Source organism: Microcaecilia unicolor, chromosome 3 (genome assembly GCF_901765095.1).
Source record: "Microcaecilia unicolor chromosome 3, aMicUni1.1, whole genome shotgun sequence".
Classification (NCBI taxonomy): domain Eukaryota; kingdom Metazoa; phylum Chordata; class Amphibia; order Gymnophiona; family Siphonopidae; genus Microcaecilia; species Microcaecilia unicolor.
This window is the reverse complement of record NC_044033.1, coordinates 429691322-429835500: the sequence shown is the minus strand read 5'-3', so window position 1 is coordinate 429835500 and position 144179 is coordinate 429691322. Positions and strand designations below refer to the sequence as shown.

The window sequence follows — 144179 nt, the reverse complement described above, 5'->3', positions numbered from 1 at the left end:
TTGTGTTTAGCTTATTAGTGTAGAGCTCTGCTTGTAGCTTGGTGCTTAGTAGCACCTGTGTTAGCTTTGTGTTTAGTTCCCTGCTCTGTTAGTTTAGGGCTTAGGAAGTCCCTTTCTTGAGCAGGGCTTAGGAGCTCCTGTTTAGTATAGGGCTTAGGAAGTCCTTTTGTCAGTTTACCACTCCTGCTGGTTTAGGGCTTGGGAGCACGAGGATCAGTTTAGGGTTAGGAGCACTTCTGTTTCCAGTCCTGGTCCCTATGTCATCCGGTATCCAGTAAGTCCTGTCGGCTACTCGAACCCAGGAGCTCAACTCTTGGGGGGCTTAGTAGCTAAGTGCAGGTGAAGCTGTTGGACCAGTCCAGTGTGCTCCAGTCCCGTGTTCCAGTCCTGTGTCCTCCAGTCCGGGGGACCAGTCCAGGGTGCTCCAGTCCGGTGCGGACCAGTCCAGTGTGCTCCAGTCCAGTATGTTCCGGTCCGGTGTGTGTTCCAGTCTGGTGTGCTCCAGTCCAGTGTGTTCCGGTCCGGTGTGTGTTCCAGTCCTGTGTCCTCCAGTCCGGGGGATTCCAGTCCATGTGTTCCGGTTCGCTGGGCAGTGCCTGCAGTCCCTGCCGGTGTGCTTACCCAGTGTTGGTTGGTGGGTTTTGCCTGCTGCTGTCGCTCCTCGGCAGCAGCCCAAGGGCTCACGTTTGCTCCAGAGCCCGGCCCCGCGGGCTCTGAACCTGAGAACCTGACAGATTGCAAAGGCCATGAGCCCGGCAAGAATCCCCGCCCAGCTGACCCAGCTGGGGTCTAGCTCCGTCATTGTTCTTGATCCTTCTATGACTCTTCGTCAGTATCATGGGAAACTTTTGTCTCATCCTGTTTTGAAGAAGACCCCTGAAGCGGCAGCTGAGAGAAAACGTGTCCGGTGGCTTGGAATCGCTGAAAACCCAGTTTCAGATATGGACCCTTTTATCACGCTCGCTGACTATCGCCGCAGCCTTGTCTTGAATCCAGCGGGCTCTGAACCTGAGAACCTGACACAATGTGTTAGAGTGTGTGTTTGCGAGAGAGAGTGTGTGTGAGAGACAGAGTGTGTGAGAGAGAGAGAGTGTGTGTGTGTGAGAGACAGACTTTATGTGAGTGTGTGTGAGAGAGAGACACAGACAGACAGACAGACTCTGTGTGTGTGTGTGTGTGTCTGTATGAGAGAGAGAGTGAGAGTGTGTGACAGTGATTGCACTGTCTGTGTGTTTTGTATCCTTTTCTTTTTTTAGATATTATCCTGTTTTTTCTGTTATATATAAATTTATGTGCTGTGTCATCCGCTGGGTACCTCACGGTTCCGTGTCTGCCTAACGTCAGCTCAGCTTGACTCCAGGTTTCCCTTCCCTCTCACTGTTCCACCCTCTGACATCATAACGTCTTTTTGCGAGTGCAGGACAGTGAAGGGGAATGTAGCGTTGTAGGCTGCTGACCTTTGCCTCTCAGTCTCGCGCCATTACTTACTGCGTTCGCCCACTTCCCGCCACCCTGCTGCCTAAATTGTACCTCGGGGTTCCATCGCTGACTGCCTGTCTGTTTTTGTAACGTCCCCTAACGTCAGTTCAGCTTGCCTCCAGCGTTCCCTTCCCTCTCACTGTTCCGCCCTCTGACGTCATTACGTTTTGACGCGAGGGCGAGGCAGTGAGGGGGAATGGAACGCTGGAGGCTGGCTAACGTCATTTGATGTTACGAACCCAGGCAGCCAGATAGCGATGGAACGTTGGAGGTGCATATTATTATATAGGATTATATACTCCCCCATTCTAGAAGAATGTTCAATTGTTATGTAGTGCTCTGCCTAGCAACTACTGATGTCACAAAAAGATAAATAAGTACATAAGTATTGCCATACTGGGAAAGACCAAAGGTCCATCTAGCCCAGCATCCTGTTTCCAACAGTAGCCAATCCAGATCACAAATACCTGGCAAGATCCCAAAAAAGTACAAAACATTTTATACTGCTTATCCCAGAAATAGTGGATTTTCCCCAAGTCCATTTAATAACGGTCTATGGACTTTTCCTTTATGAAGCCGTCCAAACCTTTTTAAACTCTGCTAAGCTAACCGCCTTTACCACATTCTCTGGCAACGAATTCCAGAGTTTAATTACACGTTGAGTGAAGAAAAATTTTCTCTGATTCGTTTTAAATTTACTACATTGTAGCTTCATTGCATGCCCCCTAGTCCTAGTATTTTTGGAAAGCGTGAACAGACGCTTCACATCTACCTGTTCAACTCCACTCATTATTTTATAGACCTCTATCATATCTCCCCTCAGCTGCCTTTTCTCCAAGCTGAAGAGCCCTAGCCGCTTTAGCCTTTCCTCATAGGGAAGTTGTCCCATCCCCTTTATCATTTTCGTCGCCCTTCTCTGCACCTTTTCTAATTCCACTATATCTTTTTTGAGATACGACGACCAGAATTGAACACAATACTTGAGGTGCGGTCGCACCATGGAGCGATACAAAGGCATTATAACATCCTCATTTTTATTTTCCATTTCTTTCCTAATAATACTTAACATTCTATTTGCTTTCTTAGCCGCAGCAGCACACTGAGCAGAAGGTTTCAACGACGACACCTAGATCCCTTTCTTGGTCCATAACTCCTAACGTGGAACCTTGCATGACGTAGCTATAACTCGAGTTCCTCTTTCCCACATGCATCACTTTGCACTTGCTCACATTAAATGTCATCAGCCATTTAGACGCCCAGTCTCCCAGTCTTGTAAGGTCCTCTTGTAATTTTTCACAATCCTCCTGTGATTTAACGACTTTGAATAACTTTGTGTCATCAGCAAATTTAATTACCTCACTAGTTACTCCCATCTCTAGGCCATTTATAAATATGTTAAAAAGCAGCGGTCCCAGCACAGACCCCTGGGGAACCCCACTAACTACCCTTCTCCATTGAGAATACTGACCATTTAACCCTACTCTCTGTTTTCTATCTTTTAACCAGTTTTTAATCCACAATAGAACACTACCTCCTATCCCATGACTCTCCAGTTTCCTCTGGAGTCTTTCATGAGGTACTTTGTCAAACGCCTTCTGAAAATCCAGATACACAATATCAACCGGCTCACCTTTATCCATCTTTATACAATTATACTACTTTACAGTACAGGCTCTGGGAATCTATACAAGCATCCATACTGCAAGATTATAGCTGCCCTACAACAAGAATAAAACTTGCTACAACAGACAAGCACACTATTGGATCTGTTTTTATGGGTGGTATTTTGGCCATGGACTCCCCACGGTATCAGGGGTTGATGGACAACTACCCACTGGATACCTTGGAAGGCTGTGGTTTGTGGCCATCTGACTCCTTATCACTGTAGAGGTATCCAGACTCTTTATAGTAATCATCTTTGTTGCAAGGATACACTAATGTCTTAGATTTTCTATAGGAATGAGAGAGGACAGAAGGTAAAGACATGTATATTTATTTATGCTTACCAACACAGGGCAATGCAATCAGAGACATCTATCAGACTTCAGTACAGACCGACAAGACTTCTGGCAGCATCTGGGTCTTCTGCCAGCCAGGGGCGTAGCCAGACATCCAATTTTGGGTGGGCCTGGGCCCAAGATGGGTGGGCAGAAGTACTCTACAAGTGATTTGGTCCTCCCTCTCTCACCTGCATGCCATATGGTCTCACTGCATACCTTTTAAATAGCAGCTTTTCACTGACAGTGAGCAGCAACTAATACACACTACTCATGTTGGCCCCACAGCCTTCCCTCTGATGTAACTTCCTGTTTTCGCATAGGCGGGAATACATCAGAGGGAAGGCTGTGGGGCTAGTGCGAGCAGTATGTATCAGTCGCTGCTCACTGCAGGTGAAGATCTGGTATTTACAAGGTATGCAGGAGGGTCAGTTTTGGGGAGGTTTTGGCTGGTGGGGCTTGGGGAATCCCTGCCAGCCACATCATAGATGTACTGCTACTGGGTGGGCCTGAGCCCCCACTGCTGCCAGCTCCTCCCAGATCTTGCCCTCTTTTTATACCCTTTCACTCCATTGAAAGTAATAAGGCCCATAGACTGCAATGGTAATCTTGTTTACCCCAAACTTGCTTGACCGCAAGAATGCTGACAGGAAAGACTCCCTCCCCTCTTGGACAGCTACTTCCCCTTTTTACTTCCCTATTTTCTTGCACCTGGCATTATCTTCACAAAAACAAGTTTTTTCTAACTCAGATATAGAAATAAGGGAATCCATTTTGTAGCTACAGGCTCCATTTTGTCTTCAAATTCCTTGACCAAACTTTTCCAAATTACAGTATTTAGGCCCAGTTCTTTTGGCCTTTCTCAGGTTTTCACATTATGTCTTGCTTTTCCAGCAAGTCCTTACTCACTTAGCCATAGGTTTGTAGACTTGGCTAGTATTTTAACAGCCTGAGCCCTAAGATCTGGCCTCCCACCCTTCCGGTGGGGTCCAGTGGGGGCCCCTTGCTGTAATATAATTATACAATGCCCTTCCACAATTCCCAGTACCACCTTTGTCTAAGATTTAGTCCTCAAAAACCTGAATAAAAGACCAGGTTTGGAGTTTCTTTAAAAACAATAAATAATTATGTTCCTCTTTCAACTTCTGTGGAACAGTATTCCACAATGCTAGTCCCAAATACCAGAAAGATAGATGTCAAGTCAATTTTTAGAAAAAGGGGATGTTACAGAAGCCCTTTCTGTGACAATGTTTTTAACTGAATGTTTATATGAGCATTTTCTACCAGAATAAATCTACAAACCTGATGAAGCAAAAATGCCCCAAGAAATAGCCATCTGTTCCCCTAAGACATACATTTAACTTATACCTGATATTTTCAATCCTTGACCTTCACCATTGCAAATAGGGACCCTCCACCCGCCCACCTCCTGGCAAAAAAGGACAATGAATCAGTTCATATAAAACATAGTTGCTCCTTTTAGAAAGAAGAAAATACTTGTTAGATGCTACAGCAGTCATAGCATTTCCCTATGGGTGAGTTCTCCTCAATCCCTGGGGGTTATGTAGAAAGACTTCTCCCAATTCTATCACTTCTAAGAATTGTTTCCAGATTATTTAAACCCAGGTAATTATTTTAATCAAAATGTAGAGTCTCTCCATAGAATTAACTGTGACCATAAAGATTTTGGGAGTGTGCTAGTAGCCAGCAAATATTTTGCTAACTGTGCACCTCTGTCACATCCAGACTCATGAACCTCTAATCTATGGCCTAGTTGCAAGGTTGCTGGAATAACACAGCCTACAAGGCATAATTTTAAACATCCATGATATCATTTCAGACCAGAAAGTTTAGATAGCCACACAGGACTACCAGATGCGGAAAGAAGTGCCTCTTTCCCCACAATTGTGACATCAAAAAGGTAAAGATAGCTATTTCATTTTAAAAAGTCTATTTGTAGAAAAATGCCATCAATATAAAATCTTGTATCCATTTTGCTGAATCACACCACAACTTAATTCCCTTTTTGCAGTCTTTCATACAGTATACTGTCAGCCACTGTTCCTCAGCAAGAGTGCTAACCAGATCTAACTCCCATGTAGGCTTTAGCCACTGTAATTCTCAGATATTAGAGTCTGACAGGACAGGAGCTGATAAATTTTCAAAATAAGTCTTTTATTTTGGGGGGAGAATTAGCCAGGGCCTCAATGGAGTCAAGCCTCCCCTGTAACCAGATATATAGACTCCCTTATAAAGCTACAAATGCATAAAGATGGCACAGTTAGCCATTGGGTAAAGCATCTAAAATTCCTCATATGTGATAAATTCTGTCCTCTGAAAGAAAAGACAGGCCTACACTCCTACACCCCCCTCCGACACAGGATTTCCTCTAGGGGAGCAGTATGTGACAGCATATGCTGCGTTGAATTTACTTTGCTCTTCACCTCCAGAAGGGAAAGGGCAGTAGCAGTGGCAGAAGGAAGAGAAAGGACGGTAAGATTCACCATTCCAGTCCCTCTGCCACTGCCCTAGATGTCCACCTAGTCCACAGAGGCTGGTGGGCTGTGCTTGGCTTAAACTTTTGGTGGGACCATGGCTGTTGAGACCCACCCCATTTCAATGCCTATGTTAAAAATAATTATCAGCAGTTTAAATGGAGTGGAGCGGCCTAGTGGTTAGAGCACCAGTCTTGCAACCCAGAGATGGCCAGTTTAAATCCCACTGCTGCTCCTCATGATCTTGGACAAGTCACTTAACCCTCCATTGCCTCAAGTACAAACTTAGATTGTGAGCCCTCCTGGGACAGAGAAATATCCAGAGTACCTGAATGTAACTCACCTTGAGCTACTACTGAAAAAGGTGTGAGCAAAATCTAAATAAATTGAATTCTATATTTGATGGGGAGCCAATGATGGTCTCATAAAGGAGTGACCTCCTCAGATCTTTTAACTTGACAAATCATCCAGACAGTAGTAGTATGAATTAATTCCTGGTATTTAAGAGAATATACAGAAATCCCTGTCAGCAGTTCATTGCTGTAGCTCAGATGGGTAGTTAGTAAAACATTTACTAAGGATAGTAGATCCTGCTTCTCTAGATATGGCTGAAGAAAACGAATTGGCCTTAAATGAAAGAAGCAAACTTTGGTTGCTAAGGAGATATGGGATTACAACAATGTGAGGATCAAATATCATACTCAGAATACATGTGGAGGGGCTTTTTAGAAAGTACATCCAGCTCAGAATATGGACATCCATCTCACATGTATGTTAGAACAGAATACAGCCTGTTCTAAAATGTGTGAGATGGATGTCCATGTGCTGGAAACATCTAGTATGAACATCCATTTTATAAAATAAAATGTCCAAATTAAGAACAGGGCAAAACAAGAGACACGGACATCTTTGTGGCAGCAGAGCAACATCTATATCATAAAATGGTCATACACATTATTCATGTGAAGAAATAGCCTAATGGTTAAAACAACCAGCTGAAAGCCAGAGCATAGATTGAGGTTTCTATGTCAAATTCCACTGCAACTTTTTGTAATTTTTCTTTCTTTCTTTCTTTTTTTTTTTTTTGTATTGTGAGCTCCCCAGGGATAGAACATTCAATTGAGAAGTGCTCAATCAGAGCACTTTTCTGTAAAATGGATGTGCCAAGTACCAGGTCTAAATACAGACACCCATCTTTTTACACTTGAAGTTTCTTCATTCCCTTTCTGTAATTGGAGTTGGATATCCATATTTTGTCCCCTCCCCCCAAGTTCCAATCAAAACATGTCCAGACCATGCTCCCTTGCCATATGGATGTACTGGACTATTAGACATCCATATACTGCTTTGTAAAATTGGGATTTGGCCGTCCATGCAATACAGATGTCTAAATACCAGTTTTCAGACATTCAAAACAAGGCTAGAGCTTCTAGAATAACCACCAAAGTATATTTTAGGGGAATAGAAAGGTCATGAATCCAAGGGACTAGAGATAAAAAGACATTGATCTGTGTCACCCATATTGCTTCACATTTGGCAGGAGTTAGTTCCAACTTACAATCAATGAGACAATCCGCAATGGCATCTAGGCAAACACATAAATTTGACAAATCAGGTGAGACAATATCTAAATAATTAGCCCATTTCACATCATCAGCATAATAATAAGTGCAGATTCCAAAAGTCAGCATCAACGTGGCCAGTGCCGCTAAGAAAAAGTTAAACAGGGTAGGTGCCAATGTAAAGCACTGAGGAACTCCACAAGATGCCTGATGAGAATGGGGAATGGGATGGGATTTGATATATTGCATTTCTGCAGTTACAATCAAAGTAGTTTACAAATTATATACAGGTACTTATTTCACTCCTTTTACCAAGCTGTGGCAAAAGGGGGCCGGTGCTGGCATCAGCAGGTGTTTTTCACATGTGCCATGGCCCCCTTTTACCAAGGCGAGTAAAAGGGTAGGTCTTTCTTTTCAGCAGGAAATGGCCGTGGGGCAAGTAAAGAACTTGCCGTGCGGCCATTTCAGGGGGGAGCCCTTACCACCACCCATTGAGGTGGTGGTAAGGGCTCATGCTCTAACCTTGCGGTAACTGGGCAGAATGTGGCACTGCCCGATTACCGCCAGGTACATACCAATGCTACAAAAATAAATATTTTTTGTAGTGCTGGATATGATGGCGCACTGGGGGTGGGAAGTACTGCCAGGCTGCTGTGGTACCCCAACAGTACTTCCTGTTTAGCCTTAAGGGCCACTTTTGCAAAACAGTGGTAAGCCCAATGCAGGCTTACCGCTCTCTAAACAGGAAGTACTGCTGGGCTATCACTGCAGCCTGGTGGTACTTCCCACCCCCAGTGCGCCGTCATATTCGGCGGTACAAAAATATATTAATTTTTGTAGTGCTGGTGTGTACCTGGCAGTAATCAAGCAGTGCCGCTTGCTGCCAAGTTACTGCCGGGTTAGCGCGGGAGCCCTTACCGCCACCTCAATGGGTGATGGTAAGGGCTCCTACCTGAAATGGTTGTGCGGCAAGTGCTTTACCTGTCACACAGCCAGTTCCTGCCAAAAAGAAAGACCTACCCTTTTACCCGTTGCAGTAAAAGGGGGCCTCGGCACACATTAAAAACACTGTTTTGCCGCAGTTTGGTAAAAGGGGCCCTAAGTGACTTGCCATGAGTCTAAAATTGCTACAGTCGGAATTGAATCCAGTTTCTCTGATTCTCAAGCCAGTGCACAAACCATTAAGCTACTCCTCCACTCCACTGAATCATGCCATTGGACTGAAAAGATTATCAGACAAAAAAGAATGAAACCATCTAAGAGCTGTTTCTGTTATCCCTAAATCATATAGGTACAATAGCAGAAGTTGATGGTGACCACGTCAAATGCTGCACTTAAATCAAGCGCTATTAAGAATGCCAATCTGCCATCATCAATATTAATAACAATTTAATTATTAAGGAAAAGCAAAGAAAGCTCAATGCTATGATTCTTTCTAAATTTAGACTGTCTGAAATGAAAGACATTAAGGACTCAACTCTATAAATGGTGCCCAAATTTGGGCACAGATAAAATTTAGTACTATAGAGTTTGGCACTGAGATTCATGCCCAGTTTAGGGCATGAGGATGTAGACCACGTAAAACCTGGTGTAAATTCTCACACCTAAATTAGGTCAGGATTTCCCTTATTCTATGAAACTGTACACAAATTCCGGAATGCCCCTGATCCGCCAGTGCCCCTCCCATGGCCATACTCCCTTTTCGGCTCCACGTGTAAATCCTGGCACTTAAAGATATGTGCACAAATTTTAATTAATGCCAATTAGCAGTGATAATTGATTATTAGGATCTAATTACTGGTGATAATTAGCACATGTATCAAATATGTTGCATATGCAAATTGAGCGTGTGCTCATACTTGCACATGTTATTTTGAACACCATAGACAGAATTGTGGTGTAAACTTATCCAAAAAAGCAGTTATTTGTTTTGAAAATAAACTGCTTTTTCAGAATTTGAGAGAGCTGATAAGTTAAGTAGAGGACAGTTGTTAGCAGGATCTGAGTTCTCTGTCTGCACATTCTTTTGCGCCTTTTCTAAGTCATAGGAACCTTCCCTTCAGACAAACTTATATTAACCATGGAACAATATATTCAGCCAAATTGGCATTAAAAAGTTTCAGAAAAGAAGCTGGAATAGGGTCACGTGGAGCAGAGGAGACATGTAAGGATGACAAACTCTAATCAAGGCAAAATGATATAATGGGATTAAAAGCCTCTGGTATGTAAATGGAGAGAAAATCACCCCCTTTGATAAGCCAGTAGGTAAAACCTTGGCTGACATTGCCCCACTGTCTCCTTCATTAACCCCCTCCCCCCTCCACACACAAATGGATAGAAACAGGGGGAAAAGTACCACCAGTATTAACCTTAGATACCAATAGATAATCCAAAGACTGGGATTTGGGAATAGATTCATAAATGGGTTTAATTTTGTTTACAAAATGGGTTGCAAATGCTCAGATCTTAAATCACGATGGTAAATCACGACTCAAAAGTGCAACACCACTCCGTGAAAAACTCCACTGGCTCCCTATCAAGGAACGAATAAACTTCAAAGTCCACACTTTGATCCACAAGATACTCCATAGAGAATCTCCAAGTTACATGACCAATTTAAATGACCTTCCAGCCAGGAACAGGTCCATATCTTCTTGTACTTATCTCAATCTTCACCTTCCAAATTGCAAAGGTCTCAAATACTAAACCTACTACGCATCCAACTTCTCCGTTCTAGGCAGCCAACTCTGGAACGCCATACCAAGATACATCCATACAGCAAACGAACATCTACCCTTCCGAAAGCTGCTTCAAACAAGCCTATCCAAACGGCCCAACTTAAATTAAGAACATATCCACCAACTACATTAACCATATCTCAGTCCTTCCCCCCACATCTCTTCCTCTTATCCCTCTTTATACAATTGTGTTATCTCTGTGATACTTTTACCCACACATTATGTTGCCTCTGTGATGCCTTATACCAATATATTGTAAGCCGCACTGAACCTGCTATAGAGCGGGAAAGAGCGGGGTATAAGTGCTATAAATAAAATAAATAAATAAATAAGAATCAACGATACATTCTGGAGAATGATGGCTTGTGGATAAATCACAAAATAGTTTAAAAAGATGAATGGAATGAGAACCACTCTGCCTGACAATTTTGGCATAGTATTCCTTCTTTGTTAGGCACATTGATGCTTTACATTCAACAAGTCACATCTTACACATAGCAAAATTGGCAGATAAATGTGTTTTCTGCCAATGGCTTTCTGCTTGTCTAACATATCTTTTCAAAATGCATAGGCTTGCAGGATACCAAGGATTAATAAACAAGCTTAATTGTGTAATGGGGCTACTTCATCTAGAATCACCTTTCATTCCAACAAGTAACCTGAAAATAATTGCTCACAATCAACTTGAAAATGAGAGAGTAAAATTATTTTTATTGCTTTTAATTCATAGAGACCCTTTTACTAAGCGTGGCAAAATCCCGCATGTTAAATCCAGGTTAACCACGGCAGTATATTAGGGACTTTTTTTTTTTTTTTTGCAAGTACTGCACTAATTTTTCCATTTCCTTGTGGAACATGAAAAAAATAGTATGGGAGCACTTAGGAGGTGCTAAAGACTAGATTCTTTATATGGCACCTGAAAAATCTACATGGAAGAAATATATGCCTAAGCATATTCTCTAAAGTACGCCTACATTTTAAAGCTTAAATTTCCATGCAGTATATAGAATACGCCGAGCACGTCTACGCGACCAAATTTGGTCGCATCCATTTAGGCCATGTTTTACTTGGCATAAATCCTGATACCTAAATTAGGCACAGAGTGGGTGTATTCTATAATAATGTACATAGATTTTAGAAATGTCCATGCCCCACCTATGGCCATACCCCTTTTCAACTATGCAACTTAGAATTTACGTGCACCATGTTACAGAATACACTTAGCAATTCCAATTAGTGCTGATAATGTCTCTATTCTATCCTCATCCTTCTCAATCTGATTGCTGCTTTTGACACTGTTGATCACCGCCTACTCCGTGATATGCTGTTCTCACTTGGATTTAAGGGCTCTGTTCTTTCCTGGTTTTCTTCTTATCTTTCCCATCGTATTTTTAGTGTATACTCTGGTGGATCCTCCTCCACTTCTATCCCACTATCAGTTGGTGTTCCTCAGTGATCTGTTCTGGGACCTCTTCTTTTCTCCATCTATACTTCTTCCCTTGGCACCCTGATCTCATCCTCTAGTTTTCACTATCACCTTTACACTGATGACTCCCAGATCTTCCTCTCCACAGCAAGTCATTTTGAGGTCTTTTCCTCCCTATTTTTGAAGGACTATTCTAAGAACTTTATTGTGTTACTGCACTTCTATAGTGTATTGTATATACCATTGTTCACTTGTGATAATAAACCAGTGCCACAATTTTGGAGTGGGCTTAAGCTCAAAGTGAGGAGGCCAAGGTCCCTTCGTGTTATGTCCCTGGGGGGAATAGATGCTGGATGGGGGGTATAATAGACTGAACTGAAACTCTCTCTTACCTGCTGTCACTGGTGTAAATAAAATATTTTTTTGGAATGGCCGTGGGACTGAGGTGTGCCAGTGGGCGGAGCCATTAGGTATATTGGGTGGAGCCAAGGAAGAATGGGTGGGGTGGGGGCAAGTACTAAAAATCTCCCTCTCAAAAATCGAGACCCCTTGGCAGCTCTGAAAGAGGCCTGAAATACAGCAAGCGATAGGTGTGGGTGGGGGCTAGCAGGTGTGGTGAAGGGGTTTAGGAGGTAAGATAGAGAAGAGACCAGGCTGAAAATTTGGGGAACAAAGGTTTCACACTGGGGGCAGACAAAGACAACAAACAAACCACTTTCCAACTCTCCACTCTCCTTCCCACTGTGATCAAATCCATCTCTTCACTCTCCAACTCAGCAAAAGCACAAATGGGTCCAAAGACAGGTTGTGGCTTCACTTATTTGCATTTATAGCAGGTCTAAATTAGGATGTTTTCATTTCCACCCCATGACTTTTCCCTGCTCTCCATCAGTGCTTTTTTTGTGCCGGTACACAACGGTACGGCGTACCGGCACCTTTTTCTCCCCCCCCCCCCCCTATTTACTTTGACGGTTCTGTAGTGTCAGCGTCGGACTGAGCGAGCAGCAGCGTGAATGCCGGTGCAGGTAGCGAATCAGCGAGTGAGAGAGGCTGTCAGCATCGAAGCTTCCCTCTGCCAGTCCCGCCTATGCGGAAACAGGAAGTTGTAACAACATAGGCGGGACTCGCAGAGGGAAGCTCCGACGCTGACAGCCTCTCTCACTTGCTGATTCGCTACCTGCACCGGCGTTCGCGCTGCTGCCTGGCTGCTCGCTCAGTCCAACGCTGACAGCCTGTGGAGAATGAGGACGGGCTGGGAGGAGGATGGGCTGTGGGAAGAATTGCTGCGCTGGACATGGGAGACGGGAGAGCAGGGGAAGAGAGGAAAATCACTGGAAATCATGGGAGGGGATGGCAGGGAAGAAAGAATTGCTGGACATCGATGGGAGGGCAGGGGCAGGGGAGAGACAATTGCTGGACATCGATGGGAGGGGAGGAGAGGGCAGGGAAGGGAAGAGAGAATTGCTTGGCATCTGGGATGGCAGGGGAGGGCAGGGGGACAGGAGGATCGCTGGACATGGGTGGATGGAGGGGAGGGGGGTTGTTGGACATGGGTGGATGGCAGGGGAGGGCAGGGGGGACAGGAGGGTCACCGGACATGGGTGGATAGAGGGGAGGGGGGTTTCTGGACATAGGTGGATGGCAGGGGGGACAGGAGGGTCGCTAGACATGGGTGGATAGAGGGGAGGGGGTTTCTGGACATAGGTGGATGGCAGGGGAGGGCAGGGGGGACATGAGGGTCACTGGACATGGGTGGATGGAGGGGAGGGGGGTTGTTGGACATGGGTGGATGGCAGGGGAGGGCAGGGGGGGGAGGAGGGTTACCGGACATAGGTGGATAGAGGGGAGGGGGGTTTCTGGACATAGGTGGATGGCAGGGGGGACAGGAGGGTCGCTGGACATGGGTGGATAGAGGGGAGGGGGTTTCTGGACATAGGTGGATGGCAGGGGAGGGCAGGGGGGACACGAGGGTCACTGGACATGGGTGGATGGAGGGGAGGGGGTTTCTGGACATAGGTGGATGGCAGGGGGGACAGGAGGGTCGCTGGACATAGGTGGATAGAGGGGAGGGGTTTCTGGACATAGGTGGATGGCAGGGGAGGGCAGGGGGGACAGGAGGGTCACTGGACAAGGTGGATGGAGGGGAGGGGGTTTCTGGATATAGGTGGATGGCAGGGGGGACAGGAGGGTCACTGGACATGGGTGGATGGAGGGGAGGGCAGGGAGAGAGAGAGAATAAATGCTGGACATGGGTGGGTGGATGGAGGCAAGGGAAGAGTGAGGAAGGAGATGAGGTGAGGGAAAAGGAAGAGAGGAGAAAAACTACACATGGATGTAGAAAATAGGCAGAAGCTGGATCCACTGGACAGTCAAGTCTGCAGAGGACCCAGCTTTTACTTATGGATGTAGGGCAAGAAATGAAGAAGAAAGGCGGAAAGTAAAGAAATAAATGGAAAGGAAGCCCTGGAAACGGATTTAAGAGGACAGATAGCAACAGAATCAGATACTGGGCCAGCATGATCAGAAAAACAAAGTCACCAGACAACAAAGGTAGAAAAAAATCCTTTTATTTTCATTTTAGTGTCTGGAATATGTCCACTTTGAGAATTTACATCTGCTGTCTTATTTTGCACTGGGTATACTGGAGCTGTAACAGCTTACAGAAATTATTTATAATGAAAAAAAAATCACATTTTTTTCTCCTATACTAGTATAATATTTTCAATGATGTCAGTTTATATGCGCTATGGCTGGTATAAGGGGTGTGGCTAATGTGGGTGTGGCTATAATATGGGTGGTCATATGTGATGACTCCGCCCACAATGAGTACCGGCACCTTTTTTCTTTTACAAAAAAAGCACTGCTCTCCATTATTGCTAGAAAAAGTCCAACCCATAACACCACCCATGAAAGGCCCACAACAATGCCCCTTCTCGAAACATCTTGTCCTGAGTGTGTGTTTTATTATGGCAATTTGGGTGGATTCAGCAGAAAAACATCTATCTGTCCCTTTTGCGACATCCATCTGCTTTGAAAATGAGCGCCTTAGCTTGCCATCCCCCAGCTCAACTCTTCATGAGTCCTCAACTTCACACTGAAGTTTTACTTCAAAAGCTGTCTCATGGGGCAAGGAAAAGGCAGTCCTAAGTTGTACCAAGGCCAGGTGGATTAAATGTGGCATCCTGGTATCTTAGTAAGCCCCAATGGCATTTAACCGGAAATGACATCACTGAAAAGAAGACACTATCTCAAAAAATAGTACTGGTAAGCGTAAGATTTTGGCAAGGCTAGATGAAATCTTATTAATCCTCAACCACTCTAAAGCTATTGCTACATGGATAATGGGAAATTCCTCTGCTCCTGTTCTGGATCCTACTATATGTAATGTCTCTGTTGCCTTGGTTCCCCAAGTCAAACATCTAAAGATTATTATTGATTAGGAATTATCATTTGAATCACCTTTGCTGTAGTTAAAACTTGTTTCTAAGGCCTTCATCAGTTTTGTATGGTTCAATCAATTCTTGACGAATACTCCCAAATTACATTGTTGTTTGCTTTGGTGATTTCACTTCTGGACTTCTGCAACATGGTTTATTCTGGTCTCAACTAGGCATTACTCCATTGATTACAAACTTTTTAAATCACTGCTATCCAGCTTTTATGCCATGCAAGACACTTTGATCATGCTATTCCTCTTCATTATTCTTGGCTATAACATATGAAGAGATTATGTGTTTATATAAGTTCATACATTAGTACGTAAGTATTGCCATACAGGGACAGACCAAAGGTCCATCAAGCCCAACATTCTGATTCCAGCAGTGGCCAATCCAGGTCACAAATACCTGGCAAGATCCCAAAAAAGTACACAACATTTTATGCTGCTTAACCCAGAAATACTTCAAAATATATATAACATGATGCTGATCTATCGCCAATAAGCAGCTGCTTGACAACAATGATAGTCAGAAGTTCACCAGGATATCACAATTGAATCTTTGATTTGATCTCATAAAATCACCCGAGCTTCCATATAACTTCTTACAACCCAGACTTATCTGAAATGTCCACATCTACATCAGCCGCGGCTTGTACGGCATGGTGATTAGTACTAAGACAGTACCAGCCAAGAGATAGGATCAGCCGTGCCTGTCGGGGTGTAGATTTGGACATTTCAGATAAATCTGATTTATTTTTGGCTCTTTATTACTTGCCATCATTGGAGACACCATATTCGAAAAAAAGCTTCTGTGTACTGTTACTGCACCATAGTTATTTAAAGATTTAAACACGTAATAAGAAGCATATAGACAAATTTTTAAAAAATTAAATTTGGTAGGAGGGGGTTTAGTCAATGATTATACGAGGCACCATCGGGCAACACCCTAATACTGGGTTGTAAGAAGTTATATGGAAGCCCGTGTGATTTTATGAGACCTTTTCTCCCCCTCAGATCAAATCAAAGATTCAATTGTAAAATCCTGGTGAACCTCTGGCTATCATTGTTGTCAAGTATCCCAGAAATAAGCAGTGGATTTTCCCCAAGTCCATTTTAATAATGGTCTATGGACTTTCCTTTAGGAAGCCATCCAAATCTTTTTTTAAATCCTGCTAAGCTAACTGCCTTTACCAAATTCTCTGGAAAAGAATTCTAGAGTTTAATTACACGTTGAGTGAAGAAATATTTTCTCTGATTCATTTTAAATTTACTACTTTGTAGCTTCATTGAATGCCCCCTAGTCCTAGTATTTTTGAAAAGAGTAAACAGATGCTTCATGTCTACCCTGTCCATTCCACTCATTATTTTATAAACCTCTATCATATCTCCCCTCAGCCGTCTTTTCTCCAAGCTGAAGAGCCCCAGCCTCTTTAGCCTTTCCTCATAGGGAAGTCATCCCATCCCCTTTATAATTTTCATCGCCCTTCTCTGCACCTTTTCTAATTCCACTATATCTTTTTTGAGATGCGGCAACCAGAATTGAACACAATGTTCGAGGTGCGGTCGCACCATGGAGCGATACAACGGCATTATAACGTCCTCATTTTTGTTTTCCATCCCTTTCCTAATAATACTTAGCATTCTATTTGCTTTCTTAGCCGCAGCAGCACACTGAGCAGAAGGTTTCAACGTATCAATGACGACACCTAGATCCCTTTCTTGGTCCGTGACTACTAACGTGGAACCTTGCATGATGTAGCTATAATTCAGGTTCCTCTTTCCCACATGCATCACTTTGCACTTGCTCACATTAAACGTCATCTGCCATTTAGACGCCCAGTCTCCCAGTCTCATAAAGTCCTCTTGTAATTTTTCACAATCCTCCTGCAAGGCTTTTAACTAATTGGATTAAGGCAATTTGCTAGATTTAATTCAGGATCAATGTCTCTTTTATCCTTCGAATTATGAAAGAATTGTAGATAACGATGTTTCTCTATTGAATTATTATTTTACACTTACATTTTGGTTATTGGTATATTATTGTTGTGTAACTGCATTCCTTTCCTGTTGTATCAACTTGTCTAAATTGTCTTGATAGATTTATATGTTCCAATATTTTAAACATTTGTATACTTCTTTGATATTGATTTTAAAGGTGGTATATCAAATTATATAAAATAAGTAAAAGTAAATAAAATGTATACTGCATATCAGAGAAAATAAATATCTATGTGATTTACAGTGATAATAAAAACAAAGGAAACAAGACAAACATAGGAATAAAAAGAAAGAAACCTAGCTTACAAAGTTGACTAGTAGATAAAAATATGATGCAAAAGGAGAAGAGAGACAGACTAAATTACAAGTTGTGGAACCACAATAGCAAAACGACCTATGGGCTAATTTGTTGGAAACACTTGACTTGAAATGATAGGTTTTGAGAGCCATCTTGAACTTCTTGAGAGAGCTGTATCTAAGCAGTTTAATTTAGAACAGCCTGGTGGTTCCCAAACCTGGTCCTGGAGGCACCCCAGCCAGTAGGTTTTCAGGATATCCACAATGAATATTCATGAGAGATATTTGCATGCACTGCCACCACTGTATGTAAATCTATCTCATGAATATTCATTGTGGATATCCTGAAAACCTCAAACCTCACTGACTAGGGTGCCTCCATGATCAGGTTTGGGAACCACTGGGACAGCCTATTTTTGCCCAACTCAAACTGTGTAACTGTAAGGACAGTAGCTAAATTATGCTAGACTGTGCTACACAAAATCCATGAATACAGTACTTATACATTTTATAGTAACAGTTAATGGCTGACATTTCTGTGTTACCCTCATTGGTCAATGTGACTCTGTAATGGCGGAGTGGTCTAGTGGTTAGAGCACCAATCTTATAATCCAGAGGTGGCTGGTTCAAACCCCACTGCTGCTCCTTGTGATCTTGGGCAAGCCACTTAATCCTCCATTGCCTCAAGTACAAACTTTGATTGTGAGCCCTCCTGGGACACAGAAATATCCAGAGTACCTGAATATAACTCACCTTGAGCTACTACTGAAAAGGTGTGAGCAAAATCTAAATAAATAAATTATGAGTTCATCAAGAAACAGGATATTCTTGATTGCTACTGTGGATTCTGTAGATCACACAATCCACAAAATATTATTAGGTTTAGATTTTGTTTGCTATGGTTTTGATTCTAATAGTAGATTTGAAGCAGCATTGTTGGGTATCTCAACTGCCTTTAATATTGTCACAGTATGTTATTGTCTTGCGTATCTAAGATTGTTTTTTGGTCTTTTTTTTTTTTTTTTTTTAGGAAAGTCCAACAGTGATTTACTTCATATTTAAGTCAGTGACTGCAGCAAACACGTGTTGGAAACTTAGGGGCCCTTTTATTAAGCGGCAGTAAGCACAATGCGGGCCTACTGCTCTGCAATCTGGATCTACTGCAGGCCCAATATGGGGGCTGGTGGTCATTCCACCCCAAGCATGCGGCATTTGCAACACCAGTGGAAATATTTGAAAAATATGTCCGGGGGTGGTTACCTGATGGTACCATTGGGTTAGCATAGGAACCCTTACTGCCACCTCAGTGGGTGGCGGTAAGTGCGCCCCCATGCATGGCCACACAGTAGGTTCAATCCAGGGGTGTGCTGGTAAATTTTTAACAACAGGCTCTTTCTCCGGACATATCCAGCTCTGCAGTTGGAAGGGCCAGGGGTGGCCGGGGGGGGGGGGGGGGGGGGGGGGGGGGGGGGAGCAACACTTGTCTCTCTCTCCTCCCTCCCTTCCTGCAGGCAATAAATGGACTGCCACCACTCCCAACATCTTCCTCTGAGCAGCATGCTGGAACTTCTCACACATGCTTGAGAAATCCCAGCCTGCTGCTCAGAGCTGGAAACAAGGAGCAGGGAGCAGCAGCAGTCTATTTACTTGGCTGGCAGGGTTCAGCATCCCCACCAGCAAAGTAAAAAAGAATTCAGCAAGGGGCCCAAGCCCACATTTTGGGATACAGTTGTTAAAGTAGCCATGGAGGGCCCTACTTTAACAACCGGCTCCCAAAATTCTTAAAAACTTAACAACCGGCTCTTGCGAGCCTGTGAGAGCCTGTTCCAGCACTCCACTGGTTCAATCTTACTTCATGGCCATTTCTTTTTTCAGCCTTTTTACCCTGCCGCTACTGCAAGGCCCTTTTTACCACAGCTTAATAAAAAGGGCCCTTAGTATCATTTCAGTTTCATCGGATATTGGAACTCCTAAAGGTTTAACCTGGTCTGCAATGTTTTTTAAGTCCAATTTGAAAACTAGCAAATTTAGGAGTCATCTATTGCCTCTGTGCTGATGACATCCAGTTTTTTGTTCCAGTCACTACTTCCTTGGTTGATGCACTTGACTTGTTACGTAATTATATCCAATCTATTAGTCAATGAACAACAGCCAATAAATTTGCCTTAATCAGAATTTGCATCCATTATATAATTGATGGCTGGAATTTTTCTTTTTCTTTTCGTTTTTTTTTATTATGGGAAAAACCTAAGGGTGATGTTAGACCTTCCTTTTTCTCTGTCAGCAATACCTTCTTCAAACTTCACTTGATTCGGAGACTTAAACCTTTTCAGAGTATCTCTAATTGAAGAGCTGTGGTTCAGTCACTGGTGTTATCTGGCCTTCATTACTATAATGCTATGTATTTAGGGCTGCCTATCGCAAGCAATGCAGAATGCTGCAGCCCATATTCTTTCCAGAATCATATATTATCAATGTTATTTGCTCTGCAGTGGTTGCTCATTCAATGGCAAATCAAGTTTAAAGTTTTGCTGATGATCTATTGTGCATTAAGTGGTAATGCTCCATTGTACATTTCCACTTCGTTACATATTTATAAGCTAACAAGAGCCCTTCATTCTGCTATATTTAATCTTCTGGATGTCCCTTCAGTATGTGTTAATGTGAGACTCATGCTCATACTTTCTCGGTAGCTGGAGCCACTCTTTGTGCTAATTAACCATCTGATTTGCAATCTGAAGTATACTTGTTAACTTTCTAACAACAAAAAAAGGTAAAACCCTTTGTTTTTAAATTTCAACAAGCATTTATTTACACAGCTGGTTTGAACAGATAATAATTTTTTTTCTCCCCTTTCAGCTAAAGGATAATCCTGGCAAATGCAGCAATAGCCTCTGAGAATAATTGAAAGGAACGACGATTTATCAATGATTTTTGCCTTTGTCTATTCAACTTCAATATATGACTCTCTATGGCCCATATGGTAATCCTGAGCTTACTACATTATTATCTGCACCGAATATATAGTTTTGTAAATAAATAAACAACTTTATGAGATTTATTTATTTATTAAGCAGCTTCATGATGAAATTCACCCAAGGCAGTACATTATGCTGGCTATTGATTATCCATCTGTATGTCGAGGCCCCTGCTTTTAAATTTTGTATTTAGTATGTAATTATTTAGGTTGTATTGTACACCCACCTTGGACTATGGATGGGCCAAGGAACAGGTATGTTATCATAAAGAAATAAATAATGCCATCGGGCTACATTCACAGATGCCTGAAGTGGTCTCAAAAGCACTATCGGCTCAATTCAGTATATGGCACTAAAACACAAATGTAGGTGCTAAGTGCCAATTCTCTAATGGCAATATTGCGCATATTTGCCGTCATAGAAAACTGGCATAAATCTGCATTTTGGTGCCTAACTCTAGATACCAAAAACGTTTACACCATGTCAAAGGCTGATGTAAATGCATGTGCCCAAATACTGTCAGGTATAGAATTTATAGACTTTATAGAATAGAGGCATACGTCATTTACACATGTAGCTACAAATTAGTGTCAATTAGTGCTTGTTATAAGAACATAAGAATAGCCATACTGGGTCAGACCAATGGTCCATTTAGCCCAGTATTCTGCTTCCAACAGTGGCCAATCCAAGTCACAAGTACATGGCAGAAATCCAAATAGTAGTAATATTCCATGCTACCACTTCCAGGGCAAGCAATGGCTTCCCCCATGTCATCTCAATAACAGGCTATGGATGTTTCCTCCAGGAACTTGTCCAAACCTTTTCTAAACCCAGATAGTTAACTACTGTTACCACATCCTCCAGCAGTGAGTTCCAGAGCTTACTATTCTTTGAGTGAACAAATATTTCCTCCTATTTGTTTTTAAAGTATTTCCATGCAATTTCATTGAGTGTCCCCTAGTCTTTGTACATTTTGAAAAAGTGAAAAATTAATTCACTTCTACTGTTCTACACCACTCAGGATTTTATAGACCTCAATCATATCCCCAAGTATCTCTCTTCCAAGCTTATGCGCCCTAATCTCTTTAGCCTTTCCTCAAATTGGAGGAGTTCCATCCCCTTTATCATTTTGGTCACTCTTCTTTGAACCATTTCTAATTCTGCTATATCGTTTTTGAGATAGAGTGGCCAGAACTGAATGCAGTACTCAAGGTGAGGTTGCACCATGGAGCGATACAGAGGTATTATAATATTCTTGGTCTTAGTTTGCATCCCTTTCCTAATAATTCCTAGCATCCTGTTTGCTTTTTAGGCTGCCACCGCACACAGGGCAGAAGATTCCATCATATTGTCTACAACAACGCCTAGATCTTTTTCTTGAGTGCTGACTCCTAAGGTGGACCCTAGCATCAGGTAACTATGATTTCAATTATTCTTCCCGATGTGCATCACCTTGCATTTGTACACGTTAAATTACATTTGCCATTTGGATGTCAAGTCTTCCAGTTTCCTAAGGTCTTCCTGCAATTTTTCACAATCTGAATGTGTTTTGACAACTTTGAATAGTTTTGTGTCATCTGCAAATTTAATCACCTCACTTGTCATTCCATTTTACAAATCATTTATAAATATGGTAAATAGCACCGGTCCCAGTTACTTTCTTTTTTTTTTAATTTGCATTTATGGAATTTACATTTTCCCAAAGAAGCAAAAAAGAAAAGCAAGTAGAAACAAATCCAAAGCATTTAAACTCAAATGGAAACAACTACTATAAACCACTAGCCCATGTAATGAGAGGTGGCGAGTAATAAGAATAGCCATACTGGGTTAGACCAATGTCTATCTAGCCCAGTATCCTGCTTCCAACAGTAGGAAATCCAGGACACAAGTACCTGGCAGAAACCAAATTAGTTTCAAAATTTCATGCTACCAATCCCGGGGCAAGCAGTGGCTTCCCCCATATCCATCTCAATAACAGACTATGGACTTTTCCTCCAGGAACTTGTCCAAACATTTTTTTAAACCCAGATAAGCTAAACTTTGTTACCACATCCTCCAGCAACAAGTTCCACAGTTTAACTATTCTTTGAGTGAAAAAATATTTCTTCCTATTTGTTTTAAAAGTATTTCCATTTTCATCTCCATCCAGAATTGCTCATCTATGTCCCTGTCTCTATGCCCCCTCAATACCCAATATCTCTTCTGTCTCCCTGTTCTTCCTCTCTCTTTTGTCTTCCTCCCATACCCAATATTCCCTTTCTCCTACCCCCTATCCTAGGGCCAGTATCTCTCTCCTTTAATCTTCCTCACCTCCAGCCCACTTTATCACCCTCCCGTGTCTAGTGTCTCCCCCCATTTTCCTCTCTTTCTCCTCCAGTCTTTTCTCTCTCACCTTCTCTCTCCCTTCTATTCCCCTCTCTCCCTCCTGTGTGTAGTATCTTCCCCCATTTTCCTCACTTTCTCCTCCAGTTTCTTCTCTCTCACCCTCTCTCTCTCTCACTTCTATTCCCCCCACTGGTCTAGCATCTATCTCTATTCCTCTCCCTCTCCAACTCCTGGGCCCAGCACCTCTTCTTGTCTGTCTGTCCCTCCCTCCCCCCCCCCCCCCATATCCAGTAGACCAGCACCTCCATCTCTCTATCCCTGGGTATAGCACCTGTCTTTCCCCCTCCATCTGGCAGGTTCAGCATCTGTCCCCTTTCCTTTCCTCTCCCTGTTCCTTCTTCCAGCATCCCTCCTCTTTTTCCTTCCACCCTCTCCCAGTCCTGGCATATGTCCCCTTTTCTTCCCCCCTTCCCAGTTACAGCACCCCTCTATTGCTAGGATTTCCTGTTCATTTGTAATTTTTCTCCCCCTTTTCCTTTCAGCATTCTTCAATTTATTTTCTATCTCTGTTCACATTTCTTTCTTTCTATCCAATCTTCAATTTCCCTTTTTTGACTGTGTCTACCTACAGCTTGCCCCTTTCTCCTCCCCACTTCACCTCTCTCTCCTCCCCACTTCTATCATCTGCCCTCTTGAGTACAGTATCTTTCCCCTCTCTCCCTCCTGGGTCCAGTGTCCTCCCCCACCCCTCTTCACCCCTCCCCTCCAGTCTCTGTCTCTCTCACCCTCTCCCTCTCTTCTACTGTACCCACTGGTCCAGCATCTATCCCTATTCCTCTACCTCTCCCTCTAACTCCTGGGTCTAGCACCTCTTCCTGGCTATCCCTCCCTCCCCATCCCCATCCAGTAGACCAGAAACTCCATCTCTTTAACCCTGGGTCTGGCATCTGTCTTTCCCCCTCCATTTAGGTGGTCCAACATACATCCCCTTTCCTTCCCCCACCCCTTTCCCGGTTCCAGCATCTCTCCCATTACTCCTTCCACCCGCTCCCTGTTCCATCATCTCTCCTCTTTCCTTCACACCCTTTCCCAGTTCCAGTGTCCCTTCCCTTTCTCCTTCCACCCTCTCCCAGTTCCATCATCTTGCCTCTTTCTTCCCGCTCCCTTTCTTGGCTCCAGCATCTGCACCTCTCCATCCCTTCCCTCAGGCCTTTTGACTTCTTTCCTTTGCCGCTGGTAGTGGCACTGCATTAATTAAATCAGCCTGCCTTGGGACTTCAGTCCTTCTCTGTGACACATCCTACAGTCACGGAAGCAGAAGGTTGCATCAGTGAGGACTGCATGCATCATAGAGAAGGTCCAAGACAAGGCAGGCTGATTTAATTGATGTAGTGCCACCACCAGTGGCAAAGGGAAAAAGTGAGAAGGACTGCAGGGAGGGAGTGTGTCACGGCTTCAGGTCCTTTGCAAACTTTCATGGCCTCAGGGCCTTAGCAAGTTGTCACGACCAAGCGGGGCCTTTGCAAACTGTTGTGACCTCGTCCCCGGGGGCCTTAACAAACTGTCACGGATTCAGAGAAATGTGAGCTCTTGGGCCGCTGCTGACAAACAGCAGCAGCAGGTGAACCTTCCAACCAGGTCTGGACTAAACAGGCAGGACTGGAACAGACTAGAAGTCCAATAAGCACAAGGCGGGAACGGGATATACAGGAACTGAGCTTGAATAGGCAGGACTGGAACAGACTAGAAGTGCAATAAGTACACAGGCAGGAACGGGGTACACAGGAACTGAGTTTGGCTAGGCAGGAGCAGAGTACACAGGAGCAGAGCTTGACTAGGCAGGAACAGGGTACACAGGCACAGAGCTAAGTAAAGCTAGAAGAAAGACACTCAAATGGGCTGCAAGGCCGAACTGGAACCCATGACCACCAGAACCCTCTCATATGGGCCACAAGGCCGAACTGGAACCCAAGCACAAGGGTAGAAGGCAAAAAAGAAGGCACATACACACAGGCAGAGGCAGAACTCAAGGCAGGACAGACTAGACAGAACACTAGGCAAGGCAGACTAGGCAGAACATTAGGAAAGACAGTCTAGGCAGAACTCAAGGCAAGGCAGACTAGGCAGAACACTAGGCTGGGCCACATGGCCACTAGGGTATGGGAAGCCACACAAAGAAGCAACTTGAGGCTGGGCCACACGGCCACTCAGATTCAAACAACAGATCAAACAGTCAATAACCAAGACAGAAGTGCTAACCCTAGCACATAAGCAAACAAATAAAAACCAAGGCAGAAGTGCCACACAGGCACACTAGCTAGGAAACAAGGCAGAAGTGCTACACAAGCATACCAACAAACCCAGAGACCTTTGGCTATGCAAAGGCCCTGAACGAATGCCCTTAACTTCCTTATGAAGGCCTTCACTGATGATGTCATAACTACAGAAAAGAGGCTTGAAACTGAACACCAGAATGAGGCTTGAAACACAGAAGTAGTAGCAGAGGCAACAATGCAAGGAAAAAACAGACTGGAGCCACCTCTGAAGCTGACCACCAGGAGACAAAATACTACTACTACTTAAAATTTCTAGAGCGCTACTAGGGTTACGCAGCGCTGTACAAATTAATAACTAAGGACGGTCCCTGCTCAGAAGAGCTTACAATCTAAGATGAGTCTGAAAGTGGAGTCACGACCACAGTTGTGACAGAGGGAGAGGAAGAGACGCTATAACCAGGAAAGCATGGGGAAGTGGGGAAGGAAAGGGAAGAGATGATGGAACCAAGATGGAGGGAAAAGGGAGGTGCTGGACCCAGGGAGAGTGATGCAGGCAGTCAGGAGATGGGGAATGAGTGGGCAAGGAAAAAAAGGTGATGGTATGCTGTACTGGCATATACCAGCATAAAAAAAGCCCTGCCACTATATCTTTTTTTGAGATACGATGACCAGAATTGGACGCAATACTCAAGGTAAGGTCGCACCATAAAGAATACAGAGGCATTATAATATTCTTGGTCTTATTTTGCATCCCTCTCCTAATAATTCCTAGCATCCTGTTTGTTATTTTGGCCGCCGCCACACACTGGGCAGAGGATTTCATCGTATTATCTACAATGACACCTAGATCTTTTTCTTGGGTGCTGACTCCTACAGTGGACCCTAGCATCAGGTAATTATGATTCCAATTATTCTTCCCAGTGTGCATCACTGTGCATTTGTCCACATTAAATTTCATCTGCCATTTGGATGCCAAGTCTTCCAGTTTCCTAAGGTCTTCCTGTAATTTTTTATAATCCGCATGTGTTTTGACAACTTTGAATAGTTTTGTGCCATCTGCAAATTTAATCACCTCACTCGTCTTTCTGATTTCCAGATCATTTATAAATATGTTAAATAGCACCGATCCCAGCACAGATCCCTGAAGCACTCCAATATTCACCCTCCTCCATTGAGAGAAACGGTCTTCTGTTCAGAATAGAATAGTTACCCAACCTGGAGAAGTGATAAGGCAAAAGCGAATTGCCTAGCCACCCACCTAGGGTTACCCCGCAGCCACTGAGAGGGTCTACCCCCAGCACAGCTCAGGCCCACCTTCACCTGCCTCCTGCGTTCTACACTAGCACCCTCCTCCCACTGACCAGGTCACAACCACCTCTGGGTGAGTCTCACACTCTCAAATTATCCCCAGTGATTTCTAGGTTACTGGGGCACACTCCCAGTGGTCCCACAGTTCCCAGAAAGCACTCACAGACCCAAACCACCAGGACTCTTTATCAGTCCAGACAGGCAGAGCAAACAAACAAATATGTTTATTTTCAGAACTTGAACAAAACAAAAAGTGCAATCAGCAAACAGAATCAAGTAACTGAAATATGGCTCAATTAGAAAACTAACTAAACATTTACATATTGTCCGATCAGGACCTATATCTGTTCACAGAGCCTTGGCAAAGAGATCTGTCTCTCTTTTCTCTCGGGCTAAGACTGAAGTAACAGCCAGTACTACTGGGTAATTTTTCAAACTCCAGGCCAATCAGAGCCCAGTCAACAAGATTTAAAAGTATACTGCTGCTTGCTTCCTACTTGTGTTAAAGGAAAAGAACATTCAGTTCCCTGTAACAACTCACATTAAAGAAAGACCACCTGCTGGCCAAATAGGAGAAATACACTTTAGGACATAATTAAAACAGGAAAATATATGATACATTTTACAGGCTTAAAACACACTGTTTCTTCACACTTATCATCTCTTGGTGGCCAGACAAGAGGCAGTAAAACAAGAAGTAGCCAGTATGCTGAAGTTAGGGGTCATTGAAGAATCTGTAAGCGAATGGGCCAGTTCCATAGTACTGCTACCCAAGCCAAACGGGTTGATCCGATTTTGTATTGACTTTAGGCAACTCAGTGCTGTGTCTCATTTTGACAACTACCCCGTGCCCAGAATTGATGATCTGGTAGAGCAGTTGGGAGGGGCTCAGTATATATCTACCTTAGATTTAACGAAGGGGTAATGGCAAATTCCACTTGAGCCAGCTTCTAGAGAGAAAATGGCCTTTATTATACCCCAGGGACTATACCAATTTACTGTTCTCCCATTCGGGCTTCATGGGGCCCCATCAGCCTTTCAAGAAATCATGAATAAAGTGCTAAGACCACATCAGGACTACACCCACACCTATCTGGACAACGTGGGAGAGTCGAGACACATTGAAGCAGTCTGTAAGTCTTTGAGAGAAGCAGTGCTAACTGCTAACCATAAGAAGTGTTACATGGGCCAGAGAGAGGTTCAGTTTCTGTGGCACCAAGTAGGGAATGGGTGGGTGAAGCCAATGCCATCCAACCTTGAGGCTATTCAGGCTATATCCATTCCACAGACAAACAAACAGCTGAGGGCATTCCTAGGTACGATAGGATATTACTGGAAGTTCATTCCTAAGTTTTCAGAAAAAGCTGCTGCTCTCGTAGCCTTTTTGAAAAACTTCCAGCCGAACCAGGTGGTCTGGGATGAGGCTGCTGAGCAAGCATTTAAAATCCTAAAGGAAGCCCTTTGTATGGAACTGGTACTAAGGAATATTGACTTAATATAACATAGGGTTAAGATAAAGAAATATATTTTTTTATTTACCTGGGGGGTCTCTGGAACTCCAGCCGGAGGTTCCGTATCCTGGGCAACGGAGTCTCTGGCAGTTGAGAGAGTGAGTTTGGTACCCAGTGAGAGAGGAAGTGCTGTGCTGGTTGTGAGTGTTAGAGGGGTGATTTGAGTAGGAAAAAGGAGGAAAATATATTTTAAGGGAAGTTTTGGATAATTGAGGGTGTACAAGAATTCTAGGGGAAGTGACAGTTTTGAGGAAAAAGTGTTTTTCCTAAAATTTGTGAGTTTGGGAGTTGGGGAGTGAAAGGCAAGTATAAGAGAGTAATTAAAATTTAATGAATGTGAGAGGGAGGTTAAGTAGCGGGGTTGAGTAGGATTAATACATTTGGGGGGGGGGGGGGAATTATACACTAAACAGGGAAGAGAACTTTGAAAGACTGTGAGTGTACAGTGACTGCAGTGGGGCGGAATGTTGAAAGCTGTGCTGACAGTGGAATGTGGAGAGCTGCGCTGTACTGCTGACTGAGACCAATCACTCTGATAGAGTTTAGGGAAGAGGAAAACCTAGCATAGGTGCTGAGGAGTAAGGGATTTAATTTAATTTAATTTCGTTTAGATCGAGTCCACAGTTAAGCTGTTCCCTAGCTAGATCCCTTAAGAGAACAAGAGGAAGATTAGGGTTTTGCTTCCGTTTATTTTATTTAAGTGTAAGGTGTAGGAGGAAGATTGCAGAAAAGAGAGAGGACAACCGGACAACAGACGAGCTCCAACGCAAGCAAGCTTACATCCCGGAAAAAGAAAGAAAACTACTACAGCTAAGTAACTGCTGACACTGAAAAAGAAACATAGTAGTAAAAGAGACATACACAGACATACATGAGAGAAAATAAAAAGAATATACTTACTCAAAGTCCATGGTGAAGAAAGATTGGCTGGAAACCTGAGAAAAGAGAAAAGCAAAACCAAAGAATCAAATTCTTGTTAAACTATCTTTACATGGTTTATACACAATAACATCTACATTTCTAAAAGAAAGGTCAAAGGAAAGAAAACACTTATCTGACAGTGCACTGGATGCAAGTTGATGTTTGTTCTTCCTGTAGAAAGACAAAAAGTTATTTGAATTAGAAAGTATTAGATGTCTTGTTATGAAGTTTTACCCAAAGTTTGATTACCTGTGCAAAAGAGCTGAATTGATGTTATTCCAAATGCTTAAGCTACTATATTAAAATTGTTTTAAACAAAATTGGAAAACTGAGTTTGTTCTCCTTCTCCAGTAAAATCCTGGATTTTAGTTTTAATTCCTCTTCTGTTCTTCGAGAGCGGAAGACGAGGATAGTATTCTGAACTAGTCCCCTATTCCAAATAGGTGTACTCCCGAATGGTTGCCACGATTACAACATTATGTACATGTACATTATGGGAAGCTCTTGGATACAGAACAAAAATACTCTACCACTGAAAAGGGGTGCCTGGCTATGAAATGAGCTGTACAAACCCTCCAGTATTACCTCCTAGAGGCTGTAGAAACCTTCCCGTACTACCTCCTAGGTAGGCACTTCTTTCTGATAACAGATCATACTCTGTGAAATGGTTTGGCCTAATAAAGAACAACAGTGCGAGACTAGTGCATTACTACTTAGGCCATCAGGCATATGAGTTAGAGAGTATACAAATACTAACTACCAGTCCTGGGAAGAGTACAACTTAGGAAGAAGGGAACAGTAGAATAAACAGAAGCCTTTTAAAGAAAAAGAGAGATATATTACAAGGTGTGTATCCTCTCATAGGAAAAGGAGAAAACACCACAATACATATGTTAAACTACTACATCAACCTCCCCCCCCACCACAAAATATCTAGCTTTATGTCAGCGCTTATTCCACTACCATCCTCCTCCCCGCCCCCCCCCCAAAAAAAAAAACCAGGTGATGTATGACAGATGTTCCACAGCGCTGTCAACCAACAATGGTCCAACAAAAGTGCATCACCCATAGCAGGCCCAATACAGAGCGCCTAAACACAATACACACACCCATGTGCCAATAAGTGTTTGTGGAGGCCAGACTCCTCTGATACCCTAGTTCTGCCCCTGTCCCCTATGTGGGGTCAACAAACTGTGACGTGGAACTGATGCTCATTCACCAGTGCTTATAATGGAATCAAGTGTCTTGCATCTCCTCATATGTTACGAGTACTTTTGAGTGCACCATAGGACGCAGACGTACAAGTCCCACTTCTGGGCCATAGGAGTACAAACCGTTGGCTGCTGCAGAGGATGAAGAATCACATCCAACAGTGGAGACGTATGAGCCATTGAACAGTACAGCAGCATTGCCTCCCTCCATCTCCCCCATAATCTCAACATCCCCTACATGCAGATGCTACCTGCGCATCCTCACTGAGATAAGGAAAATCATACTGTCGCCAACCTCCAAATACCTGCACTCACAGACCTGTGTATATGCTGTACCCCATGGGACAACGTGTGCATGTGTATGTCTGTAACAGCCGCCAGATACAGATGTGATGGTGATACCCCATGTCCAGGGCTCTAAGCTGACACAGTGGTATCACTGTCACCCATATAATAGGTCCTGAAACAAACTCTGCTCAACCCTGCAGTCCACAGAACTATGTGGATGGCATCCTCCAGGCACATGGCTATGGCTCTACTCGTTTTGCCCCCTCTTTAGAACAGGAAGTTGTCTGACAAGTCCGGGATTTTCACCCAGACCTATCAAACCTAAGTGTGCCCCCCAAACACAAGACCTGGAAGTCTGGTGGACCTCCAGTCTTCTCACTCCCCCCAAACACTAAAGAATCCTAGTGGTTCAGTAGCCCTCCCACCCTTCGTCCGCCCCTCATGGCACCCCCCTCCCTGTGGCCTACGTTGTCCATAGTTGGAGGAGGGAGGGATTAGCACTCCCTCCCTCCTCTTTGGGCACCTCCTCAAAATGGCAGCGCTCTGTCCTGTCAGGAGCATACTGGGATGCGCTGGGTGGGGCTTAACCTCCATATAAGGGTTAACTCCCACCCAGTGCATCCCAGGATGCACCGGGCAGGGCAAAGTGCTGCCATTCTGAGGAGGCGCCCAAAGAGGAGGGAGGGAGGGCTAGTCCTTCTATCCTCCAACTATGGACAAGGGCAGCAGAAGGGAGCAGAGGGGTGTGCCAGGTGCTAAGAGGGACGGAGAAAGGAAAGTAGGGTTAGCAGTCCCACTGGACCACCAGGCCATATTTTTTTAATGTTGGGGGGTGGGGCAGTAGCAGTCCCACTGGACCACCAAGCCATTTTTCAATATTGGGGGGGGGGGGGGGAGTAGTGGTCCCATTGGACCACCAGGGTTCTTTAGTGTTTGGGGGTGTTGGGGGTGGGCATAGGTTTGACAGGTCCGGGAGAAAATCTCAGACCTGCCAACCTCTTCAGTGGGTCTCCCCCATTCCTCCCTAGCTGGCAAACCCTAATGCCAGCTCCAAGTTGGCGTCAGGTTTGCAGTTGGAGCAGCACCATTGTTTAGCAGGCTGTCTGCTGATCATTAGAGAGGGATACAGGAGACCCTTATTTGTATGCATTTGCATGCAAATTGCAATCAGAGATGGTGAGCGCATTGTTTCACTCACTCACCAGCTCTGATTCTGGGGTGCAGGTAAATGCGGGTACTAGTCTGACGTTAATGGCCTCTAGCGTCCGCTTTTGCTCCTGATCATCGGGGCCCGAGACCACTGTGACCAGTAGCCAGTTTAGCTACTATCAAGGAACAAGATAACTCTGAAGCCTAGGGGGCGCTATGATGGCAGGAAAAATTAGGGATTGATTGTGCTTCCGGAAGACAATATGCTAATGGGACAAGTAGAGACAGGTAGAGGTTTGGGAGAAACTTGAGGTTACGGTTAACCCCCCCCCCCCCCCCCCAAAAAAAAGAGTATTTTTTTCAAAGGGATGGGACTTCAAGACTGGTGTATGACTTCAACACAAGAAATTGTTTCACATTTGGGTGTGGGGTGAGGATCAGAATTCTATGATGTCCCAGAGATCACTAGGCAACATTTTCCCAGGTGGTGAAGTGGCATTTACTGTCTTGTAGTCCATTAAAATGACAACTTGCGAACACTGCCAGGCACTTTCACCTAAAATCAGTGAGTATGTGTGTGTGGCGGGGGGGGGGGGGGGGGGGTGAACACTGCCAGGCACTTTCACCTAAAATCAGTGAGTGTGTGTGTGTGTGTGTGGGGGGGGGGGCATTGTTAGGTATCCTTTATAAGGTATAACTAAATTTGACTAAGCAAACAAAGCGTAAGTCTGAACTGCGCCCTATGGTGTGTAAACAGGTAATAAAGTGCAGAAGGTTGAGTTGGTGGCAAATTTTGCACATTTATGGCCATTTAGATTTTGATACTGTGTGTTGATTGCCATGGGCAAACGTGTTATCATATCTTAGCTAATAAGCCTAACTGTATTACATTGGCCTCAAACTTATTACGCAATAATAAGAACCATCCGACCAAGTAACAAATAAATTACACACCTTTCCAAGGAGCCTAGATGCGAATACAATTCTGCCTCCAGGCAGGGGAACTCATCCTACATAATTATACAGGAAGAATCGGCTGTAAATATACCTACCTTGCCAAGAAATGATGGGAGAGAAATTCATTGAGAAAACTCATTTTACAGCTCAAGCCCAAAACTGCCAACATGCAATTCACTCACATGCCAAAATCTTTCAACAGAACAGGGCACTAGAATAAGCCTTTTAAACACGTACCATTAATAGGAAAAAAAAAGCACTAACCAAGGGGAGGCAGACAATTAATAAATAAATACAATCAAACCCTACTACTACTAGCAAAAAATAAATTGCCTACAGAAAGGAAACAGAATGGCCCAGGAGACTGTTACATCTGACAGCTCTTAGCGTTGAGTCAGCTGAACAGCAGCATCTCAACAAAGCACCACTTTCCAAATGCGGAGGGATATCTCGCCTCGTTTACCCTTATGCTGGCTCAAAGGGGAAGCTTGCAAAAAGGGAATGTAAGAATTACAACAAGAAAAAAAAAAAGAATGAGAGAAAGACAGGGAGCCTCGTGAGCTCATAAGCCCTTGGAATGTAGGATTCTTTTATTGACAGCTGGACCAACCAATAACACATGGGCACACCGGGAAATGGGTGGGTCTTGTCCTTAGGCAAGCTAGTGTGCAGAGCAGGGAAGGCTCAGTTATCCTTAGCAGAGGAGGTTGGTGTAAATGAGCTGCTGACAGTCAGTGGTGAGGGAGGTAGACTCGGAGATTCCTGGCCACGTAAGTACTATCAGTACATCTTGGGAGATGATGTCTTATTGAAAGGGATCGGCTTGGCCATCCCATTTTTTTGCTACCTCTGCAAAAAAAAAAAAATAATAATTTTCCTAAAATATTTATTTTACGGAATCTACAATTCCTCCTTTCTCCTCTTTGTAAGACAATCATCTCAAAACTTACCCCAGAAGCCATTAGAATTCTGCAGTATTTTTTCTGTTGTATTTTTGCATTGCCAATTACAGAGAAGGCCCTACAAGAAGAGCCCGTACCGTGGAAATCTGAAACCATTGATATTTCCTTGTCCTTGTTTGCACTTTTTTTAAAGCAAGCATTGCGGATTTTGTACGCCTCTTTTTGTGCAAAATGTTTATGGATTGACTTTTTCCCCTTGATTGCAAGTATTCATATTTGTGATTTAAGAGCTCAGATCGCTATAAGTGAAATGCTTTGTGGTTATTTTTTTGTTTAATTTGTGCACGGCATTTGGTATCACAGAAGGTCCAACGCCATCTACAGTTAAAACCTCTGCAACTTTTTTGTTCCATTACAGTATGCAGCTGTAAATCCGGACAAAAGTACGAGCATTTTTCGCTCTTTTTATTCGTATAGAGTTTGATTTCCTTGGCACTCTAAAAGCACAAAGGAAAAAAAAAACCCAGTTCAATCTATTCTTGGTTCGTCTGTCTTTTTTTTTTTTTTCCTCTTGTTCCATTCGTTTGTAGCAGCAGCTGCTGCTCATTGAAGTCACAGGACTGAACCCTCAGCATTTTAATTCTGGAATTTGTTTTACAAAAAGAAACTAACAATTTAGAGCAGCATCTTTTAATCTTGCCAAGCACCAGCACTCTACTTAGCAATCTGAACAACTCAAAGAATTCCTGTCTGTGATATTGTTACACGGGACTCTCCGCCTTGAAAGCCGAACGCATGCAAGTCATATTTTCCCCCCTTTTGTGCAGACAATAGAGACGCTATTGTTTAATTAGAATTCTAGGATTCTGCACAAAGACGTACCTCTCGCTGGACTTGCAGTGGTTGCTGACTATCACCGCTGGAGTTCTGTTGTTCTCCCATCCTCATGAACATACAAAGGTCAAACCCCATTACTATAACACGTTATGGGAGATCGCGGAACAAAACACAGGATTTTGAAGAGTTACTGTCTTTGAGGTCCACTGAGTCAAGCCAAAGCTTTAGTCCCAACCTCGGTTCCCCAAGTCCACCAGAGACTCCCAATTCATCGCATTGCGTTTCCTGCATTGGAAAATACTTATTGTTGGAGCTTCTGGAAGGAGACCACGTTTTCCGTGCCGTGCATTTGCACAGTGGTGAAGAGCTCGTGTGCAAGGTAAATCGCTTTCCCTTGTTTTTGTTAATAAAACCCACTCATTTTCCTATGCCATTGCATGAAAAATGCTTATAATACGTTTTCATTATGCATTAAGCCAGTATTTTATTGTGGCCTCCAAACAGATCACAGGGAACCGAGTTATAATATATATCTTTTATATATATTTATGTTACACAAAATCAATGTGGTATAAAACGTTGAGATGTTATGGTGTGGTTTGTTTTTGAGTTTCCCATTCTTTCTCAAAATAGAACAGGGAATCCCTTGCTAATTTTTAAGCTGCTGACGACTCCCTGTTGCAGCCATTGTTCTTGGAAACGTGCAGGTGTACAGATAGCTTTGCTCATTTAAAACCGGGAAGGCATTGAGGTCAGCATACTGTGCATTGATTCTCGGCCCTTTTTCTCTCTTACACACACACACACACGTTCCACACTCCTCCCAGGAAATAATTTGAAAACTGTCTTTGTGTCCTTTGTTGCAAGAACAGACTGCAGATTTATAGTATGCAGACTGACTTTCAGACTATTAAAAAACCGAGGGTATGGATCATTCCCATCCCTGCACTTTTTGTTGAAACCAGTGTGGAGGAGGTTCTGCACTGTACAAATGCTTAGACTATCTCTTGCCTTAAAATTGCTTGTTCCTCTGGTGGTTTAAATAGCAAAGTTCATCAGTGTCACCAGAGAACGATGGTTCTATGCATTTTATTTAAACCATTTGATCAGGGCTTCCTTTAATGCTGATTAGGTCACATCAATTTTGTTTGCAGCTGTTTTAAAGTTGGGTTGAAAGGAAAATGTATATGCTGCCATAGGTTATGAATGAGTCATGTAACATGCCCCCCCCCCCTCTCCCTTGTGTTTGTGTGGTTGCAACCACACCCTTGTTTAATATCCCTTGGTTTGATGTTGCCTTTTCCTAACCTATTCAGCCTTCCTCCCCTCTCCCACTGAACACAATGCTAGCTGCAGGTTTTAAGGGTGCAGGTCTCTTTATTTTTAGCTGTTGTCTGTATTTTTTTCTTTATTACTTCTGTTAAAACTAGTAATTGTTATCATCCTTCATTATTCCAATCCAGCCCCCTCCCCCTTTTAACTTGGAGAAAATCTGTTTTACTGACTGGCAACAACAAATAAATCTAAGTAGTTTTGGTTTTGTTTTCTACTGGAAAAGATGACATCCTAAAACTACCATATTCTTCCCTCCCTAGTCCACCTGCCTTTCTTTTTTGTTATTCTTGAAATTTAACAGGGTGAAGTGGTTTGGCAGCAGGACAATTGTATAAAACGTTCATTTTTCTTAACCAGTAGGGAATCATTTCCTGACTGAGGGCCCTAATCACAAAGCTTACTATGCTGGGAACATTTGCTTTAGACTGGTTGTTGACAGTCTTAAGCAAATGTTATTTAGGACACCTTTTACCAAACTGTGGTAAAAGGGGTCCAGCAGTAGCGTCAGCGTATGGTTTCGCTGTGCGCCAAGGTCCCCTTTTACCTCAGCAGGTAAAATAGTTTTTTTTTAAAGGGAAATGGGCTTGTGGTAAGTGAACCACTTGACATGCGTATCTCCCGAGGGAGACCCTTGCCACCACCCTTACCATTTAGGAGGCGTTAAGGGCTCCCGTACTACCCTGGCGGTAACCAGATAAGCCTCCGGTGCCAAAGAAATAAAGATGCATTTTCCAGCACCGGAGTTGGCTTGTGGCAGAGGCCAGGATTACTGCCAGGCTCCTACATTAGGCCTGACTGCTGCGCACCAATGCGTCGGTAGTCCTGCTGCTCTTTAGTAAAAAGGCCCCTTAGTGGTTAATGCACAAAGGGGATTTCCGTGGCTGGAAGATGTGCTGTTAGCGGCCACTGAGAACCTCATGCAAATGTATTACAATGAGCTCATTAGTATTCTAATGAGCACTCCAGCAATGCACAGCTCCAGAACGCAAAGTTTTAAGGAGCTAATTTTATTTATTTATCTGTTACATTTGTATCCCACATTTTCTCATCTATTTGCAGGCTCAATGTATGGCTGCTCTGGAGCTGTCGGAGTGGAGGGAAACACAAACAGGCAGCTGCAAAGGCGTGACCCCTCCCAAATCTCTTAAAGATTCTCTGGTGGTTCAGTGGACCCCGCACCCCCCAAGCAACAGTTCCCTGGTTAACCTCAGACCCACCTCCTAGTCTTACCAAGCTAAGTCACCCTGGTGGTCCAGTGGATCCACCCCTCCCCCGGCCCGCTTGCACCTACCCCTGCACTCCCCCCAGCAAAGATCTACCTGGTGGTCTAGTGACCCCCCCCCCCCCTCTTCTACCCTTGAAAGGTTGGAGGCAGGAGGACAGGGGCAACACCTCTTCCCTCCTGCCTCTGGGCCTGCATGGAACAAAATGGCGGCACCCAGCCCCTGCCCAGTGCATTTTGGGATGCACTAGGTGGGGCTAAGCACCATATAAGGAGTTCTTTCCCTTACATGGTGCTTAGCCCTGTCCAATTCATCACAGAATGCACCGGGCAGGGGTTGGGCATTGCCATTTTGCTCCCGGCAGGCTCAGAGGCCCTCCTGCCTCCAACCTTTTAAGGTATGGAAGAGGGAGGAGATGGGGTGACTAGACTACCAGGTAGATCTTTGCTGGGGGGGAGAAGGTGCGGGAGGGCCATATCTACTGGATCACTAGGGTGATTTTATTTGGTGGGGGGTGGGAGGGGTTGTGAGGTGTAAAAGACCACCAGGGCTTTTATGCTTGGGGAGGAGATGCAGGTGAGTCAGGGTCCACCAGACCACCAGGGCTTTTATGCTTGGGGATCTGGGAGGGGATGCAGGTGGTTCAGGGTCCACTGCACCACCAGGGAAGTTTTGTTCTGAGAGGTGTGCAGGGGTGCTCCTGGGGTGGGGCGAGGCAGTCCACTGGAACGCTAGGGATTTTCAGCAAGCTGCAAGCTGTGAAATGCATTTGACACCGTCAAATCCCAAACAGCTACAGATGCACAAAGGGGGATCCGTGCATCTCATTTGCATGCAATCCCCTTCGTGCATTTTTTCGCTGTTCATGCTTGGTAATTTTTTCCTGTGACACCCGTATTTAATGGGTGCTGCTGGGCATTAGCCCCAAAGTTGCAATCCAGCCACCTAAGTGGTGATGCAAGACTGAATGAAAGCATACCTAAAAAGAGCAAACAAAGGGGGAAGAAGCACAGATGGTAGTGGGCACCTCCTCTTTTGGCAAGGTGGTGGGGGAGGTGGCACCCTAGCTTGGGTTGCCTAGCAAGAGCTACATTTTCCCAGAGCTCAGTAATCATTGCAGCTGGAGCCCAAAGATACAAGTTACCACCTTAAGCCCTAGAATAAGGAATGTTGGTAGCTGTAGGGGACTGGTTTGGGGGAGTGGAGAGAACTGGTAGTGGAGAGAAATGTGTGTGTGTGTTACCACCCACTATATTTTGTTTTGCTTTTTACATCCATGGTAATTTGTGCTGAGTTGAGAACCTTTAATCATTCTGAAGAAATTTATGAATGGACTAGGATAAAAGGCCCGTTTCTGAAACCAATGAAATGGGTGCTAGCAAGGTATTGCCTTTCTGCAATTAATGTTGCAGGGCCGTTCCCTCCCTCCGAGTTGCAGGGCCGTTCCCTCCCTCCGTCCCTCCGAGTTGCAGGGCCGTCTCCCCCTTCCCTCCCTCCCAGTTCCAGGGTCTCCCCTCCCTCCAAGTGCCAGGGTCCCCCTTCCCTCCAAGTTCCAGGGTTCCCCCTCTTCCTCCCTCCGAGTTCCAGGGTCCTCCCCGCCTCCCTCTGAGTTCCAGGGTCCTCCTCCCCCCTCCCTCCCTCCCTAGTTGTGTGTTGGAGGACGTTTGTTAGGGAGGCTGCAAGTTGAGTTCTGGGTGTGTGTTTGCAGCACCATTATGATCCAGTACTTTTGTGGGTGTGTGTAACTTGGAGAGAGGTTGGTTGAGGTGCTGGGGACGTTGGGACAGTGGGTAGTTTTGTCTCGGAGGGCGTTTGTTAGGGAGGCTGCAACTGTGTTTCTGGGTGTCTGTTTGCGCCGTCACATACCGAGAGCAGGAGCATGGGCATCCAAATAGTATTCTCCTTCCAGCAATGTTCCTCGAAACCCCCTGCTGCAGAGAAAGTGAGCTCATTCTCCTCCATTGATCCCATGCAGTTGCTCGTGATTCGGCCTGTCCTTTTATGTTAAATTGTACAGCGCTGCGTAACCCTAGCAGCGCTATAGAAATGTTAAGTAGTAGTAGTAGTAGTAGTGATTGGTCCGTCATGCGTCTGACGTCTCCTTCCGTTGCCTGGCAACGGTTCGGCGATTCCTTCATTGTCAGCTGCTGATACTCCTTACTTTTTTCATGCCAATCGTTCTCATAGGTCCGTGATGCGTCTGACGTCACGTTTTGTGGCGTAGCAACGGGTGAGCGATGCGATTCGGTGAGTGTCAGTGTTCCGCCCTCGACGTCATCACATTGTGATGCGAGGGTGGGGCAGACACTCATGGGAAAACAGCGATCTACACAACTACAAACTTAGAACTTGGAGGCTTCAGGCTTCCGGCTTCATTAGAACGTTGGAGGTGCGTTTTATATAGAGAGATAAAGTAGTTCAGGGCACCAGTCAGCTTCTGAGGCGGGAAAATTAAATTCAGCTCTGGTCACACACCTCTCTCTTTTAATCAGCCACTTCTGATTATATTCCAGCCCCAAGCAGTGTCTGCACCCACTAAAACTACCTTTACAAGTTAATAACTTAGTGTCATTCTAACAGATTTTTCATGATCATCATACAGCATATAATTATACATTCACAATCCCAGACCAACCAATAAAACTTCCCTAACAAGGGGTGCAGAGTAGAAGTACAATGCTATGCCCATAGTCACACTGAAGGTCCATCTAGCCCAGTATCCTGCTTCCAACAATCCAGGTCCCAAGTAGCTGGCAGAACCCCAAAGAATAGCAAGGCTCTATGCTTCTGCCCCAGGGATAAGTCATGGCTTTTCCCATGTCCTCCTTAATAGCAGTTTATGGGCTTTTCCTCCAGGAACTTGTCCAAACCTTTTATAGGCCCAGATATGCTCACTGTCTTTACCAAGACCTCCAGCAATGAGTTCCAGAAGTTAAATATTCATTGAGTGAAAAAATATTATCTTCTATTTAGAGGCCAAGCAAATTTCAGTTTCAGCATCAAAACTGGACAGAAATCCTTTTTCTGCCCCGTTTTGGTTTCGGTAGGGTTACCATATGTCCAGATTTCCCCAAACATGTCCTCCTTTTCGGGGGTCTGGACATTTTTTTCCCAGCCAGCCCGTTTGTCCGGGTTTCTGGGCTTGCGGAAAGGTGGGCGGGATTACCTTCTCTCCTCTCCCCAGCCTACCGTAGCTGGTGGTCTAATGAACTCTTCGGGGCAGGAAAGAACCCCACTCTTTCCTGCCCGCTGCCGCTGACCTCCCCACTACCTCCGCTTCTTGACAGTGGTGCTGAGACTTCAAGCAGAAGCCTCTCAAGCGTCTGGCGAGGCCACTGAAGTCTCTGCTACTCATGAATGTTTGCTTTTTTGGAAATCTACATCTTTTCTAAATATGTGTTTAGACTACGGGAGAAAATGCATTTCTGTTACTTTTACCAGTATTTTCACTGCTTATAGAATCTGGCTTTCTTGGGGGGATCAAGATGAATTTGCGGTTGGGTCGGGGTGGCATTTTTTTATGTCCTTTTTTTTTTTTTTTTTTGTCTCCACAAAGATGATAACTGTAGGTTTTGGTCAAAAAGTTATTTTAATTTTTAGCCATGTTTATGGTTTCAGTGGAAGTCAAACATTTTATGTTTTGTTCCCCCCCCCCCCCCCCAGGCCTATCTTACAATCCATGGTAGTCTAGGGATGTAGTTGGAGCAGGAGCGATCCCCAGTTACTCCTGCCTAGGGTTACCATATGTCCGGGTTTTCCCGGACATGTCCTGTTTTTGAGGGCAACGTTGGGAGTCTGGGCAGGTTTCCCAGTTTGGTCACATGACCTGCACCGCAACAGTATGGTCAGGGCTGGCGCAACTTCCTTCCTGCTGCCCTGCGTTTAAAACTTTTATTTTACTTCAAGTCGTGGAGGCGGCGGCAGTGAAAGCAGCAGGCTCGCCTCCAGCCTTCCCTTCCCTCTCAGTGTCCCGCCCTCCTCTGATGTAATTTCTTGTTTCCACGAGGGAAGGGAAGGCTGGAGGCGAGTCTGCTGCATTCACTGCCGACGCCGTCATGACTTGAGGTAAAATAAAAAGATTTAAACGCAGGGCGGCAGGAAGGAAAAGGGGGATGTTGTGGGAGAAGAGGGCAAGCAGGTGGGGCTGGGGCTGAAAAGGGGGGCAAGTGGGGGCTGGGGCAAGTCGCTGGATGTGGATGGGAGGGGAGGGCAGAGGAGAGAGGAGAAATCACTGGACATGGAGAGGAGGGCAGAGGAGAATCGCTGGGCATGGGTGGGAGAGGAAAGAGGAGATATCGCTGGACATGGAGGGGAGGGCAGGGGAGAGAGAAGAAATGCTGGACATGGACAAAGGGAAGGGAGGAAAGAGGAAGTAGATGCACATGGATGGAGGGGAGAAGGGAGAGAAGAGAGGAGAAATGCTGGACATGGATGGAGGGGAGGGAAGACAGAGGAGGAGATGGACATGGATGGAGGGGAGAGAGGAAAAATTCTGGACATGATGGAGGGGAGGGAAGACAGAGGAAAGTAAACAAATAAATGGAAAGGAAGCCCTGGAAATGGAGTTAAGAGAACAGATAGCAGCAGAATCAGAGAGTGGGACCAACATGATCAGAAAAACAGTCATCAGACAAAAAAGGTAGAAAAAAATTATTTTGTTTTCATTTTAGTGTTTGGAATATGTCCAATTTGAGAATTTACATCCGATGTCTTATTTTGCAGTGTATAGCAGTGTGCTTCTGTTTTTCTGGTATTGTGCTGCATGCAGAGCCTAGCTTCTTAGGATTTTATGTTAATTTTTGAAGAATTTGAAGAGGGGCCATCACTTGTTTTGCATGTGTGACTGCAAGGCCAAGTGTCTGAGTAAGGATCTGTTTGTTAGGTTCTGAGTAGGGTTACCATATGTCCAGTTTTACCCGGACATGTCCTCTTGAGGACACAGCCGGGCAACCAGGCGAGTTTTGCCAGTTTGTCTGGATTTGTGGACAAATGGGCAGGCGGGCGGGCCTAGGGGTGTCCAATCCTCATTTCCCCTTACCTTACTGTACTGCCCTGGTGGTCTAGTGACTTCTTTGGGACAAAAAAGAGCCCCCCTGTTTCGTGCCCGGAGTGGCTGCAGACTGTCTCTTTCTGCCTCCGGTCTGGCACCAATTCAGAATGACCACTGAGAGTTCAAGCGGCAGCCTTGCGAGACTTACGCAGAAGTCTTGCAAGGTCACTCTCAGCAGCCATTTTGAATCAGTGCCGGTACGGGAGGCAGCAAGACAGTCTGCAGCCACTTTGGGCAGGAAAGAGGGGGCTCTTTCCTGCCTGGAAGAGGTCACTAGACCACCAGGGCAGTACAGTAACGGGAGGGGGATAGGATACCCTTAGGTGGTGTGATAGAGGGGCGGAGTGGGGTGTGAAGGGGCAGGGCAGGGGTGTGGCGGGGCAGGTCATGTGTCCTCTTTTTTTTTGGGGGGGGGGAGCAAATATGGTAACCCTACTCCTGACCTTTCTGCTCTGCTCTCAAAATGGCTGCTGTGACTGGAGCATTGCTCCTGCCCTGACTACACAACTAGAACACCAGGGATTGTGAGGTAGTCCTGGGGGGGGGGGGGGGGGGGGGGGGGGGGGGTGCTATATTGCAATTGCAAGTAAAGCATTTATGGCTTTGAACAATAGTTTGTATGGTAAATAGAGTGCTCCAAATAAGTGCTTTTAATACAGAATTTTAGCAGGAATTTGTCTGTAAATTTAGGATGATAAGCTCCTTAGGAATTAGCCACTCTATGGAGTCATGACTTCAGCAGACCCACCGAGTATGGTGCAAAGTCAACCACTGTAAAAGCACTGTGGCTTCCAATTTCAGTTTTCATTAGCTGTAGTCCATGTGTATGGAGGTTATTTTGTTGGAGGTAAAATACGGTCTTTCATTATTTAAATTATTATATTCTGGTCTGGATACTGTGGGTTTAGCACAGGGATGCAGATTGCAAGCTTTGACAAACCCTAAGTGCCATCACTGGTTCACATTCATACAAACAAACTTAAGGGTTTTTTTGTGTGGAGTTTGCTTTTTTAATTTTATTTTTATTGAATTTCAAATTACATTCCAAGGAATATTTCACTTGAACAGAAAATAAGAAAAAAATACTACAGGAAAATCAAACTTTTAAGTTAAAGAAAAAGAGAAATAAATTCTCCTAAATGAACACAGTCTAGGACATAGTGGGAGAAGAGTCAATAGAAATTTAAATAGAAAACCAGAGAGAGCAAGGGAAGGAAAAGATAAAAGAAAAATTCAGCCCCTCCCCCTTAACCTGTCCTTTTTATCCAAAGAAATTAGTACAACAGACAGAGGTTCACATAAATTAACTATCTAGAGTCCTTTGCACCTCAATGGCAATGTCTCAAAACATGTGACTGTGAAGTAAAGTGTACCCAAGGGTGCCCAGGAAGCTGAGAACAGCCCAAAGACCACAGAAGCATGCTCTGCCTTTATAGGACAGGCACATGGTGTCTATGAGGTCCCTGTGGCCTCCCAGGCATCCATTCAGTACCTGCAGAGGAAAATGTATAGCCTCAGGCACAAAATGTATAGTGCTATATATCTTGCACAAGCCACATAGCTGTAGACATCTTGTGGTGGTGGTGTTAAATGTTTAGTCCCTATTTGTAGCAGAAAAGGTCTAGCTCCATGCTGTACATGGACTACCCATACTGGCAACAACCTGGACAGCCCTGTGCCTGTGGGTTCTGCTACCACCTATATATACTGCAGCCACTACTGAGCTCTCATATTCACATGCAAGATGGAGGCCAGGAGGAAGAGAAACTTTTCTGAAAAAGAGTCTCACTGGCTTATCCTCCTGGTTTATGAAAATGAGGAAAGGATGTACAGGGATGACAGGCAGAGGATACAGCCCCAGGCCACAGTTGCATAGATGTGGCACGAGATCCGGACCACCCTGGTAAGGTGAGCAAACAGTCTGGAGAACACCCCCCCCCCCCCTCTGAACAGAACAAGCTATATAGCTACCACTCATGATCTTCACACATGTACCCTGCTGCTTACAATGATGGTCAAATCATAGGAGCCAACTTTTCAAAATTATTGGGGGTGCTAAGCCCAATGGAAATAACCCATCCCTGGACACATACAAGGAATTTTCTCAATATTGGGGGTGCTCAACACCCACAGCACCCACAGAGTCAACTCCTATGGGTCAAATCACAGTGCTAGGGTACATTGAAGAGCATGCCAGGGTACACATGTTGCCCAGAGCACCTAACAAGTACAAGACTAGTACGCTAATTGGCTCCCCCATCCCAAGAGACCTGTAGAGCTCCATTTACCTGTCCCAGTGGCGAAAAACACCACAATACACATGTTAAACTACTACATTAACCACCCCCCACCAAAAAAACAAAATCTAGCTTTATGTCAGCGCTTATTCCCCTCCCCACCCACCTTCCCCCCTCCCAACCAGGGAATGTGTTGATTCTACAGCGCTGTCAACCAACAATGGTCAAACAGCAGTGTGTCACCCACATCAGGCCCAATACAGGAAGCATAAACACAATACACACACCCATGTGCCCAATAAGAGTGGGTGGACGCCAGGCTCTTCTGATACCCTAGATCTGCCCATGACCCCTACCGAGGGACAACAAACTGTGACATAGAAGTGATGCTTACACATCAGTGCTTATAATGGAATCAAGTGTCTTGCATCTCCTCATATCTTACAAGTACTTTGAAGTGTACCGGAGGCATACAAGTCCTGTTTCTGGGCCATATGGAGTACAAACCCTTGGCTGGTGTAGAGGATGAAGAATCATGTCCAGCAGTGGAGAGGTATGAGCCATTGAACAGCACAGCAGCATTGCCTCCCTCCCATCTCCCCCATAATCTCAACATCCGCTACATGCAGATGCTGCCTACACATGTCCACTGAGATAAGGAAAATCATACTGTCTCACACCTCCACATCCCTGCACTCAAGATATGTGTGCTACACCCCATGGGACAACCGTGCATATGTCTGTACCAGCCAGAAACAGATGTGATGGTTATACCCAATGTCCAGGGCATTATGTTGATACATGGGTACCATTGTCTCCCATATAATAGGTCCCTGAAACAAACTTTCCTCACCCCTCTAGCACACAAACCTATGTTGTAGATGGCAACCTCCCGGCACATGGCTGTGGCTCAACTCATCTTGCTCCCTTTGGAACAGGAAGTTGACATGGGGGATGGGGCGGAACCAGGGGCGTATCTGCATGGGGCCATAGGGGCCTGGGCCCCCGCAGATTTCGCCCTGGCCCCCCTCCCCGCCGTCAACCCTCTCCTGCTGCTTACTTTTGCTGGTGGGGGGCCCCACGTCAGACTCCGAACTGGATTCAACGAATCAGCACTGCAGCGTTACTTCCTTGCAGCATGGCCACGGAGGAAGACGAAATTTGAAGACTGCGGGTCGGACCTCGGCTGGCGGGGGTTGGGGGCCCCCCGCCAGCAAAAGTAAGCAGCGGGGGAGGGTTGACGGCGGGGAGGGGGGTGGAGAGAGGCGGGGGGGGGGGGGGGGGGGCAAAAATGTGCCCCCCCCCTCTGGCTCTGGCCCCCCCTACCGCCGGATTCCAGATACGCCCCTGGGCGGAACCAGAGAAGCCAGCAACTACACGCATAGAGGCTGTGGCCTGGTGTGTACTTTATGTTGTTCTACCCCTGCAGCTGCTGGTCTTCAGAAGCAGCAATGGTGGTGGAGGTGGCAGCAGGAGGGAGGAGGGAAAGGTATGGTTGTGACTGCTGGAAACCTATATTCACAATGTCAGTAAATAAAAACAAAAAAAAACGCTGACTTTTCTTTTGCTGGTTTTAAGGCTCTGCCAGTAGCCATCATGGCTAATAAAAACCAACAAGACTGGATGAAAATCAGTTGGTACCCTACCCCCATTCTCTCCCCTTCATTTTTGCACATTATTACGTCTCATCATAGGGGTACTTCTGCGGGAAGGATTGTGCCTGGGCATGCGCTCAAGGCACAATCCTCCCGCAGAAATTGTTTGACAGGTCTGGGATTTTCTCCCTTATTTGTCAAACCTAAGCATGCCTCTCCCCCCCCCCCCCCTGAAAACACAAGGCCTTGAGGTCTGGTGGACCTCCAGCCCCCTCCCCACAAATACTAAAGATCCGTGGTGGTCCAGTGGGACTGCTGTTTCCTCCCCTCCTCAACAGTAAAAAAAAATGACCTGGTGGCAAGACTTCTATGGTCTGTGTCCTGAAAATGGCAGATACAATCAAGGTATACACAAGAAGTAGCACATATGAGTTTATATTATTGGGCAGACTAGATGGACCGTGCAGGTCTTTTTCTGCCGTCATCTACTATGTTACTATATGTTACTATGGAACATTGGGACCGTATTCCTCCCCAACCCCCCGCAACACTGAATAAAATGGCCTGGACCACTAGCCCTCCTACCTGACCCCCCCCCCCCCCCCCCCGGCAGCCTACCTTGTCCATAGTTGGAGGAGGGAGAAACTAGCACTCCTTCCATCCTCTTCAGGTGCCTCCTCAAAATGGTGCCCGGTATATCCTGGTATGCGCTGGGTGGGGTTTAACTTCCATATGAAGGTTAAGTCCTGCCCAGCATATCCCAGGATGCACCAGGCAGGGCACCGCCATTTTGAGGAGAAACCCGAAGAGGAGGGAGGGAGTGGTTGTCCCTCCTCCGACTGTGGACAACGTAGGCAGCGGGGGGGGGGGGGGGGGGTGCAGGATGCTGGGAGGGAAAGAAGGCTAGTGGTCTCACGGGACCACCAGGCCATTTTTTTCAATGTTTTGGGGGGGGGGGGGGGGGAGAGTAGCAGTCCCACTGAAGTACCAGGGTTTAGTGTTTGAGGGTATACGGGCTTAGGTTTGCCAGGTCCGGGAGAAAATCCCAGACCTGTCAAACCTCTTCAGTGTGTCTCCCCCCATTCCTCCCTTGCTGGCAAACCCTAATGCCAGATCCGAGCTGGCGTAAGGTTTGCAGCGGGTGCAGTGCCATGTTTGGCACATTGCCTGATGATTATTAGGGAGGAATGCGTGAGATCCTTGTATGCATTTGTGTGTAATTTGCGATCGGTTCTGATTCTGGGGCGCAGGCAAACGCGGGTGCTAATCTGGCGCTAATAGCCTCCAGCTCCCGCTTTTGCTTCGGCTCAACGGGGCCCCAGACCACTGTGAGCAGTAGCCAGTTTAGCTACTGTCAAGGAACAAGACAATGCTGAAACCTAGGGGGTGCTATGATGGCACCAGCAGGGCAGGAAATTGGAGATTTCTTGTGCTTCAGGAAGACAATATGCTATTGGGACAAGTAGAGAGACGAGAGGTTCTGGAGAAACGTGAGGTCACTGTTAACCCCCCCAAAGAGAGGGTTCCCCTCCCCCTCCCCCCCCCCCCCCCCCTCCCCAAGGTGATGGGGCTTCAACTCTGGCGTATGACTTCAACATAAGAAATTGTTTCACATTTGGGTGTGGGGTGAGGATCAGAGAATTCTATGACATCCAAGAGATCACTAGGCAACATTTTCCCAAGTGGTGAAGTGGCATTTACTGCCTTGGCCATTAAAATGACACCATTGGAACACTGCCAAGCACTTTAACCAAGAGAGAGAGTGTGTGTGTGTGGCAAATTTTGCACATGTATGGGCATTTAGCTTTTGAGACCATGTGCAGTTTGCCATGGGCAAACGTGTTATCTACATCTTGGCAAATAAGCCTAACTGTATTACATTGGCCTCGAACTTATTACGCAATAATAAGAATCATCCGACCAAGTTACAAATAAATTACAAACCTTTTCAAGGATCCTTGATGCGATTACAATTCTGCTTCCAGGCAGGGGAACGCCTCCTACATAATTATACAGGAAGAATCGGCTGCAAATATACCTACATTGCCAAGAAATGAAGGGAGATAAATTCATTGAGAAAACTCACTTTACAGCTCAAGCCCAAAGCTGCCAACATGCAATTCACTCACGTACCAAAATCTTTCAACAGGACACGACATTCTAATAAGTCTTTTAAATACGTACTATTAATAGGAAAACAAAGCAGTTACCAAGGGGAGGAAAACAAATAAATAAATTAGTAAATACAATTGAACCCTACCATTAGCAAAAAAAAAAAAAAATTGCCTGCGGAAAGGAAGGGGAATACTGAACACTAAAGAGCAGCATCTCAACAAAGCACCAGTTACCGAGACTGAGTGCGGAGGGATATCTTGTTGCGTTTACCCTTATGCTGGCTAAAAGGGGGAGGGGGGCTGGCTTGCAAAAGGGAATGTAAGAATTACAAGAAGAAAAAAAAAAGAATGAGAGAAAGACAGACCTTGTGAGCTCATAAGCCTTGGGAATGTAGGTGGTTTTTTTTTTATTGACAGCTGGCCTAACCAATAAGACATGGGGACACCGGGAAATGGGTGGGTCCTGTTCTTAGGCAAGCTAGTGTGCTGTGCAGAGGAGGAGGGAACTTAAGGCTCAGTTATCCTGAGCGGAGGGGAGGAGGTTGGTGTAAATGAGCTGCTGACAGTGGTGAGGGAGGTAGACTCGGAGATTCCTGGCCACGTAAGTAGTATTAGTACATCTTGGGAGATGATGTCTTATTGAAAGAGATTGGCCAGGCCATCGCATTTTATTGCTACCTCTGCAAAAAAAAATTTTTTTTCCTAAAATATTTTTTTACGGAATCTACAATTCGCCCTTTGTCATCTTAAGACAATCATCTCAAAACTTATCTGAGAAGCCGTTTTCTGTTGTATTTTTGCATTGCTAATTACAGAGAAAGGTCCTGCAAGAACAGCCCGTACAGTGGAAATCTGAAACCATTGATATTCCCTTGTCCTTGATTGCACTTTTTTTTAAGCTAGCATTGTGAGTTTTGAACACATATTTTTGTGCAAAATGTTTATGGATTGACTCCCCCCCCCCCCCCCCGATTGCAAGTATTCATATTTTTGTGATTTAAGAGTTTGCCTAGCTCGCTATAAGTGAAATGCTTTGTGGTTATTTTTTTTTTGCACGGCATTTTGTATCACAGAAGGTCCAACGCCATCTACAGTTAAAACCTCTGCAACTTTTTGTTCCACTACAGTATGCAGCTGTAAATCCTGACAGAGTATACATACAAAAAGCGCAAAAAATGTTCGGTACAGTTTGATTTTCTTGGCACTCTAAAAGCACAAAGAAAAAAAAAACTAGTTTGATGTAGTCTCGGTTAGTTTGCTTTTTTCTCTCTCTCTCGTTCCATTCGTTTGTAGCTGCAGCTGCTGCTCATTGAAGTCACAGGACTGAACCCTCAGCATTTTAATTCTGGAATTTGTTTTACAAAAAGAAACTAACAATTTAGAACTGCATCTTTCAATCTTGCCAAGCACCAGCATCCTATTTAGCAATCTAAACAACTCAAAGAATTCCTGTTTCTGATATTGTTACTTGGGACCCTCTGCCTTGAAAGCCGAATGCATGCAATTCACATTTCCCCCCCTTTTGTACAGACAGTAGACACGCTATTGTTTAAATAGAATTCTACCAAACCTTGGACGCTGCACAAAGACACCTCTCGCTGGAGCAGTGGTTGCTGACTGTCCCCGCTGGAGTTCTGTTGTTCTCCCATCCTCATGGACATACAAAGGTCGAACCCCATTACTATAACACGTTATGGGAGATCGCGGAACAAAACACAGGATTTTGAAGAGTTACTGTCTTTGAGGTCCACTGAGCCAAGCCAAAGCTTTAGTCCCAACCTCGGTTCCCCAAGTCCACCAGAGACTCCCAATTCATCGCATTGCGTTTCCTGCATTGGAAAATACTTATTGTTGGAGCTTCTGGAAGGAGACCACGTTTTCCGTGCCGTGCATTTCCACAGTGGTGAAGAGCTCGTCTGCAAGGTAAAGCGCTGTCCCTTGTTTTTGTTTGTTAACTTCTTTTAAACCTCATTTCCCATGTATCATTGCATTAAAATGGTTATAGTAAGTTTTCATTATGCATTAAGCCAGTATTTTATTGTGGCCTCCAAACAGATCACATGGAACTGAGTTATATATCTTTATTAATATTATTTTAATTAGACGAATGTCGTATAAAACGTTGAGATGTTATGGTGTGATTTGTTTTTGAGTTTCCCATTCTTTCTCAAAATAGAACAGGGAATCCCTTGCAAATTTTTAAACTGCTGACGACTCCCTGTTGCAGCCATTGTTCTTGGAAACGTGCAGGTGTACAGATAGCTTTGCTCATTTAAAACCGGGAAGGCATTGAGGTCAGCATACTTGCGTTGATCCTGGGCCCGTTTCTCTCCTTACACACACACACATTCCACACTCCTCCCAGGAAATAATTTGAAAACTGTCTTTGTGTCCTTTGTTGCAAGAACAGACTGCAGATTTATAGTATGCAGACTGACTTTCAGACTATTAAAAAACCGAGGGTATGGATCATTTCCATCCCTGCACTTTTTGTTAGAACCAGTGTGGAGGAGGTTCTGCACCGTACACATGCTTACTAATATCTCTTGCTTTAAAATTGCATGTTTCTCTGGTGGTTTAAATAGCCAAGTTCATCAGTGTCACCAGAGAACGTTGGTTCTATGCATTTTCTTTAAACCGTTTGAGCAGTGCTTCCTTTAATGCTGATTAGGTCACATCAATTTTGTTTGCATCTATTTTAAAGTTGGGTTGAACGGAAAATGTATATGCTGCCATAGGTTATGAATGAGTCATGTAACATGCCCCCCTCGCCCTTGTGTTTGTGTGGTTGCATCCACACCTTTGTTTAATATCCCTTGGTTTTTGGTCATTACCTTTTCCTAACCTATTCAGCTTTCCCTCCCCCACTGGACACAATGCTAGCTGCAGGTTTTAAGGGAGCAGGTCTCCTTATTTTTTAGCAGCTGTGGTTTTTTTTTTTGGTCTTTCCTATTAAAACTAGTTATGTTATGGCCCTGCATTATTCCACTTCACCCCCCTTAACTTAGAGAAAATCTGTTTTCCCTGGCTGGCAAGAACAAATAAGCCTAAGTAGTTTTGGTTTTGTTTTCTGCTGGAAAGATGACTTCCTAAACTACCAGTCAGGGTTTTCATATTCTTCTTTCTCTCTTCCACACTGCCTTTCTTTTTTTTTTTTATTCTTGAAATCTAGCTGGGTGAGACACTTCTGTAAGACATTCATTCATTTTTCTTAACCAGTAGGGAATAATTTCTGGACTGAGGGCCCGAAACACAAAGCTTACCATGCCGGGAAACTTGCTTTAGACTGGTTGTAAGACAGTTAAAGCAAATGTTATTAGGGCCCCTTTTACCAAGCTGCGATAAAAGGCACCTGAGTCAGTGCGTTGCTGGCACTGAGGCACCCCCCTCCCTTTTTTTAAAAGGGAATGGCCGTGTGTTAAGTGAACCATTTGATGCACAGCCACCAGGTGGTAACTGGGTAAGTTCCTGGTGCTAACTGGACCACCAGGGCTTTTATGCTTGATGTCTGGGAGGAGATGCAGGTAACTCAGGGTCCAGGAAGAGCAAACAAAGGGAGAGGAGGCAAGGATGGTAGCAGGCATCTCGTCTTTTGGCAGCGTGGTGGGGGTGATAGCAAAGATGCAGTCAGTCCCTCCAAGATAGTCCAAGTACAGTACTGGGTTTCCTCAGTGAACACCGTAGCTTGGGTAGCCAAGCAAGAGCTGCATTTTCCCAAAGCTCAGTAGTCATTGCAGCTGGAGACCAGAGTGACAAGTTACCACCTCAAGTCCTGGAATAAGGAATGTTTGTAGTGAGGACAAGACCGTTTTTAATCACGCTGCACACGTCTCTGGGCACATTGGCTAGCATAGGTTGGTCAACTACTCTAACTATTGTGGGAAGCTCTTCCTTCCGGGAGGAGAGAGACTGTTGAAGTCTGGGTTTGGGGGAGAGGGGGAGAAGTGGTGGGTGGTATGGATGAATCAAGCTGGAGTGGAAGGGATACAGAGAGTGTGTGTGTGTAGGGATAGGCTTTGCAGGGAGAAGAGTGAGATGAGAATAAACTTGTGGAGATGATTGGAGTTTGGTAGGATGGACTTTTACGCTTCCGTAGCTCCAGCTTTGGTCATGAGTCTTCCCTATATGTGCACTGCCTGCCGTGTTCCTCATTTAAGTATGTCCAGGACCAGTTGTGCCCAGACCCACTAAATTTTTATTTGCTTTTTACATCCATGTTAATTTTGGGCCGAGTTGAAGAGCTCCAATCATTCTGAAGGAATTGACTCTGCTTCTGAGGAGGGGAAATTTAAATTCAGCTCTGATTGGTCACGCTCTCTCTTTAATCAGCCACTTCTAATTATAAATTCCTTGCCCCAAGAAGTGTTGGCACCCACTAAAACTACTTTTACATTTAACCTAATTTAGTGTCATTTTAACAGATTTTCATGAAAATATACAGCCTATAATTATACATTCACAATTCCAGACCAACCAATAAACCAGAGTATGATGCTTTACTCAACGTAAGAAAAAAGGTTTTCAAATTCTGGGGCCACCATTAGTGAAAGCAACACAGACTCTATACTACCCCGGTCTCAAGCACTCTGGTGTCTTTTTACAAAGGCACACTGAAAATGGCCTGTGTTAGCGTAGGCATGGGTTTGGGTGCGATCATGAATCATTTTTCAGCGCACCTGTAAAAAAGGCCTTTTTGTTTTTGCAAAAATGGATGTGCGGCAAAAATCAAAATTGCCGCGTGCCCATTTTGAGTCTGAGACCTTACCGCCAGCCATAGACCTAGCCGTGAAGAATTTGGGCGGTAATGACCTACGTGTGTCAGATGCCACTTGGTGCGCATACGCTACGCACACCAGAAAACAAAAAAATATTTTTCAGATGCGCTTATCGGATGCACACCAAAAATGAAATTATGGCAAGAGCCACGCGGGTAGTTGGGTGGTAACTCCATTTTGGCACGCGTTGGGCACGCGTAGGCAGCTACGTGGCTTAGTAAAAGGGGCCCTCTGTGAAGTAACACAAAACCATAACATACTGATACCAAGGGATCCTTTCACTAAGCTGTATTAAGCTGCTAACGTGGGATTACTGTGTGGTAGGCATTAGTGTGGAGCCACGCTAATGTTTTCTGTGCTATTACAAAAGTCAAATGTACAACAAGTGGATCCAAAACAAAAGGGGTCCTCGCAAAATGTGTTGCCAAACAAGGGTCTTTATAGAATAAATAAAAATGACCCGACACGAATCGTGTTTCGGCCACAAGGGCCTGCCTCAGGGGTCTATAGACCTTTAGTGCAAACCAATGGTAAACTAATAGCTCACGGTCAATTTGTCAAACAGGTTTCTCAGATAAGTAGTCTACTGCGTGGTATTTAAAACTGGAAACATATTATCCTTCCTCCAGTAGAGATAATCAAAGCTTTGCTCGACTCCAGAAACAGGAAGTTGCTTCAGAGAGGTATAAGCTTCGTTGCTGTATTAGCCCCGGAAGAAAGCAAGTGCGGCTGCACGGAATATATCACTTTGGATAAGCTCTTTCGGACATAGTGCGCTCTCCTCTCTGACGCAACTTCTGTTTCTGGAGTCGAGCAAAGCTTTGATTATCTCTACTGGAGGAAGGATAAATGTTTCCAGCTTTTAATATACCACGCAGTAGACTACTTATCTGAGACACCTGTTTGACAAATTGACCGTGAGCTATTTGTTTTACCATTGGTTTGCACTAAAGGTCTATAGACCCCTGAGGCAGGCCCTTGTGGCCGAAACACGATTCGTGTCGGGTCATTTTATTTATTCTAATAAAGACCTTGTTTGGGCAACACCATTTGTGCGAGGACCCCTTTTGTTTTGGATCCACTTGTTGTACGTTTGACTTTCGGTTTCTCCTGTGGTGAGATCACCCTCTGTGGGTGTTGTTTTCTATTACAAAAAGTACCAGAAGCCTTCAAAAAAAGGGGGAATAAAACCTTTAATCATGTGTTTTGAGGAACAAATCTTTGAATGAACCCGACACGGTCCGTGTTTCGGTGCTCAGTACCTGCGTCAGGGGTCTGCATTAAACATAAAAATAATTTAACATAAAACATATGTATACTATTCTTAAATTATTTTTATGTTTAATGCAGACCCCTGACGCAGGCGCTGAGCACCAAAACATGGACCGTGTCGGGTCCATTCAAAGATTTGTTCCTCAAAACACATGATTAAAGGTTTTATTCCCCCTTGGCAGGCGGAGAAGTGGTCATTTAGTGCATTAGTCAGTATAACATGCTGGCTGTCACAACTCTCAATAGCACCTGGATCCAAAATGGCACCAATGACCTATACCAGTAGTTCTGTGGTACTACCACTAGGGGCCACCTTTCATATAAGAGCTTTCCATGTAAATGGAACTGCCTCCTACGATAATACTGCAAGATGGGTCATTGGCACCATTTTATATTCTGGGAGCAGAGAGGTGTTGCTAGTGGTTGAAGGACCACAGAACCACCGTTGCCAACACCTAGTAGATTTCCATAAGGGGTTGGGGATGGGGTTTTTTTTTTGGGGGGGGGGGGGGCAGAGTTTTGTCTAAGGGGTTTCAGAGGGCCAGGGCTTTAGAGACTAAGAATGGCAATACTAGGTCAGACTTGAGGTACATCTAGCCCATTATCCTGCCTTCCAACAATCCAGGTCCTAAGTAGCTGGCAGAATCCAAAAGAATAGCAAGACTCTATGCTACTGCCCCAGAGCCTTTTCCTCCAGGAACTTCTCCAATTCTTTTATAGGTCCAGATATGCTCACTGACTTACCACGTCCTCCAGCAGTGAGCTCCAGAAGTTAAATATTCATTAAGTGAAAAAATATTATCTCCTATTTATAGGCCAACCAAATTTCAGTTTCAGCACCAAAACTGAACCAAAATCCTTTTCTGCCACGTTTGGTTTCGGTAGGGATAACATATGTCTTGATTTCCCCAGACATGTCCTCCTTTTCAGGGGACTGTCGGGGATCTGTACTTTTTTGTTTCCTACCAGCTCATTTGTCCGAGTTTCTGGACTGGCGGGTTGGTGGGTGGGCTTGCATTCGCACCCTTCCCCCAGCCTATCATAGCGCACCCTGGTGGTCTAGTGGAGTCTTCGGGGCAGGAAAGAACCCCATTCTTAACTGCCCGCTGCTGCTGACCTCCCGCTTCCGATGCTTCTTGAAAATGGCTGCAGAGACTTCAAAATTTGCGAGGCCACTAAAGTATTGGCAGCCATTTCAAGACGTGGCGGTAGCGGGGAGGTCAGTAGCAGGGGAAGGGAAAGGGGGAAATGCAGCACATGGATAGAAGGGGATGGAGAGGAGCTAAGGACATGAGACTCATGGATGTTTGCTGTTTTGGAAATGTACGTTTTTCTAAATTTGTATTTAGACTACGGAAGAAAATGCATTTCTGTTACGTTTACCAGTATTTTCTCTGTGTATAGAATCTGGCTTTCTTGTGAGATCAAGGTGAATGTGCGGCTGGGGCGGGGTGGCATTTTATTTTTGTGTCATCTCTTTTTGTCTCCACAAACATGGTAACCCTAGGTTTCGGTCAAAAGGTTATTTTAGTTTTGGACTTATTTATGGTTTCGGCCAAAAATAACCATCAGGCTCATTTTTGAAAGAGAAGGACGCCCATCTTTCGACACAAATCGGAAAGTTTTCAAAGAAAGAGTCTCACTACCTCATTCTCCTGTTTCACAAACAGCAGAGATTCACTTCAGTTAACTGTACCTCTACAGGACTGGCATATGGTGTCTACGAGGTCCCCGTGGCATTCCAGGTATCCATTCAGTGCCTGCAGAGGAAAATGTCTGGAACCACCGGCAGCAGCGGTACAAAATCTGTAGCCCCAGGCACAAAATGTACAGTGCTGTACATCTTGTGCAAACTGTATAGTGCTAGCTCTGGGTTCAAAATGTATAGTTCTAGCACCGGAAGCAAAATGTATAGTGCTCTATATCTTGCACAAGCCATATAGCCGTAGACATCTTGTGCCTGCTGTGGAGGTAAACGTTTAGAACTAGGTGTACAGTCCCTATTCATAACAGAATTGGTCTAGCTCCACGCTGTACATGGACTACGCATACCGGCAACAACCTGGACAACCCTGTGCCTGTGGGTCTTGCTACCACCATATCTATATACTGCAGCCACTACTGAGTCCTCATATTCACATGAAGATGGAGGCCAGAAGGGAGAGAAAGTTTTTCAGAGAGAGAGTCTCACTACCTCATTCTCCTGTTTCACAAAAATAAGGAAAGGATGTACAGGGAGGGCTGGTGGAGGATTCAGTCCCAGGCCACAGTTCCATAGATGTGACTCAAGATCCAGAACATCCTGACAAGGTGAGCAAACAGTCTGCAGAACACACACACTCACCTTTCTGAACAAAACATACACAGCTACCACACATGATCTCACACATGTACCCTACTGCTTACAATGATGGTCAAATCACAGTGCTAGTGTACACTGAAGAGCATACCAGGGTACACAACCTAGCGCATCCAGCAAGTACAGGACTAGTACACTAGTGGACTCCCCCAACCCAAGAGACCTATAGAGCTTCATTAACCTGTCCCGGTGGCTGAAAACAAACACAATACACATGTTAAACTACTACATTAACTTCCTCACCCCCCCCCCTCAAAAAAAAAAATCAACCTTTATTTGACCGCTGATTTCCCTCCCATCCCTCATTCCTCTCCCTGGGAGGATGTGTGGACAGATGATTCCACAGCATTGTCAACCAACAATGGTCAAACAGCAGTGTGTCCATCCACAGCAGGCCCAATACGGAGAGCCAGAAACACAGTACAACACACCCAAATGCCAATAAGTGTCTGTGGAAGCATTGCTCCTCCAATACCCTAGTTCTGCCCATGTCCCCTGTCGAGGGACAACAAACTGCGACAAACCGAAGTGATGCTAACACATAAGTGTTTATAATGAAATCAAGTGTCTTGCATCTCATATCTTACGAGTGCTTTGGAGTGCACCACAGGCCGGAGGCATACAAGTCCTGTTTCTGGATCATATGCAGTACAAACTCTTGGCTGGTGTAGAGGATGAAGATCACATCCAGCAGTGGAGAGGTATAAGCCACTGAAGAGGTCCAGCACCATATAAGGGAAAAATCTCCTTATATCATGTTTAGCCTTGCCCAGTGCATCCCAGAATGCACTGGGCAGGGGCTGTGCACGACCATGTTGTTCTGAGCAGGCCCAGAAGGAGGAGGAGGGAGGAGATGTCACTCCTGCCCTTCTGCTCCAGCTTTTTAAGGGGAGGGGAGGGAAGAGGGTGGGGTGGGGTCACAAGACCACCAGGTAGATATTTTCTGGGGGATACGGGGGTGTGTGGAGGGAGTTGCGATCAGGTCTACTGGACCACCAGGGTGACTTAGCTGGGGAGCGAGGGCCGGGAGGGGGTGAGAGGTCCACAGGACCACCAGGAACTGTTGCTTGAGAGTGTGGGGTCCACTGGACCAACCAAGGAATATTTAAAAGATTCGGGAGGTCGGGGCATGGGAGGGGAGAGGTAGGGAACACAAGTAGGCAGACTTTACAGCTGCATGTTTATGTTTCCCCCCACTCCGACAGCTCCAGAGCTTGGTGCTCTGGAGCTGTACATCACCCGGAATGCTCATTAGAAAACATAAGTATTGCCATACTGGGACAGACTGAAGGCCCACCACCCTGTTTCCAACAGTGGCCAAACCATGTTACAAGTACCTGGCAAGATCCCAAAACAGTGCAATGCATAAGCTATTATTAAAATCGACAGGGAAAATCCACTGCTTATTTCTAGGATAAGCAGCATAATATTGACTGGATAAATTTAACATCAGTGCATGCTAGAGAGGTAAAATTACTTAATGGAATCAAGGACTGCTTTATGGAGCAGCTGGTTCAGGAGCCAACAAGAGGAGGAAAAATTCTAGTCGTTATTGGAGCAAATGATCTGATGCAGGAGGTAATGGTACTGGAGCCTCTTGATAACAGTGATCAGATTTGATATAAGCTCTGGAGTAAGTACACGCAGGAAATTCAATACGTTAGCATTTAACTTTCAAAAAGGAGACTAGTCAGCTTATAATCGAAAGTAATCGCCGGCTATTTCGTGACACAAATCGGGATATGGCCGGCGATTTCGCAAAAGCGGCGAAAAGCGTATAATCGAAAGCTACATTTGTGATAGCTTCGCCACTTTCCCTTCGCCTCACCGGCGAAAGTTCAAAAGGGCGTGTTGGCGTTGAAGCGAAGGCGGGACATGGGCAGGCTTGGGCGTGGCTACCAGATGGCCGGCTTTCGCGGATAATGGAAAAATAAAACCCGGCGTTAAGCAGTATTTCGCCGGGTTTACTTGGTCCTTTTATTTTCACAACCAAGCCTCAAAAAGGTGCCCCCAACTGACCAGATGACCACCGGAGGGAATGGGGATGACCTCCCCTTACTCCCCCAGTGGTCGCCAACCCCCTCCCACACTAAAATTATTAAAATACAAACCTTTTTGCCAGCCTGTATGCCAGCCTCAAATGTCATACCCAGCTCCCTGACAGCAGTATGCAGGTCTTTGGAACAGTTGTTGTTGGTTGCAGTGGACTGCAGAAGGCAGAGCCAGGCCCTCCCCCCCCCCCACCTGTTCCACTTGTGGTGGGTAATGTTGAGCCCTCCCAAACATCCCCAAAAACCCACTGTACCCACATGTAGGTGCCCCCCTTCAGCCCTTAGGGCTAGGGTAATGTGCACACTTGTGGGCAGTGGGTTTTGGGGGGGATTTGGGGACTCAGCACACAAGGGAAGGGTGCTATGCACCTGGAAGCTAATTTGGTTGGTTTATAAAAGATGTTTGAAGTGCCCCCTAGGGTGCCCGGTTGGTGTCCTGGCATGTGAGGGGGACCGTTGCACTACAAATGCTGGCTCCTCCCACGGCCAAATGCCTTGGATTTTGCCGGGTTTGAGATCGCCGGCAGTTTTTTCTATTATCGCGGAAAAACAAAACTGGTGATCTCAAACCCGGCGAAATCCAAGGCATTTCACCGGGCCACACCGTATTATCAAAAAAAAAGATGGCCGGCCATCTTTTTTGAAAATATGGTCCCGGCCAGCTGTTGCGCCACCGCCAAAATAGATCGCCGGCGACCTATTTCGCCGGTGACGTTCGATTATTCCCCTCTATGATGAAATGAGAAGAACAGTGAAAAAAAAGCTCAGAGGAGCAGCTGCGAAGGTCAAAAATTTACATCATGTGTGGATGCTGTTCAAGAATACCATCCTAGAAGCCAGGGCCAAACATTCCAGGTATTAAAAAAAGGAGGAAGGAAGACCAAATGACAGCCTGCATGGTTAAAAATGAGGTGAAGGAAGCTATTAGAGCTAAAAGAAATGAATAAGGATCCAACTGAAAATAATAGGAAACTGCATAAAGAATGGCAAATCAAATGCATGGCACTGATAAGGAAGGCAAAGAGAGACTTTGAAAAGAAGATTGCGTTGGAGGCAAAAATGCATAGTAAAAAACTTTTTTATGTGTATTAAAAGCAAGAAGCTGCCAAAAGAATCATTGGACCGCTAGATGACAGAGGGGTAAAAGGGGCAGTCAGGGAAGACAAGGACATAGTGGAGAGATTAAATGAATTCTTTGCTTCGGTCTTCACCGAGGAAGATGTGGGAGAGATACTGGTGCCAGAAATGGTATTCAGTACTGACAAGCCAGAGAAACTGAATCAAATCTCTGTAAACCTGGAAGATGTAATGGGGCAATTTGACAAATTGAAGAATAGCAAATAGCCAGCACTGGATAGTATACATCCCAGAGTATTGATAGAATTGAAAAATGAACTTCCAGAACTATTGTTATTAATATGTAACATAGTAGATGATGGCAGAAAAAGACCTGCCCAACAAGATAAACTCATATGTGCTACTTTTTGTGTATACCCTACTTTGATTTGTACCTGTCCTCTTCAAGGCACAGACCGTATAAGTCTGCCCAGCACTATCCCCGCCTCCCAACCACCAGCCCTGGCACAGACCTTTAAAATCAAGCATGGTACTAGAAGATTGGAGGATGGCTAATGTAATGCCGATTTTTAAAAAGGGTTCCAGAGGTGATCCGGGAAAGTACAGACCGGTGAGCCTAACGTCAGTGCCAGGCAAAATGGTAGAGATTATTATAAGAATAAAATTACAGAGCATATTCAAAAGCATGGATTAATGTGACAAAGCCAACATGGATTTAATGAAGGGAAATCTTGCCTCACCATTCTATTACATTTCTTTGAAGGGGTGAACAAACATGTGGATAATATTGTGTATCTGGATTTTCAAAAGGCATTTGACAAAGTACCTCATGAAAGACTCCTGAGGAAACTGAAATGTAATGGGATATGAGGTAGTGTTCTATTGTGGATTATAAACTGATAAAGGATAGAAAATAGAGAGTAGGGTTAAATGGTCAGTATTCTCAATGGAGAAGGGTAAATAGTGAGGTTCCGCAAGGGTCTGTGTTGGGACCACTGCTTTTTAACATATTTGTAAAATTTTTTATTTTATTTTGTTACATTTGTATCCCACATTTTCCTACCTATTTGCAGGCTCAGTGTGGCTTACATAGTACCGTACAGACGATCGCCAGTATCGGTATGAACAAATACAGAGCGATGGTGTAGTAGAGTACGGTTCGTGTGTTACAGGCAAATTAGGAAATGTAAGGGGGAAGAGTTAAGTTATGTCCAGTGCGAGCTTTGGTTTTGTTGTGTTGCAGGGTTAAGGCATTTAAGTTGGATCTAAGATATTGGGATAAATAGGAAATCAAATTTGCTGACTATACAAAGTTATTCAAAGTTGTTAAATCACAAGGGGATTGTGAAAAATTGCAAGATGACCTTACGAGACTGGGAGATTGGGCATCCAAATGACAGCTGATGTTTAATGTGAGCAACTGCAAAGTGATGCATGTTGGAAAGAGGAACTCGAACTATAGCTACGTGATGCAAGGTTCCGTGTTAGGAGTAAAGGAATGGAAAATAAAAATGATGATGTTATAATGCCTTTATATCGCTTTGTGGTGTGACTGCACCTTGAATATTATGTGCAATTCTGGTCACCGCATCTCAAAAAGATACAGTTGGAATTAGAAAGGGTACAGAGAAGGGTGATGACAATGACAAAGGGGATGGGATGACTTCCCTATTAGGAAAGGCTGAAATGGCTAGGGCTCTTTAGCTATTGAAAAGACGGCTGAGGTGTGATATGATAGAGGTATATAAATAATAAGTGGAGTGGAACGGGTAGACCTGAATCGGTTGTTTTATTTTTTCTAAAAATACTAGGATTAGGAGGCATGCAATGAAGCTACAAAGTAGTAAATTTAAAACGAATCAGAGAAAACATTTCTTCGCTTAACATGTAATTAAATGCTGGAATTTGTTGCCAGAGAATGTGGTAAAGGCAGTTAGCTTAGTGGGGTTTAAAAAAGGTTTGGCTAGCTTCTTAAAAGTATCGTCCATAAGCCATTATTAAAATGGACTTGGGAAAATCTGCTGCTTATTTCTAGGATACTGTCAATTAATTATGGCAATACTCTACTGTATCTATACAAAATACAATACTACAATCAATAGAGAGGATCTACGAAGTATATAAATGTGTAGACTTGATATATCATCAAGTAGTCTTAGCTGTTCAAGGGAGAGTCTCATACAGTCACCATAGCAGTCTTTAACACCAATTGGTGTACTCTCTTTTTAATGGTGACGAATTTAATCATTGACAGCCTCCCTCCTTCCTACACTACAATGTTTGTATATATTTTTTCTATTTTTATATATTTTTTTCTTGAAGTATGACTGTTCTGTACTGGCTTATTCCCAATCACTTTTTTACTTCTCCGCTGTCGTTATATATACTTCAATTACAGATCAAAATAGTGCAGTCGGAAACAATTCTTAATGACGGCCCTATTGGCTGTATAATCTATGTACAGCCGGACCGTATTGACTTATCTGCTGTTGTTACTGTCCTATGTAGTTCGGTCAAGGTACAACTCTCGTCCCAGGTACTGGTCTTGCCCCACGACAGGTGTGTTTATATACTTCGTAGATCCTCTCTACTGATTGTAGTATTGTATTTCTAGGATAAGCAGCTTAAAATGTAGTGTACTGTTTTGGGATATTGCTAGGTAGTTGTGACCTGGATTGGCCGCAGTTGGAAGCAGGATACCGGGCTTGATGGATCTTGGATCTGTCCCAGTATGGCAACATTTATGTACTTACGTACTTTGCCAGGCATTTACCTAGGCAGCGTTGATTCCTTCTTTGATGAGCCTGTGAGACACAATCTCTACCCTTTTCTCCTCCTCAGTTTCTTCCCCATTCTTCTGTCACATAATGTATTTCCTCTATCCTACTTCCTCCCCCCTCCTTTCTGAATGTTCCTAGTGTGACCTTTGCTCTTTGCATATATGATTGTACACAGCTGAGATGGTTGCCTGATCCGCAGTATATCAAATGATAAAACCTGAAACTTGAGCAATGCCTACTGCGCAGCTCTTGTGGGCATGCGCCAGGAATGTTCGGACCTCTTTATCGGCCAATGCTCAACAGTAACAGCATGCATATAATTTGCATGCTGTTAGTGTTGAGCATTGGTCTGTAATTCAGAGTCAGTGTTTCAGCCTGTGTTTTCCAGCACTGTTTCCTACAATTCCAGAGTTCTGTGCGTCTAGCCCTTTTTGAAAACTGCCCATCCCCCTGCTGTATCTTTTAGTTTGTGTGATTGTGAGTCTATTGTTTTGCTTTGACTGCATCTGCTCTTTGGTGCTCTTGTGACTGCCTAATCCTGCCCAGTGGTTAGTCAGGTACTACCTTTGGTATCTCTTCTGGTGGCACCAGCTGAGCAGGAAAAATTGGGAATTGCTTGTGCTTCTGGAAGACAATATACTAATGGGACAAGTAGATAGAGGTGGAGGTTCTGGAGAGACATGAAGTTAGTTAACCCTCTAAAGACAGTTGATTTTTTTTTTCAAAGGGATGGGGCTTCAAGGGTGGTGCATGACAAGTGTTTCATTTGGGTGTGGGGTGATGTTCTGGGAATTTTATCATGTTCTTGAGACCGCAAAGCAACATTTTGCCCAGGTGGTGAAGTGGCATTTCCATATCATCATGCTGATCAATCCATAGACTGGTGGGTTGTGTCCATCTACCAGCAGGTGGAGATAGAGAGCAAACTTTTGCCTCCCTATATGTGGTCATGTGCTGCCGGAAACTCCCCAGTATGTTCTCTATCTCAGCAGGTGGTGGTCACACACAGCAGCAGCTCTGGCTAGGCCTCCAAGCCTAATTTTTAGGTTTTGTTGAGTGCCTGGGGTTGAGGGCTCTTCTTGAGCAAGTGCAAACCTGGTGGCGCCAGGTCCCTCCTTTTCTCCCCCCTCCCGCTGGCTCCGTTTAAAAAAAAAAAAAAAATTTTGAACGTCCTTAAAGGCGTTTATTTCGACGTTTATTTAAACGTTTATTGCAGCTACTCACTGGGACACCAGGTCGTTACAGCTCGGAGCGGAAAGCAGGTAATTTTTACCTTTTTATAGCGGGCAGGGGGTTCCCCGATTGATCTCCACGTGGCCTATGGCGTCGGAGGGCGAGGGCGCAGAGTCGCTCCCCGGATCGCTTGTGCGCTTCTAGAGGGGATGCGGGGGTCTTAAAGTCTGATTCGCCCTTGTTGGGTGACAGTTTCGTGACCGATGAGTGTCCCGGTCCTTCCTCCGGTGTGGCGGTTTTTCCCGCCATAAACGCCCATCCCCCGCTGCTCGCCTCCGCCATCTTGGCCGGCCACGCGGCTCGGACGGCTTCTTCTTGGGCCGCCCTTGAGGTGGGAGACGTTAATGCCATGAACGCCCTTAATTTGGGCGACGGCACAAAAGCGGCTAAACTTAAGCGCCGTTCTTCCCGCGTGGCTCCTTCGTGGAGTGTCGCGCCGGACGCCATTTTGGATGCGCAGCATGTCTCTCCCCCGCTCTTGCGAGCGCCGGTTGAGAGTGCGTCTAGGGCTGTAGCCCAGGCTGCGGAAGTGCACAGTCTGGGGGGTTTCTCCCCCGAGTTTGTTTTGCTGCTGCATCAGGCCTTCCTTATGCAAAACGCTGCCCCTGCTCCCTCGTCTGGTAAAGAGGTTGAGGCCCCCGGAGGTAAACGCCCTCGGGTTGATTCCCAGGCCTTGGAGGACTTTGTCTCCTCCGATGTAGATGAGGGCAGCGTTTCTGAGTTCTCCCAACGGTCCTTTGCGGATTCCTTGGAGGAGACGGATCCCCGCTCGGATGGAGCGGATGACCCCTCTGCAGCGCGGCTCTTTAGCTCAGAGGATTTGCCCAACCTGTTAGTGCAGGCCATGGGCATTTTGAAGATTTCCTCTCCGGAGGACGTCTCTCCCTCAGCCCCTGTTGGTTCTGCCATTATGCTGGGGACGAAGCGCCCGCCTAGAACCTTCCACGTGCATGATGCTATGCACACCTTAATTTCGGCTCAGTGGGATGTCCCGGAAGCGAGCCTTAAAGTGGCTAGGGCTATGTCCAGCCTCTATTATCCTTTGCCTGAAAGTGAACGTGAGGCCTATCTGTGGCCTACCGTGGATTCTTTAATCACTGCGGTGACTAAGAAAACGGCGTTGCCGGTGGAAGGTGGCACGGCCCTAAAGGACGCCCAAGACAGAAGATTGGAGGCGGCCTTAAGGTCGTCCTTTGAGGCGGCTGCTTTAAGTTTGCAGGCCTCAGTTTGCTGCTCCTATGTGGCCAGGGCGTGCCTGACTATGGTGCAGCGGGCTTCCCCCTCGGATCATTCCTTGAGGGCTGATTGGCCGGCCCTGGAATCGGGCTTGGCCTATTTGGCAGACTTGCTGTATGATGTCTTGAGGGCCTCAGCTAAAGGCATGGCTCAGACAATCTCTGCGCGGCGGTGGCTTTGGCTGAAGCATTGGTCTGCTGACCACGCCTCTAAATCCCGCCTGGCTAAATTGCCTTTTAAAGGCAAGCTGCTCTTTGGGGTCGAGCTGGACAAAATCGTGACCGATCTCGGCACGTCTAAGGGCAAGAAGTTACCAGAGGTCAGGGCTCGGGCTAGTACTCGCCCCGGTACCTCCAGAGGACGGTTTCAGGAAGCCCGTCGGTACCGCCCGGGCAGGTCGGGCTCTTCTGCCTCCTCTTCCTTCAAGAGGAACTTCTCCCCCAAGCAGCATTCCTTTCGCAGAGACCGCCGTCCCGGAGGTGCTCCCTCCGGTCCTCCCCCAGGGTCTCGTACCCAATGACGGGGCCTTGGTCCACCCCCCAGTGCAGATTGGAGGACGGCTGTCCTCGTTTCTGGGCGAGTGGACCACAATAACTTCAGACGCTTGGGTGCTGGAAGTCATCAGAGACGGCTACAAGCTAGAGTTCTGCCGACCCTTAAGAGACGGGTTTGTACTCTCTCCCTGCAAGTCTCCGGTCAAAGCTGTTTCAGTGCAGCAGACCTTGGACAATCTGATCCGCCTGGGTGCGGTCGTTCCGGTGCCAGAAAATCAGCTTGGCAAGGGACGTTACTCCATTTACTTTGTGGTACCAAAGAAAGGAGGTTCTGTACGGCCTATCCTCGACCTCAAAGGGGTCAATCGGGCCTTGAAAGTTCGGCACTTTCGCATGGAGACTCTCCGCTCTGTTATAGCGGCAGTGAAGGCAGGGGAGTACCTGGCATCCTTGGACATCAAGGAAGCGTACTTGCATATTCCCATCTGGCCTCCTCATCAACGCTTTCTGCGTTTTGCAGTACTGGGCCGACACTTCCAGTTCAGAGCCCTCCCATTCGGGTTGGCTACTGCTCCGCGGACCTTCTCCAAAGTAATGGTGGTCATCGTGGCCTTCCTGAGGAAGGAAGGAGTACAAGTCCATCCTTATCTGGACGACTGGTTGATCCGAGCCCCCTCTTATGCAGAGTGCGGCAAAGCTGTGAACCGGGTGGTTGCTCTTTTGAGCTCCCTGGGGTGGATCATCAACTGGGAGAAAAGCCAGCTGCGCCCAACTCAGTCCCTGGAGTATCTGGGAGTTCGATTCGACACCCAAGTGGGCAGAGTGTTCCTGCCAGACAATCGGATTGTCAAGCTTCAGGCTCAGGTGGACCAGTTCCTAGTAGCCTCTCCTCTTCGGGCTTGGGACTATGTGCAGCTGTTGGGCTCTATGACGGCCACGATGGAAGTAGTGCCCTGGGCCAGGGCTCATATGAGACCACTACAACACTCTCTGCTGCAGCGCTGGACTCCGATGTCGGAGGATTATGCTGTGCGCCTTCCCTTGGTCCCAGCAGTGCGCAAGGCGCTGAGCTGGTGGACGCAGACAGACAAGTTGTCTGCAGGAATGCCTCTGGTGACCCCGGAGTGGATTGTCGTCACGACGGACGCCTCTTTGTCGGGCTGGGGAGCCCACTGCTTGGGAAGGACAGCGCAGGGGCTCTGGTCTCCTGCAGAGGCAAAGTGGTCTATCAACCTCCTGGAACTCAGAGCCATTCGGTTGGCGCTTTTGGAGTTCATCCCGGTACTGGCGTTGAAGCCAGTACGGGTCCTGTCGGACAATGCCACGGCTGTGGCCTATGTCAACCGCCAGGGAGGTACCAAGAGCGCCCCTCTAGCCAAGGAGGCCATGAATCTATGCCAGTGGGCGGAAGCGAACCTGGAACAGCTGTCAGCGGCCCACATTGCTGGAGTCATGAATGTCAAGGCGGACTTTCTCAGTCGCCATACCTTGGAGCCCGGAGAGTGGCAGCTATCTGCTCAGGCGTTCTTGGGCATCACGAAGCGCTGGGGCCAGCCGAGCCTAGATCTGATGGCGTCATCGGCCAATTGCCAAGTGCCGCGCTTTTTCAGCAGAGGACGGGACCCTCGATCCCTGGGAGTAGATGCGCTTCTCCAACAGTGGCCGACACAAGAGCTCCTCTATGTGTTCCCCGCCCTGGCCCATGTTGGGCAGGGTGCTAGACCGGGTGGCAAAGCATCCGGGCCGGGTAATCCTGGTGGGTCCGGATTGGCCCAGACGTCCCTGGTATGCGGACTTGATCAGGCTCTCAGTCGACGATCCTCTGCGGCTGCCAGTGGAGCAGGGTCTGTTACATCAGGGTCCCGTGGTGATGGAGGATCCCTCCCCCTTTGGTCTTACGGCCTGGCTATTGAGCGGCAGCGTCTGAGGAAGAAGGGCTTCTCAGACAAGGTCATCGCCACTATGCTGAGAGCGAGGAAGCGCTCTACTTCTACTGCTTACGCCAGGGTTTGGCGTACCTTTGCAGCGTGGTGTGAAGCAGGCTCATGTTCTCCATTCACTGCTCCAATTTCTTCAGTGTTGGCATTCCTGCAAGAAGGTCTGGAGAAAGGCCTGTCGCTCAGTTCCCTTAAAGTCCAGGTAGCGGCCCTGGCTTGCTTCAGGGGCCGCCTGAAGGGTGCTTCCCTGGCTTCGCAGCCAGATGTGGTGCGTTTTCTCAAGGGAGTTAATCACCTGCGCCCTCCTCTGCACTCGGTGGTGCCTGCGTGGAATCTCAACCTGGTGCTAAGAGCATTACAGAAGCCGCCTTTTGAACCCTTGTCGAGGGCATCTCTGAAAGACCTGACGTTGAAAGCAGTCTTTTTGGTGGCTATCACTTCAGCCAGAAGAGTTTCCGAGCTCCAGGCACTCTCATGTCGAGAGCCTTTTCTGCAGTTTACTGAGGCAGGAGTGACTATTCGCACAGTGCCTTCCTTCCTGCCCAAGATTGTTTCTCGCTTCCATGTGAATCAGCAGCTCTGTCTCCCTTCCTTTCGTAGGGAGGACTACCCAGAGGAATACTCTGCTCTTAAATATCTGGATGTGAGACGAGTCATCATCAGATATTTGGAAGTGACCAATGATTTCCGGAAGTCGGATCATCTGTTTGTCCTGTTTGCAGGTCCTCGTAAGGGTCTGCAGGCTGCTAAGCCTACAGTGGCAAGATGGGTCAAGGAAGCCATTGCAGCGGCTTATGTGGCCGCGGGGAAGGTGCCGCCTATCCAGCTGAAGGCTCACTCCACTAGAGCTCAGGCGGCCTCGATGGCAGAGGCCGTCTCCGTCTCCTTGGAAGAGATATGCAAGGCGGCAACTTGGGCATCGGCCCATACATTCTCCAAGCATTACCGCCTGACTGTGGCGGCACGGGCGGAGGCCCGGTTTGGAGCTTCAGTGTTGAGGTCAGGGATTTCAATGTCCCGCCCTGGGTGAGTACTGCTTCGGTACATCCCACCAGTCTATGGATTGATCAGCATGATGATATGGAAGGTAAAATTATGTATCATACCTGATAATTTTCTTTCCATTAATCATAGCTGATCAATCCATAGTCCCTCCCAGATATCTGTACTGTTTATATTCTGGTTGCATTTCAGGTTCAAGTTTAGTCTTCAGTTACTTCAGGAAGACTTCGTGTTCAAGTTTTTTCAATTGGATTCTTCAAGAGTTGAGACGAGTTTGTGTTACAGTGAGCTGCTGCATTCCTCTCCCCTCCGTTTTACGGGGCTGGATTGAGACTTAAAATTCTGCCGGCACTCCCTCCCCGCTTCGTGCGGCTGTAGGGCAGCTTTGTACCCCTCCCGCTTCGGCGGTGTTAGGGTCAGTCAGCTCCTCCCGCGGTTGCGGTTGCAGGATAAGCCAGATCCCCCCGCATCGGCGGGTGTGGTGTCCCTCCCCCGCTCCGCGGGGATGAGCTGGACGGATTCCCCTCCCCCACTTGTGTGGGGATGAGCTGGGTTAATTCCCCTCCCCCGTTTCGGCGGTGGTGAGCTGGGCAGAGTGTCCCTTTGTGGGTGTAATTCTCTAAGTGCTGAGTCCTGCGGATGGAGCTTTGATATCGACATACTGAGGAGTTTCCGGCAGCACATGACCACATATAGGGAGGCAAAAGTTTGCTCTCTATCTCCACCTGCTGGTAGATGGACACAACCCACCAGTCTATGGATTGATCAGCTATGATTAATGGAAAGAAAATTATCAGGTATGATACATAATTTTACCTTACTGTCTTGTAGTCCATTAAAATGACACCCTGGGAACATTGCTAGGCAATTTCACCTAAAAACAGTGGGGGATGGGGGGAGTTAGCTGTACTTTTTCAGGTATGACTAAATTTGCCTAAGCATACAAAGCAGTAAGGCTGAGCTACCCCCCTAGTTTTTGAACAGGAAATAATGTTCGGAAGTTTGAGTGCCGCATATTTTGCACATTTATATGGCCATCTAGCTTTTGACACTAAATGTTGTTTCCCAGGGGCAAATGTATTATCACATCTTAGCAAATAAGCCTAACTGTATTACATTGGCCTCACTATGCTTCTGAGTTACAAATAAATTACACACCTTTCCAAGGAGCCTTGATGCGATTAAAATTCTGCCTCTAGGCAGGGGAACTCCTCCTACATAACTGCACAGGAAGAATCTGCTGTAAATATACCTACCTTGCCAAGAAAAGATGGGGATAAATTCATTGAGAAACTCACTTAGCAGCTCAAGCCCAAAGCTGCCAACATGCAATTCACTCACATGCCAAAATCTTTCAATAGGACACCACATGTGAATAATCCCTTTAAATACGTAACCATTAATAGGAAAACAAAGCAGTTACTAAGGAGAGGTAGACAAATACATAGGATTAATTTATATGATCCTACCACACGAACCTTCATCCTACCACAACATCACCTTGTATTTGTTTAATCCGGAGTTTGCACACAGCTCTCCGGCATGATGCAAGCCACATTGAGCCTACAAATAGGTGGGAAAATGTGGGGTACAAATGTAACAAATAAATAAAATAAATAAATATAAAATCAAACCCCTTCCAATGGCTGGGGAAACTGTTGAAATCTGACAGCTCCTAGCCTTGAACTATAGCACCTCAACAAAGCACCAGTTTCCAAGACTGAGCATGGAGGGGTATCTCTCCATGTTTACCCTTATGCTGTCTTAAAGGGGGAGCTTGGAAAAGGGAATGTAAGAATTACAACAAGACAAAAAAATGAAAGACAAGAGCCTCATGAGCTCATAAGCCCTTGGAATGTAGGGTTCTTTTATTGATAGCTGGGCTTACCAGGAAATGGGTGGGTTTTGTTCTTAGCAAGGCCCAGATGCATCAACCAAACGTAAAAAAATCTAAAACGTAAAAGTCCTTAACGAATTTTAAAAAACGAAGAATGCACCAAAAAAACAAGCCGCACATGTTCGGTGCGGTATTGTAAAGTACAATGCATTGAAGATTCGTTAAACTGGTGTAATCCCTGTCGGTAATCGGCCCCTAAAGCATGCGCAGAGCAGCCAAGCATTATGCTGGCTGCTCTGCGCATGCCACAAACGTCATAACCACAAAAAGAAAACAACAACATAAACACGTAGCTCCCCGCTTCCCCCTGCATCAAAACAAAAATCAAAAAAGGATCGGGAGGGGGCAAAGGCGCTCGTCAGGAGCGTCCTGTACTACTACTACTACTACTTATCATTTCTATAGCGCTACTAGACATACGCAGCGCTGTACACTGTATGGACGGCCTTGCCCCCCCCCCCCCCCGCATTAAATAAAACAAAACAAAAATCAAAGCTTTAGCAGCCCCGGCCCCCCTCCCTTCCTTTCTCTCATCAACTCTTTCTCCCCGTGCCCCGTCGTCACCGCCGCTCCCCCCTCCATCGGTCCCCCCTTTTACCCGGCCCGCGCAGCGCCTCTCACCTCTGTGTGAAGGCACTGCACAGGCAAGAAGAACAGCTGATGCTTCGAGTCTTCGCGTCTCTCCTTTCCTCCTGGGCCCGCCCCTGTCTGACGTAAGTAACCTACGTAGGTTACTTACGTCTGACAGGGGCGGGCCCAGAAGGAAAGGAGAGATGCGAAGACTTGGCGAAGAGGCATCAGATGTTCTTCTTGCCCGTGCAGCGCCTTTCACACAGAGGAGAGAGGCGCTGCGTGGGCCCGGTAAGATGGAGGGGGACTGGTGGAGGGGGGGAGCGGTGGCGACGACCTCAGGGGTGGCGGCGGGGCACGGGGATGGAGGATGGCAGGAGGCGGAGCTGTGGGGAGAAAGAGTTGATGAGAGAAAGGCAGGGACGGGGGCCGGGGCTGCTAAAGCTTTGATTTTTGTTTTGTTTTTTTTATTTAATGCGGGGGGGGGGGGAAGCAGGGAGCAGCGGCGACCTCGGGCGTCAATAAAGGACGCCCCTGATGCGCGTTTTTGCCCCCCTCACTTTTTTTTTATATTAAAGTTTTTAGTCGGACTGCCCTAACGACAGGTACAGAACTGTCGTTAGCTTTCCGGCAGTTTTCCAGCGTTAGGGCAGGCGGAAAACTTTAGTGCATCTCATTTCAAGAGGGTTTCTACACAATTTGCTCATCTGCATTCGGTTTTCGTTTGCTGCTACCATCCTCTGAAATTGGGCAACCTTCGAAAGCTAATCAAGAAATGTATTAAGTTATGTCCAATAAAAAAGGTATCATCTTATTTTCGTTTCCATGTTTTATTTTGTTTGATTTCTATTGATAACCTTTTACAAAAAGAAAACTGCTGTAACAATTTTGAGCTGCATCTTTCAGTCTTTGTCAAGAACCAATACCCTGTGTAGCAGCAGTCTGAGCAACTGAAAGTATTCCCGGTCTGTGACATAGTTACACGGGATCCTCCGCCTTGAAAGCCAAATGCATGCAATTAATATTTCTGACTCTTTTGTGCAGACAATAGAGATGCTATTGGTTAATTAAAATTTTACCAAAGCTTGGACCCTGCACAAAGACACCTCTCGCTGGACTTGCAGTGATTTCTGACTATTCCCGCTGGAGTTCTGTTGTTCTTCCATCCTCATAAACATACAAAAGTCAAACCTCATTACTATAACATGTTATGGAAGATCGCGGAACACAACACAGGATTTTCAAGAGTTACTGTCTTTGACGTCCACTGAGCCAGAACTTCAGGCCCAACCTCTGTTCCCCAAGCCTGCCAGAGACTCCCAACTTATCGCATTGCACTTCCTGCATTGGAAAATACTTATGGTTGGAGCTTGTGGAAGGAGACCACGTTTTCCGTGTTGTGCATTTGCACAGTGGTAAAGGGCTCTTGTGCAAGATAAATCGCTGTCCTCTGTTTTTGTTAATAGAAAAAAATCCTAATTTCCCACATGAAAGGCCATTGCATTAAAAATACTTATTCATAAAGCTGGTATTTTAACGTGGCCTCCAAACAGATCACAGGGAACCGAGTTTTATATATACATACATACATACATATATACATATATATATATAATTTTACGTTGAAATGTTATGGTATCGTTTGTTTTGAGTTTCCTATTCTTTCTCAGAATAGAACAGGGAATCCCTTGCTAATTTTTAAGCTGCTGACAACTCCCTGTTGCAGCCTTTGTTCTTGGAAAAGTGCAGGTGTTCAAACAGCTTTGCTCATTTTAAAGCAGGAAGGCATTGAGGTCAGCATACTGTGCTTTGATACCAGGCCCTCTTTCTCTCTTACAAACACACCCCCTCCACCCTCCTCCCAGGAAGTAATTTGAAAACTGTCTTTGTGTCCTTTGTTGCAAGAACAGACTACAGATTTATAGTATGCAGACTTGACTTTGACTATTAAAAAACCGAGGGTTTGGATCATTGCAATCCATGCACGTTTTGTTAGAAAGGAAATTGGTAAAAAAACGGATTGTGCTGCACTGTACAAACAGGGCCTTATTCTTTAAAGTTTATACTCCTAAATTACAAGCCTAATCTAAACTCCAAAATAGATTACGCTCGTAATTTAGGAGTGTGAATTTAGGATCATACCCCCCCCCCCCCAAATTCTAAGCGTATTCTGTAACAATGTATGTAACTTAATTGGCTTAACAAGCCAATCAGCATTGATAACAGCACTAAACGAGCAATAATTGGCAATAATTAGAAATTACAGGCACAACTTGCTAAGTGTATTCTGTACTGCAGTGTGCCTAACCTTTAATGCATGAAGCCAAAAAGGGGCATGGTTATGGACCGGGAAATGAGCTATTTTTGGGTATTCCAAAATTTACGCTCACAATTATAGAATGTGGCCCATTGAGGCTAAATATAGACACCAGGATCTATGCCATGTTTTCGTTGGTGTAAATGGATGCGTGTAGTTTTAGTCGCTGGGATATCAACTAAGCGTATTTTATATACCATGCTTAAATCTAGGCGCCATTTATAGAATATGCTTAGGCGAAAATGTTTTCCGGGTGGGTTTTTTATGCGTCTTATATAGAACCCCCCCCCCCCCCCTCCCATAATCTTTATAGTATAGGGCCCATAATGCTTAGAATATCAGTTGCCTTAAAATTGCTTGTTTATCTCCTGGTTTAATTAGTGAAGTTCATCAGGGTCACAGAGAAGGATGGTGCTATGCATTTTATTTAAACCTTTCTTTAATGCTGGGTACATCAGATCAACTTTGCAGCGGGGGGGGGGGGGGATGTAAATTCTGCCATAGGTTATGAATGAGTCATGTAACATGCCCCCCTCTCCTGTGTGATTGTGTGGTTGCAACCACACCCTTGTTTAATATCCCTTGGTTTGATGTTGCCTTTCCCTAACCTATTCAGCTTTCTTCCCCTCCCCCACTGGACACAATTCTAGCTGCAGGTTTTAAGGGAGCAGGGTCTCTTTACTTTTAGCTGCTGTGGTTTTTTTTTTTTTCTCTTTCCTATTACTTATGTTAAAACCAGGGGCGTATCTGCGTGGGGCCTCAGGGGCCTGGGCCCCCGCAGATTTTGCCCTGGCCCCCCCTACCGCCATCAACCCTCCCCCGTGCCCGTTCTTACTTTTGCTGGCGGGGGACCCCAACCCCCGCCAGCCGAGGTCTGCTTCCACCTGCCGCTGCCTTCAAAACTTCTTCTTCAGCCGGCGGGGGACCCCAAACCCCCGCCAGCCGCCCCGCGCTGTTTAAAATTCATCTTCGGCCTCCGTGGCCGTGCTGCTGGGATAGGCGGCGCTGTTGAAATCCACTTCGGAGTCTGACGTCGTTGTACGTTGTACGTGCTGCGACGTCAGACTCCGAAGTGGATTTCAACAGCGCCGCCTATCCCAGCAGCACGGCCACGGAGGCCGAAGATGAATTTTAAACAGCGCGGGGCGGCTGGCGGGTTTTGGGGTCCCCCGCCGGCTGAAGAAGAAGGTTTGAAGGCAGCGGCAGGTGGAAGCAGACCTCGGCTGGCGGGGGTTGGGGTCCCCCGCCAGCAAAAGTAAGAACGGCAGCGGGGGAGGGTTGGCGGCGGGAGGGGGGTGGAGAGACTAAGTCATTGGTGGCGGTGGGGGCTCGGCGGCGGGGGGGGGGCGGCGGGGGGGGGGGCGCTAAAATGTGCCCCCTCCCTCTGGCTCTGGCCCCCCCTACCGCCGGAGTCCAGATACGCCCCTGGTTAAAACTAGCAATTGTTATCGTCATTCATTATTCCCCCCTTTACTTTGAGGAAATCTGTTTTACTGGCAAGAGCAAATAAGCCTAAGTAGTTTGGTTTTGTTACCTACTGAAAAGATGCCTTCTTAAAACTACCAGTCAGGGTTTTCATATTCTTATTCTTGAATCCTAGATGGGTGAAGTGAATAGGCAGCAGGACAATTTTATTTAATGCATTCATTTTTCTTCTTAACCCATATGGAAAAATGTCCTGACTGAGGGCCCAATGCACAAAGCTTACCATACTGGGAACATTTGCTTTAGACTGGTGGTAGACAGTCTAAAGCAAATGTTATTTAGCTAGTAATGCACAAAGGAGTTTCCATAGCTCTAAGGTGTGTCATTAGCAGCCACTGAGAACCTCATGCAAATGTATTGCCAGAGGTGCCAAGTTACCCAGTTCCAGGCTGGAGGTTTTGATGAGTCCTGGATTTCTGACCCCTCTCCCATCATAGTGCATTATTGAACCTGCAGCACTGATTTCCATGAGCAGGATCAGGCACTACAAATCCCACACTGCTTTGGGATGTAATTTCAAAACCTGTACTGGCTCCATCTCCAGCCTGGAGCTGGGTAACTTGGCAGCTTTGTATTACAATGGGCTCATAGGGATGACTTCCCTATGAGGAAAGGCTAAAGCGACTAGGACTTTTCAACTTGGAGAAAAGTTGGCTGAGGGGAGATATGATAGAGGTCTATAAAATAATGAGTGCAGTGGAATGGGTAGGCGTGAATTGCTTGTTTACTCATTCCAGAAATACAAGGACTAGGGGGCACACAATGAAGCTACAAAGTAGTAAATTGAAAATGAATCGGAGAAAATATTTCTTCACTCAACTTGTAATTAAACTCTGGAATTTGTTGCCAGAGATTGTAGCAAAAGCAGTTAGGTTAGCAGGGTTTTAAAAGGGTTTGGATAGCTTCATAAAAGAAAAGTCCATAAGCTATTATTAAAATGGACAGGAAAAATCCACTGCTTATTTCTAGGATAAGCAGCATAAAATGCATTGCACTGTTTTGGGATCTTGCCAGGTACTAGTAACATGGTTTGGCCACCGTTGGAAACAGGGTGCTGGGCTTGATGAGCCTTCGGTCTGTCCCAGTATGGCAATACTTATGTTTTCTAATGATGTACAGCTCCAGAGCACCAAGTTCTGGAGCTGTCGGAGTGGGGGGAAATACAAACAGGCAGCTGTAAGGTCTGCCTACTTGTGTTCCCTACCTCTCCCCTCCCATGCCCCCCCTCCCGAATCTTTTAAAGATTCCCTGGTTGGTCCAGTGGATCCCACACTCTCAAGCAACAGTTCCTGGTGGTCCGGTGGACCTCCCACCCCCTCCCGGCCCTCGCTCCCCAGCTAAGTCACCCTGGTGGTCCAGTGGACCCGATCGCAACTCCCTCCGCACACCCCCATATCCCCCAGAAAAGATCTACCTGGTGGTCTTGTGACCCCACCCCACCCTCTTCCCTCCCCTCCCCTTAAAAAGCTGGAGCAGAAGGGCAGGAGTGACATCTTCCTCCATCTGGGCTTGCTCGGAACAACATGGTTGTGCACGGCCCCTGCCCAGTGCATTCTGGGATGCACTGAGCAGGGCTAAACATGATATAAGGAGATTTTTCGAGGCAAAGTTTTCCTGCAGGCTCAAGGGAGGAGCAAGCTGTTGGAACAGATTTGGAATCTTCTCTAGGCTCCGTGCCTGGGGGACTATGTGCAGGTTCTGAGCTCTATGGTATTGACCATGGACGTGCTTCCCTGGGCCTGGGCACACGTGTCTGCTCCAGCACTTGCTCCTGAGTCGATGAGCGCTAATGTTGCAGGTATCGCTGGATTACCAAGTGCAGCTTCATTGGAGCCCTCAGGTCCGACGCACCATATGTTGGTGGCTCCAGTATGTCAGAGAGGGATGCCGTAGATTTTGGTTGTAACTGAAGCCAATTTGGCAGGCTGGGATTCTCACTGCCTACAGTGCAGTGTGTGGAGGCACAGTGGTCCATCAATGGTTTGGAGCCTCTCATGGTCGCCAGGGCTCTAGAGGTATTCTGGGCCTTGGTGGAGTGCAAGCTGATGAGGGTGGTCTCTGACAACACGACAGCAGTAGCTTACATCACTCGCAAGGGGGGCAGGCGCAGTGTCGTGCTGGCGATGGAGGCCCTCCTTTGCGTGTGGATAGAGGGTCATCCATGGCTAACATTGCAGGACTTCTCAATGTGCAGGTGGATTTTCTTAGCAGGACTTCATTGTATCCAGCAGAATGGGAGTTGTCACCAACAGTGTTCCGCTTCATCATGGCACTTTGGGGCATGCCGGCAATAGACCTGATGGTGACTTGAGCCAATGCCAAGTTGGTGCAGTTTTTCAGCTGAGGCAGGGAGGCCGGCTCAGAGGGGCTGGATGTGTTATTGCAACCCTGTCTGGTGGTGGAGCTTCTGTATGTTTTCCTGCCGTAGCCATTGATATGGAGTGTCCTGCACTGGATCAGACTCGTATCAGGGGTCAGTGATTCTAGCGGCTCCGGATTGGCCCAGATGACCATGGTTCACTTGCGAGTGGTGGATCCATTTCTACTGTTGCTGGTTCCAGACCTCCTCGATCAGGGTCCTATGTCCATGTAGTCTACCTCCCTCTTTAGGCTTTCGGCCTGGCTCTTTAGAGGGCAAAGTTGTGAAGGAAAGGGTATTTGGAGTTGGTTATCACCACTCTGCTGCAGGCCTGTAAATGCTCGTCCACTATAGCGCATGCATGGGTGGGGTGTCAGCTATAACAGCCTCATTGCCACGGATTCTGGTGTGTTTGCACAAGGGCCTGCAGAAAGGACTGGCATTTAATTTGCTTCGGGTCTAGGTGGTGGTTCTCATTTGTTTATAGGGAGCAAGTTGCAAACTCTTCCCTGGCCACCCATCCAGATGTCATTCATTTTCTGAAGGGGGTTAATAGGCTGAAGCCTGCACTGCGACCTCTGTGTCCAGATTGGAACCTTAATTTGGTGGTGAGGGCTATGCAGCAGGCTGCTTTTGAACCCTTGAGGAAAGCATCGCTGAAAGATCTGACACTTAAGACCGTGTTTTTGATGGCTATGTCCTCTGTGCGTCAGGTTTCGGAGCTGCAGGCCTTATCTTGTCAAGATCTATTCTTCTGGTTTTCAGAGTTTGGAGTTATGATCCGGATGGTTCCTTCCTCTTGTCTAAGGTGGTGTCAGGTTTGCTTCTGAATCAGTCACTGTTTCTCCCTTCATACAGGATGGATAACTGGACTTTTCGGCCCTGCAGTGTTTGGACATCCGCAGAGCGCTGCTATATTGTCTGCAGATAACGAATGACTTTCACAGGTCACACCATCTTTTTTTTTTTTTTTGCTGATGTTGGGGCCCTAGAAGCGTTTCACAGCTTCCAAGGCGACCTTGGCGAAATGGATTAAGGTGGTTGTTTCTTCAGCTTATGTTCTCACGGGCTGCACATTCTACTCGGGCATTGGCAATTGTCCTGGGTGGAGGTGTAAGTTTTTTTTTTTCACTGGATGACATCTGTTGGACTACAACTTGGGTCTCCCTTCATACTTTTTCTAAACATTATCGCTTGTATGTGGAGGTGCATGGGGAGTCACAGTCTGGTGCTGCAGTTCTGTCTTTAGGGTCAGAGAATTCCCCCCTCCCCCTATATAGGGACTGCTCTGCTACATTCCACTAGTTTCTGGATTCTTCTGCTGATGATGATGAGGAAAGAAAAATTTTATGTCTTTTACCTCATAATTTTCTTTCCTTTAATGGCAGAAGATAAATCCAGCATTCCATCCTCCCTGCTGTATTTTTATTTTGTCTTTCTCTGTACTATGCAGTAGGAAATTGATGCTCACATTGCAGTTTGGCGATATGTTTCTTTTCTTGTTCTACATGTTTAAAAAAAATACTGAACAGAAAAGGCCATAAAAATATATGATTGGACACAATAACGAGTGGCAAATTAGGTTGATGATACAGAGGACTGCCTCCTGGGCAACAGGCACCAAGCTGGTGCTGACCTGTGTTTGAAGACGACCTGGGGCCTAGCTCGGTCTGCTGCTTTGGTGGATGACATACTGACTTTCTGGGGAGCTACCCATCCTATATCACTGTGTTCAAGTCAATGATCTCTATCTCCACCTGTTGACTAAATTCAAGAAATGGTGAATAAAAAATCTGTACCTAAAAAAGAGCGGTTAGCACTATTCTATAAATTTTACTTAAAGTTAGGTGCCATTTATAGAATGGCACTTAGTGCTGGGAACCACAACTACATTTAGGCTCGACCGTTTACACCAATGAAAACTTGGAGCAAATCCCCACGCTTAAATTAGGCGCAGATCCCTGTACTCTATATCAACATGCATACATGAAAGGAACGCCCTTGATCCGCCCATGGCCATGCCCCCTTTTTGGGCCCTGCAGGGATCTCGGTGTCTAAATTTACATGCATAATTTCTAATTAAAGCAGTTAGCACCCACATACTCAGTTATCTGCACTAATTAAATTGCTCGGGGAGTTTATGTATTACTTTGGCACCAGATTTAGAGGGAGATAGCTGCCTTTTGTGAATGGCAAGCAAGCAGGCAGAAGCCAGTAAAAAAATGGATCTGACATGGCATTTAGGTGACAGTTGAACCCTGCAAGGGAATGGCTGCCAAAATAGGTTTGATAGGTCTGTCACCAGAAGAGGGAAATTTGCTACTACGTTAGGAATTCTAACTATGGAATCCTGGCAAGTTACTAGTACTTTGCATCATAGTTTGAGGACCTGGTAAGAGCACCTAATGGTTGCCTTGAGCCCAGTTCAACTATAGCTTAGGGTCACCAGCCTGTAGTATCTCAGTACCATAGGTTACTGACTCCCATGGTAAATGAAATAATGCTTCTTGTGAGCCAACGCATAAGCAGCATTAGTCTATCAGCCTAGGAATTGGGCTGCCAGGCCGCTGCCCAAATCTCTTGAGCCGTATTTTAAAGGGGCTGGCTCCTGAACAAATTAGTAATGCCCACAATTTTGTGCGACTACTGCTATTTTGGATAAAGGCGTTGACGAGGCTAGGAGTGACCAAGAATTCCTCTTGTCTGTACCACTAGGGATGAGGGATTTTACTCAGATACACCTGAAGGAGTTTCTGGTGTGGGGTTTACCGCTAGGGTGGGGACTTTAGGAGGGGGGCTTTATTTGGGGGATCCCAAGATTTGGGGCGTGCCTTGGGCACAACTAATTTTGTTTGGGTGCTGGCCTCTTTTAAAATAACCAATGCTCACTACAAGCTGCTCTACAGTATGTATGTATGTAGTTATGAGCTACATTATATGCCTTTGCATGTTTTGCATCTCATTGCTATGTAACGCAGAGTAACCTAAACATAACACTGTGGTAGGGTACCGCAAGTGGTATTAAGGGGTAAGTACCAAGGTTGTCTCCTCTCCTCCCTGCATAACTGCAGTGTGCTTGGATAAATAATGTACAGTTTTTGGTTTGTTTTGTGTTTGTTTGGTATGTTGACCAGGATGCTTCTTTTCTGTAAATGATGCTTAAGGGTATCGAGTTTAAGGATTTTTATTTATTATTTTGTGCCCCCCTTCCCAAAAAAGAAATCATGTTTTTGGGGGATGCTGCTGTTTTGGTAAATCGTTTTAGAGGATGCTGCATTGGAATGAGCACTTTTTTAAATTAAAATTAACAGCAACAGAAACCCGTTACCAAAATCTCAGAGCCGTTCTATTATATATAATAGTCTAAAGAAAAGAAGCGGAAAAGCTGTGGCTCCAGAGAGATCTATATAAATTTCACAATTCCTAGCATTGAGTAAGGTGTGTTTGGGGAAGGAGGGGGTAGTAACAGGCATAAAGCAGTGGTTTCTGAAGCTAAGCCATGGACATTTTGCCTTGTTTACCCTCTGTGCTGTCTCAGAAAGAAAGCTTGCGAAAGGAATACAAGCATTACTATTGGAAAAAATGACAGACAAAGAGACTTGCAAGCTCATAAGCTATTGGAGCATTAGCTTCTTTGATTGACAGCCAGGCCATTTAATAAGGGACAAGCTCCCAGAGGAAGTGGGCAGTCCCTGCTTTTTAGGTATTCCAATGTACAGAGGAGGGAAGGTTGTCAGTCTGATTAATTGAAAAGGTTCAGGGCTAGTGTGCAGCTGATAGTGATGAGGGCTGCAGACTCAGATTACTAGTCACATAAGTATCATCAGTATGTTGTGGGAGATGACCCTTATGAAAGGGGCTGGCCTGGTCATTCCTTTTTCCTACCTCTGCAAAAAATAGTTTTTTTTGTTTTTTCAGAAAATTGTGTATTGACAGACTACAATTCCCCATTTCATTGCAAAGCAGTCATCTGAAACTTTAACCAGAGAAGCAATCAGAATTCTGCTGTATGTGCCATATTTTATAGAAAGTAACAGAGAGAGAGGACCTGCAAGCTCATGCTGTAAAAATCTGAAACCACTGATCTTTTCTTATCCTTTACAAATAAAGTGCAGTTCTTGAATGTATTTTTTTTTTTTAGTTCTGTAGCAATTCTTCTGCATAACAGCAAGCATTAATATTTTTTTTTATGATTGAGAGATGCTCTGCATCACTGTAAATATAAATATTGTGTGATTATTTTTTGTTTAGCTTGAGCATAGGTTTTATCATGGAAAAAGTTCAGACACCACATACAGTTAAAACATCTGCAACTTTTGTTTCAAGTAGAAAAAAAATAGTATGTGCAGCTGTAAATCCGGATGTAGTACATCATATTTTTGTGCTCTTTCTATATGCGTTTATAGTGTGCTATTTATGACTCTGTAACCACAAACAAAAGCAGTAGGATGTATCCATGGCCTATCTACATTTGCAGCAGTAGCTGCTGCTTCTGGAAGTCACCGAATTTTTGCAGGTACAAACTAACAATTTGGGGCTGTATCTTATGCTGCTAAGCACTGAAACATTGCTCAGCTATCGGGGGTGGGGGGGGGGGAGCAGGGGGGGCAAGAACTTCAGCCTGTGATCCTGTTACACATGCTCCTGTATTGTAGTGGGGTTTCCCCCTCCCCCGCTCCCCTTGCAGATTTTCACCCAGCACTAAAGCATGTCTCACAGGGCTTGTAGTGATTGTCCATCATCCCTACTGGGTATTGTCTTTCTCCCATACTCATGAACATACAGAGGTCAAGCATCATTACATGTTATGGAAGATTGTAGATTTTGAAAAGTTATTGTTCTTGAGGTCCACTGAGCAGAGTCAGAGCTTTAGTCCCAATCTCGTTTCCCCAAGCCCGCTAGAGGCTCCCAACTCATTGCATTGCAGGATTGGAAGATACTTTTTTTTGGAGCCTCCGGAAAGGGATCACATTTTCCATGCCGTGCATTTGCACAGTGGAAATGAGCTCGTATGCAATGTGAATTGTTGCTTTACCACCATCACCACCATTTTATTGAAAAAAAAAAGTAATTTATCACATGAAAAAAAAAACATTGCGATGTTTTAAAAATGCTCATTTATAATAGGTTTCGTTATACATTAAGCTGGTGTTTAACGTGGAAAATCGGTGCTATATAAAATGCTGCGATGTTATAGAATGATGTTCTTTTGAGTCTCGTATCTATTCTGAAAATGGAGCAGGGAATCCCTTGCTAATTTCAAGCTTTTGATGACTCGATCTTGCAGCCATTGTTCTTAGAAACGTTCAGGTGTAAAGACAGCTTTGCTTATTTTTAAAGTAGAAAGGCATTGAGGTCAGCATACTGTGCATTGATCTCGTACACATACACACATGTTCATTCTTTCCTCCACCCTGAAAACGGTCTCCCATGAGAAAAATGTCCTGCCTTCCCCATGACTTTCAAACTGTTAAAAACCCAGATAATAGATGATTGCACCCCCCCCCCCCATACTCTCCGTTGAAAGAACCCATTGGCGGGGGGTGCTGTACCGTGTCAAGAACCCTTGGTAAATCTATTGTCTTTCCTTTTTAAATTTTGTTATTTATAAATTATATTGCCTTGAAACATTTTGTTTTGCTTCTAGTCTGCACAGGGAAGTGAATCTTTGTTACTGGAGAATGATGCTTTTAAACATTTACCCCCCCCCCCCCCTCCTCCAGATTCTATATATGGCACCGATATTTGGGCAGTGATCCAAGATGGTCCCCCGACGAGCCAATTAGTGCCAATAATTGGGTGCTATTTGGCATCCATCTGTTGGGTGCACGTCTTGCATTCTATAACAGTGTGCACCCAAATCCCATATCATGATATCCAGAAGGGGTCGTGGGAGGTACATGGGCAGGTCGGGGATGTTCCGGATATTTGCGCGCAATGTTATAGAATATCGGAGATGTGCGCCCAAATTGGGCGCTGGGAATTACACATAGTTTCAGCAGGTGTAAGTTTTTGTGCCTAAATTTGGGTGCCGAAATCAGCACTCAGTGCTATTCAGTAATGGCCGCTCATCTTTGAGTACCCATTATAGTGTTGAGGGCCAATTATTTTTCACTGCCATCTATTGATCTAGCCCTTACTGAGCAATGAGTGGAGGAGCAGTGGCTTAGTGGTTAGAGCACTTGTCTTGACAACCAGAGGTGGTCAGTTTAAATCTCACTGCTGCTCCTTGTGACCTTGAGCAAGTTACTTAGCTTTCCATTTCCTCAGGTACAAACTTAGATTGTGAGCCCTCCAAGGACAGAGAAATGTCCAGTGTACCTGACTGTAATTCACCTTGAGCTACTACAGAAAAGGTGTGAGCAAAGTCCAAATTTAAAAAATTAAAAAAGGTTCTTAGAACACTAGACAAAATCAATTTTGTTGCAGCTATTTTAAAAGGTTGGCTTCAAAGGGGAAGGTATATGCTGCCACCACTTACGAATGACTCATGTGATTTTTAACTGTTGACTTTTGGTATGCTATTTGCTTGATCTAAGTGACTTTGGTCTCACTAACCTTATGCAGACTTTGTTCTTAATGTAGCACATTTTAAGCATGCCCAACCGTGATGGAAAGAGTAAGAGTTTATGAATGAGCATATGGTATACCTTACTTCTATTCGACTTAACATAATATAAGCAGGTTCTTATACTCTCTTTTTCTGTACAAAGGACACCATTGTTACCTTTCCTGGAAACAAGTGTGCTTTGTTAGTCTGTTTTTTCTTGAACACACAAGTTGGTTAGTTCTGTTTTCATAACTTGTTCCCTGTCCCCTGAATTCATTTAAATGGGTACCTGCATTCACCATCAGTCCTTAAATTTAAAATTTGGTGTGAACACAAATATAAGAGACCAGATTTATTAAGAACAAAGTTACAAGATCCTTTTTTGAAGTGTTCATATTGTGTGAAATAGCAGAGTTCTTGGTTTCTTAATGTTGATCTTACTGTATTCTAGGTGTTCGATATTCGCTGCTATCAAGAGTCTTTGGCGCCTTGTTTTTGTCTACCTGTGCACAACAATATCAACCAAATTACTGAAATCATTCTTGGAGAAACAAAAACCTATGTGTTCTTTGAAAAGAGCCATGGGGACATGCATTCTTTTGTCCGTACCTGCAAAAAGTTGAAGGAGGAAGAGGCAGCCAAACTCTTCTATCAGATTGCTTCAGCTGTAGCACATTGCCACGATGGGGGGCTGGTTCTGCGAGATCTGAAGCTGAGAAAATTTGTTTTCAAAGATGATGAAAGGTAAGACTTCAATCTCAATAGCCATACGGGATTTCTTGTCTTTATTCTGGATGTGGGATGATTGCAGTGGGTAGTTAAATGTAATATTTAAGACATCTGTGAAGTTTTGAGTAGTGAAAAAACTGATGTCTGTCACATTGTTGTATGTGGTATAGCAAAGAGAGGGAGCGAAGTACAAGCAAATCTCCAATCAAAGAAAAAAAGCACCAAGGGCCTTAAAAAGAGGGACACAGTTTTTTTATTATCAACTTTAGGTGAAGGAGAGAGTAATCCACCTAAGTGGATGAACACTAACTCCCACGTAAATATAACAGTACAGAGAGAGTGGGAAGTGGACCAATGACTCCAGGAGAACGGGAGATAAGATTTCAAAGTACCACTTTATTCAATGACTCGACACAGAAACTGTGTTTAAATATTTATTGTTTTAGACTCCTGAGGCAGGCCTGTGGCCGAAACACAGTTTCTGTGTCGAGTCATTGAATAAAGTGGTACTTTGAAATCTTATCTCCCGTTCTCCTGGAGTCATTGGTCCACTTCCCACTCTTTCTGTACTACAACTTTAGGTGAAAACAGTTATTCATGAAAGACCCAACACGGGCCGTGTTTTGGTGCTGCCGCACCTACTTCAGGGGTCGCAATGATGACGGAGAAGGTATTTTTATGTTTAAACTTTTTTATTATCAAAAGGCACAATACAATGCAACTTGGAGGCTTCATACAACAAAGTTCAGTTTTCCAATCAGCATTGCAATAACATTATATCTGCTTCATTCACTGATTCCCATTTTTCTGTTCCCCCCTCCCCCTCAACCCCCTCCCCTTCTTATATCATTATTGTCCACAATTGTTAAAAGAAAGTCATAACACATTAACAATATAACACAACTTTTGCTTTGGCAAATATACAATTGTTAATCTACCATTGTTATACCGTGATGTAAAGTGATCCGCTTATCACACTAATGTAATTCAAAACCTCTTATTCCTCTATCCCCTTCCCTACACCCTCCTCCCACTCTTCCCTATTAACCCCCCCCCCCCCACCCCCCTTGACTAACTCAAATTAATATATCCCAATATTGTAGTAATGTGTGGTTCTTTTATAAAGTATTAATGACCAAACTTCGGCCTCTCTGTGTCATTTTTTCCAGGTAGCTACCCCATATTTTAAGAAACCTTATTTTCCTTTTGTATTGTCCTTTAACTTCTTTCGCCTCCCACACTAACAACTGATGCACCCTGTTACGCCAATGCCAGTAAGGTGGTGAGCTGGCTACAGTCCAATATTGCATAATACATTTTTTCGCCACCAGACATAACTTTCGATATAATAATGTTTTGTCAGCATTGAGTCTTAAAGGTTCATCCTTCAAATCTAATATCAACTGTCGTGGATTCATGGCTATTCTACTACCCAAAACATGTGACAGGTAAGTAACTATTTGTCTCCAATATCTCTGTAGTACTACACACCCCCATATCGCATGGTATAAAGTATTGTCATGTCTATTACATTTCAAACAGAGCGCTGTCTCTATACCCCCTGATTTATATAGTTGTACCTGCGTAAAATAAGCTCTGTAAATTATTCGATACGCGCATTCCCTGTAATCTGCGCCCCCAATTATTCTTGGTATATTTTTTATCTGCGCAATAATATCCCATGATTCCAAATTACAACTCATATCTTTTTCCCATCTCTGTCTAATCGTGGCTATCTCCTTCAATGGAGCCAGCTCCCACAACTTCCGATGTATCTGGGATATAGATGGGGCGTTGTCAGATATCTCATCAAAGAATTTTTTGATTTTGTTGCCCAGTTTACACTGCAATGCTGTTTTATCTAATGTTTGTATATAATGTTTAAGTTGACAATGCGCGTATACATCACCCCAGATCTGCTCCCTCTGAGCCAATAGTTGTGACAGTGGCAGTATGTCCCCTCTCTCTCCCAGTACATCAGCTATACAAGTAACACCTGCCTGTGCCCACCTATCAAATGTTTTAGTTTCCAGCCCGGGAACGAAAGACGGATTCCCCCTAATGTTTAAATACTCAGTTACTCTTGAATCTCCCCCCAATAGTTCCCCTAAGAATCTCCACGCTGCTCTAAGTGATAATATCAGAACATTTTGTCTAAGTCTATACGGTATCTCCTTTTTCTGTAAATGTGCTAATGTTATCCCATGATATGGACTATATAACGCTTCCTCCATCTCTAGAGGTGTGTGCTCCTGGGTTTGGTATAGCCAATCTCGTGTTTGGCGCAGGAGGCATGCCATATTATAAAACTTTATATTAGGTATTCCCAGGCCCCCTTGCCTCCATCCCCCCAACATATGTTTCAACTGCATCTTAGCCCGTTTTTTTGCCCAGCAGAATCTAGATATCAATCGATATAAGCGCTTGATATCTTTTTGCAATAACACTATGGGCAGTACCTGTAATGTGTATAGCCATCTTGGCAATATCACCATTTTGATAAGACTAATCCTCCCCATCAAAGATAGTGTTAAACTGCCCCATGAATCCAACTGTTGAGTTGTCTGTTCCAACATGTTTGTAACATTTAAAGTATAAAGCTCCTTCAATTTAGCCGGTAGTTGAATCCCTAAATATGTAAAAGACTTGCACGTACGTTTCAAAGGAAATCCTTCCGGCCAATAGGCCCGAATGTCTAAGTTTATCCCAAGAGCTTCAGATTTGTCTATGTTTAATTTAAAGCCCGAGTAATCTCCATATTCTTGAATTAACTCTAGTAGATTGTACAGGGTCTCCTTCGGTTTTGTAATAACCATCATTAGGTCATCCGCAAACGCGGCAAGCTTAAATTCCTGATTTTTAAGTTGTACCCCAGGAATCGCCGCACAATCATATATGTCTCTAATTAAGGGGTCCAACTGCAGTGCAAAAAGTAAAGGTGAGAGCGGACACCCCTGTCTAGTACCTCTACTAATCTGGATCTCCTCCGATATATTCCCATTCACCATCACCTGTGCTCTAGGTTGGTGATACAATGCCCTGATCGCCTGTACAAATCCACCCTGAAATCCATATCTTTCCAGCACAGAGTACAGGAAGGGCCACTCCACTCTATCAAATGCTTTCTCAGCATCGAAGCTTATCATTAATGCTTGTGCCTGGGAGTGGCCCAAACCTTCTAATGCTGCCAGTATACTCCTCAAATTTTTGGAAACTGATCTACCTTGTACAAACCCCACCTGAGCTGTGTGGATAAGATGAGGAAGCACTCGCCCCAGTCTATTTGCTAGAATTTTTGCAAATAATTTTGCTTCCTGGTTAATTAATGAAATAGGTCTATAGGAGGTTACCAGTTTTTCATCTCTTTTAGGCTTAGGAAACACAACTATCCTAGCCAAATTTAATTGGTCTGGCATCCTACCATTCTCCATCCATTCATTAAACACCTTGACCAGTGTTGGGACCACCGAATCACCCATCAATTTATAAAATTCTGCTTTATACCCATCCGGGCCCGGGGCCTTACCCATTTTACTTTGCGTTATTACCCATGTCACCTCATCAGCATTAATTTTTGCATTTAATCGAGTACTATCCCCATCGTGTAATTTAGGGGTCTGAACCCCATCTAAAAATAGCTCTCCCGGAAGTCCTTCTTGTTCCGACGCCTTATAAAGGCTTTGGTAATATGTCTGGAACGCTGATCTAATCTCTTTATTAGTGTGGAGATATTTCCCCTCTTTATTTTTAATAGCTGTTACATTTTTAGATGAATATTTAGATGCTATAAGTCTAGCTAGAAATTTGCCTCCTTTATTTCCATGCTTATATAGCTGAAAGCGATAATAGGCTTGAGATTTCACTTCTCTATCATGTATCAGGGAGTTCAAAGTTGTTTGTAGTTCTATCACCTCTTGTCTAATCTGACTACATGGGGTTAGACCATATTGTCTATTCAACTTAATTAGTCTCTTCTCTAGCCGCACAATTTCCCTATCACGGGCACGTTTATATTGTGACACATAACTTATTATCTCCCCTCTTAATACTGCTTTCGCGGCTTCCCAAAAGCTGGTGGAACTGTCTACCGTACCCTCATTAAAGTGCTTATATTCAGTCCATTTAGCCCGTAAATATTCCCCAAATCGTGGGTCTTTAAACAAGTAGCTTGGAAATGTCCAACTATTTAATTTCTCTTCCTCCCCTCCTCCTTTCCAGCACATTCTAATCACTGAATGATCCGATATAACACAAGGTTCTATATGTGCCTCAGTAATATCTGTTAATAAAGTGTGGGAAGCTAGCAAATAGTCAATTCTAGCCGAGGTGCCATGTGCTCTAGATTGATGGGTATATTCTTTGTCTAGTGGATGCAGTGTCCTCCATATATCTATGAGCCCGAGTGTTGTGCATAGATCCGGCAGACCTCTGGTACTAATCCGCCTTAAATCAGCCGGGGGATGTGATCTGTCCATTATAGGGTCCCAAGTCATATTAAAATCACCTCCCAGCAATAAGGGCAATGGTTCCAGTTGAGTGATCTGCCTAAGCAATCTTTTATAAAATTTTAAATCCAATGTATTAGGAGCGTAAATACTACCCAAGATTATTTTTTGTCTATTTATTGTGGCAATGCAGAGTACAAACCGGCCTTCTACATCTTTAATCGTTTTATGCACTTGGACAGCTATACCTTTTCTAAAAAGTATTGCCACCCCCCCTTTCCGGCCCAAGGCCGCCGTTGCCACACAGTCCGCAACCCACCACTTAGCCAATTTGGTGTGCTCAGCATCTGACAAGTGCGTTTCTTGTAACAGCGCTATATCTGTTCCAAGACGTTTAAGCTGTCGCAGAATCTTGGAGCGCTTAATAGGGGAGTGTATACCTCCTACATTCCATGAGGCTACCTTAATTGTTTACCCTCCAAAGTCCCGCCAATCTGTATCAGATTCATCTTCTCCTTTTGAGAGAGGCCAGCCCAGCCTCCAGCCTCCCTCTCGTAAATTTCGGTCTTCTACAAGTTGTGAGAATTTCACTTTTAATACAACTTGAGTTAGTCCCCCCCCCTCCCCTTTCCCAACCCCATGTTCTCCCTCTTCCCGTTCCCTCCCAGTTCCCCTTCTCTACCCCTTCTGTTCCCTAAGGAAATGGATCACTTCCGACACCCCTTCTCCTCTCTTAATAATATTCTTCTATATGATTCTTATCTCTTGACATTTCAACATTACAGTTTTTCATTCCTCTTCTAACCATATAGGTCTATATATCAATCGTGCTATCACATCCGTTCTATCATATATTTCTTTCCCGCATTTAAGCTTTCTTATCAATTAAATTGTCTATCTTTTCTCTTCAGTATGTCTCATATCAGTTGCTATCTGGGAGATTATTTCCCCTTCTTTATACGATACCTGAAGCATTGATAAACAGTTCACTTTTACTTCTGTCTATGTTTACCAGGTTGACAAGTTATAATGCCTTCTTCAATTATTAAGGTTTACCAAAATAGTCCAGTTTCCAACGACATTTATCATCAACTGTCTTAGTCTCTATGATCTTCTCCTTGACTATTTGATATAGCCTCATCTTTTAATTTACTCTTCCCGCTGAGTTTCCCCAGTGGGATATATCTTAAGGGTCTATATGCAGACTTTTTATGATTTCTTGGTGCGTTTTTTATCCGTAATCAGTCCCCTTACAAATTATTCTCAATCTCAGATTTTATTGCATCGCATCATTTCACCGCATTATTGTCCATTTTCCATCTGTTGTACAAAAAGTTTTGCTGTTTCCACTGAGTCAAATATTTTTATTCCCGAGTGATGATTAATTCTCAATTTCGCCGGGTATAGCAGCGCAAATTTAGCTTTCCGGTTGACGAGTTCAGAACAGATTGGCGAAAACTTTTTCCTTTGCGCTGCCACTGCTGCTGAGTAATCTTGAAAACATAATACTTTGCGATTTCCACTGTGCAGTTCTTTCCCATTCCTTAAGGCCTGCAAAATCGCGTTTTTATGGGCAAAGTTTAAAATTTTGCAAATGACTACCCGTGGTCTACCTTCTGCCGTCTGCTTTGGGCCTAGACGGTGAGCTCGTTCAATTTTCAGCGGGCCCAAAGATTCCGGTAGTTTAAGTTCCTCTGCCAACCATGTTTCCAAGTATCTGCTTAAGTCTCGATCTCCTTGTCCCTCCGCCAGACCCACCATCCGAAGATTATTTCGTCTTGACCTGTTTTCTAAGTCCTCAAGCTTTTCTTCATAAGAGGCAAGTGTTTTTTTCAGCTGATTTACTTCTGACTCTAAAGTACCAACGCGATCTTCAGTATCACTGGCTCGCTGTTGGTAAGTCACCATTTCTAGCTGAATTTGGTTTACACTGTTATGCAGCGATTCTAACTTAGTGTCTAGTGAGCTGAGTTTTTTCTCCAAAATAGCTTCCAAAGCTTGCGTGACTTCGCCCACTATCTCGGCGGCCCATGCGGATCCAACCGCTGAAGTTCCCGGGCTCGCCGGCGCCGCCATTTTGTCCTCAGCTTGCCGGTTCTTATCTTTCTCTTTTCTGGTTGATTTGGTCGCCATTAGCTTTTGAATCGATAGTAAGTAAATCCTCTAACGTTTCCCAAAGCTTCCTCTTGCCGATAACAATCAAACAAACGCTTTTAGATTGAGTTTTTCAACTCGATTCTTGAGGAGAAGGCAGGAGCAATTCGACTAGCGTCCGCTCCTGTGCATAGCGTCACGTGATCTCCGAGAAGGTATTTTTAAAGTAATCCAAAGCAACTGAATTATCGTCAGATATGTCTCCGTATATTCAGAAAGTTAAAACTGATACTCTCTGTCAATATTAGTTCTCCGTGTTTTCGGATAATCAGTCTTCCTGAAATACAGAGCTAATACTCGCTGTCAGCATTAACAGCCTATGCAGTATATTTACAGTTGGTGCATGGTAAGTGGAGCATCAGGGCCATTTTTCTTTGGAAGGGGGCAGATCTGGGTGGGGAATGGGCATGGATAGTGTTTGGCACCAAACACATTGCTCTTACCGCATACAAACTCAGTGTTTTCCAAGTTAGTCCTGGAGTATCCCCTTGCCAGTCAGGATTTCAGGATATCCACAAAGAATATGCATAAAATTGATTTACATATACTGCTTCCATTGTATACAAATCTTTCATACATATTCATTGTGGATATCCTGAAAACCTGACTGGCAAGGGGGATACTCTAGAAACGACTTGGGAAACACTGTACTGACACTGTTATGGGTGTCTCTAGCGTTAGCGTGCGTGCGCTAAGTTTTAGCGCGTGCTAAAAGGTTTGCGCGCCTACAGCGCGGCTTAGTAAACAGGGCCCTAAGAGTCTTAAAAATCAGACAAGCAATTTTAAACACAATTAGTGAATCAATTGGAAGCCAATTCAAAGACACCAACGAAGGAGAGGCCCTTTCAGATTTACCCAGGCAATACATGTCTGGCAGCAGTAGAAGAAATTGAAGCTTTCTTTGTAATTTTAAAGAAACTGTACAGTATAACAAGTTGCAATAATCTGACTGCGGAAGAATTGATGGTGTCATAAGTGGTGTGGTAGCCATGTTAGTCCACTTTTAAAGGTAATAAATAGATATAAAACAAAACAGAAAAGAAAATAAGATGATTCCTTTTTTATTGGGCAAACTTATTACATTTTTGATTAGCTTTCAAAGGTAACCCCCCCCCCCCCCCCCTTCTTCAGATCAGAAAAGAGCAAATATTGACAACTATCAGAATATGTAAGTGAAACACAAAAGCATTCCAATGACACAATTCTGAAACTGCATACTCAGTGATGAACTTATCACTCTTAGCTGATGAAACGTTAAGAAAAACGTTTGTCAAGTTATCTGTGGCTTAAAAAGGACTTCTAAAACTTTAGCCTCTTGTTCAGTTTTCCAAGTTTCTCCTGAGTCAAGCATAAATTCACCAGTAGGTGAAGAATCGGTATCATCAAACCAGATAATTTTAGTTTTTAACTTACTTAACTTTAAAAAGTTCCTTTTAGGCCAAGATTTTACCAGAGTTTGAGAATGTTTGAACTCTTAGCCAAGAAGTTATTGGTTAGCCTGTACAGACTTAGTAACTATTTCAGAATGTCTTCCTTCTCTTGCCCAAGATTTTTACAGCAGTCAGCTGATTTACACATGGTGGCAGTAACCTTTTGCCCTTGTTCAGCATGAACACTGAACAAACAAGCTTTCGAGGACTTGGGCAAAGCTGTTAATCAGCTTTAGGGAAGACTTAGTGCAGTGTAAGCTGAGTCACCCAAAAAATTAAGAGGAAAACATTGAAATTCAAGTTTTTGGTATGTAGGCAGAACCTTTATCTGTGGACTTGAAAGGACTGTGTTTCTGATTTTCAGCAGGGAAAGATCTTGTTGGTGACACATTAAATCATTTACACCTAAGAGGGGTGTGGGTGGCTCTTATGGGTCCTTCTGAGCTGTACAACTCATAGGTGAAATTAAAAATGAGAAACCAGAGAACATCTTAATAGTTTCAGTAGGCTGGATACAATCTCACAATCATCCCCCAAACTATTCATTACCTAATAGCTTTTGAAGTTGTAAAATAGAACAGGGAAAGCAAGGCAGGGCCAGCTCAATGGGTGGCGGCACCCTCAGCTACTTTCTGCTTTTGTCTTCCTATCATGGGGGCCAGCCTTGCAATATGAACTGCAGCAGAAGCTCCATTCCAGCCCAGCATCATCCCTGCTTCTTCCCTCTCCTATTAATCCTGTACACAGTGGCGAAAGCATGCTCCTTTTGCTCCTGTCGCTGTGTTCATCTCTGTTGTGCTGGTGCTTTTGCTGGCAGCAGAGATGTAGCTGTTTTTTTTTTTTTTAGGTGAGAATACAGTAAGCGCTGGTTTTCACCTTTTAAAATCAGCAGGAGTGACGTGCTGCCAGCCAGTGAGGCAGGCTTTTGGCACCCCGAGCCAGTGCCTTGCTGCCTTGCACCTTGTTGGCCCTGAAGCAGGGAATGGTGTGAACCAGGGGCGTAGCTACGGGGGCCTGGGCCCCTACAAATTTCATCTGGGCCCCTGGTTTGGCTGGCAGGGGTCCCCAACCCCCCGCCAGCCGAAGCCTTCTTCAGCGCGGTCTCCAGCACAGCCGCGTTCACAGCCTGCCCCCTGCTCTTCTTTCTTTCTTCTTGCACAGGAGGAGCCAGAAAAAAAGAAGAGCGGGGGGCTACGCCGGAGACAGTGCTGAAGAAGGTTTCAGCTAGTGGGGGTTGGGGACCCCTGAACGCAAAGGTATTTTTTTGTGAGGGGGTGAGGTGAGGAGGTAGGGGGCAATGGGGCGGCACTCAAAATGTGCTCCCAACCTCTGGCTCTGGCCCCCTCCCACCATGAGGTCTAGCTACGCCCCTGGTGTATATAGGGTTACCATTCGTCCGGATTTCCCCGGACATGTCCTCTTTTTGAGGGCGCTGTGGGGAGTCCGGGCGGATTTCCACATTTCCACGATTTGTCCGGGTTTCGTGACGTCGGGACTCGTGGGATCATCATCATCAGTTACTGACTCCTCTGATGCGCCGGCCGACACAGGCAGGCTACACAGGCAGCGTCTGCTTGTGTGTGTGACAGCCAGTGCCTGCCTGCCTGAAGATCAGCTGATGATGACGCTGCACGGCACGCAGGCGCAGTTCCTGCTGTACTGCAGCTTGCCGCTTCTGAGCCCGCCATAAAGTCGACGACGACGAGGGAGGCTGCAGCATGAGCGTCTCTGCTGGAGTCTGGACGGCTCAGGGCTGGAGTCCACTGTCCGGAGCGAGTGGAGTCGGTGATGCGGGGCCGAGCCAGCCCTGGCCCGCTGGCACCGAGAGCCCGGCTCGCCGCTCGCGCATGTTCTGGTCCAAACTCTCTAAGTCCAGCCTGTTGTGGCGCCTGTGGAGAAGCCGAGGAGCGAGCGCGGGGGGCGGCGGTCTGGAGCTGCGATCCCGGTCCGGCGGCTGCTGCTGTGGGGGCGAGTCAGTGTGGCGCGGTGCATGCATGTGGCGGGACTTGGGAGGTGCAGGAGCTGCGGTCTTTGGTGTCTGTCTCTGACTCTGTGCCCCGCCTGGCCCTGGGCCTCGCCTTGCTGCCCTTCTAGACGCATAACCTGGCTGAGCTGCTGGACCTGAGGTAAATAATACTGTTGTAGGAAGATTCGCGATCTTTAAAATTTGGAGGGGGGGAGGGACTGGACCCTAGAACTTGAAGAAGGAAGGGAGGGACAGAGGGGGCAGGGCAGGGGGGCCTGGAACTTGGGGAGAGAGAGAGGGGGGGCCCTGGAATTCAGAGGGAGGGGGGAAATGGGAAGGACGGGGACTGGAACTGTCTGGGAGGGGAGGGGGAGGGGAATGCTGCATCACCTGTAAAAAAAAAAAAAATGTCAGCACCCCCCAATGTTGCATTATGCTAGAAATAAGAAGTGGATTTTCCAAGACAGTCCATGTGGCTTTCACCTGCAGTACTGATTCAGCACTCATCCCCTTCCTCACCCTAGTTCTGTCTATTAGCTTTTTCTTTTAGAAAATTATTGAAACCTTTTTAAAACCCTGCGCTAACTGTTTTACCACACATTCTCTGGCAACAAATTCCACGTTGTGAGTGAAGAAATATTTTCTCCAGTTTGTTTTAAATTTACTACTCAGTAATTTTGTTATGATCCCCTAGGCGGCGGCCTTGTATTTTTGGAAATAGTAAATAAGCAATTCATCATGTCTACTCATTCCTCTCCACTCATTATTTCATAGACCTCTATCATACCTCCCTTCAGCTGTCTCTTTTCTAAGGTGAAGAGCCCTAGCCTCTTTATCCTTTTTCTTCATAGGGAAGTCTGTCATCCTGTTTGCCATTTTTGTCACTCTTGTCTTCCCTATACCTTTTCTACTTCCGTTATATATTTATTTGAGGTACGGTGACCAGAATTGCACTCAGTATTCAAGTTGCAGTCGCACAATGGAGTGATACAAAGGCATCCTAATATTTTCATTTTTGTTTTTCATTCCTAATAGCTTAACAGACAATGGGGGGGGGGGGGGGGGGGGGGGGAAGAAACTGGGAGACATTTTGGAACTGGGAATGAGGTTGAGCATGGGGGAGATATGCTGGATAAGAAGACAGGATGAAAGTGGAAGAGTGAACAGGCAGACATTGGGAATCCTGGACATACAAGGAATAGATATTACGGTTTTCTTGAAGTCTTGCATAGGGGGCGGGGTGGGGGCGGGGAACGGGTGTGTCAGGGGGGCGGGGTATGTGTCCTCTTTTTTTCTTAGGGCAAATATGGTAACCCTAGGTGTGTATATATATATATATATATATATATATATATATATACACAGTGGTGGAAATAAGTATTTGATCCCTTGCTGATTTTGTAAGTTTGCCCACTGACAAAGACATGAGCAACCCATAATTGAAGGGTAGGTTATTGGTAACAGTGAGAGATAGCACATCACAAATTAAATCCGGAAAATCACATTGTGGAAAGTATATGAATTTATTTGCATTCTGCAGAGGGAAATAAGTATTTAATCCCTCTGGCAAACAAGACCTAATACTTGGTGGCAAAACCCTTGTTGGCAAGCACAGCGGTCAGACGTCTTCTGTAGTTGATGATGAGGTTTGCACACATGTCAGGAGGAATTTTGGTCCACTCCTCTTTGCAGATCATCTCTAAATCATTAAGAGTTCTGGGCTGTCGCTTGGCAACTCGCAGCTTCAGCTCCCTCCATAAGTTTTCAATGGGATTAAGGTCTGGTGACTGGCTAGGCCACTCCATGACCCTAATGTGCTTCTTCCTGAGCCACTCCTTTGTTGCCTTGGCTGTATGTTTTGGGTCATTGTCGTGCTGGAAGACCCAGCCACGACCCATTTTTAAGGCCCTGGCGGAGGGAAGGAGGTTGTCACTCAGAATTGTACGGTACATGGCCCCATCCATTCTCCCATTGATGCGGTGAAGTAGTCCTGTGCCCTTAGCAGAGAAACACCCCCAAAACATAACATTTCCACCTCCATGCTTGACAGTGGGGACGGTGTTCTTTGGGTCATAGGCAGCATTTCTCTTCCTCCAAACACGGCGAGTTGAGTTCATGCCAAAGAGCTCAATTTTTGTCTCATCTGACCACAGCACCTTCTCCCAATCACTCTCGGCATCATCCAGGTGTTCACTGGCAAACTTCAGACGGGCCGTCACATGTGCCTTCCGGAGCAGGGGGACCTTGCGGGCACTGCAGGATTGCAATCCGTTATGTCGTAATGTGTTACCAATGGTTTTCGTGGTGACAGTGGTCCCAGCTGCCTTGAGATCATTGACAAGTTCCCCCCTTGTAGTTGTAGGCTGATTTCTAACCTTCCTCATGATCAAGGATACCCCACGAGGTGAGATTTTGCGTGGAGCCCCAGATCTTTGTCGATTGACAGTCATTTTGTACTTCTTCCATTTTCTTACTATGGCACCAACAGTTGTCTCCTTCTCGCCCAGCGTCTTACTGATGGTTTTGTAGCCCATTCCAGCCTTGTGCAGGTGTATGATCTTGTCCCTGACATCCTTAGACAGCTCCTTGCTCTTGGCCATTTTGTAGAGGTTAGAGTCTGACTGATTCACTGAGTCTGTGGACAGGTGTCTTTCATACAGGTGACCATTGCCGACAGCTGTCTGTCATGCAGGTAACGAGTTGATTTGGAGCATCTACCTGGTCTGTAGGGGCCAGATCTCTTACTGGTTGGTGGGGGATCAAATACTTATTTCCCTCTGCAGAATGCAAATAAATTCATATACTTTCCACAATGTGATTTTCCGGATTTAATTTGTGATGTGCTATCTCTCACTGTTACCAATAACCTACCCTTCAATTATGGGCTGCTCATGTCTTTGTCAGTGGGCAAACTTACAAAATCAGCAAGGGATCAAATACTTATTTCCACCACTGTATATATATACACTGTTCGGTGACACATGTATTAGATCCATTCCACCTCGTGTTTCTTTCCAAGTTGCCATTTCATAATTTATGGGTGAATAATGTATTGACACACAAAGTGAAAAACAGAGAACCCCTACGTAAAGAAACAATGCCCATGGGAAGTAGGGGTGAACCACAGACCTCCAGCAGATAAGAAATAGTTTGTAAAAAAGTTTATTATGGGAGCACCTCCTATAAAAAGACCGGACACGGGACTGTGTTTCAGCAGTGACCCCTGCCTTAAGGGTTGTATTTTCTGTCAGCAGCAGTGCAAATTTCCTACAGAGGTGAAGGTGCTAAGCTTTCAATCCCAATGATAGACAACAGTGAAAAGTTTTTGCTAAAGCAAAGGCAATGTCTCCTGGTCAGAGATTTAAAAAAAAAAAAAAAAAGTGCTGGAGATCCTAAAGCAAGAGCAATTTCATTGTTGTCTGACAGCTTAGCACCTTCACCTGTGGACACTGAATAATGAATTAAACTCATAAGTATTGGCATACTGGGACAGACCAAAAGGTCCATCAAGCCCAGCATCCTGTTTCCAACAGTGGCCAATCCAGGTCACAAGTACCTGGCAAGATCCCAAAAAAGTACAAAACATTTTTTGCTGCTTACCCCAGAAATATTTTCCCCCAGGGCCAGTCAAACCCAGTAAGCGGGGTAAGCACCGCAGGGGAACGCCTGCCTTCAAGGGCGCCGCTGCGGCACCATACCGTGCCGCCCTTGAGGGTTTAAATCTTTAATTTACCTCCGTCCCAGCAGCCGCGTCATTTGAAAGCCCTGCCTGTCTCTAGCCTTCCCTCCCTTCGTGAGTTCGTTCCGCAGAGTCCCGCCTTCTGATGTCATTTCCTCAAGGGCGGGACTCTGAGGGAACAAACTCACGAAGGAAGGGAAGCCTAGAGACACAGGCAGGGCTTTGAAATGACGCGGCCGCTGTGACGGAGGTAAATTATAAAAGACTTAAACTACGCAGGGTGGCAAGAAGAAAAAGGGGGATGTTGGGGGGAGAAGAGGGCGGGCAGGTGGCCATAAATGGGAGGGGGATGGGGCGAAGGAGAATCGCTGGACAGGGGCAGGGTGGGAGAAGAGAGAAAGGAGATGCTGGGGGGGGGGGGCGTCAACATAGTCTGCAGGGGAGCGCCAGAGACCCTAGGACTGGCCCTGTTTTTCCCGTCCAATTTTTATGATGTTTCTCAGGTTTTTGCATAATGATCGCCCAGATTTGGACACTATAATACAAAGTGCGGAGTGCGAGTTCTATAATGACATCTGGGCACCCAGATTCCATTTTAGAATACGGCATACGTCGGCATTTGCGCACCAACATTGAGACACTATCACTTGTAATCAGTGTGGTTTTTTTTCAAGCACAAAAGGTGCCAGTTCTCATTCTTCAGGAGTGGGGTGATCACTGAGGGACCCACCCCATAATAGCCAAGCCCCCTGCAACCAGGCACAGAATCTATTACAAGACAGAATTGGTATGTAGCGCCTGAGCTCTATCATTCAAACTTGGGGGCAATGGGTCAGTTTTAGCAGACAGTGGAAAAGGTGCCGGTACTCAGTACCCCCTCAAAAAAAAGCCCTGCTTGTAATGTAAAAAGCAGACATTAATGTTGCATTTGAGCGTATAACATATAGTATTCTATGTTACGCGCATGAGTGTGGGACCCGCCCATGCTGTGTTCCTGTGTGCACCCCCCTTGTAGTTGGCACAGTTTCTCCCGTATTCTTCAGCGCCCGAATTTGGGAATGCCGCCAAGAGATATGTGCAAATTAATTGGTTAACTTGTGCCTAACCATTAATTGGGTGCCAAAAAGCAATTATTGATACTGGCACTCATTAAAATTTGCATTTTATTCTATAAGGCAGGGTACCTAACTCCCATAGCGGACATCCCAAAAGGGGATGTGGTCATGGGAGGGGCACAGGCATGTCAGAAGTTACATGCGCATTTATAGAATACCGAGTAAGCGCGTCCAACTTGGGCGCCGGTATTCACTCCGTTTCAGCATGCGTAACTCCGTTTCAGCGGGAATCGGTACTATGCACTGTTCGATAAAGAGTGCACATCCTTTACTGAATAGTGTTTAGTGCTGATTTTTGAGCACCGTTTATAGAATTCCCTCCTATGCACCCAGTTGCTACTTTTGCACTTGAATGTTACTAAAGTGCTTGCATTTGGGAGCTAAGATGATAGAATTAGGAGGCAAATGTTTTAAATTGTAATTGCACCCCTTCAAGAGACAAAACCGTGGAACCAAGAGCAAATGCTCATTCAGCATGTGCTTTGCAGTGGTAATGTCATGTCAGCAGATTCCTGAATGAGCAGGGTGTTAATGCTCTTCCTGAGCATTCTGTTTGGTTTGGATCTGGTTGTGGTCATTGTAACTCTGCTACTCTGGCACTTTTTCTTACGCCTTTTTTTTTCTTTTCTTTTAACGCTTTTGAAGCTTATTTTGCAGACCTTGTGGTCTCGTTCCTGTACTCTTATATGTTGCATTGTTGATAAAACCACACACTTATCAAATTGATCTTTTGATGTTCACTGTTATAGCAAAATGTATAGGTTTGAAAATTGATACCATTTTTACTAGGGCTTAAACAAAGGGGAATATTTTTTGTATTGACTGCTCGTTTTGCCATGCGCTGTTGGAACTGCAGCAGCATTCTCACTGGGATAACTTGGTGAACTTTAGGTACAGGCTTAGAAAACGATCTCACAGAAACAAAAGGGATTGCATTTTAAAATATGCTTTTGGCATAGCCCCATGCATGTTTAGGTTGCTGGATCTAAATATATGTCTTTGAAAATGTAGTGTTCCTGCCACTGTTGGATGGGAAAGAGATTTCAGACATACTCCTTTTTAAAATAATTCTTCAAAACAGAGACCTGTTACTCTAGAGCAAGAGAGGCCTGGAGCTGTCGAAGGCAGGCAGGCACTCAGGCAGACAGTTGGACTGCAGTTTGACCGTCACTGCATCTGCTTCCTCCCTCAGTCTCTCTCCACGTTTGTGCTGGGACCCGGGTTATCGCGTTAACTCAGCTCTTGCCGCCACAAGTCCTTTTTTATGTCTTGTCCCGCCTCTGCCTGTGTGAAGTACTTCCTGTTTCCTCATAGGTGGGAAGGGACACAGCAGGAAGAAGGACCTGTGGCGGCAGAGTTGCGTTAATGCGATAACCTTTGTCCCGTCACACAGGAGTGGGAGAGAGACCAAGGGAAAGAGCAGACACAGTAAGTGGCGGTGAAACTTCAATTCTGTTTTGGATTTCTCTCTTGTAGCGTCGAGGAGGGGGGTGGTCCTGCCCTAGGCCCGACTTTGTCTCTCTGCGGCCCTGTCTAAAGGAGCCCTTTTACTAAGCTGCGTTAGTGCTAACGTGTGACTGATGCAGGAAAAATGGCCGAACGCAGGATGTGCTAAAGTGTTTTGTGTTAGTTTTGTCATCTTCATGTACTTAAGCGCATGGTATTTATTTTGGGGGGATGAGGAGGGGTGTGGACGCTGATATTACCACTGTGCTAGCTGGTTATCTTGCCCATAACACAGGAACCCTTAGCACCTCCTAAATAGGAAGTGGTAAGTGCTCCCATGATATATATTTTTTGAATGTTAGCATTTGCGTGTGTCCAGCACACAACCAGAAAGTGATACAATAGAAAAAGGCTGAATGTTCATCCACGCTAGATATGGGCTTGGCGCACAGGAAAGGTCTGCATATGGATATGCTAAGCCCATTTCTTAGATAAATCCACATCTAAAAATAATCTTCCAGCAATTCAAACACTGATTGTGTGTGAGCCCATTTCTTAGTGCAGCTTAGTATAAGGGCCCCACAATAACTTATAAAAGAGGAATGTGTTATTGTCCAGCTGGGGGACCATATGTAGAAATGATACTAAAGGAAGAGGGAGGCAACTGCATTTTCTTCTTTATTGGGCACAATGAAAGGACGTTCAGTTGTGTTTAAGAGTTCATATCGTAGGCTTTTTTTTTTTTCAAACTGACCCAAATACTCTTGTGAGTCTACTATTCCCTCTGGTGCTGAGCAGTAGTCCTCCACCTACAGGCCTAAAAATGTGTATTGGGGGGGGGGGGGGGGGGGCACTGTTTCATTATATTTTCAATAGTGAGGGATAAGCAAGCTCTGCAAGATTCTAAAGGATCTACCTGTCCCTAGTGATTGAACCAAAGAAGCCTGGAGAAAGGCATGATATAGACTTTAAATACATGACATTGGGCTTTGTTTTTGGTAGCTGTAGAATGATTGTAGACCCATATTTAAGATATTTCTGTGTCCATTGCACAGTTAGAATATGAATCTCTTCTTAATAACCTTAATTAAATGATTAGTAGTAGTAGAAAGTTGGAGTGGAGGAGTAGCCTAATGGTTGTTGCAGCGGGCTTTGATCTTGGCGACCTGGGTTCAAGTCCCACTGCAGCTCCTTGTGACCTTGGGCAAATCACTTAATCTTCCATTGCCCCTGGTACAAAAACTTAGATTGTGAGCCCTCTAGGGACAGAAAGTACCTGCATATAAGGTGTACAGTGCTGTATACATCTAGTAGTGCTGTAGAAATGATTAGTAGTTAATAGGTTTTTATATATGAATATCACAATAAATTCAGTAAATCTGCACCTTCTCAAGCAACTGTGTCTGAGGTGAGTGCATCACTAACATCTCCCTCTAGTGACTGGGATTTGTAGCTGCATGTTCAGTTGTCTTGATGGAGATTCTGTAGTTTGTCTTTGAATCAGCCTGCAGACATCTAGGATTAGTTACTGGGAGCTTTGAGGTGAATGGTTTTGTGTTTTGGGAGGATGGTATGGGTAGGAAATGAAAAATGGTGTAGGAGTGCAACAGAAATAGTTTTAACATGGGCGGCACATTGGTATCTTGCATTCTTAACATCCCCCTCCTTATCCCATGCCCCACCCTTTTAACCCTTCCACCCCTGACATCTCTCCTTCCCTACCTTCTACCCTATCTGACATCTCTCTCTCTCTCTCTCTCTCTCTCTCCCCCCCCCCTACTGCCCACCAAGTCCATCTTCCCATTTTCTACCTCAACCCTCCCCCAAGTTCATCTCCCCATTTTCCTCTCCCCCTTGTCCATCTCCCCATTTGCCCCCTTTCACCCTGTACGAAGTCCATTTCTCCCTTTCCCATCTATCCCTCCTCCTCCATCCTCCCTTTCCCTTTTCCACCCCCTTTTGCCCTCCTCCCATGAATCTGACATCTCTTCTTCCCTCCCTTTCATTACCCCATCCTTGTCTTTCATCTTATCTCCCCTCTCATAGTAACATATGTAGATGACGGCAGAAAAAAAACCTGCACGGTCCATCCAGTGTGCCCAGCAAGATAAACTCATATGTGCTGCTTTCTGTGTATACCTTACCTTGATTTATATCTGTCATTTTCAGGGCACAGTCCGTAGAAGTCTGCCCAGCACTACCCCCACCTCCCAACCACCAGCCCCGCCTCCCACCACTGACTCTGCCACCCAATCTCGGCTAAGATTCTGAGGATCCATTCTTTCTGAACAGGATTCCTCTATGTTTGTCCCACACATGTTTGAACTCTGTTACTGTTTTCATCTCCACCACCTTCCGTGGGAGGGCATTCCAAGCATCCACCACTCTCTCCGTGAAAAAATATTTCCTGACATTTTTCTTGAGTTTGCCCCCCTTCAATCTCATTTCATGCCCTCTAGTTCTACTGCCTTCCTATCTCCGGAAAAGGTTTGTTTGCGGATTAATACCTTTCAATTATTTTAACGTCTGTATCATATCACCCCTGTTTCTCCTTTCCTTCAGGGTATACATGTTCAGGTCAGCAAGTCTCTCATCTCTCCCTCTGTCCCTTCCATCTCTCCTCCTAAGATTGACATTCTCCCTCCCTTCTTTCTAGTACCTCGAGCCCAATTTCCCCACACCCAGCAGGCCATCATCTCCGCTCTTCCTTCCTCATCCCTCTTCCCCTAAGTCTACCTTTAATTTGTTTCAAAACTTGCTGGGTGGCAGCAGCGATTCACAGACGCTGACCTGCTGGCCCGACATCTCTCTACTGCGGCCAGCCCCAATGGAAACAGGAAGTTGGGTGGGCCACCGCAGTAGAGAGAGAATGCCGGGCTGGCGGCAGGACAGCACATGTGAATTGCTGCCGCCGCTGCCGCCCTGCAGCTTATAAAATTAAAGTTAGACTTGGGGGAAGAGGGAGGGAAAAAGGGAAATTTTGGTCTGGGGGGGGGGCAGTTGTGTACATAGCGTGGTGGTGGTGGCAGTGAATAGAAGAGAAGGAAAGATACTGCTGGAAGAGAAGTGCGGCAGCAAGGTGCCGCTCCCTTGTAGTGCCGCTTGAGGCTGCTGCCTTGGCTTCATTATAGGGCCGCCCCTGGGAGCCTAAATGTGTGTGTGTGTCACGCCCCTTGCGTGTGACTTTTCATATCCTCAACATACTTGGAACCTCTATTTTGTTTTCAAGTTTAAATCTGTCAAGGACTGATTTGCGGAATTAAAGCAGCAGTCTCTTCTGAGAGGACTGGCAGCAGCTAACAGCTAGAGAAACAGGAGCGAGATGAATCACCCTGCAGAAATGCAGGGCCAGGCTGGATCCCAAAGTTGTTGGTCAGAAGTGGATGTATACTGAAGGTTGTGGGGGGGGGGGGGGGGATATTCCAGAAGTGCACTGATTGATCAGGCTGCCTTGGGTAGTTTTGAGTGCAACAGTGAATGGCATATTGATAAAGAACTCAAAGTGGTATTGTGTTTTTCATGGGTTTCCCTGTCTGTTTCCATGGACACAAAGACGCACTTCCTGTCTCTGAGTACTTGCACTGCCCTCGGATTGCTCTTCTGTGGTTTCATTCACTAGTAATGGGAAAAGCATTCAGAGGCAGAATAGCTTCCCCTTTTGAAATGGCTTTGATTCAGTTTAGAAAAAAAACCCCATTAAGCTAATGCAGTATTTTGTCAATGACCAGATAGATACCAGATACTCTGTGTAAGGTCGGAAAGTGCTATTCAGCTTCAGTATTAAAACTGTAATCTACTCATTCCCAGGCCTTCTAGGGCTGTAGGGTCACCCACAGTGACCTACAAAAAAAATGTAAATACAGTTTCATAAATAGACCATATGGTAACCATACTACTGTGATTTTTAATTTATTTATTTTTTAGGTGGGTGGGATGCTTTTTTGTACTGATCTGATGGAGGTTTTTATTGGAGAGCTAGTAGTCACAGACATGTATGTTAACCCAGCAAAACATGAGTATAACCTGCAAATTGTGTGACCTTTCAGTTCTTCACACTGAAGTTTAAAATTATGCAGTTTGGGGGAATCTGTGCAAAAGTCTTTGGCATGCTGTATCATTTGTACAGGTGACATTTTCAGACTGAGCAGTGTTTTTTCCATTTGAACTTTAACACCTGAAAATTTAAACCTAGAAGACTGAGCTGTACTGTGTTTGGACGGCTGCAGTGGCTGTAACCAAAATTCCCCTCTAATCAAAACCTTTTCAAGTAAAAGGGATTTGTGCAATACACATAAAGAACACAACGTGATGAATTGTTAGAAGGTTGGTAATCTTTACTAGTTTTTCCAGACCTTTGAAGTTGATAGGTATTTGTTAAATTTGGTGACTCTCTTATTTGCTAAGGGTTAGAGTCCAAATGAGGCTGAGTTGTTGAAGACCCATTTAGACAAGCAGATGATACATACGACTTTACTCCTGGGGGAATTCTGTGCAACTGTACAGTGCAGAATTCTGTGAAACTGCCAATATCGGGTCTCTAACCCCCCTCCCCCAGACCTGTAACTTTGTGTCGAATATCTCAAAGATGGCCACCACTCAGTCTACTAAAGGTATTTACACAAACTTAATAGTGACGTCACTCTAACTTCCGGACTGAAAACAGCTGATACAAGGCAGTAGATAATTTCAAATCAAGGACATCCAATCGATTACACGATTTAATCCATGGGGTTCCACAGCATTAAGAGAATAAATCCAAAACTGTCCACTATAGTTTAATAATTTTTCGCAATCACCACCGTCCCACCTTTCTCTAATCACATCAATCACTCTCCATTTTAAATCTGTAATCTTATGTTGGAGATGGCACTGGCAAGACAGAAACAACCGGGGATCGTTCCTGCCCAGCAAGCACTGGACCACCAAGTACAGGGCTGCTAGGTTGTATAGATGATGGGGGCTATTTGTTTTTGGGGGGGGGGGGGGTGGATGCATTGCGGGGACAGCGACTTTAAGGCCCAATGCCCCCAGAAGTAGCGCTATTGATTTTTGAGGTGTCTCAAAAGCAGCGCTATTCATTTACCACAGTAATTGGCAACGTGTTGACTCCTGTGGTAAATCAAGCTGCTGTAAAAGCTTGCTTTTAACCGTACCTTGATAACTTTCCTCTTAAAGGCACTACAGCACACTAGCATTCATTAATACGCATTAGTGTAGGTTCCATTTTATGTAGTGGGACCTGTTTACTAATAATAGTTCTAATGGTGTTAACCTCCTTTAGTAAGTCTAACCCATAACTGGTTAGTAATCATAACCAGAAAATCTTATGTAATAACCAGTAAAAGAGGCCCGTTTCCAACAGAAATGAAACGGGCGTTAGCAAGGTTCCAGGGCCCCCTCCCTACCTCTCTCCCTGTCTCCTCCGAGTTCCTGCCTCCCTCCCTGTCCTCTGAGTTTCAGGCACCCCTCCCTGTCCTCTGAGTTCCAAGCACCCCTCCCCTTCGAGTTCCAGGCCCCCCTCTCCCCCCTCTTTTGTCTCCCTCCCCCCCCTCTCGTCCCCTGCCCTCCGAGTTCCATGCACCCACTGTGTCCTGAAAATGGCAGATACAAATCAAGGTAAGGTATACACAAGAAGTAGCACATATGAGTTTATCTTGTTGGGCAGACTAGATGGACCGTGCAGGTCTTTTTCTGCCGTCATCTACTATGTTACTATGCCCGAGTCCCACAACCCCGCGCCTCGCTCCCTCTCTGTGGCCTCCCAGTGGAAGCAGGACGTGTGCAACTGCCCCTCCCATTCATAAGTGCCGGCTGTTCTGTAAAACTTTTTACCTCGTGGTCCGCCAGCAACAGTGAAGTGGAGCAGGCACGGCACAGTGCTTCAGACTGCCTTCGCTTTCGCCTTCTGTTTCAGCTCTGCCTCTGGTCCCGCCCTCATTTTCTGTTTGCGGAAGGGTGGGACCAGAGGCACAGGTGAAACAGAAGCAAAAGTGAAGGCAGTCTGAAGCGCTGTGCACTGCCTGCTGCACTTCACTGTTGCCGGCGAACTGCGAACTGGATTAGCAATAGCTGAGGTGGGAATTGAACCCAGTTCCTCTGGCTCCTAGGCCACAGTCCGAACCACTAGGCCACTTCTTGCCATGATTGCTTAGTTTTGTTGAACTATTTTAAGGAAGAGTGTATACAGCAGTACTTTGATGGTGAATTATAATGATGGAGACAGTATGTAGCACTGTATTTGTTTAATGTTTGTGTATCGGTTTTTAATATGTATGTTTTTATGGTAGCTGCTTAGATTGTAAGCAGGTTAGAAGTTTTTAAAATAAATAAATAAACATGTGTATTAATAGCGATTTAATAAACACTAAGATATGCACTAAGATATATATGAATACTTTTGATTAATTGCAGTTAATAATTTTAATTGCCATTAAAAAACATTTTAGTTGGCTGCGATTAATCAAAAGTACTAGTAAAACTGTTTTGTCCTCTTCAGTGGATACGAACATTACAGCCAGATGAATTATAACATACACACAGAGAGATCATCAGTAGAAAGGAGAATGTGGAGGGGCATAATCGAACGGGGCGCCCAAGTTTTCCTGAGGCCATCTTTCGTTTCGATAATACGGTCGGGGACGCCCAAATCTCAACATTTAGGTCGACCTTAGAGATGGTCATCCCCGGTTTTCGGCGATAATGGAAACCGAGGATGCCCATCTCAGAAACGACCAAATGCAAGCCATTTGGTTGTGGGAGGAGCCAACATTCGTAGTGCACTGGTCCCCCTGACATGCCAGGACACCAACCGGGCACCCTAGGGGGCACTGCAGTGAACTTAAGAAATTGCTCCTAGGTGCACAGCTCCCTTACCTTGTGTTCTGAGCCCCGAAAACCCACTCCCCACAACTGTACACCACTACCATAGCCCTAAGGGGTGACTTGGGCACCTACATACTACTACTACTACTACTTATCATTTCTATAGCGCTACTAGACGTACGCAGCGCTGTACACTTGAACATGAAAAGACAGTCCCTGCTCGACAGAGCTTACAATCTAATTAGGACAGACAAACAGGACAAATAAGAGATAAGGGAATATTAAAAGTGAGGATGATAAAATAAGGGTTCTGAACAAGTGAGTAAGGGTTAGGAGTTAAAAGCAGCATCAGAAAGGTGGGCTTTTAGCTTAGATTTGAAGACGGCCAGAGATGGAGCTTGACGTACCGGCTCAAGAAGTCTATTCCAGGCATATGGTGCAGCAAGATAAAAGGAATGGAGTCTGGAGTTAGCGGTGGAGGAGAAGGGTGCAGATAAGAGAGATTTACCCAGTAAACGGAGTTCCCGTGGAGGAGTGCAGGGAGAGATGAGAGTGGAGAGGTTCTGAGGATCTGCAGAGTGAATGCATTTATAAGTCACTAAGAGGAGTTTGAACTGTAACTGTTCCCACTTCTCTACCCTAACTCCCTCCTACCCAGTTCCTAAGAACTACACCTTCACAACTACATCTACCTCCATGAAGAAAGCCGCCCCTCCTCTTTCCCCTCTTAAGTCAAACACAGATACACGCAGTTATCACAAACAATTCACGAGTCCATGCTTCACATTCTTTCCCCTTTGTTAAAAAATGATTAAAAATCTTTACTAAAGTCACAATCATCAAATCAACAACTTATCTCAAACCCATCACAAACATACAATGCAAAAACCAACAAGTGGGGAAAGCATGTGGAGCATGGATCATGGAAATCTTTACAACCCTTCTGATGGGTAGGTGGGTGGGTGTCTCTAACCCTAAGGCGCGAATCTGGTGGTTTTTGAAGGGCTCACATTTACCACCACAAGTGTAACAGGTAGTGGGGGGTGGGCCTGGGTCCGCCTGCCTGAAGTGCACTGCAGTACCTACTTAAACTGCTCCAGGGACCTGCATACTGCTCTCAGGGAGCTGGGTATGACATTTGAGGCTAGCATAGAGGCTGGCAAAAAATATTTTTAAAGGTTTTTTTTTTTTTTTTAGGGTGGGAGGGGGTTAGTGACCACTGGGGGGAGTAAGGGGAGGTCATCCCCGATTCCCTCCGGTGGCCATCTGGTTAGTTCGGGCACCTTTTTGAGGCTTGATCGCAAGAAAAAATGGACCAAGTAAAGTCGGCCAAGTGTTCATCAGGGATGCCCTTCTTTTTTCCATTATCGGCCGAGGACGCCCATGTGTTAAGCATGCCCCAGTCCCACCTTCACTATGCTTCCGACACGCCCCCGTGAACTTTAGTCGTCCCTGCGATGGAAAGCAGTTGAAGACGCCCAGAATCGGCTTTTGATTATGCCGATTTGAGCAACCCTGAGAGAAGGACCCCCATCTTCCGATTTGTGTCGAAAGATAGGCGTCCTCTTTCAAAAATAAGCCTCCGTATAGTTTTTTAATGAGACCTTAAGTAGAGTTGTCTAATTTTATAGGCAGTATCTCTGAAAAGATGTCAACTAGGGGAAGATGGACAGTGGCACATAGGCCAAGGCTGGCTTAATGACAGCTGCACCTTTCCCTTACTGTATTTCTCCTTTATTTGGTAGGCACAGAGTGGTAACAGGAAGTGGAAAACTACAGATATGTTTGATATTGGTGACAGGGAATGTAATGGAAACACTGTTTTATCCTTAGGTAGCTCGGTTAAGGTATTGCTGCTTATTATGTAATCCACTAGCTTCAAGAAAGGAAAAAAAAATCCTTGCTGAACAAAATGAATTTCTCTGATGCAACCTGAATAGTAGATTTGGATTTCAGGGAAGTCTTTGACCCTGTTCATAGAAAACTAATTGAGGAAAACAGTTTCTGAGTTAGAAGAGGGATTTTAAAACTGGGTGAGAAGTATGTTGCACAACAGGGCACAATGGAGTCCAGTTCTGTGCAGGAAAGTGACTAGTGGAGTGTCAAAAGGAACAGTGCTAATTAATTCCAAGTCATCAAGTGACATTGAAGAAGTGTTAGAAAATATACCCTTTTTTCAGATAGTATCAACTTTCAACATCAAAGTAGACATCAGAAAGCTTATGGAAAAGGAAAAATTACTTTAAAAGGCATGGAAAATGGTCCAAATTATGGCATCTCCACCAAAGTCAGAAAATAAGCAGAAATGATGCAATTGGAGTGTAGACATTCAAACACCACAAATTTCTCCTCCAAAAAGCTAACAATCCCTACAAAGTAGCCTGGTAACATCCCTGAAAACTTCAAGGTTGCCAGTCTGTGTGTACGTGTCTGCTTATAGTGTGGTATAGCTCTGTATGGGTCGTCAGTATTACTTTCATGTCAGAAGAGTGCATACAAAGAATATTATCAAGAATAGAGGTGGGTCAGGGGAAGGACCACCAAATGCTAATTGCCTGTGATGGAAATCACCAATAGATTAAAGGAGCCAAAGATGATCTGCTTAAAAGAAAGAATGGAAAGAGGAGATAGGACACAAATATTAATATCTTTTAGACTTCAGAAGATGTATTCAGTTCAGACCTTGCAGGAAACGGTATAGATATTTCAAATATTATCTTTTTTTTGTACTATTACTTTGTACTGTTTATTGCTTGGTATTTCTTCAGAGGGAGGTGCTAGCTCACAGGCAGGGTGAGGAGTGGAAGTGAGGGGGATTGATGCAGCCCACAGGTGGGTGGGAGGAAGGGGTTTAGAGATGAAGAGAGAATTTCATGCCCACCATCTTTGTGCTCAGGTCCACCCAAAAATTGGAATCTGGCTACATCAATGAGGTCTAATGACAGGAGGTGGCAGGAGCCTATCTGGTCCATTATCTGGGCTGAAGCCAGTGGGCGGAGCTTGCCCCCATATTGGTTTGTACAAAACAATTTATCAAAGTTACAAAGTATATATTGTTTTGCACTCTTTCTGTTAGGAGAGGATTGTGGGGGGGGGGGGGGGGGGGTGTAAGGGGAGTTGGAGGTGGGTTTGGGAAGTTTTCAAGGGGTCTTTGAAGGGGGAAGGAAGGGGTTATATTCAAAATGTTTTTCACATTTGCTCCAGAGCTTGCTTTGTTATTTGCAGTACTGTATTGTGGATTTCAGTGCTGCACTGTATGTCTTCAGTTTTGCTTACAATGACAGTAAATATCTTTATTGTCATCATAAGCAAATGAGCTGCTTCCCACACCACAACTGTCACTGAGCCTGGCTGGGTTGCAGGGGGATGTGGGTGGGCACTCAGGGGGGGCAGTGACAACTGACAAGCTGGACTGGGCGTCTGAGCTGTTGCTGCTGCAGTCCAAGGCTATTGTTTTTATGCTAAGGATGTACAAAGACTAGAAGCGGTCCAGAGTAAGGTGACAAAAATGATATGGAACTTGCGGCAAAAGATGTATGAGATGAGACTGGAAGACCTGAATATGTATACCCTAGAGCAGCATTTTTCAACCAGTGTGCTGCGCTGAGAGAGGATTCCCTGGGAATCCCCTCTTGCCTGCCCTTTCACTGCTCTGCAGCTGTGTGCAGACACTGCAGCACTTCCTTCCTTCTTTCTTCCTCTTTCTAGCTGCTTCACTCCTTTGTATGCAGCAAGGGTTGGGGGCACCGCTGCCCGACTAGTGTTGCCAAAGGTGTGGACTGACACTGAGGCTGGGGTGGGGGTAGCGCTGGGGCCCTGAGGCAGGGAGGAATGTGCGACCAGCTCTCAGTAGCAAGTACCGCCATTTCCTTCTCCTTTCAATAATTCAGCACAGCCGCAATTACTGTCTACCAGGGCTGATGCAGCAAGGCTCCAACTGGCATGTGCATGGGCCAGTAACGCCAGAGGTCACCTGATCTATTGGTGCATGTGTGTGCCAACCTGCACGTGCTGCTGGCCCATGCATGTGTCAGTTGGAGCCATGCTGCATCAGTCCAGACAGCAAGTGTTGTGCTGAATTACAGTATTAAGGGAGTTCTCAGAGGACCTGCACAGTGCCAATTAACCGTGATTTGCCACCAAAGCGGTAGGACAGTGTTTAATGTTCTGAATCTGAGATGAGGACTGATAGAATTGTGCCTCCCTCTCCCCCACCTCTGATCCATACATATGTGGATGGAGTGTGGATGTAGGGAGGGGGGCTGGAAATACAGGTGGATGGCATGTGGGTTCAGGGAGGGGGGCTGGAAAAAAGATGAATGGTGTGTGTGTGTGCAGGGGGCACTGGAAAAAAGGTGGATGGAGTGTGTGTGCAGGGGGGGGATGGAAAAAAAGATGGATGGAGTGTAGGGGGCTAGAAAAGGTGTATGGAGTGTTGGTACAGGGAGGGGGCTGAAAAAAAAAGGTGTATGTAGTGTGGAGGGAGACTGGAAAAAAGTGTCTGACGCCTATGTGTGTGTGTGTTTGTGTGCACCATGGGAATGGGGTAGAGGTCTGCATGAAAGTGTATGGGGAAACTATGGGGTGGGGGTATTTCATGCCTGGGGGAGATGCCAGAAGAATTCTGCAGATAAAAAAATACAAAGAAAGTGTGCAGAAACTTTGCAGAATTTTTCATATTTTTTTTTTTTTGTGCAGAATGCCCCCTGAAGCATCAGAGGAGATCCCCCAGAATCCTACCCTTGGTTTTGAGCTGCTCCCCTACCTCCCACTGCTTTTTTTTCCCATTGTTGTGTTTCCTTCTGGTTTCTTAGATTTTTTCATACATGCAATCATACTTATGCACATACTTGATACTAAACTCAGAGGCGGTGTGTATGTGTCTGGGGAGAAAGGGGCTGGAGAGGGTACAGAGGGTGATCCTGCCTTCTAGCAATGTCAAATCCGCATTTCTCTTCCTCATTATTGGGAGCTTTGTAGTTTATATTATGTACGTGTGTTTTGTTAGTTCAAAACTAAGTGAATTAATATACTGAAAGTCAGCCTGCTGTTTGAGACTGGCTATTTTTTATTATTTTAACATTACATGAGCAAGATCTTCCTGCATATTAATAATGCATTTATTGCTTGTGCTTGGTCTCTTCTAGTGATACACCTTAAACCACTGCAGTGTGTGTATTTATATTTTAATTAGAAAAAAAATGCATTGTTTGATCCACCTTAGTTTGAAAATTCTGGGGGTAAGATTTTAAAAGGTGATGGCCTTTGGCAGACAAGTGCTCAGTACGTTGCTGCTGAGTGTAACAAGCCAAGAGGTCTGAAGTGTTTGTAACTTTAGTTTACCATGTTTGATCCATTATGCTTGGCTAACAGATTCTTTCAGGATTTGACCTTGCTCCTAATTCCTTAGGTTTTCTCAGAAGGTAGGTGCATTCCCAAGTATTTTGCGCAAGGATCATACAGTCACTCATGTAGATGCTCTTTTTTTGGCAGTGACGTGGACCATTCTGAATTGAGGCTTCTTGGGGTTACCAGTTCAGTTTTTGTTTTCGTATATCTAATTTGCAATCAGTATTTGGTGAGGGTCTGAATCTAGTTCCTTTCTATGTTTTATTCTTTTTTTAGGACTTCTTAGACGTGGTTAGATTTTTAATTATAAAACATAAGTTGTTAGATGATGACAGTGAATCAGGTGTGGCTGGCACTAGTTCAGGTTTTTGAATGCATGTTGTTTGTGGCAATAAAGATAACACAGTGTTTAAAATTTTAATTATTGAACTTTAAACAGTCCATGTTCGTTTGTTAAATGATAAAATATATATCTTCCTTACTTTTGCCTCCAAGTCCAATCCAAGTCCAACTCTCTCTCCCTTCCTCTCTTCTTATCTACCCCTAGGTCCATTCTCTCTCTCTTCCCTCTCTCTCAACCCCCCCCCCCCCCCCCCCCCCGGTCCAACACCTCTCTTTTTTTCTTGCTTCCCTCCACCCTGTCCACTTAAGGTCCATTATCTCTTGCTCCCTCTCTCCCAGCCCAACATCTCTCACTCTCTCTTCTCCCTCCATCCTTTTCCCTTGATTTGACTTTTCTCCCTATTTTCCCTCCCCCCCCCCCCCCCCCCCCCGTGCACAGTCCAGCATCTCTCTCTCCTCTTTTCGCCCTGCCCTTGGTCCTCTCCCCCCCCCCCCCCCCCACCGGGTTTGTTGCTGCTCATTTTACTCAGAGTCTTTCCTTGTAAAGACCTAAGAGGGAGCCCAGTAGCTTAGTAAACGGTTATAACTAGATGGATATATCTTATTTGCATTTCTGAGCGAAGAATTAGCACAATATATCAAAATTCTTATAGAGTGTAATGTTAAATAGTCAAATTCCTTACTACAATTTACATTTGTCACTTTGTCTCTCACCTTACAGGACCAGGGTAAAGTTGGAAAGTCTGGAAGATGCTTATATTTTGCAAGGGGATGACGACTCTCTTTCTGACAAACATGGATGCCCAGCCTACGTGAGCCCGGAGATCCTGAACACGAATGGCAGCTACTCAGGCAAAGCAGCAGACGTGTGGAGTCTAGGCGTTATGCTTTATACAATGTTAGTCGGACGTTATCCCTTTCATGACATTGAGCCCAGTTCCCTCTTCAGCAAGATTCGCCGTGGGCAGTTTAACATTCCAGAGACACTATCCCCCAAGGCTAAATGCCTCATACGTAGCATCCTGCGCCGGGAGCCATCAGAAAGGCTGACCTCGCAGGAAATCCTGGACCATCCTTGGTTTTCTACAGATTTCAGTGCATCTAGTTCAGGATATGGTGCTAAAGAAGCTTCTGATCAGCTGGTGCCCGATGTCAACATGGATGAGGACATAGACCCATTTTTTAACTGAGCACAAAGAAAGGTATTTAGAAGGTACTGGATGCGGCCACGTGAAGGAGTCCTTGACTGTATTAATCACATCCTGCATCGGCCTAGCTTGGTAGCAAGAGTTGTTCCTATTTGAGTTCCCTGGCTTGAGAGGGAATGCCCACAAGGAATTATTATTCAAATGTAGCATGGGGACACTTGGTGGGGTGGGGTGGGGAAGGGGGGAGGAGAGGGCAGGGCTCTGCTAACAAGTTAATTGGATTTGGAGAAAAGGCAGCATGGAGCAATTGTAGCTTCTCACCTTATGGAGCCAAGGAGACTGCACATGCCAATTCTGGTGCAGCTTTATCACTTCTGTTTATTTGTTCCATTATGCTAGTTGCAACTCACACCAGATTGAAATGTTGTGCATCAATATACATCTTGGCAGCGCACTGTTAGACATGTTTCTCCATTATTCAGAGGAGGTACAATGAGTTAGTCTTTTTATTCTGATGGCATACATTGAAAAGGTTGTACACACGGACTGATGTGAAAAGTGGGTGCTAAAAAAAAAAATAATTCAGTTTGTGTCTCTTGATAGGTGTTTTTCATCTCTTGTTTCTTCTACATAAACTACTTAATATTCTTGCCAGGAAATGGCATTTTACTGCTTTGTTCCCATAAGGGGAAGTAACTGTTGTTTTTTAACAAGCTGTTCTGTTCTGTGTCAAATGGTTCATTGCAGGAAGCTATTATAATGCAGCCTTCCATCATTATTACTTAGTGGGTGTGTATGTATGCACATATACATTCGCATGTACTAAAAGAAATAAAAATATACAATCTTTTGAACATAATAAACAGGGTTTGAAATACTGGCTTCCACATTTGCCATGCTACACTTAATAGCTAGAGGGCAAAAATGCCCTTAGATTAAATAGTGCCTTTCCTTGGGGTGGGGATGGGGTAGGGGAATAAAACAAAAAAATATTGTCAAAAGTGGGGTTTCCTCTCCAATTTGGTCTGTAGAAGGCAATGCTTTTCCTTATTTTTATCCTTCTTAACAAAACCCTAACTATGGGGGGGGGGGGCAGATTTTCTGAAAGGCACATAATTGAAGAAAAATGGAAGGGCCTGAACAGCAATAGATTCAGATAGTACAGGGTGCCTTACACTTTTGCACTGTAAGCCCTGATTTAACTAGCCCATTGGGCTGATTCGGGGTTTACACTCGCGTAAAGCACTCCGTGACGTTCAACATTTTTTTTTTTTTGTTGTTGAATCGGCACTTATTTCATAGCAGATTATAGTCTTAAAAGGCAAAAAAAAAAAACTTTGGTTCTACTATAAAGGCAAGGGTATTAATAAGCTGATTATTGTTATACAGATAACTCCCCACAAATCACACACACATTATATTGCACCTTTGTATTGTCAAGAATTATATGGTATTTATTGAGGAAAAATGTCACAGTAGTGATGTATTAAGCCAGTACTTCAATTACGGGTTGACTTAGGATGACATGCTACATGCTGTAGTTAACACCTTATTTTGTGTGTGTATGTTCAGGTATTTCTGTCCCTGGATAACTTTTTAGTTTGGCTTTTTTTTTTTTAGGTAGGATATCTTTTTTTTTTTGTTGTTGTTTTTAAATTTAGATTGGCCCATGTTTTTATTACTGCTTTTTATATTGCTATATGATATTGAAATTTCTCAGCATAAATATTTGTGTTTTCTAGTACCTCAGTTGTTCTGATTATACTGCCTGTATATGTTTTGTGAAACTGGTCCTGTTTTTGGTAGGTACATGTGGACTCCATAGTATGTAAATGTTACTTGAATTTGTGCTTTAGAGTATGTGGCATGTGCGTACTGCTACTTGGCATTTCACTATTGGACACTATCTGCCTGCCTCGCAGGGAAGTTTTTTTTTTGGTGCAGATCTACAGAAATTGGGTTCACGGTTCTTGATCAAGAGACAAAGCTGCAGCCGACATGCTTGGATTCTATTTTGGTAACAAAAAGAAAAGGTTTTTACACTTAGAAGATGGTGCTGAGTTGGTGCTGTGTAAAGGAGGACTTCTTTTTCAAGTATGTTTATAGGAGGACAGTTGGTGGGTGACATGCATGGTGGGGTTTTATTGCCTCTGGTGCTTTGATTGTCATGTATTTGGTTTTAATGTTTTTGTTTTTGATTTTTTTTTTGTCCTGATATCTTCAATAAATAAAATTGTGCATATTTAACTAACCTTCATTTGTAAAGATTTCTTTTTGTGGATTTCTTGCTCATTTGCATTGTGTAGAATTATGATGTTGATTATGTATTGCGATTATTACTAGTTGGCCTTTCAGTGTAGGTCTTTTCCAAGCAGAGACTTGTCCCAATATTGCCACCTAGGCTGCTTTCATTATGAATGCTCATCACTTGATGCTCATATGAGCAAGAATTTTCCCCCCAAACCAATACACTGTAGAACAGTAGCTCTGTGGCCATCACTTACTGAAGACAAATGTAAACAGGAAATGAATACTCTAGTGTGACCTGTTGCTTTGTGGTTTAATTTTTGCACAGTCAAAGCCTTTGGGCAGACTTGTAGCTTATTAAAAAATCACACAATAAATTGCTTTTATATATGCATGGCAATGGGCTAAGAAGTCTGATTTACTAAGGGCCCTGTTTTCTAAGGCGCGTTAGCATTTTTAACGCGCGTTAACCATGTACGGGTGTTAAATGTGTACGCACCTACAATATCCCTATGGGCGTCTACACGGTTAGTGCATGTGCTAATTGTAGGTGGGTTAAAAATGCTAATGCGCCTTAGTAAACAGAGCCCTAATTTCGATAAAGACCAGCATTTCAGTGTGTTAAAAAAAAAACAACTTTAAAAAAGGAAAACAGGATGCGTAACAAATGTGGGTATTTATGCACAAAGTCTGGCTCTTCTAACATGTCCTTCACATTATTGCTTCATAGAAAAGAGTTTAGTTTTTTAGTTTTTATTTCTTCTCTATCCTCTAATTTCCTCTGGCAACTACTAGGGAATTCGTCTTTTGGATGGCAGTCCTGAACTGTCCGACTTAAAAAATGACTTAACTGGCCAGTTGGAACCAAGCAAGGGAGCCCCAAGCTGTGCCTAATCAGAACCAAATCGGAAGTAAAACCAGACTGGCTCAAACTCTAATACAGGATATTAATTAAAGCAGTTTGATTGCCCATGATCTCCTATCCAGTGTTAAATCTATTCGTTCCTGCACCGAAGTACAGTTCAGTTTTGCTCAAACTTGGTCCACCTTTTTCCAGTACAATTCATTTTTAATAAAGACTTTTCAGAAAGCAACAATTTTAAACAAAATATTTTTCTGCCTACAATTCTGTGAATAACAGGATCCATGAGCGCATTAGCTAGGCAGTAATGGTGCAGTGCTTTTCTGAAAGATAAACACATGTAAATGGATTTCCTGTGACCAGTCACCTGCTCTGAGTCATACCAGTGAAGACTGTTTCTAGCAACTGTCAGAATAAATGTACTGTTCAAAAAAAGTCATCTTCCATTGCAGGGAATATCTAATCAACTGCTGTAGCTGCTTTTTTTGTTTTTGTTACAATAATAAAGTTTTGTATTTATAGCCTACCTCTTGAAGGATAGTCAAGACAGCTTACAGAATTTATTTGAATTCAGATACATTAAGGGGGCCTTTAACTAAGGTGTGCTAGCGTTTTTGCACTAAAAATCAGCTGCCGCTGAATGCTGAGACACCCATAATGGGTGTCTCTGTGTTTAGCACCAGCTAAAAACGCTAGCGCACCTTAGTAACAGACCCCCCCCCCCCCCTAAAAACCTTCAAGAGAGTTTACAGCCTGCTTTAAGAGGCACCCTGTTATAAAAGTGCCTCTTGTCCTTTTGCCTCAGGTAACCAAACTGTGTTTATAAAATAGACACCCAGGGACTTCCGGTGACGTCATGAGTTCGAGTGCAGCTCGATACTGAAGCTCCGAGCCTAATCCCCCTTAAACCATCGCAATCCACAATAAAAATCAAAGCAAGGTACTTACTTTATATGGAAAAATACTTAACAAGTTCGCCCACAAATATGGCGCAAAAAACGCTGAAAAAAGATAGAAGCAAAGCGAGTAGCGGCGACACTAAGACGCTGGAGGAAACCGCGCCAATAGGGCCTATATTTACAGAGGCTCAGCTCCACCAACTGACGCAAGCGACCGAGAGGGCCTGGGAACCCAAATGGATAAGCCTGAATAGCAAACTGGAGGCATATCAGACGACCCTGGACGGGTTCAGTATCCGGCTTGGAGATTTAGAGACGAGGGTCTCGGCAACGGAGGACGACACGCGAGGATATGGCCCCGATATCGCAGAATTAAGGCAACAAGTGGTGGAGCAGCGCAACCTCCTAGATGAATATGAAAACAGAGCAAGAAGGAATAACATACGCATTATTGGACTAGATGAATCTGTCCCGGAGCGCAACCTTGAAACATGGTTGGAAACTTGGCTATCTAAAGAGCTGGCGCTCACGGACACGATGGGCCCAATGGTCATCGAAAGAGCACACCGCATGGGCAGGAAAATGGAGAATAGAAATAGGCCACGTGCCGTCATAGCGAAGATAATGAACTACCGACATAAAGTAGAGATAATGGAAGGCTTCAAAATTAAAAGGGACTCGCTACAGTATAACCAGAGGAATATTTTGATATTTCAAGATTACTCTACTGCTGTCCAAGAAAAAAGAAAACAATACCATCCGCTTTGCTCAGAACTGGCACAGAAAAAAATTCGATTTCGACTACAATACCCAGCTCAATTAAGAATATATATACAGGAGAAATGGCAGCATTTTTCAACGGCAACTGAAGCCAGGAAACATTTAATGGACAATAAAATCTTGGAGGCAGTTTAAGTTAGCCATCTGGCACAACTGAAATAACATACAAATCACAGCAAGTATTACTGAATATGTGGATAGCAAGATTATTGTTTATTGTTTAAAAATGTTGGGGAATCGGGAGCTCCAGGTGATCACCGAGGTCACAGGACATCCACCTGGAATATCCAGGTGGATGTACAAAGGTCACATGCGTGGATGGGATGGTAGGGAGAGGGGGGGGATTAGGGAAGAAGAACCTACTCTAAATATGGTAAATAAGGGACAAAAGACAGAACTCTTCAGAAATATTGAGGTTATGGTAAAACATGGAAATATGTTGATCAAGATGTATGCAAGGTCCCTAGCGGGCGCAAATGTTATGGGTTATAAGCGTAAAAATATGTGTATAGCCATGCAACAATGCCAATTAGAATTATAACATGGAATGTAGGGGGCATAACATCCCCTATAAAACGGAACAAAATACTCACAGCCCTCAAGCGACACCGGGCAGATATAGCCTGCATACAGGAAACCAGATTAAATGATATAGAACATTCTAAATTACAAAGATTATGGGTTGGAGAATGCTATGCGGTTAATGCCCAGGGGCGGAGGGGAGGAATTGCGGTCCTAATTCGTAAAGGGTTGGCCTGTAAAGTAACAGTGGTAGAAAAAGAGAAACAAGGTCGATATATAACACTACGAGTATGGCTACAAGGGTTTGAATTTTACTTGATTGGGGTATATGGGCCTAATGAATATGATAAAGAATTTTACCGGACGCTGGGAAGTAAATGTCTCCAATACCAACAGGGTAGGATTTTAATACTTGGGGACCTCAACTTAGTTCTTAACCCAAGAGAGGACACCACTAATCCGCAATCGGCACACTACTCCGGACAACGAGCAGGAGAGCTGCCAATGTTGTTAAAGACGTTAGACCTGGTGGATGTGTGGAGAACACTACACCCTGGGGAACGTGATTATACACATAGATCAAGGGCCCATGACACACAATCGAGATTGGATTATATTCTCTTGGGTCGTACTATGTTCCACCAGGTGAGGGGGGCAGCCATAGGACCGGAGGAGATCTCTGACCATACTCCGGTATGGATGGATTTAGAGTTACCAGATGACAGGCCGAGAGGGGCAGGGTGGAGATACCCGGCATATTTAGACGGAGACCCTCAATTTCAAAAATATCTACTGGATAAATGGGGAGAATACTCATTTCATAATAAAGAACATGCAGAGACAGACCCAATCTTGTTTTGGTCCGCACTAAAGGCGGTTCTTAGAGGGAATATTATTGCATATTGTAGTACCCAAAAGAAACGCCGAATGGCAACAATATTACAACTGGAAAAACAGCTCTCCAAAGCTAAGCGCATGCACATTTCAAGACCCTCCCAGGTCACATTGGAGCATTTAAAGACCATACAGGTCACACTTAATACTCTGCTCCATGAAAAAGAACAAAGATCAGCAGTGTATTATAAATATAAATTACACAGATTTGGGAACAAAGCGGGACGCTTACTGAGTAAAGTCATAAAACGTTGGGGGGGCTCCCGGACGGTGGCGGCCCTGAAAGATGAGCAGGGTAGGCTTAGAGTAACACAAAGTGAAATTGGGAGAATCTTTACTACACACTTTACACAACTGTACACATCAGGAAACCAAGTAAATAAGCAGGTGATACAAGACTATTTAACTCAGGCGGGTCTGCCCATTATAACACCTGAAGACTTAGCTATACTCAATGCTCCATTAACCCTAACGGAACTCCAACAGGCTATAAAAAAATTGAAAAACCGAACGGCACCAGGGCCAGATGGATATACTGGGGAATTCTATAAAATCTTACCCCTAGAAGGCCAAAAGACACTGTTGGAGTACTACGAAGAGGTGATCAATGCAGGGACATTTCCCAAATATGCAAATACAGCTTTAATTACTTTGATCCCTAAACCAAAGAAATCGCTGGCTAAAGCAGAAGATTATCGCCCAATATCCCTCATAAACGTTGACATTAAATTACTGGCAGGAATGTTGGCAGACCGAATGGCAAAATGCCTCCCTAACCTAATAAGTCCGGAACAAGTTGGATTTGTTAGAAATAGACAAGCCACACACAATGTCCGGCGGTTGTTATTGGCTATAGCGTCATGTCAGGGGCAGGAAACGCCAGCGGTAATAATGAGTGCAGATGCAGAAAAGGCATTCGATAGGGTGGGGTGGGACTATCTCTTCCAGACTATGAGAACGATGGGGATTGAGGGCTGGTTCATGCAAGCAATAGAAACACTATATTGTAACCCGGGGGCGAGTATTATTGTCAATGGTATAAAAGAGACTGAATTTAAAATAATGAGGGGAACTAGACAGGGGTGCCCATTATCCCCTGCCCTTTTTGTGATATCATTGGAGCCGCTGTTACATATATTAAGAAAACAGACAAGCATCACGGGAGTACAGATAGCAGGTCAACATATAAAGGTATTAGCTTTTGCAGATGACTTAATGATGACCATAACAGACCCCCCTAGATCCATGGCACGTCTGATACAGGAGATCGAGCGATTTGGACAAATCTCAGGATTTAAATTAAATTTGACTAAGACTGTAGCCCTGGAAATAGTAAAACATCCACACAGGGGATGGACTGCTGGATTTCCCCTTGTCTGGGAATTAAATTCTGTTAAATATTTGGGAGTGCAAATACCGGCAGATCTTTCTCAGCTATACGATCTTAATGTAAACAACTTACTCAAAGAGACCATACAGACATTGCGGACCTGGGGCGCCCTTCCAGTATCCCTATTGGGTAGGATTGCACTCTTTAACATGGTCATTGCACCAAGATGGACATATATATTCCAAACCTTACCTCTATACCTGAGAAAAAAAGATGAGCGCACATTACACCGCCACACGCAACGATTTCTCTGGCGGGGGAAGAAAGCGCGACTACCGATCTCTATATTGACTATCCCGGTGGAATATGGGGGGCTAGGATTATTGAATATTCGCTTCGAGTATAGCTAATGGTATGAGACATATAAATGACTGGTTCAGGCAGACCAGTGATTATACTAACACAGCCCTGGAGCTGGGGGTGTCCCCGGGGATGCATTTTAGTAACTATCTGCATGGCACTGGAGTGGAGGTTCCATACCCCCTGAAGCACTCTGGGATAATGACAACTGCCAGGGCTGTCTGGGAATGGGTGTGCCGCCTCCACCATTTTTCACCTAAGGTGACACCATATTTGCCTATCTGTAACAACCATTCCTTTATACCCGGACAAATGTACACTGTATTCAAGAGGTGGGAAAGGAAAGGTGTGGTATACCTTCTCCAGGTGGTGACTGCTGAAGGCAGACTCAAATCATTCAATGAACTACAAACCAAATATGGTTTGCCTGCCAGTGATGAGTTTTATTATAGACAACTGCGACATTACGTGTCATCCCTACCATGGACATCATTAACAGAAGACGTACAGGAGGAAATCTCCTCAGCATATTCTTTGGAATCCCAGCAAAAAGTACCTATGGCATATCACCATAGACATATACGAGATACAGCTTTGGAACTGGACTATGCCAAATTAGCACATACCTGGACCCTGGATTTACAAACTAAAATAACTGCACAGATGTTACAATCTCACATATTGCAGATTCGGAAGACCACAAATGCAGCTGCACACTGGGAACTACAATATAAGGTGGCTTTGAGACTTCACGTGCCACCGAGAAGGGCATTCCACATGGGACTATCCCCTTGGGGCGAATGCCCAAAATGCGGAGCTCCAGGGGCGACAACGGGACACATGCTCTGGCATTGTAAATATACGCAAAGTTTTTGGCGGCAGATTGTGACCCAGGTAACCACTATGTGGGGACAAACGTGGCATTATGATGCCCAATTATTATTTGGACAACCAAAACTGGGGAAAAGACCCAAACGAGGATACACAGCATTTGTGATGCGAGCCACACTTGCAGGTAAAAAGACAATACTGTCAGAATGGATATCCCATCAACCCCCCAGGGTGCAACAGTGGAGGACACATATGATACACATGATGCGAATGGAACGCATGGCTATAAGGGACCTAGATTCTACAGAAGGAACACAATTCCAACAACGCTGGAGCCCGTTTTGGATTACCATGACAGCAGCAGCGAGAAGTCATATCTTAAATCCCTGATAATAAGACTTTGGAAATAAGTGGATGTAGGAGTGGGAAAGAGAGAGGGAGGGTAGGGGTGGGTGGGGGGGAGGAAGTTAAGGGTAGGGGGGGTGAAAATTAAAAACACTGTTTTCCAAATATGGTTTAATATGAATGATTGTAGAACTGGTAGAAAACATACAATGTATATTTACCATGTGTTGTTTATTAACAATAAAAAAAGATTTAAACATAAAATAGACACCCAGAACCAATGCAAATGGGAAGTAATTCTCAAAAGATTACTTGGGGCCCCTTTTACCAAGCTGCGGTAAAAGGGGGCCTGCGCTGGCTCCGGCGTATGTTTTTCACGCGAGCTGAGGCAAACTGCTAATGCTGTGTCTTTCACATGTGCTGAGTTCAAGTCTAATTGAGCATGTGCAGGAGAGTTAGAAGGCTAGCATTAGTGGCAAAGCGCACCTGCTGAATAAGTGCTGCTACAGGCACGACTCAGGCAGGATAAGTCTTCGGCTGGCAGGGCTCGGCATCTACGTCAGCTCACATAATTATATTTTGAGGAGCTGAGGGCAGAGTAGAGGTCGTGGGGGGGGGGGGGGGGAGGTGAGGGGAGAGAGAATTATATACCTACCCACCTTGGGCTAAGGCCCACCCAGAATTGGCCGTCTGGCTACGCCACTGCTTTAAATGTCCCTGTGAAAAGGCAATAGAGGTGGTTAGTAATCAGCATATTTCAGTGAATGTGGATGACAAAGTTTGGTTTATTCTGACTTCTGCCAGATGTTGCTGAACTTATTTCAGTTTTAAAAGGAAAAGTTCCTGGTAAACGTAAAATTGTTGGAGATCATTCAGTAAAGTAATGCTCTTTCTTCAAACTCAACAAATGAGTTTGCTAAATGTAGCTGGCTTGCACTCTAGCCCTTCCTCTCAGCTTCTGAGAAATCCACCAGGGTAGGAATACTGTACTTATATTTAAAAGTATCCTGAGCAATATGGGATTGCAGGGAGAAGTGGTAGGATTGTCCCCTTACTGTACACATAGATCCTCAAGGACCTAGGGAATAGCTTCAAACATCAGATTTGGAACCTCTAAGAAACTTCTTGGCATCATAAATTGGGTGTCATTTGTGTCCTCCAGATGCTACACTAAAACAAATGCAGAAATCCAAAGTGAGAAATAAGTCCATGATGGGTGGTCACAGATGGTGCTTTTGCTATTTGAAAGTAAAACAAAATGCATCTGGAAAGTGAGATGATTTTTTTTTTGTCCCTTTGGGCAGAAAGACCTTAGAGCAACCAAGAAATTTCTGTTTCTAACTGAAAAATAAAAGTAATTGTTCTTTCCAACCTTGGATATCTGTCCAGAAAGTTCTGGAGTTTCTTGAACAAGAGCTGTCAGTTAGAATCTTATGTATGCAGCAGGGGGAGCTCTAATGTTTGGAATGTTCAGGTTCTGTGATAAGCAATCGCTTGATTGTAGTTCCTGTTCTCTTATGCTCTGGCTGTACAACTTCTGCTCCGACTGAGGGGTCCTTTTTTCTAAGCAGTGGCAGGGCTTATGCACAGGTAGCGTGCATCAAATCGGCATTACTGCAGGGTAGCGTGGGCGCCCTGCAGTAGTTTTGAAGTTGGTGTGCGCTGTTTCCCATGGTAGAAAATATATTTCTATTTTCTACTGCGGGGGACGTTACCAGCGGTAACGGCAGCGTGGCCACATTGGTGCACGCTGCTTGATTACCACACAAGTAGAGCATGAGCCCTTACCGCTAGCCTGGTAAGGGCTCAGGCAGTAAACAGCCGCGCACTACTTCTAATTTTAGCGCATGACCGTTTACTGCCCCCCATTTTAAAAAAGCCCTTTTTCCCAGCCGAGGTAAAAAAAAAATGGCCCAGTGCGCGCCAATTTCATGCATTCACACTACCACAGGCCACCTTTTACCTCTGCTTAGTGAAAGGATCCCTGAGTGCTTTTTTAGACAATAAATTTTCTGTTTCCTCACAATATTCTACACCCCTTTTCTGGTAACGAAGATGGGATCCTAGTAGTTTTTGATCACTGAGTCCAACAACTGATACCAGCACTCAGATGTTAAGGTCATGCTTAGAAATCAAAGGGATTGGGATTTTGTTCTTATCTTTCAGCAGTAGTAGTTCAAGGCAGGGTTACCATATGTCTCCAGAAAAAGGAGGTCTCATTGATCCAGTCCGGGTTTTGTTTCCATTGAAAGCAATGGAAGTAAAACCCAGACTGGCTCAATCTGTCCTCTTTTTTCTGGAGCCATACGGTAACCCTAGTTCAAGGTGATTTACAGTGAGGTACATTAGATATCTTCCTGTTCTCAGAGGGCTTACAATCTAACAGGCCCTTATACTAAAGGGCGTTAAGCCTTAAGACTCATTTAGGGGCCCTTTTTGTAATGGCCACATGCTAATTTCCCCCATTAGAACATGGCCATTACCACGGCAGTCCTTACTGCCACCTGCTTACGAGGCGGTAAGGGCTCCCACACTACATCCAGTTTGCCCTTTTTGGGCAGACTGGATAGACCATACAGGTCTTTCTCTGCCGTCATCTACTATGTTACTCTGTTTTATTAAGGTGATGTAGGCCTAACACATGCTAAAAGGGGAACACCGCAGGACTTGCTGAGGTGTCCTGTGTTATTTTCTCGCTCAGTGCACGCTAATCCCACACTGGAAAATAGTTTTTATCTTTTTTTGTGGGCATGCCTCCCATGCTGGAAAATAGTTTTTTATTTTCCAGCACAGGAAGCGCACCTATAGGAGGAGAGTAGGCATACCTGCGCTAATCAGCTAGCGAAGAGGTCACTAGACCACCAGGGCAGTAGAGAAAGGGGAGGCTAGGACACCCTTAGGGGGTGTGTGACGGGGGGGTGGGGGAAAGGGGTGGGGCGATGAGTGACAGAGGGTGGGGTGGGGTGGCAGGGCGTGTGTCCTCTTTTTGGGGGGACCAAATAAGGTAACCCTACCAATGTGGGTGCACAGGACATTTCAAAGCGGATTGCTCAGATAATCCCACGCCTTCGCTAAAGAGCATTCCAGTTCCTGCATCAAGGTGGCGGCTTTCGTGGGTGGTTCCATTGTCATGAAGGAGGCTCATGCAGTTACTGCAGCACAAAAAAATACTGGCCATTCATCAAGCAAGGAAGCAGATGGGTTTCCACAACACTACAGCACCCCAGTAACTGTGAATCAGACTCAGATGGCTGCTTATGGACACTGGCTCTAGCATAACTTTATTTCAAACAGAGCTAGTGCTGGAAGATGCAATTCTTTCAGGGCGCACTGCAGAGGTAGTGCTAGCCAATGGATCCAGAGAGACTGTACCCATTGCTCTAGTATTCCTGGATTGGGGTACCAAGCCTGGATACAGAGAAGTAGGAATAATGAAAAACATGCCGCTACCAATGCTATGTCAGACCGACACAGGTCCAATGAACATTACCTTTGATAGCGGAGTCAGCATTTCCGCTATGGTGACCTGTAGTCAGGCCCGGGCAGCCCAACAAGCAGAAGCAGCAGAGATAATCTCTCCAGTTCCAGATCTTGAGCCAGTCCAGATAGAGCCAGCTGACCAAGCAACAGCACCAGTTCCAGAGGTGACCGAGGCCGTGAGTATAGAACAGCCTGTTGACACAGATCAGACTGATGACCCTGATTTGTCAGAGTCACCAGCAGAGACCCTTCCAGATATGGATACTGATATAGGACAGAGACATGCTTTTCAGGAAGCACAGCGCTCTGACCCTGACCTGGAAATCCTGAGGCAGAGGGCTAGTCAAGTATGATTGTAATACCAGAAATAGAGAGCTTTGTGAGGGTCAGCAGGTGCTTGTTTTAGTCCCAGTACATCAGAATAAACTTCAAGCTAATTGGGTGGGACCTTACAAGGTCATAAGGCACCTGAATGATATAAACTATGTTATATCTATGGACTCTCAAGACAGAAAGCAGCATACCTTTCATGTAAATATGTTAAAGGCCTATGCAAATCGCAGAGCTATGTTGTTAGCTGTGTGCTGCCTACCAGAAGAGTGTCAGGATAGTGAGCCCATACCTGACTTCCTAGCAGAGATCTTACCAGAGGGATCTATACAGCAAATTGTAGTGAGAGAGCAATTAACTCCCACCCAGAGACAGCCGTTAGAAGCAGTATTGCAAAAGTATGCTGATGTATTTTCCACTAAACCAGGATTTACCCATTTGGCTAGTCACAATATAAACACGGGTGTCCATTATCTGCTGAAGTTGGATGCCTATCTAATATCTGCTGAGGTGGAGAGGCAAATGAAGCAGGAGATTGTGGAGATGCTAGGCCTAGGTGTTATAAAAAAAGTCTCATAGTCTTTGTGCTTCTCCTGTAGTTCTTGTTATCAAAACAGATGGTACAACCCGCTTCTGCATGGATTAGAGGAGACTTATTGAATGTACTGTATCTGACACCTATCTGATGCCCCAGATGGATGAGTTACTAGACCACTTAGCTGGGGCCCAGTACCTGACTACAATGGACATTAGCCGAGGGTACTGGCAGATTCCCCTAACAGCTGCTGCTCAGGAGCGATCAGCATTTATTACCCCATTTGGTCTGTATGAGTTTACTGTGATGCTTTTTGGAATGAAAAATGGCCCTGGTACATTTCAGTCCTTGGTGAATCGACTGTTGGACTCCAGGAGCATGCTAGTGCTTATCTTAACCACCTGATCCATTGAGTGGAGCACTGGACCAGAACAGGGAGGTCCACCTGACTATAAAACCCAGCAAATATCAGATGGGGGTGGCAGAAGTGTAATATTTAGGGCACAGAGTGGGAGGTGGACAGCTGAAGCCTGAATCAGCTAAGGTGGAAGCTATACAAAATTAGCCCACTCCCCAAAATAAAAAGCAAGTATTGGCCTTCCCTGGAACAGCGGGGTATTATAGAAAGTTTGAGCCTCAATACAGCACTATAGCCAAGCCCCTGACTGACTTGACTAAAAAGAGACTACCACGAATCGTTACCTGGTCGCCAGAATGTGAAGCAGTCTTCCAAAATGTAAAGACTGCATTAGCTACCAATTCAGTACTAGTTGCACCTGATTACCAGCAAAGATTTGTGATATAGACAGACGCTTCGATATATGGCATTGGGGCTGTGCTCAGTCAAGTGAATAGCAGAGGGGAGGAGCACCCCATTGTGTATCTGAGTTGCAAGTTCCTTGACAGGGAGGTAGCCTATGCCACTATTGTAAAAGAGTGTCTGACCTTAGTGTGGGTCTTCAAGAAGTTACAACCATATCTGTATGGGCGAGACTTTACTGTCATCACAGATCACACTCCATTGGTCTGGCTTCAGAGAGTCAACTTCACCACACAGCACCGGAAAGGCAGTGAACATAGTAACGCTGATGGCTTCTGCAGAAAGGAAGAGCCAGAACCACCCTGACACTGGACAATCAAGACCCGATCAGTGGTCTCTAGAGGCTGCAGTCCAGGGTTTCTCTCTTGAGGAGGGAGGTGTGACAGAACATTTAATCCTGTAAAACTGCCTTATTTCCTGAAGTGTATTTCTCTAGTTTGGCCAGCAGGTGGTACATGTTTATGTTCTGAAAGTGCTGCAGAACCAAAGCTGTTTTCTTTGTTTAAGTCTTTTAGAAAAGCAGTCTGCCATATACTTTCAAAGATTGTTGTTCTGGGCTCTGATTGGCCCAGGAACTCATTGTCATTTGGATTTTACTGGCTTTTTCCCCAGTCTTAGCCCAGAAAAAGAGAGAGAGAGATCTCTTTGCTGAGGCCCTATGATGTTATATTTGATAATCTGTGAGCAACATATTTTCTGATCTCTCCAGGTACTTTTTAGAAAGTAAACAAATGTTTAGATGGTTCTAAATTTATCCATATTTCAGTTACCTGTTATTGTTTGCTGATTGCACTTTTTCTGTTTCACTGTTCAATTTTTAAGACAATAAACAATTTTCAGTTTGTTGACTCCGCTTGTCTGGACTGATACAGAATCCTGGTGGTTTGTGTGTTGGGTCTGTGAGTGCTTTCTGGGAACTGTGGGACCACTTGGAATGTGGCCCCAGTAACCTAAAAATTACTGGGGATAATTTGAGAGCAGGAGACTTGCCCAGAGGCAGTTCTGACCTAGTCAGTGGAAGAAAGATGCTAGTGTAGAGCACAAGTGTCAGGTGCAGGCGAACCCGAGCTATATTGGGGATAGACCCTCAAGTGGCTGCTGGGTAACCCCAAGCACATTGTTAGGTGTTTTGTGACAATCAATCTCTTGGAACTTGCGGTTCCTGTCCCTCAGATTTTCCAGGTCTGAAAACATATTGGGCTCTCATTATTGGGGGTAAAGCTTTTCCAGGCATTTTAACACCTCAACAAAATATTTTTTGAACCATATCTATTGATGAAATCAGTGGCGACTTTGGAAAAATTAACAGGCTTAAGATATGCTAACCTCTGGTGGGTATAATTCTTATCTCTAAGAGAGATTGATTTCAAATTTTCCAAAGTCCAAATTTTATTATCTCAAGTCTGAATTTTAATATCTCAGTTTCAGAGAGATGTCAGTCGATGACTTGAGTCTGAACAAGGGTAGCCTCAGAAAGTATTTTCAAATCAACAGAATGCTCGCCAGTTACAATCAACAGCGAGGAATGTATATTATTTACAGCGTCCCAAAGTGATCCAGAGTCACAATGGCAGGTTTTTCCCAAACCCGAATCTCTCTACCAGAAGTAGTCTATTTATTTATTTATTACATTTGTACTCTGCTCTTTCCCACATACAGCAGGTCTAGTTCTTCAATCTACCCAAACTACTCACAGTCTCTTTAGATAGGATCCTGAAATTGGCTTAAAATGCAGGGTCTTCTTCTGAAAGAGGAGCCATATTCAGTGCTCCCCCCCCCCCCCCCCAACAAGCACCAAAGCTCACAAACTCCAGGGAAGCCTCAGCTACAAATTGCCCTTCATCAAACAACCTCTGGACTGCGGGGGTGCCACCCGATTGGTGGGGCTTAGCAAAGTTCTGTCCGCACTATTGCGTGCTGCATCAACAGCCAGCATGGCTGAAGAAGAGAGTTTTTCCAGACCCACAGCAACTCAAAACTGCTCCAAAGGGGTAAATGCGGAAGCCAGGGTGTACTACTGGACTTTCTCCTGCCTCTTACTTATCTCCAAACAGATAGGGGCATGATCAAACTCCAGCTTTTTAGGAACACAGGAGCTGCTGCAAGAAGGTACTATAGAGAACTGTTCTCTACAGCACCTTCTTAGATCTCCCATCTTTGTGGCCTTTTTATTATATTTTTTTGTGATTATTATATACCTAAGTATAGAATATTTAGAATTATGTTTTTATGATTGTGTTTGTTTTATACTTATTTAAACATTTTCTTACACTCATTCTCTCTCTCTCTCTCTCTCTCTAATTAATTTATTTATTTGTTACATTTGTTTCCCACATTTTCCCACCTATTGCAGGCTCAATGTGACTTACATAGTACCATAAGGCGTTCGCCATGCCGGTAAGGAACAAATACAAAATGGTATTACGGTGGAAAAAGGTTCATGTGTTACACAGACACATTTGGGAATCATAGAGAGGAAGAGTTGCATTATGTCCATTACTAGCTTAAGTTTCCTTGTGTAGCAGGGTACAGGCATTTAAGTTGGGTCAGTAGGGTATGCCTTTTTGAATAAGTTAGTTTTTAGTGATTTCCTGAAGTTTAGGTGGTTGTATGTTGTTTTCATGGCTTTTGGTAGTGTGTTCCACAGTTGTGTGCTTATGTAGGAGAAGCTAGTTGCATAAGATGATTTGTATTTGAGTCCTTTGCAGCTTGGGTAGTGGAGATTTAGGTATGTTCTCGTTGATCTGATTGTGTTTCTGAGTGGTAGGTTTATGAGTTCTGTCATGTATCCCGGTGCTTCGCCGTAGATGATTTTGTGGACCGTGGTGCAGATTTTGAAGGCAATACGTTCTTTGATTGGGAGCCAGTGCAGTTTTTCTTGGAGGGGTTTGGCGCTTTCGAAACGCGTTTTTCCAAATATTAGCCTGGTTGCCATGTTTTGTGCGGTCTGCAGTTTCTTTATGAGTTGTTCTTTACAGCCTACATAGGTGCCATTGCAGTAGTCTACATGGCTTAATACCATTGATTGTATTAGGTTACGATATATTTCTTGCGGGAAGAATGGTTTCACGTGTTTGAGTTTCCACATTGTGTGGAACATTCACTTGGCTCTTTAGGGTCAGGCTTCGGTTGATAGTAACGCTGAGGATTTTCAGGCTGTCTGAGATAGGAAGGGTGTAGTCTGGGGTGTTTATTTTTGTGGGTCTGTACGCATTGTATTAGGATGAGAGGATGAGACAGTGTGTTTTTTTTTTTCCGTATTGAGTTTTAATTGAAAAGCATAAATAAGTAATTAGTAAGCAGTTAAGCCAATCTGGGTCACATTCAGGAATTTGAAGTGGAAGAGCCCCAGTTCCAATGCAGAGAGATTGTCATTCTATTTGAAGGCAAATAAAACTGAGATCCTTGAACAGAAATGGACCTTTTTCTTGACTGTGTATGTGTGTGTGTGTGGGGGGGGGGGGGGGGGGGGGGGGAATAATAGATACTGTAATACATTCACTGGTCCTGCAAACCTTACCGCACACAAAGATGTATAAAGAGATTATAACATTAATAAACGACTATTTCTCAACTGCTTCATCAGTCATTGTGCAAAAGTTTCAGTTCTACTTGTACAAGTAGAATCAGGTTTGTTATGAGGGCATTACCACTTTCATGGTTAAACTGGTCAGAATTGTGGAGAATTGCAGATTCAGGGAATTCTTAAAATGATTTCCATTATAACCATCTAGTCTGAGTTCTGGAATAAAAAATGTCAGCACTATTTTCTTGTTCAGCCAAACTAGATCATTGCAGCAGGACAGAAAAAGGATTTGGCAGCTGAAATAGTGCTACAGCTTACTAAAGAAATTCTGGTCTGAGTGACTAATGTAGATATTGTCACTCACAAAATGAAAGTCACTCAGCCGCCAACTTGTGGTTTAGCTGTGGAGGGCAGGATCAACACTCCGTACACATATTTCAAGGGGCAGAGTGCCATAATAAAAGAAAAATAGTCCAAAAAGGCCACAATGAACATGTTTGCAGATCAAAACTCAGTGGTTAGATACATAAGGGAAACAATGAGGGCTCTGATTTCCAAACATTTATGTTAGACACAGCAGTGAGTAATGAGACTGGAAAACAATATCACATACAGACTGTACAGATCATGTAATTATTTGGAAGGCTTAAGAGTCTATGGGGCTCATTTTCAAAGCACTTAGACTTACAAAGTTACATACAGGGACATTTTCGCTAGAGTGTCTAAGTCGGACTTTGGACGTTTTGCACTAAGAGGCATATTTTCAAAGCACTTTGGAGGCTAAGTTCCATAGGTTTCTATGGAACTTTGGGAGGCTAAGTGCTTTGAAAATGAGCTTGTTAATGTACCAAATCTGAATAGGAAATATTCCCATCTTTGAAAAAAGAAAAACATTGATCTTTTTTTAAATACCATTTTGAAAAAGGCTTTGTGCATTTATCTTTTAAGGCCATTTTCAAAAAAGAAAACCACACAAGTTAAAAACACACAAAATCAAGCCATTGGGTTGTAGGTGGGGCCAGCGTTTTTAGCAGACTGGTCCCCCAGACATCTCAGGAGAGCAATGGGGCACCCTAGGGGGCACTGTTGTGGACTTCATATAAATGCTCCCAGGTACACATCTTACCATTACTCCCTTATTTTGTCTGCTGAGCCATCCAAAACCCACCCAATACCCACTACCCTCAAGTGTACACCACTACAATAGCCCTTATGCAAGAAGGGGGCACCTAGAAGTGGGTACAGCGGGTTTCTGGTGAGTTTTGGAGGGCTCACAGTTTCCACCACAAGTGTAGCAGGTAGGGGTTGGTATGGGCCTGGGTTCACCTGTCTACAGTGCACTGCACCCACTACTACACTACTCCAGCGACCTGCATGCTGCTCTAATGGACCTGGTTATAACATCTGAGACTCTCATAGAGACTGGTGAGTACTGTTTTTATTCACATTTTGAGGGACTGGGAGGGCATCAGTGCCCACTGGGGGAGTAATGGGACTCATCCTTGAATCCATCCAGTGGTTATTTAGGGCATCTTTTTATGTCTTATTCGTTAGAAAAACAGGTCTAGTCCAAAACATTGAAGATTTAGCCCTAGACGTTTTGGTTTTGTTCCATTATGGCTGTAAAACATCAAACACGCCCTAATCCTGCCTTCAAAATGCCCACAACATGTCCCCTTGTGATTTGGTTGCACTGCAGATGAAATACATAGATGTCTGCACATTTTGAGAAGAAATCCGTCCAAATGGTGCTTTATGACACTTTTTGAACATTTTTCTCTTTTGAAAATGAGCCCCATAGAGGGGCATAATCGAATGCGAACGCCTATCTCCATGGGCGTCTATGTCCGAAAACGGATACATGAAGAGGCAGGACAAACCGTATTTTCGAAAAAATGGACGTTTTTCAGCTGGGCGTTTGGTTTTTTTAGCGATAATGGAAACTAAAAACGCCCAGCTCAAAAACGTCCTAATCCGAGCCATTTGGTCATGGGAGGGGCTACGATTCGTAGTACACTCACCCCCCTGACATGCCAGGACACCAACTGGGCACCCTAGAGGTCAGTGCAGTGGACTTCAGACAACGCTCCCACATGCATAGCTCCCTTACCACGGGTGCTGAGCACCCAACCCCCCCTCCCCCAAAACCCACTACCCACAAATGTACAACACTACCATAGCTCTTAGGGTGAAGGGGGCACCTACATGTGGGTACAGTGGGTTTTGGAGGCCTCCCATTTACCACCACAAGTGTTACGGGTGGGGGGATGGGCCTGGGTCCACCTGGCTGAAGTGCACTGCGGTACCCACTAAAAGTGCTCCTGGGACCTGCATACATGCAGGCCTCTAGGACTTGTTGCTGCTATATAACATTGGCACACCAGTTGACACCTGAAGACTAATCTCTCCGAAAACGTCCTTTACTGGAATAAGCACACTTACTCACAGTTAACTGCAGATCAGAGGTTGTGCCCCACTGGCAACGAGTCTCCCTGGTACTGAGATTAGCAGTAGGTCAGAGCTGGCAGAATGCTGTACAATGCCCTCTTTCAGCCACATTCAAGGTAAGAACTAAGTTCTGTAACGTGGCTAACACGTGAAAGGGATCTAAAACTGGCTTACAAAAATGGCCACTACCTCATGGACTACCGGAAACAAAACAGGGCACACTCTGACCCAGTAAGCAGGGGGAAAAGCACCATGGGAGTAGAGCCTACCAACTACCAACATCGTGAGCATTTGCCACAAGCTAATGGAATCACGGAGCCCAATACCCTACACCCACCACAATGCATTGCTGATGTGACTCTGCAGTGCACATAACAGAAAAGGTGTAACACTCACCTGAGAGCCACATCAGAACCAGGGAAAGGCTGTCACAGGATAGAACACATTCTGCTGTCATGGAGGTGGGTACGGCATTTGAGGCTGGCATAGAGGCTGGAAAAAAAGTTTTTGAAGTGGGTTTTTTGGTGGGAGGGGGTTAGTGACCACTGGGGGAGTCCGGGGAGGTCATCCCCAATTCCCTCCAGTGGTCATCTGGTCAGTTGGGGCACTTTTTTGGGTCTTGTTCGTGGAAAAAAAAGGGTCCAAAAAAAGCGACCCAAAATCGCAGTAAAAACGCCTTTTTTTTCGATTATCAGCTAAAGACGCCCATCTCACCTCAGCCGATAACCACGCCCCAGTTCCGCCTTCACCACACCTCCGACACGCCCCCGTCAACTTTACCCGTTTCTGCGACGGATTGCAGTTGGAAACGCCCCAAATCGGCTTTCGATTATACCAATTTGGGCACCCACAGGAGAAAGATGCCCATCTGCCGATTTGGGTCGCAATATAGGCGTTTTTCTCTTTCGATTATAAGCAGGATAGTAACCTATGGAACTTTGTAAGTCTAAGTGCTTTGGAAATACACCTCCATATTAATTAGTGTGACATGGAGGTTGATCCTGGATCTTGAATGCCAGTTATTAGTGATGACACTATCAAGGAGTTGATTCCTACTCATATTCCTCAAAAGCTGTGTACATTCTTTGCCTTAATTCATGTGTACAGCTGCCATGATTCCAGTGAACAGTGTTGCTCTCACAAGCAAATGTGTTGTACATTCTTGCCATGCACAGCTATACAACAGAAATACAAGAGCCTCTTAGGAAGGAACTTGGAATGGAGGAGTAGCCTAATGGTTAGTGTAGCAGCCTGAGAACCAGAGAGACTGGGTTTTAATTCCCACTGCAGTTCCTTGAGACTCTGGACAAGTCACCTAACCCTCCACTGCCCCAGATACAAAATAAGTACCTGTATATAATATGTAAATTGCTTTGATTGTAACCCAGAAATGCAGTATATCAAATCCCATCCCCTTTCCCTTTATAAGAAAACACCAGTAACATAGTAGATGATGCAGATAAAGACCTGCACAGTCCATCCAGTCTGCCCAACAAGATAAACTCATAGCTTAAGGTATGATGTGATACTGCATATGTATATTTGATCTTGATTCGTCTTTGCCATTTTCAGGGCACAGACCATAGATGTCTGACTGGCACTGGCCTTGTTTTCCAGCTACTGAAGCTGAATCTGTCCAGGAATGATTAGGGCACAGACCGTAGAAGTCTGCCCAGCCTTGGCTTTGCTTCCTAATTACTGGCGTTGCCATCTAATCACCGCTAAGCTTGTTTGGTTGCATGCCTTCTATAAAGGATTCCTTTGTGTTTATCCCACGCATTTTTTAATTCTGTGAAAAAGTACTTCCTGACATTATTCCAGAGTTGGCCTCCTTGCAACCTCAATTCATGTCCTCTAGTTCTACCCCCTTCCCATCTCTGTAAAACGTTTGTACATTAAAGCCTTTCAAATATTTGAATGTTTGTATCATATCACCCCTGTCCCTCCTTTCCTCCAGGGTATATATGTTCAGATCCTCAAGACTCTCCTCATTCATCTTGTGATGCAAACCCCATAACATTTTTGTCACTTTTCTCTGAACTGCTTCAAGTCTTTTTGTCCTTAGCAAGATACGGCCTCCAAAATTGAACACAATAATCCAAGTGGGGCCTCACCAACGACTTGCATGGGGGCATCAACACCTCCTTTCTTCTGTTGATTATACCCCTCTCTATGCAGCCTAGCATCACTTCAAGGTCCCTCTCCTGAGTTGTGCTTATCAATCTCTTTCCTCCTATCTGGTACATCTTCTTTGGATTTTTGCATACCAAGTGCATCACGCTGCACTTCTAGGCATTACATTTTAACTCCACTACTTAACTTCCTTTTCTCCAAGTGGATTCCATTTACCACCACCCACTGTTGCCTGTCGGCCAACCAGTTTCCAATCCAGTTTACCACTTTCAGGCTTATTTTGGAAAGAGAAGGACGCCCATCTTTCGACAAAAATCGGAAGATGGGCGTCCTTCTCACAGGGTCATCCAAATCAGTTTAATCAAAAGCCAATTTAGGACATCCCCAACTGCTTTCCGTTGCACGGATGGCCAAAGTTCACAGGAGGCATGGATGTCCTCGACCCTAAATGGAAAAAAAAGGCGTCCCTGACGAGCACTTGGATGACTTTACCTGGTCCTGTTTTTCTTACAACCAAGGCACAAAAAGGTGCCCGAACTGACCAGATGACCACCGGAGAGAATCGGGGTGACCTCCCCTTACTCTCCCAGTGGTCACTAACCCCCTCCCACCCTCAAAACAAATCTTTAAAAATATTTTGTGCCAACCTCTATGCCAGCCTCAAATGTCATACTCAGGTCCATCACAGCAGTATGCAGGTCCCTGGAGCAGCTTTAGTGGGCGCAGTGCACTTCAGGCAGGTGGACCCAGGCCCATCCCCCACCACAAAAACCCACTGTATCCACATCTAGGTGCCCCCCTTCACCTGTAAGGGCTATGGTAGTGGTGTACAGTTGTGGGTAGTGGGTTTGGGGTGCTCAGCACACAAGGTAAGGGAGCTATGTACCTGGAAGCAATTTCTGAAGTCCACTGCAGTGCCCCCTAGGCAAGTCAGGGGGACCAGTGCACTATGAATGCTGGCTCCTCCCACGACCAAAGGGCTTGCATTTGGTCGTTTCTGAGATGGGTGTCTTTGGTTTCCATTATTGTCGAATATCAGAAACGATCAAATCTAGGGACGACCATGGACGACCTAAATTTCAAGATTTGGGCGTCCCCGACTGTATTATCGAAACAAAAGATGGATGTCCATCTTTTTTCGATAATACAGGTTTCCCCGCCCCTCCATTGGGACATTTTGCGAGGACGTCCTCAGCAAAACTTGGGTGTCCCTTTCGATTATGCCCCTCTTTAGTTCCTAAGTTCAGCCCTCTCCACTTATTCATGAGTCTTCTGTGAAGAACCATATCAAAGGCTTTGTTGAAATCCAAGTAGATTATTTCTAGTGCATGTTCTTTATCCAGTTCTTTGGTCACCCATTCAAAGAAATTGATCAGATTCATTTGGCAGGATTTTCCTCTGTAAAGCCATGTTGCCTCAGATCCTGCAATCCGTTGTCTTCTAGAAAGTCAACTATCTTTTCCTTCAGCAGCGACTCCATTATTTTTCCTACCACTGTTATGAGGTTTACTGGCCTGTAGTTTCCAATTTTTCCCTGTCCGTGCTTTTCTGAAGAGGGACCTCTCTTGTGTCTAAAGATCTATTAAATAAATCCTTAAGAGGTCCTGCTAGGACTTCTCTAAGCTCCCTCAGTATCCTGGGATGTACCCCCTCTGACCCCGTGGCTTTGTCTATTTTCAGATTTTCAAATTGTTTATAAATACTTTCTTCCATGAATGGTGCAATATCCACTCCATTCCAGTATTATTCCATCTGGACCCAGTCCTTGTATCCATTTATCAGAAGGTCAGGAATGTACCTTTTCCATTATGCCTTGAGACACTTAGGGAGAGATTGGAGATAATTGACCTTTTCAAGCCACCGGGAGTGGGAGACCTGATTTCAGCTGTGGCTATTGTTGAAGAGAGGAAAAACAATGTGAGATCATGCCAGACTGGACCCACCCTTGATGATGTAATCAGAAGCATAGGTAGGTGGGGTGCCAGGGGAGTGATCGCTCCCTCAAACGGACTTCCGATGGCACCAATGCCTATTTTTCAGGCAGTCTGTTGTGTCTACGCAGTGCATGCGTGTGCCTATGCAGTCCATTTTCTGCTCCCCCTGGCATCACAACCTGGCTATACTTTTGATCAGAGGGCATTGGTGTACTGTAGAGGTACTTAGGTGGGCAACAGAAAATCACTTAGGTGTCTTTTTACTAAGCCACGGTAAAATGTGGCCTGCAGTAGTGTAGGCACGTGTTTTGGGTGCGCGCTGGGCCAGTTTTTACCGCATCTGCAAAAAGGGCTTTAAAAAAAATGGGACGGGAAAAGGGCATGCGATAAAACTGAAACCAGCACATGCCTAAAACCGGCCTGAGCCTTTAATGCCACCCATTGATCTAGCAGTAACAGTTCATGTGCTACACATGCAGTGACTGGTTGGTGTGCGCTAAGTAACGATTACCACCGGAAACACTACGCGTGGGAGGTAATAAATAAATAAATCTTCCAGGCGGTATAAGCACATGCCAAACCTGAAATTACTGCTGAGGGGGCATGGTAACCTGGCAGTTGTCTCGTTTTGGTGCACGCTGCACATGCATAGCTCCTAACACGCCTTTGAAAAAGAGTCCTTTATGCAGTAATCACTCTGAACTTGTTTGTTAGGAATATGATTAGTACCTCTTATGTAGACATAAGCCAGTGGCGTTCCTAGGGGGACTGACACCTGGGGCGGATCGCCGATGCGCCCCGCCCCCTGGGTGCAGCGCTCACCCCGGATGCAGCACGGACCCCCCGCGAAGGAACCCCCCCCAGGTGCACGCCGCTGGGGGGTGCCGTGCGCGCCTGTCCTCCGTTCGTTCCATGCTTCTTCTCTGCCCCGGAACAGGAAGTAACCTGTTCCGGAGCAGAGAAGAAGCATGGAACGAACGGAGGACAGGCGCGTGTAGCACCCCCCCCAGCGGCGTGCACCCGGAGCGGACCGCCCCCCCTAGGAACGCCACTGCCCTAAGCTCAGTTGACAGGCTGCACCAAATGAAAGGAATAATGTCAAAATGGAAATATATTATTTATTATAGATATAAAAATAACAATATGGCAAAATGCAAAGCAAGTTACAAAAATATATTTGTGCACTACAAAAATATTGATCACCAAGATATCTATCTATCTATCTATCTATCTATCTATCTATAGATAATTACACCACTAAAATATCTTAAGAAGGTTATGAGGACTTACACCTTTAATATCTCCTGAGAAGATTACACACTTAGTAGCAAAATTTGGCTAACCACAGGTCTGTTACAATTAAAGTTGCAGGCAAAAACCATAAACTAGCTAACCCCTGAACTATAGGAAGAAAAATTCTGCTTCTTTCACCCTTTGCAGTCTGTAGGTTCCAGATTTCCGGCGACGAATCGGATTCCTCCTTTTGGACTCCAGCAGATTACCTGCAAGTCTATTCCCTGCTCAGGAATAAAGTTCAAGGTCTGTTCACCAGTTACACAGTCTTTGGAAAATCCACAGGGCCACAAATGAACTGACCTTGTTGACTTTTATCACATTGAATTCAGTTCACTAGTGTTCAGGCCAAAATTCAGTCTCTCTAGCTCCTCGGAGAGAGATCCATCCACCCAGCAAATTTTCTTCATTTCTCTCTCTCTCATCCCCCATCCTTGGCCCTGCTCTCAGTTAGGTGACACATGGACAGTGGTGTGCTGGTGCCGGCTTGCACCGGCTTGCAAGAGCCGGTTGTTAATTTTTTAAAGATCTTGCGAGCCGGTTGTTCAGCACGGCGAGCCGGCTCCGGTAAACGAGGTAAGCATGGCAGGAGGGCGCCGCAAGCTACGCTTACCCCGTTTACCTCACCTCCCACCACTGGATACAATCTACTGTTACAGGACTGTAAAGAAAAGCTTAAGAAGCCCATTTACAATGATCGTCCTAAAGAGACCTGAATGGGTTAAATGCAGGACATTTGGAGGGTAAACAGACTGGAAGGGGAAGTTCCTGGTGCACAGACAGAGAAAGGGAAAGTGTCTGCCCCTGTTTGCTCAGGTAATCTCTAGGAAGCCAAGCAGCCTCATGATAAAGATTAGAATAAAGAATCATGCCAGATCTCCTGTGATTATAAAGAAAACGGTTACTGGCTTAACTTGTACTTGAGAAGAACATTATTCTGCAAAGAAGAAAAAGAAAGGGATGTGACTAAACCTCCAAATGAACATAAAACGCAAAACTAACCGTGTTATTACCCTCTTTGTGCTGGAGTCTGCAGATAATAAACCTTTGCTAATAAGAGTTTATTTACCTTTCCTGTAGATTTTCTCCGGCTCAACAAACATGCAGTATCTGAGAGACTGAAAGCTGCTGCTGTTCCTCGTTGCAATGTTCATTTTAGCTCTTTGGTTGCCAAAGAAATTTGTTTTTCAGTCTTGGCCACATGCACCGTATGAAAAATAAATAAATAACCCATGCAGCAAAAGAGATTGTTTAGACGTTTGCCTGCACCACACTGGGGGGGGGGGGGGGGGGGGGGGGTTAAATTGTTTTTATTACCTCCGTCGAAGTGGCCACGACATTGAAAGCCCTGCCCATCTCTAGCCTTCCCTTCAAGTTCGTTCCCTCAGAGTCCCGCCTTCTGACATCATTTCTTCTTTCCGCGAGGGCAGGACTCTGAGGGAACGAACTTGAAGGGAAGGCTAGAGATGGGCAGGACTTTCAATAATGGGGCCGCTTTGACGGAGGTAATCAGGGGAGACAGGAGAATCGCTGGGTATGGGTGGCTGGAGGGGGGGCAGGGGAGAGAAGAGAGTCGCTGGGTATGAGTGGCTGGAGGGGGGCAGGGGTTGAGAAGAGAATCGCTGGGTATGGATGGCTGGAGGGGCAGGGGAAAGAAGAGAATCGCTGGGTATGGATGGATAGAGGGGGCAGGAGAGAGAAGAGAATTGCTGGGTATGGATGGATAAAGGGGGGCAGGGGAGAGAAGAGAATCGCTGGGTATGGATGGCTGGAGGGGGCAGGGGAAAGAAGAGAATCGCTGGGTATGGATGGATAGAGGGGGCAGGAGAGAGAAGAGAATCGCTGGGTATGGATGGATGGGGGCAGAGGAGAGGAGAGTTGCTGGACATGGGTGGATGGAGGGGAGGGCAGGGGGAGAGGAGGGTCGCTGGACATGGGTGGATGGAGGGGAGGGCAGGGGGAAAGAAGGGTCGCTGGACATGGGTGGATGGAGGGGAGGGCAGGGGAGAGGAGGGTTGCTGGACATGGATGGAGGAGAGGGAAGGGAGAGAGAAGAAATGCTGGACGTGGATGGAGGGGAGGGAAGAGTGAGGAAGGAGATGAGATGAGGGAAAAGGAAGAGAGGAGAAAAACTGCACATGGATGAAGAAAATAGGCAGAAGCTGGATCCACTGGACAGTCAAGTCTGTGGAGGACCCAGCTTTTACTTACGGATGTAGGGCAAGAAATGACGAAGAAAGGCGGAAAGTAAAGAAATAAATGGAAGGGAAGCCCTGGAAATGGAGTTAAGAGGACAGATAGCAGCAGAATCGGATACTGGGCCAGCATGATCAGAAAAACAAAGTCACCAGACAACAAAGGTAGAAAAAAATCATTTTATTTTCATTATAGTGTTTGTAATATGTCCACTTTGAGAATCAGGTGCTCAGCATTAAAAGTTTATATTTATTTACTTATTTATGGCACTTTATCCCACATTAAACATGAAGTAGATTGGAACCTGGGATCATTTAATTTTTTTTTCCTGGAGTAATGCATTGCCCCCCCCCCCCCCCCCCCCCCAGGCTCTCTCCCCGGCTAGAGCCAGCTCTGCAATTTGGGAGCGGGCACAGAGGTGGACCGGGGAGAGAGCCTGTTGTTAAACATTTACCAGCACACCACTGCACATGGACCAATCAGCAACCAAGTATCTATATCCAGGAGATAACTCACAGTCGTGATAAAGAGGCCTTGTGAGCATCCAGCTAGAATAATTGTCAGTTATGAGCCTGATTGTAGCAAGCTCCCCTTCATTGTTCACAGTTGTTACTGGAGACACTGTTCCTGAGAATTCTACTCCTCTGCATGCTCCCAGGAGGCAAGGTGGACGGCCAATGCATGTAGACATATGTCCTTGCTGATGTCAGCAGCACAGCTATGCCAAGAAATAATTTTCCTATGCAGAAAGCTGGTTTCTGTTGTATTCAGGCCTCAGCTGTATAATCCATGTTAGCTCAGCATAAGATGGTGCAGGATGGTACAGGCCCAACCAGCAAAGGTGAGAGAGCAGGAAAAGACCCCTACAGCACTCTATAAAAACTTAAGGGGACTGTGGCACTCACTGGGAGAGATTGAAGGTAAACAACCCTGTTTGAGTGGCTGAGACTGTGAGGTTTCATCTGTAGTAATTGTTAGAGAGAGAAGAAAGCAATGTGAAATCATGCCGGGTTGGATAGTCCCTCTCTAATGTCATCAAGATGTTGGTGTTTTCCATAAAAGACACTTTGCAGCATGCTTATATAAGTCCCCTGCTGGTGGAGCAATAGTATTACAATTAAATGACTGTCAACAAGTCAAGGCTGGTGGTAATGGGCTTCCCAGTAAAACTTGATACCGTGAGGGAACTTAACATTAAAAATGTATTTATTATCATACTAATAATGAAAAGTTAAGAAAATATAATTCTTATTCAGCCAAACAGACTTCAGTTTGTACATTCTTTTCCCCAAATTTTAGCATTCTGACACTGAATAACATCACAGAAATAGTTTCATACAATGTAACTATTTTGATTAAACATTGACCTAAACCAACTCAGTTAATACAGTTTTTTAAAATCAAGAACATGACGCTTTGTTAATCCTTGTTGTCTTTCAGATTCAAAAGCACACCATATCCAACAGGATTCCAGTCAAGTAAGTAGATTATTTTATTTTCTCCTTCTGTCTTTCTTCTCTCTGTTCCTATGTTTCTCTATATTATTCAATCTTAAATATGCACACCTTGGTCAAAGAAAGTAGTCACTTAGCTTTAATTGTCCAATTCTTTGTTTGCAGGGATAATGTTGGTCAGTTTTGAAGATCTCCAGGTCTTAGGTCTTCTTCTTAACTCTTCTTCCTCTTTTCCTTCCTACTCTGACTTCAATAACAAAACCCTGTCTACCTAGTATGTATACCTCTTAATGTGTCCTGCTTCAGCATATTGCTATTTGTATTTACTATCATTTTAAAATAAACAAATAATTATGGTTCTCTAATTGTTCCAGTCCATAGCATCAGCCAAACAGTATCTTTCCTTAGCTCTTATAATCTTAACTCACAGTTACACACTTCCTCAGTTTATGCTACCTGTCACCTAAATGCAGCATACATATATATATATATATATATATATATATATATATATATATATATATATATATATATATATATATATATATATATATATATATATAAAGATTAATAAATTCTTTTGGCATTCTGTACCACACTCACAACTCTCAACTGAACAGCAGAACATCTATTAACCCAACTCTCATCAATTCTATGTCCTTCATGATTTCCCCCCACATCCCCTTTATGTGGAAGAATAGCTACTAGTGGTAGAACCGTGAGACTACCACTAGGGGTCAGTGGTCACCATTTTGGAGCCAGAGACAGACTGGGTGGGAATAGAGGGGGACCACACCCACCTTTCTCACTAGCCCACCATAGACAGCGCCCATGGGTAGGTCCTGGAGTTTCTCAGGGGAATCCAAGGGGTGGGAGTAGGGTTGGCTAGGGATCAGGTAGAGGGTTTCTCATCAGTTGGCCTGCCCAGTGGGAGTGGGGGGCATCTTTGTTTGGGAAATTGGGTGGAGGAGGAAATCTTTAATGAACCTTGGGTATCTTGTTTTATGGCTCGGGTGGAGGGGGGATATTGTTTTATGGATCAGATGGGGATGTTGTTAAATGGATTGGGTGGAGAGATGTTTAATGTATCAACTGGAGGGAGGTCTTGTTTTATGGATCAAGTAGGAGAAATTCATTGCAGAAAGGGTCGGCTATGAGCCATTGCCACAGGGAGTTTCAACCTGCTGGCAGTGCAATACATTATCTGACATTGCATGTAATGTAGTGCCTGTATGGTCAGTGACAGCTCTGTGCAGAAAATGCAGGGTAGATGCTGGGCATGCCCCCTGCATT

The 144179-nt window shown here is 44.9% G+C and overlaps 1 protein-coding gene across 3 annotated transcripts; it reads left to right on the top strand.

The window, feature by feature from the left end:
* The first annotated feature begins 33076 nt into the window (after positions 1-33076).
* TRIB2 (tribbles pseudokinase 2) lies at positions 33077-113876 on the top strand. 3 transcript variants are annotated; one of them, XM_030198852.1, is made up of 3 exons: positions 33077-34473; positions 83494-83786; positions 113241-113876. In XM_030198852.1, the coding sequence occupies exons 1-3, from the start codon at positions 34204-34206 to the stop codon at positions 113707-113709; spliced, it is 1032 nt and encodes a 343-aa protein (XP_030054712.1). In that variant the 5' UTR covers positions 33077-34203; the 3' UTR covers positions 113710-113876. The 3 variants fall into 3 exon arrangements, with proteins under 3 accessions (XP_030054712.1, XP_030054714.1, XP_030054713.1); XM_030198854.1 differs by lacking the exon at positions 33077-34473 and adding an exon at positions 48196-48249; XM_030198853.1 differs by lacking the exon at positions 33077-34473 and adding an exon at positions 48636-49571.
* The last annotated feature ends 30303 nt before the right edge of the window (positions 113877-144179 follow it).

What these genes read in the sequence shown, in the direction of transcription:
- TRIB2 (XM_030198852.1), top strand. Translation starts at nt 34,204, where the DNA reads ATGAACATACAAAGGTCAAACCCCATTACTATAACACGTTATGGGAGA. An exon ending in GTGAAGAGCTCGTGTGCAAG is followed by an intron (nt 34,474 to 83,493) that starts GTAAATCGCTTT and finishes ACTGTATTCTAG; the next exon opens with GTGTTCGATATTCGCTGCTA. An exon ending in GTTTTCAAAGATGATGAAAG is followed by an intron (nt 83,787 to 113,240) that starts GTAAGACTTCAA and finishes CTCACCTTACAG; the next exon opens with GACCAGGGTAAAGTTGGAAA.